Source organism: Emys orbicularis, chromosome 7 (assembly GCF_028017835.1).
Source record: "Emys orbicularis isolate rEmyOrb1 chromosome 7, rEmyOrb1.hap1, whole genome shotgun sequence".
Taxonomy (NCBI): Eukaryota; Metazoa; Chordata; order Testudines; family Emydidae; genus Emys; species Emys orbicularis.
In genome coordinates this window covers 120,666,991-120,811,169 of record NC_088689.1, presented here as the reverse complement: position 1 = coordinate 120,811,169, position 144,179 = coordinate 120,666,991, and the positions used below count along the sequence as shown (strand labels likewise).

The 144,179-nt window shown below is 42.7% G+C and overlaps 1 protein-coding gene across 1 annotated transcript; it reads right to left on the bottom strand.

Annotated features, from left to right (window-relative positions):
- Nucleotides 1-28,798: 28,798 nt before the first annotated feature.
- On the bottom strand, nucleotides 28,799-135,104 carry SHQ1 (SHQ1, H/ACA ribonucleoprotein assembly factor). Its single transcript, XM_065408150.1, has 11 exons — nucleotides 134,920-135,104; nucleotides 133,999-134,063; nucleotides 132,368-132,490; nucleotides 129,471-129,628; nucleotides 125,238-125,350; nucleotides 120,098-120,228; nucleotides 96,884-97,038; nucleotides 88,879-88,932; nucleotides 84,499-84,622; nucleotides 69,941-70,061; nucleotides 28,799-29,450 (listed from the first exon to the last, which is right to left on the bottom strand). The coding sequence occupies exons 1-11, from the start codon at nucleotides 135,060-135,062 to the stop codon at nucleotides 28,799-28,801; spliced, it is 1,839 nt and encodes a 612-aa protein (XP_065264222.1). The 5' UTR covers nucleotides 135,063-135,104.
- Nucleotides 135,105-144,179: the final 9,075 nt, after the last annotated feature.

The following is a 144,179-nucleotide window of genomic DNA, read 5'->3' as shown; positions in this document are numbered from 1 at the left end:
TGGTCCCCTATCAGCGTGTGCCTGTGCTAAGATATTTTAAAGATGGAATGGCCACGCATTTTATTAATCACCAGTTTGGTTCTGAGGCTGCTTCTCAACCCATTCCTGAAAGCCTCTTAATTTATTCCTCCCATGTATTTATGAACACCTTCCTTTCCTTTCACATGCGGGCATTTAAATATGGCTTCTCTCTTTCCCACCACCCCAGTCATGGGGATATAGTCTCTGCTCCCAGTCTGGGAAGGTCACTCCAAAGGGTCTCTCTACCTCCCAGCACCTTTGCCCAGGCACTACTGACAGCCCATTTAGTCTGCCTCACAGGCCCGTGGTGTATTTGCCACAGAAGGGCAGAAACCCTCTTCCAATGCCGCTGCACAAGAGACAAGTAAACGTGGTTTGTGTTAGTTTTTAAAGAATCGGAAGGACCATGTTCAATTTGGGCTAGCGAAAGGGCTACTGTGTCCCTGGGGGATTCACTGCCACCATCAGTGGAGGGGATGGGTCTGAGGAAGGCGTTTTGGGGGATGTGCTGAATCAACGCAGTCCCTGGTCATCCCGGCCATGCTGCTTCCCAGGGCAGCATCACCCCTAGAAGTCCCCTGGCAGAGGTAAGGTTGCAGCTGCCTTTACCATAGTAACCTCCTGCTATAAGATTTTTACTGCCAGGGTTTATGTCAGCCAAAGGCAATGGGTGAATTTATTCCAAGGAGACTTCTTCCTATGAGCGGTTTTGTAAGTGATGTCAGAGCCTTTAGGTGTGGGCCCAAGGCCACACACCACAAATGGCCCAGCCCAGATTCCCCATCTAACCAAGCCATGTACAGAGTTACGGTCATGCCCTCTCTTCCCCTTGGCTCGAGTCACTCCCCCGACTCTCAATTAACATTTAAGATTTCACTCCATAGCTGGCTGATTTATTTCACTTCCCATCCAGTAATTTATGGAAATAGATTCTTGGATCAAACAAAATGCACTTTACAGAAAGATGGTCCATTCTCTGACATTTCACTGAGTAAATGAGCATTTGTGCTCATGGGCATGTCGTCCCATGACCATGCCCATATCAAGGACTTAAAAAAAAAAAAAAAAAAGCTACATTCATTAGTTTAAATCTCATTACAATATATTATATTAAAATTGGCTTTGGATCAGGCCCCAAATGAATAGTATTCTCATCACATAATAGTATGGGTCATACACTCATCTACTCTAAGACCCCTCGACAGCACTCTGGCATATAAAGAGGTCTTAAAATTGGTGTTAGTGTAATTTACACTGACTTTAAGAGTGCTAGAAATAGAAATTAAACAATGACATTAAATTAGCAGGACAATTTTCTTTACAGTACTAAAGTTTATTTTTCACAAGAGGTGGCTTTAAAATGTGCTTCTTAAAACTTGTGCATGTTGACAAGACCTATCACCTTACATTAAATTGGTTTTGAAACTGATTTAGTTCAAGCAGTGCAAGACCATCTTTAACATTCATTTTGGTTTAAGAGTGGCTTATTTTGGTTCAGCCTAATCTGTTTGGGTTTCTTCACAAAATGAAACTAAATACTGAGCGCATCTCCACACAAACCTGTACTGACCCAACCAAGGCCCTGTCTACCCTCGCGAGCTTACAGCAGCACGGTCGTACCGATGAGGCTGCGTGGCTGCAAGGTCGCTCAAGTAGCTGCTCTATGCTGGCGGGAGAGAGCTCTCCCGTCAACATCATAAAAACACCTCCACGCGCGGCGATAGCTATGAAGCTCTCCCGCCGACGTAGCGCTGTGCACACTTCCATTTTGCTGGTGAAATGTAGGTCGCTCAGGGGTGTATTTTTTTTCACATACATTTTGCTGATGTTAATGGCAGTGCAGATGTGGCCTCAGTCGGTTTAAAGACACATCTTTAATAAAACTGTTGTGAATCCGTGTGTGTCGACACTAGGCACTTATAGAGGTATAGCCGTCTCTCTCAGGGGTGCTGTATCTGCTGACTTTGTGTTTTTATGGTTCTCTACCATTGTTAGCCCTGCAGCATCAGGACAGCAAAAAGTGAGTGACTTGGATTCTGTTCCTTCTCCTTGTGCATCATGGAGGCCAGGTCTACACTATAAACTTACATTGGTATCACGACGTCACTCAGGGGTATGAAAAATCCACACCTCTGAGTTTAGGGTGACCAGACGTCCCGATAAAATCGGGACAGTCCCGATATTTAGGTATTTGTCCCGCGTCCCGATCGATCTTCTTATTAAAACTAGGCTGGGAGTTTGATTCTCATATACATAGAGGCCCTTTTTTTTCCCCCCCTCTCCTCTGACTGCCGGCAGCACTCAGCTGTTCTCCGTTGGTTCCCCCCCCCTCCTGAAAACCAGAGGCTGAAGGTATGCATAGCTAAGGGAGGGTGCATAATCTCCTCTGACTGCCCGCAGCGCTCCGCTGTTCTCGGCTCCCCCCCCTCCCCCCCCCCCCCCCCCCCCCACTGCCGGCAGCACTGGGCCACAGTAGGGAATTGGGAGAGGGAGCTGTTTGTGTCGTTACACCGGCAGCACTCGTTTTTGGGGTTTTTTTGCTCCGCCGGTGACCCCCCCCCCCGTGTCCCGATATTTTCTTCCTGTCATCTGGTCACCCTATCTGAGTTGCACAGTTATACTGACCTAACCCTCGAAGTAGACAGTGCTATGTTGATGGTAGAGCTTCTCCTGTTGCCATAGCTACCCCCTCTCGTGGAGGTGGATTACCTACACCAATGGGAGAAGCTCTTCCCTTGGTGTAGTAGCATCTTTACTGAAGTGCTGTGCCACTGCAGAGTGTAGACCTGCCCCAAGAGAATTGTTTGCTAAGCTCTGATTACAGCTTTGCAAGCCTATGGAAGACAACGTAACACAAAGGTGTCACTAAGGGTACGTCTTCACTACCCGCCGTATCGGCGGGTAGCGATCGATTTATCGGGATCGATATATCGCGTCTCGTTAAGACGCAATATATCGATCCCTGAATGCGCTCCCCGTCGACTCCGGAACTCCACCGGAGCGAGCGGCGGTAGCAGAGTCGAAGTGGGAGCCGCGGCCGTCGAACCCGCGCCGTGTGGACCCCAGGTAAGTCGATCTAAGATACTTCGACTTCAGCTACGTTATTCACGTAGGAAGTTGCGTATCTTAGATCGATCCCCTCCCTAGTGTAGACCAGCCCTAAGGGCGTAACTGGGAGACAGTGGAGTTGCACAGGTGAAAGAGAGGGTTTTGCTTGACCTGCTGAACCTTTATTGCACTGATGATGTGCAAAGGGGAAAGAATCTAGCTTGGCTCTCAGAATTCAGGCTGAGTTTTCAGGCCTGGCTATTAAAAAACCAAAAAACAAAACATATTTTTTACTTGTAACACGAGTGCATTTGATCTGGAAATCATTGAGACACAACAAACTTGGCACGCCACAAAGCTATGGCACCCCACCCCTACAGTCACTTTCAAGAGCGGAGTCACATGTAATCATTTGGAAGAATTAGGATATTCACACCTTCATTTTCTTAAAATCTTAAAAAAAAAAAAAAATTTCTTTGTATAAAAATGCACATACAGACGACTAGTTACGAGTCAAGTGGGTCATTTGCACACACAACTAGTATAACTGAGCATGCAATTACTGTAATTGCAAGCACAAATTAGACAGCAAGCAATTCTGAAGCCTGGACCTTAGTGGTCATCTCTGCAGCAAAAGGTACTTGCTGCTACAAAGCAATTTGTTTTTCTAGTCACAGAGTATTGTGCTACTCCACTATACTCCTCTTGTTAGCAGAATCTAGAGAGTATTATATCCAATCTAACAGCAATTCAAAGTTAAGCTTCCCCTGTTAGCACTATGACAGATTGCAGGGAGTAACAATGAAGTGATTGAGGATCTGTACTAATCACATCAATTGATATAAATTATGATGTCCGCTGTACCATGCCGTCTGTAGGTTTACACCTCATTAAGTTTCCAAGTCCTAAATGAATCAACAGGGTTCAATGGTATCATTTGTAATGAACTGTCCTAGTTATAGGGCAAAAGTAACAGAAAAAGAGAAGCAGAACTTTCAGGGAACTCACTCAGGTTTTACAGAAACCGAAACTAATTTTCCAATTTAACATTACACATTAAGAACACCCATGTGCTAATCTCACCCCGAGAATCAGCACCAGGGGGTGGCTTTGAAACAGGGTTGGATGAAAATGGTGGCAGGGGTTTTGGAAAATGTTTGTACAAAATTATTCCCCAGCTTGTTTCACATGATTCTCAAGGCTTCAAAATATTGCTGTGTGTGAAATGCCAAGGGGTCAGCTCTCTTCTATTTTGCGGAGCAGCCTGGGGGATCAAGATTCCAGGGCTTTTGCCGTTTCACAAATTCAGTATTTTATGCAGAAATAGCACAGCAGCTGCAGCTGGCAATGTTGTCTTGTGGAGAGAAGACAGGGCAACACACAAACCAACGTACAATACATGTATAGTCGCACATAGACGCAGGTCAAGCAGGAAGGTGGCCAGCACCGACTCTGACCCGACCTCCAGAAATACCACAAGGGTCTATACCAGGGCCTGCAAGCCCAAAATTCCCTATACCACAGGCTAGCCAGGGTGTAGAGTCAAGCTAAAATGGGAACGCATCAGCAGCCACGATGGGGGCAGGCGAGCAAAGTGCTATCCAGTTTCCCACCTGAGTAGGAGGAGGTAGCGGGCCAGATGAGACAGGTTGCTTGGCTCTGGTGGGGCTGCTTTTCCTCAGCAAGACGAGGAACTCGGACTGCTCTACAGGAAATACAGGCCCATCGAGGGTCCAGTCACTGTGCAGTGAGACTGCAGTGTCCTACAGCTGATGATGCAGGTGGCAGTGGTGCCTGTAGGGGTAGCAGCTGCTGATCTTAGCACCATCTCTGTACTGTATTGCCAAGAGTGTGCTCCACTTCGGGCCCAACCCTGCCTCCACAATCCTCCTCCTCAGTTCTCGGGGACATGGCAGGTTCCCAAGAGCGGAGGCATGTGTCTTAAAATTGGAATTCTGGGCTGTCAGATTGTGGGAAACCTGTATGGAGTTGAAGGTGCAGCAATTATTGTTGCTGTGAGGTGGCAGCAGATAAGCCAGCCTGTTTACCAGCTGGCTTTCACAGGGGATTCAAAGGCATTACTGGTTCTTAAAACCAGCGCACGATGGGCAAAGTTCAGAGGAGAGTCTAGTGCAGTGGTGGGCAACCTGCAGCCCATCACGGTAATCCACTGGCAGGCCGCCAGACAGTTTGTTTACATTTGCACGGCCGCCCGCAGCTCCCAGTGGATGCGGTTCACCGTTCCCGGGCAATGGGAGCTGCGGGAAGTGGCGGCCAGCATGTCCCTGTGGCCCATTCCACTTCCCACAGCTCCCATTGGATGGGAACAGCAAATTGCAATCACTGGGAGCTGCGGGCAGCCGTGCAAATGTAAACAAACTGTCTGGTGGCCCGCCAGCGGATTACCCTGACGGGCCGCATGTGGCCCGCGGGCCGTAGGTTGCCCACCACTGGTCTAGTGCATGCTAGAAGCACTGTCAATGGAGTTCTGTACATCTTCCTCCTCATCCCATGCTGCTGGTATGCCGAGAACACTGCCTGTCATACTGACCTGTATCATCTCAGTATACTCCGCATCAGTCTGTATCCATATGTTGTCATTCGTCTTATACCTGGATTGTAAACCGTTCGGGGTAGGGATCACCTTTTTGTTCTTTGCACTCAGCACAATGCAGTTCTGTTCCATGCTAGGAGCTAGGAATACAAATAATTAATTATAATAATAATTTATATGTTATATCAACCTGCTTAGAAAACTCCCTTGGACTCACATCTGCTTACCATGCACCTATCTACTTGTATAATGTAATGGGCAGTTTATCTGTTTGAATTATATCACTTACTTTGAGTGCCCCATAATTTTTCACCATCACTCATATTTTCCTTGGGTCATCTTCATAGTTAATATTTATATTCCCATACCACTTTGGATTGGAGCAGTCCAGGTTTTATTTCTTATCCTGTCTATTAATGCCAGATGGTGTGATGGTTCTGTGATGTGGGCTAGATCTGATTTTGAGCCACTAAATTCAATTAACACAGAGTGCAAGGCAAATATGAACTCGGGTCTTTAGACGCAAACCCAGATGAAGTGATTTTTGCTCCAACTTTTAATAAAAATTTCAGTTTCAGAAAGTGGCCAAGAGTGGAAAAGTTCATCCCAAATGATGACTATTTTAGAAAGCTCAGTGTGCAAAAAGGAATTTACAACGGAATCTGTTTTGTAACCTTGACTTGAACTGGGACAAGCGACCGCTGGACTTCACAGGAATCCATGTGGCTTGAGGGAAAGGGCTGTTATGCTTTGCTTTGCTGGGAATGCACTCGCCTTGCAGTGTGAGAGAGCCACGTCTTCAAAGTCAGCCTTGGAAAAATGATTTTGCCCCCTTTTAAAGGCACCCTTTTTTGTCAATGCAGAAGCTCACACAATGTCAGGGGAAGAAAAAGAAAAGAAAAGGTAAGCTCAAAAGCACTAGGAACACAGACCCGAGCACCCTACAGATGCAAGAGTGAGTTTAAAGACCACTGAGCACTTGTATTTTTTAAGAAACCCCTATTAGAGAAAAAGCTGGGCTAAACAGCTTTGTACTAATTCACTGTGGAAATCGGCAGTCTGCTCAAGAGCTCTCAAAATGTCTCATTTTCTACCTGTGGGAGTTGATCTAGTGGTTGCACCTTAGCCTTCAGTATACAATATATAAGGACACTAGCTCAATCCGACAATTTTAAAAGTGGTATCTTTGGTCTTTTTTATTGTAACTTTACTTACAAAGCACACTGCGTTGCTTTGTTGCTGCGTTTCTATTTCAGGATGAAACTGTGCTTCAGAGATGTCACTGAAATAATTATAAGGGCACGAAGAAGCCATGGAAAATTTGGAAGAAAAACTCATGAGAACGTGTCAAGGTTGAGCTGAATGTGGAGGGTCTCCTGTACTGAATTCCAGTGCGTTTCCAACAAAGCAACACAAACAAGTGAAACGTAGACCATAAGAAGTGGATGCATTCTTATCTCAGCATCTGCTATGCTTTTGAAAGTGTGTTTGTCTCACGCTCACACAATTAGTGGCTTCAGAAATTTACATTGCGGTATAGGCACTGGTATAACAATGGTGGAGACGCATCCTCACTTTACATTAAAACCCTGAGGGTTTTAGGATACCTAATACACGGGTTGACTTTTTAAATGTTCCAACTGGGACCTAGTCAACAGGACCATTGTAAATAAGGAGTACCAGATTCAATTAAGCTTATTAAAACTAGGCTGGGAGTTTGATTCTCATATACATAGAGGCCCTGATTCGCTACTACACCCATGCTGCACTTGTATGCACACTAGCCCCTCCATTTTGTAAAGACCAGTCTTACGAAAGGTTAGTTATCCAAAACATTTTTTACAATGGGGGGGAGAAAGAATCACAGACCAAAAGCGCTGTTGATGAAGAACAAGTCAACATCCTTTCACATTCCGGTGCCGTCACTGTACTGGAAATCACTTTGCAGTGATCTGAAGGACAAGAGGCAAGCAACGCAGTGAGCCAGCAGGCTGCAATTTGTGCAACCTGCCTGCTGTAATTTAGCGATGGTCAATTTGACAAACTTTTCAATTGCATGAACTTCTCAATTCCCAGTTAGTTTGTAAGATGGGGGTTCTGCTGGACTGGAGAAGGGTGGCTGCAGGGGGACAGTTGCAGCTGTCTGATTCAAGACCATCCAGCCCCGTAAGAGTCCTGCTCTGACTCATGTTGCTGATAAAGATCTCCTCACACCAGCAGGGGGCTGAGTATAGTGTTCAGCTCTGCCACACCCTTGTTATCCCCTCCTCCGTCCCTCTTACACCACGGGCTGGGGAAGCCTGGGAATGGTTTAAGCTAGGGATAGTCAATCGGCAGAGCCTGGGCCAAATCCAGACCACGAGACGCTTTTGAACAGACCCTGAAATCTTTTGATTTACGTATTATCATCATTATTGTTATTATATTTTTTATTGTTTTCTCTACAGTCTGGACCTTGATTATACTTTGACCAAGAAATTTGGACCTTGACAAAAAATAACTGACCACCCGTGGCAAGGCCACTTGGCACTGGTTTAAAGTAGCCTTAGCAGACTGGAGAATCCGGTCATCAGGCTTTTGCGTCTCTTTTCCCAGCCAGAGTGGTGTCAAGGAGCCTCCGGACTGCTCTACACCTAAAATGTAGGCGGACCTAGCTACGTCGCTCAGGGGTGTGAATTTTTTAAACCCCTCCTTCCCCCCATGAGATGTAGTTAAGCCAACCTAAGCCCTGGTGTAGACACCACCAGTTTAACAGAAGAATTCTTCCATCTTCCCAGTTACTGCCTCTTGATGAGGGTGGATTTATTATAGCAACGCAGAAACACCTTCTGTCTCTTAAGCAAATGTCTACATTACAGCACTACAGAGGCATAGCTGCAGCATTGTTCAGGATTTAACCTGTTTCTCTTGCTTAATTTCAAAGCCATATCTCCAGCTAACTCATAGTCCATATACTTTTAAAACTGTTGCCTGTTCCCATATAAATCAATTTCAAATTAGGAAAGCTGACAATCCATTAAACAAGAGATTTGCGGCAGATTTCGAAACAGCAGAACTGCTGATCTCGCAATCATCTAGATAATCATTCCTCATGCTGTAGCACTTAAATAAAATACATAAATTGTTTACTTAAACAAATTCCAGTGAGATTACCCCCAAATTAAACTAGGTAGCCAAAAACATTGATATGGATGTTTGAAATAATTTGTTACATGCCCTTACTTCACTTTGAAAAATGGGGTAATGGTTTTATAGTAGTTTTGCTGTATTTTAAGGGATTGCAGCAGCAAGCACAGGTTTAGCAATCCAAGCAGAGTGCTCCAAATGCTATCAGACCCATTTATAAACACTAATTGCTGAAGAGTCTCTGTTAATAGCATTCTGTGGCAAGACAAGTGAGGAACCCAACACTGAAAAGCATGTTCTTATGTGGAAAGTCACTTCACACCTCAATTACAGCTTCTGCCAACCACTTCAGATCTGAAGTATAATGTTTTCTCTGCGGAGAGGATACCATTAGCACAATAAGCAGTTAGCACAGAGACTGTGAACTGAACAGCACCAAGGGAAATCACCTCACAGTGGGAACTCCTTAGACTTTTGTTTTTATGCCGCTTTGAAAAGCAAATTGATTAAAACATACACACACACAAAACATCGCCAGGTTGGTACCTTTTCGTACCCATCATCTTTTCAATTAACCAGAAAAGCCCAATTTAAGATTTTTCATTAAAACAATTGTCAACCATGTACTCAAGTGATACTCTGTGCGCTTATTCATAGTTATGATCAATTTGACACCTCTGAAAGTGACAATACGTTATTGGTATAATGGTATAATTATTAATAATGCAAACCCCCTAGGGAGACTAGCTTTATCACAGTTGCATATACTCATAGCCATTACTACCCCCAATGCTTTAATGACTAAGAGAGTTTCGGACTAAAGGTTTTCATCTCGAGGCCAAAAAACCAAAAACATCAAAACACTTGATCACGGCCTTGAATAGACCAAGACACTATTGACAATTGGGTTTGGTTTACCTGATTGCAGACTTTTCTAACTAAGTAAGGTGATGGAAATGACCATGAGATCCATAGGACACTGTAGGAATTTAATCTTTCATCCTGCACTGGCATCTGCTATTGTGAACCACTGAGACCAAGTGTGCCGAGTACCACAGGGCCCTTATACTGTAATTATGACCTCTGGGCTGTGGCCAAAATGATCTGAATAGAACAGGATACTGGACAGTGTTAATATGATCAAATAAGTGATCTAGTAGGCTAGAGCGCTTTTAACTGTCAAAGTCCTCTGCACACATCGATCCACACACCACTGCTGCAAGATGGAGAGAGAGGGAAAGCAGTTGTAAGACTATTTAACCCAAGAAGGAGTACACAGGGGCCTTGTCTACACTAACCTTTGCCCCCAAGAATTTCCCACCACATTACTACTACTTACGGTTGTGCACACCATGGGGAGGGATAGCTCAGTGGTTTGAGCATTGGCCTGCTAAACCCAGAGTTGTGAGTTCAATCCTTGAGGAGGCCATTTAGGGATCTGGGGCAAAAATCTGACAGGGGATTGGTCCTGCTTTGAGCAGGGGGTTGGACTAGATGACCTCCGGTCCCTTCTAACCCTGATATTCTATGATTCTAGGCCAGGGGTCGGCAACCTTTCAGAAGTGGTGTGCCGAGTCTTCATTTATACACTCTAATTTAAGGCTTCGCGTGCCGGTAATACATTTTAACGTTTTTTAGAAGGTCTCTCTATAAGTCTATAATATATAACCAAACTAGTGTTATATGTAAAACAAGGTTTTCAAAATGTTTCAGCAGCTTTATTTAAAATTAAATTAAAATGCAAATCTTATCAGTTTAGTGTGATCCTTGCCCTTGCTTTTCCTTGCTGAGTTTTCCAATGTCTGGCACGGATTTGGATGCTTTAAGCTGCACACAGGCTTCTGAGTGATCACTTGTTAATCGGCTCTGAGAGGGACAGAGGACAGATTTCATGTGTGAAAATACCTGTTCACACAGGTATGTGGATCCAAATGCTGAAAGCATTGCAAACGCAATTTTCTTCAAACAGTTAAATTTCACCGGCAGGGACGTCCAGCAGGTCAGAATAGAGGCCCCATGATCTCTCTCGGTAGCTTCAAGTGCGCTCCGCAGATCCACAAACTTTGATGTCCACAATTCTGAGCTTTTTAACTGGATGAGTTGCATTTCGAAATCTTCAACACCCATCCAAATCCAAGTCACTTCCGTTGACCTTTTCAGGTTTAATTAGAAAAGAAAGCATTGGGCCAAATCGCTGGAAATCTTGAAATCTGTCAGAAAATTCTGATTCCAGTTCTTGCATGTACTTTCCAATCTCATTGACATTGACAGTTCAACATGTCGATAGCTCTTTTATGAGTTGGAAGTAGTGGAAAGTAGAAGTTTGAATATCCCTGGAAAAAACTGCTAATTTCACAACAAATGCTTTCCAGGCTTCATAAAGATCCAGAACTGTTTGCCCTGCACCCTGGAGACAGAGGTTGAGTTCATTTAGGTAAGCGGTTATATCAGTTAGAAACATGAGCTTAACACAGCCATTTGTCATCATCCAGTTCGGGGTAGTTTTGTTCTTTTTCCGACAAAAAGGCCTTGATTGCATCAAAACAGTTTACAAAGCGCACCAAAACCTTGCCACGACTTAGCCACCGAATGTTGCTGTGAAGTGGGATGTCGTTATAAGCACTGTCCATCTCTTCTAGCAATGCTTGAAATTGTCTGCGAGTCAAAGCAGATTGAGCAACAAGGAAATTCACAATTCACACCACTGTATTCATCACATTATTAAGCTCTGAATTAGAAATTTTAGCACACAGGTTGTCTTGATGGATGATACAGTGAAATTTGACTGTCGGATGGCCAATTTGATCTTCAAGTAACTTCACAAATCCCTTCCGTTTTCCGACCATGGCAGGAGCACCATCTGTTGTCACACAAAATATTTTTCTGATGTCAACTCCTCGTTCTTCAAAATGGTTTACAAAACTTTCCAGTATATCTTCCCCCTTTGTTGTGCCAGGCAGGGGTTTTAGGCAACAAAGTTCCTCTTGGATTTCATTGGAAGCACAATATCTTGCAACAACTGCCAAACGTGGAATGTCGTTTATATCCACGTTCTCATCAACTGCAACACTAAACACTGCTGTGTCTTTCAGTGCAGTTGTCTGCTTTTCCTTAATGTTTTCTGCCATTTCACTTATGCGTCTCTCAACTGTTCTGGCAGAGACGGGCAGTTCTTATATTCTAGATATGATTGTATCTTTATTTGGCAAATCATTGAACAAAATCTCCGAACTGCTGAGAAAAACTTCTTTTATATATTCCCCATCTGTAAACAGCTTTCCGTTTTTTGCAATGCACTGTGCAATCTTGTAACTTCCTTCTGTAGCTTGATTTTTACTTACACTTAAGCTTTTAAAAACACTGCTTTGCTTCTCATAGGCTGCTACTGCCTTTTTGATTGATTCAGTCTTGTCTGCTTCGTCAAGAAAGGTTTTCTCGTGCTTCGTTTCAAAATGTCATCGAACACTTGATGCGCGACAAACAACGCTTTCGTAACAGAAAGCACAAATAGCACGGTCCTTCTTTTCAATAAATCCAAATGCATCTGTCCAAGCAGGCTGAAACGATCGGACATCTAGCTTCGCTTTCTTAGGAGCTGCCATTTTGTCAAATGTTCCCTTCAACTCTCAGTGGGAAAAAAACATGGCGCTAGAAGGCAGGCACAAGGTCAAACGCAGTGTGGTCTGATATAAGCAATTTTAAGATGGGGGTGCTGAGCTGCACCCCCTCTTGCCTTGGGTGCAACCCTCACTGTCCCAGGCTGGGGACAGTGGGCCACAGTGGGGAGGCTGCAGAGCACGGATCCAAGGCCAGGAGCAGAGCCCAGGGTGGCCTGCTGGGACTCCAGGCCGGAAAGGAGGCTGAGCAAGGCTGGAGATCCAGACCCCAGCTGGCAGGAGGTCAGCAGCTGGAATCCCAAAGCAGCAACTGAGCGGCTCAGCCCGCAGCCCCTCCGGGGTTTCGGCCGCTGACTCCTGCCAGCCGGGGTCTCAGCCCGCTGCCAGCCTGGGGTTCCTTCACCCAGGCCAGTGGGCTGAGCGGCTCAACCCGCCCCACTCTGGGGTTTCGGCTGCTGGCTCCTGCCAGTTGGGGTCTCAGCCCTTCACCCAGGCCAGCAGCGGGCGCTGAGTGGGACCGGCAGTGGGACCCCGGCTGGCAAGAGGCCAGCAGCGGGAACCCCAGAGTGGCGGCGGGCTGAGTGGCTCATCCCGCGCCGCGTGCCATCAAAAATCGGCTCACGTGCCACCTTTGGCACACATGCCGTAGGTTGCCGACCCCTGTTCTAGGCCTATTCCGGATACCGAAGAAGGGATGGTCCCTGCCCCAAAAAGCTTACAGGCAAATGGACAGATAGCCAGACAAAGTGACAGAGTTTGGAGGGATGTTTTTAAATGCAAGTCAGCCAGATTCAGCTGTCGGCAGCATGGAGGAAATGAGTCTAAGAGGGACTAACATGACACCACATTCCCACTGTTATCACTGATGGGAAATTTAAGCAGGAAAAAGGCTCAGGCCTGCTCTACACCTAAAACTGAGGTCGGCCTACCAACATTGGTCAGGGTTGTGAAAAATTTTACATCCTGCGTGACGGAGTTAGGTCAACTTAACCCCCAGTGTAGACGCAGGTAGGTCAATGGAAGGATTCTTCCGTCAACCTAGCTACTGCCTCTCGAGGGAGTGGCTTTACTACAGCAACTGAAAACCCGCTTCTGCAATAACTGTCTACACTCCAGCAGCACAGCCGCAGTGCTCCAGCTAGGTCATTTCAGCTCTTGTAGTGTAGACAAACTCTCAGTAGCTGTGCCTCAAGGTAAGTGACTTACCCAAGGCTAGATGGTGTGTCAGTCGGTGGCAGAGTCAGAACGAGAAGTCAATTGCATGCTCTGCCCATTAGACTGCACTACCTTTCTATGGTCAAATTTAAGCAAGAGATTAAATGGTGGCCTGAATAGGAATGTGCTCCTGGTTCGAGGCCTTTATTACTAAGCATCACTATATTTGCATTTTAAAATGTCTTAATTTAAATACAGATTCCCAGCCTCAAATATTTTGACATTATTGCTGCACTTACGCTGTTACATTCCAATTTTAAAATTAATCATTTAATTCCATGCAATGGTTTTCAGACGCAGCTGAATGGGAAGAGAATCTCACAGAACTGTCAATGCGGGTCTCTGTGGTGAAATAGATTCAATGCTACCATATTCCCCCCTTTGTTTCCAAACTTCCGTTGCAATTACCTGCTCTAATTTTAAATGGGAAGTCTCAATATACTGTAATTAAGCATACAGGGGAGACGGGAGTGCTGTCTATCAGCACCTGGCAATGGGATTCCCCTTTCAGAGGCACCTGTGCTAAATGGTAATTCCTCACTCCATTCCCCTTCCCCTCCCCTTCTGCTCTGACGGAACAGATGGAACAATCATCCTGTTCATTCCACAGTAAGGACCCCTGCTGCTACAGTGCGCGTTATGCAGTTGTAATACACATAATTAGCCAAGTCAATGGACAATGCAGCATATTAGCGTGGGCGGAGTTACATCAAGCAAAACGTGCATTCCAGTTTATCTACTGCTGTCAATGGACGTTTCTGCCAATCACCAAAAATCATGGACATGGGGCACAAACTAATTACACATCATGTAGGTAGGGTGCCTTATCAACCCCTTCCCCCCCGCCAGGAATATTTAGTGGTATAATTTACAGGGGGTTATTCTGATCTTGGCATGCGGGTGATTTATGCTTAGAAGCCTCATTAACATGTATGAGTTATTCACCCAAGTCTCCCACACATCCGTGAGTAATTAGATGGCATGATGTTTACCACTGTATACCTTTCCTCTGATGTCAGACTGAATTGCACAGCTATAGCTTGCAAAGTTATTGCTCCAAGAACAGGCACTCCTGGCTTTTTCTTGTAGTTTATGACTTGCTCCATAGCTGCCAACACATGGAACTGCAGCTCTCTGATGTAAGGCCAATTGTTGAATGTCCCTCCTCCCATATTCACATGCTGTTTTGGGGCAACATTTATATTGGGAGTAGAAAAGGTTCAGAAAAGGGCAACAAAAATTAAGGGTATGGAACAGCTGCCATATGAGAAGAGATTAATAAGCCTGGGACTTTTCAGCTTGGAAAAAAGACAACTAAAGGGGGATATGATAAAGGTCTATAAAATCATGACTGGTATGAAGAAAATGAATAAGAAGCATTATTTACTCCTTCTCATAACACAAGAACTACGGGTCACCACATGAAAATGATAGGCAGCAGGTTTAAAACAAACAAAAGGAAGTATTTCTTCACACAATGGACAGTCAACCTGTGGAACTCTTTGCCAGGGGATGTTGTGAAGGCCAAGACTATAACAGGGTTAAAAAAAAGAATTAGATACATTCTTGGAGGATAGGTCCATCAATGACCATTAGCCAGGATGGGCAGAGATGGTGTCCCTAGCCTCTGTTTGCCAGAAGCTAGGAATGGGTGACAGGGGATGGATCACTTGATGATTACCTGTTCTGTTCATTCCCTGTGGGGCACCTGGCATTGGCCACTGTTGGAAGACAGGATACTGGGCTAGACCTTTGGTCTGACCCAGTATGGCCATTCTTATGTTCTTAACGTTCTCTCTCAGCTTAGCCAAAATGAATGCTGATCTGATCCTCTGTCTTGTGCGTCCTGCCCTGCTCTCACCCCTCCTTCCTCTTGTCCTCATTCTTTGCAGCTACTGCTCTATGAAAGGCTAGGGGGGGTTCTGACAACCAGGGTGACATCATCTTTCTACCTTGTGACATCAAAGGTAAGTCAGCCTTCCCCCTTTGAACAGCTGGCTCATTGCTGAATAGTGCTGATGTGAAGTCATATGTAAGGGGGTGACAGAACAAAGTGGTTTGGATGGATGGAGAGCTGGGACCACAAAGCTACGTTAAGATAACTGAAGAAATTTGAGATGATCCATTTGTCCTCTCCTGAAATGTGATCTGGTTGCCAGAAGCAGCAGCCTGGGAGGGGTTTTTGCATTAGCACTCGTTATTCTGGTTTACTAAAGCAAAGCGAGTTATAGGTGAACAAAAAAAGGGGTCATAAGTGAGTTATGAGGACAGGAGGGCAGTGCACCCTTTTGGTCAGCATGGAGCTGCTCATTTAGAATAAATCTAGCTTTACTGAGTCCTGATCTGCATCGTCAACACCAGCGAGGGCAAGACAGCACCTAGGGTGATATTCAGCCCTCGTGCAGAAGGCCAACACAAGGCTTATGTATTGCCAAAGTCCTCACAATAGGGCTGAAGCGGTGCATAGGGGTAAATGTCACTCCTGGAGAGGAATCTGAGGTTCAGGTGGTTAGCTCTCTGCCCCCTCAACAACATATTCTACAGTTGCCCTGATAAAGAGACAGAGTGACAGGTGACAGGCTGCCAACTCATATCCTCTCTTTGGATCCTAAACAGTGAGATAGGGGCTCAGGGGAATGACTGATGACCTTGTAACACACCGCTCGCCGTAAAGACACAGTGTCCTTTGGAAGTTTATGTATGGCTTTGGAAATCTGGACTCTGCCAACAGTTTCCAAACAACTTCCACACAGGTTTCAGAGTAGCAGCCGTGTTAGTCTGTATCCGCAAAAAGAACAGGAGTACTTGTGGCACCTTAGAGACTAACAAATTTATTTGAGCATAAGCTTTCGTGGGCTACAGCCCACTTCATCGGATGCATGTAGTGGAAAATACAGTATTCAGATACAGAGGATGGCTCAGATCACACAATATGGAGTTATCCCTTTAAGAGCTTCAGAAGGGGGCAAGGCAAGAGTCCAAGTCAAATCCTGGATCCTTCAGAGAACAAAGACATTGTGCTGACAGCTTTCCTTCCTACAATGCCTAAGCAGAAGGGAAGGACTGAAGACAGGCCTTCTCAAGAGTAATAACAGCAGGAGAGAACTCTGAGTGGCGTTTGCCTACCTGCTGCCAGAGGAAATAACTTGGTAGGTCTCATCTACACTGCAGTTGTAGGCACTAGTGCAGAGATCATCTTGGTGAAGCCTGACGAATTCAGTTCCCAGTCCTATATTTATACTAGTGTAAAGGCAAAGGTAACACAAGTATGGAGAATCCTTGGTAATTTAGTATCACACAGGGTTCGTTTGCAGAGAGACGGCATTTCACAAATTAAAATGAAGATTTCATGGCAGTTTCCCATAACAAATATTCTGGGTTTGCACCGTTTCCTAACTTTCATTTTTATATAATTAATGAACCTCAGCTAAATACAGAATTCAAGCTAGGCATATTAGCTGCTTGGAAAAAAAGCCCTGGCTCATGAAATAATAGAATGTCAAGCACTTCTACCGGGCCTTTCAGCTGAAGATGTGAACGCACAGTAGAAACAACAAGTAAGCCTCACAATCCTCCCTCTGTGGTAGGCATTCTGATGTCCATTTCACAGAAGGGTAGAGAGAGACAGACAAAATGACAGACAACATTTCAGAAGCATTCTCCTCCCTCCCCTGCCTTTTTCAATTATTATTATTCTGGAGTTTTTTGGCTCCCGAATAAAGTCCCCTTGGTCTAATTTTCAGGAGTGTTGAACACCTGCAGTTCCAACTGAGGTCAGCTGGAGCTGCAGGCCCTCAGCACTTTCTGACAATCAGACCCTACGTGCCTCCAAAGTTGGATGCCCAAAAGCTGGGGCACAAAAACATTAGGGAAAAGTTCTGAAAATTTGAGTCTAGGACCTTTGTCCGTGTTTAGAGAAAGAGTCAGTAGCAGAGTCAGGAAAAGAACCCAGAAGCCTTGGCGGCCAGTTAGTATTATCTATGATTATATTACAGTAGGGTACAGAGGCCCCCATCTGAAACTGGGGCCTCATTGTGCTAGGGACAGTTCATCCACGTAGTAACAGGTGGACTCTGCTACCAAGACCTTAGACTAAATAGACAAGGCAGGCAAAGGTGGAAATATCCTCCTCTGCATTTTATAGATTGGGGAACTGAGGCACAGAGAGATTAAGGGTCCAAGCAGAGCTCAGACAGATATACTGGGGAGCAGCAGCTACAGGGAGCCAGTTGCAGCAACCTGATTCAGGGCTGTCCAGCCCCAGCGCATGTTAGGACAGCACAGGGAGAGCCCTTATTTATCCCCCTGGCAGACGGTCAAGCAGGGATCAGTGAAGGACTGGTGATAGCCCCCTCCATGCTCCCATGCCCCATCCGTTCCCTCCCCTTCAGAATGTGCCTTCGCTCCCCCTATGCCAGGAGTGGAGGGGGCAGCTGGCAAAGGAGGAAGCAGAGATGCCTCTACCTGATTTCTATAAGCTGAGGGTTCCTTGTAAGGGGGCCTCTCCGCTGTCTCCCCCTGGCTGTTTTAAGGCTGCATATGCAGTGCAAAAGAGCTGACCAGAGAACTGACCTAAGTGACTTGCCTAAGGTCACGCGGAAAGTCCGTAGCAGAGCCAGGATTGAACAGTGAACTCCTGAGTCCAAGTACAGTGCCCTGACCAGGAAAGCAGCCTCCCCTCTTCCATTATAACCACTTGATAACTCTCCCATTTCCCTTCTTAAAAATTTAAACCAGGAAACTTTGCTTTCAGGAAAATGACAGACCTATGGATAGGAGCTGTGCAAGCTTCCTCATGGAGCTCTGCCAGTGTATCTTAATCCTGACCTTAAATATACTGCTCCTGTTTGTGTCCTAGGCTTCTTTTGCACAGACCGCCAATAGTGCTGAAATGTGTTGTGGCTTTGCAGCATGACAAATGTTTAATAAGACATTTCCCAGACCTGAAGAAGAGCTTTGTGTTAAGCTCAAAGGCCTGTCTCTCTCACCAACAGAAGTTGGTCCAATAAAAGATATTACCTCACCCACCTTGTCCGTCTAATAAGAAAGAGACTAACATTACCAAGCTCTTCTTTTGTGATGCAAGCCAGGTTTCCGAACATATCACGCTAAAGCTGAAGGTTCTGTCCTTGCTGCCCAAACCTCCCAAAAGTAAAATAGCATTATTTTTTAGGAACCATAGTATTTCAATCTCTGTTTTATCACGGTAATACAAAATAATCACCCTCACATACCTACAAACACGTATATGCTGCAACCCACATGCTACTAGAAGGGAGAGAAACATATCAGTGAGAGACAGAAGAAAAATCAGAGTTATTCACATGGTAAGACAGCGGATATGGGTCCCATTTGCTAGCGTGTTGGCTGTGTTAGCACGCTGTAATATTACTGTGTGTCAGAATAGTATATCATATTTTAAGAAAAACAGATGCAGATTCATATTAGCAGCTTTTTCCTGGGGGGGAGTGGGGGAAGAGGGGACAGAGCATTCACTTCAAGTGTTCACGTGTCCAAACAAGCCTCAAGCAATTCCCCATTCATTTTGCTCTGCTTGCTTATCTTTTCACTGCTTTGGAGTGTATTCTTCCTTATCTTGGAAACAAATGGCCTCCACGGAGCGCTCCAAACAGCAAAGCCATTTATCTGTTTGACGTGTTTTCCTGTTTGGTGCCCCAGCCTTGAGACAACCAGCTCCAGCTCTGACAATCTTTAGCTGTGTCTATGGTGGAGAGCTATGCGCCCCACTCACTCCAGGGGGGTGAATCAATTTCTTTGCCACATTTATCATTTACAGCAGTAAATCAAGTCTAATCAATGCTTCCCTCACTTGGTATGGGATGAAGTCTATGTAGACTTTCAGGAAAGTGAAAGGAAAATAAATCAACCCAACAATTAAAAAATCAGTTATTTAATTTGAATAGTTTCAGACACCCTTTTTTGTTGGGAGCTGGGCAGGGGGCAACAAACAGGGTGAAATCTTGGTTCTATTGAAGTCAATGTAAAAACTCCCATTTACTTCAATGGGCCCAGGATTTCTCCCATTGTTGTTAATACTGAAGAGCAATTCTACTCTTAAAAGCGATTAGGTAAAAAGACACCCTGCTCTGTAAGGCAGGTGATCTCCCTGTTCATTCAGCATCACATCTACTGACTTTAGAAACAAAACCAAATTTTCCCACTCTTCTTAGCCCTGGAGAGCCATCACAGCCAAGACTTGGAGAGCTGGACTGTATTCCCTCTAGACAGCCCCAAGAATAATTCCCAGTTCCAGAGCAGTGGGGCTTGCACAGGTGTCACCAAGAGCATAATTTGGCCGGCAGATCCCCTCTGTCTAGCTTTAGCAGGAAGCAGCACGCCAAGCAGTAGCAAAGCAGGAGTGAGGGTTCAACACCTGTACCCCTAACCTCTGGAAACATGGGCCGGTAGTGGTGACTGCCTTTGGAAATGATGCAGGTTGTAACAATTGTGCCAAGAACTGGGGGCAGGAAGTGGGACCTAGCCAGGCTTTCCCCTGGAGAAACGTAAGAATGATGCCTCCAAGGGAACCAAACCCAAATGACCACAGGGTTTCCCTGACGGAGGAAGCAGCAGTAGGGAAGGGAAGGGGAAGGCTCAGCTGGGGCCCCTTATCCCTGGGATAACAAGGGATTCCCCTCTTGGATTCCAAGTCCCCATCCCGCTGGATGGCTGCAAATAACCCTCAGTAGCCACCGGCAGCTGGGGATTGGGGTCGGCTTCAGCCATGCCCCCTGAGGCTGCAATCAGGAGACAGAGGTTGTGTAGAAATTATCACGCTGGCCCTTTGCCTTCTGAAGAGTCTCTTGCACTGGTGTGATCTTCCCATGGTTGACTCTACTGGCTTGAGGGCAGTTTTGCACCAGCAGCACAACACAAGGTGGCTGGAACATGAACCGTAGTGTTTAAATACTCCAAATCATTAGTTATGTAGGTTAGCATAGACTGGCTCGCTCCACCATCACCAGGCGAATTGCACCTCTGACCTCTCCTAGTCTCTCTGAGTGCACCCCCTCTCTTGGGGTGAAATCAGGTGATTCTCCCACTCTCAGACCGGACCCTCCAATCTCCTGTGTAACAACCAGCAGGTCTGATTCAGGACAGTCTTTGCAATTCTGTTCTCTTCAGGACAATGACAGTAGCAATCAGTGAGCAGACAGCCTCAATAAAGCAAACTATTATTTATTTAGCACACAAACATTTCAGAGAAAGCATAGCTTAAAGACAATAAATCAGACAGTTCGCATCTCTAACTTACCAGGTGGTTAACCATCTTCCACATGGGATATCTGCAAGGACTAATTTCCTGTAGACTCTTTGGCAGACCCTCTCTCCGTGTCAGCCTGTTAGGGCTCCCTGACAACGCCCTGGACAGCCCTGGCAACTCATTCCTCTTTGCAGGAATCAACTCCTTTTTTAACTGTTTATTGCTCTTTGCTCTGGGGACTCCCAACTCTGGCAAAATGGGTTTGCAACTCATTGGAGATGGGAGCTTTTAAGCTAATAGCTTACCCCACTGTCTTTCTAGTAGATGCTTGGTCCTATCTGGGAAGCCACTGTGTCGCCTTCATGCACAGACCCCATGGAATTTGAGAATTCTAGGCATATAACAGACATTCCACTACCTCCAATATTATCAAGACAGTCACAAAGGAAATTGCAACAACTCAATATACAACTACTTCTCCCTCACCTGGTAACCCACAGTGCTCACAACATTGTTACATCTCAGCATTCCTAACATTACTACATAGCAGCGCCATGGCTGTCCCTCCAAGCTTGGCAAGGAGGCAGGAGTGGATGTTAGCAATGGACTGAAAGGAGAGCTTTCTGAGGAGGAATTTGGAGGTGGAGGAGCAGGATGGTAAGGTCCAAAGGATCAGAGAGGAGGTTCCTGGCATGGAGAATGGTGCTGGAAGGGCGGGGGGGAGAAGGCATGGAGGCGTGAGAGGCAATGTGGCAGAACCTTGGGTGAGAGTTGGGGTGCTGGGTTTTATGAGATGTAGACAGGGCAGAGCTATGCAGGGCCTTGAAGGTGAGAGTGATGACCTCTTAATATGAAAGTGTGACCCTAAGAGCATCCCAGTGCCAGAGGGCAAGAGGCTCCCTGGTATCAAACAGGTTTCAGAGTAGCAGCCGTGTTAGTCTGTATCCGCAAAAAGAACAGGAGTACTTGTGGCACCTTAGAGACTAACAAATTTATTTGAGCATAAGCTTTCGTGGGCTACAGCCCACTTCTTCGGATGCATAGAATGGAACATACATTGAGGAGATATATATACACATACAGATTGAGGAGATATATATACACATAGAGAGAGCATGAAAAGGTGGGAGTTGTCTTACCAACTCTGAGAGGCCAATTAAGTAAGAGAAAAAAACTTTTGAAGTGATAATCAAGATAGCCCAGTACAGTTTGATAAGAAGTGTGAGAATACTTACATGGGGAGATAGATTCAATGTTTGTAATGGCTCAGCCATTCCCAGTCTCTATTGAAGCCTAAGTTGATTGTATCTAGTTTGCATATCAATTCAAGCTCAGCAGTTTCTTGTTGGAATCTGTTTTTGAAGCTTTTCTGTTGCAAAATTGCCACCCGCAGGTCTGTCATTGAGTGACCAGAAAGGTTAAAGTGTTCTCCTACTGGTTTTTGAATGTTATGATTCCTGATGTCAGATTTGTGTCCATTAATTCTTTTGCATAGAGACTGTCCGGTTTGGCCAACGTACATGGCAGAGGGGCATTGCTGGCACATGATGGCATATATCACATTGGTAGATGTGCAGGTGAATGAGCCCCTGATGGTATGGCTGATGTGATTAGGTCCTATGATGATGTCACTTGAATAGATATGTGGATAGAGTTGGCATTGGGCTTTGTTGCAAGGATAGGTTCCAGGGTTAGTGTTTTTGTTCAGTGGTGTGTGGTTGCTGGTGAGTATGTGCTTCAGGTTGGGGGGTTGTCTGTAAGCGAGGACAGGTCTGTCTCCCAAGATCTGTGAGAGTGAGGGATCATCTTTCAGGATAGGTTGTAAATCTTTGATGATGCGCTGGAGAGGTTTTAGTTGGGGGCTGAAGGTGACAGCTAGTGGTGTTCTGTTATTTTCTTTGGTGGGCCTGTCTTGTAGGAGGTGACTTCTGGGTACTTGTCTGGCTCTGTCAATCTGTTTTTTCACTTCAGCAGGTGGGTATTGTAGTTTTAAGAATGCTTGATAGAGAGTCATTTTAATCTCTCCTCCTGTTTCATACCCCAATCATTTTAGTTGCACATCTCTGTACCTTTTCCAATTCCAATATATATATTTTTGGGATGGGGTGACCAGATCTGCACACAGTATTCAAAGTGTGCACATAGCATGGATTTATATAGAGGCAATATGATATTTTCTGTCTTATTGTCTATCCCTTTCTTAATGATTCCCAACATTGTTTGTTTTTTTGACTGCCGCTGCACATTGAGTGGATGTTTTCAGAGAACTATCCACAATGACTCCAAGATCTCTTTCTTGAGTGTTAACAGCTAATTCAGACTCCATCATTTTGTATGTATAGTTGAGATTGTTTTCTAATGTGCATTACTTTGCATTTATCAACATTGAATTTCATCTGCCATTTTGTTGCCCAGTCACCCAGTTTTGTGAGATCCCTTTGTAACTCTTCACAGTCTGCCTGGGACTTAACTATCTTGAATAGTTTTGTATCATCTGCAAATTTTGCCACCTCACTGTTTACCCACTTTTCCAGATCATTTATGAATATGTTGAACAGTAATGGTCCCAGTACTGACCCCTCAGGGATACCACTATTTATCTCTCTCCATTCTGAAAACTGATAAAGGGTAGGAATAAATTGTTTCTCATCTTTTAACCAGTTACTGATCCATGAGAGGACTGCCTTCTTATCTCATGATGGCTTACTTTTCAAAAGTCAATTTAAATTTAATACATTTTAAAATATACATATCTATATATTAGAAATCTAGACCTGTTATGTGTTTTGGTATAACTTGCATTATCCTTATGTTAAATTTGCATTATCCTAACAAAACATTTACTTTATTCATATCTCTTTTATATGTTGCAGGACAAAGTGAAAATGAAAAGACAAAAAACAATACAACAATTTTTCCACTCAAAGGCCTCAAAAACTAACCGAGGTGAAGAACACATCAAGAACCAAGAATATATCAACATGTCATCTGAAGGTTCAAGTGGTATATCTATATCCGACCAGCCTGAAGCACAAATACTGCTACCTACTGAAGAAACAGTATCTCCAAAACCTAAAGGCAGCTCCCGATGTTTGTCGGTCAAAGTGTTCCCATTTATTGAAGTTACAAAAGATGGCTACTGGTGCACCTCTTGCAAAAAAGCTTATGAAGAAGGAAAGCTTCCCAATGCTATAATTGGTAGAAGTGGAGGAGCTTGGTTTGTCAAACCAATCAGCAAAGCCAATGCTGACAAACTACGTGAAAAGGCTGCAAAACACCAGGCCTCTGGAGTGCATCAACATGCAGAAAGCCTTATAAGCCCACTTTCAAAGCCAATTTTAGAAATACTTAATGAGGCTGTTAAGAATGCTGGAGACACAACACAGTTCATGCGAACAAACATGGCTGTGGCATCATACTTTCTATTTAAGCAAGAGATACTACACACTACAAACTGGAGGCCAATGTTAAGTGCATTGTCACTTGTTCATCCTGAAGTGGAACCCTGGTTCTGAACAAGACCAGCAAATGCTCACTATCTTTCTGCAAGAAACTCAACTGACTGGCTAGAAGCATGTGGTGCAACAGTGGAAGACTCAACAGTTGAAAAAGTGAAGAACTCTCTTACCACATTCCCAAAATTTGCATACATGGCTGATGAATGCACCGATGCAAATGGGCATCAAGTATTAAGTCATTGTGTATGTTATCTTGATGTCAGTGGTAGGCCAGTAGATGCATTTCTAGATGTTCAAGTTATAGAAGACACATTGGCTGCACCTGTGACAACCCACATCTTAGAGGAGTTAAATGCTTGTCAATTGGACCCCGAACAGATGGCTGCTTGTGCATTTGATGGAGCTGCAAACTTCTCTGGAAGACATGGTGGAGTACAAGCTTTGCTCAGAAAAAAGTGTAACCCTAATCTCTCCTATACACACTGCAGAGGCCATCTACTCCAACTAGCGCTAGTACATGATGCAGACTCTTCAAAAGACATTTAAAAAGCTATACATTTAATGTCTTCCATTATATTCTTTTTTCAGCAAGAGTCCAAAAAGACTGAATATCTTGGAAAATATAGAAGATACATTGGGATTGAAGTTCAAATTAGTCCAATCTGGGAAAACCCGCTGGCTTTCTCATGACCGATCCTTGGCTGTTGTCTTAAAATTACTCCAGCCATTATTACTGGCTTTGGAAAGTATCTACCAAGATGGGAGAGATCTAAGTAGTGAGGCTGGTGGATTACTTTTGCTACTACGTTCAGAGAAGACTATTGCCATTCTCTCTCTCGTAAGTCTACTGTTGAAACCACTTGGGTCATTAAACAATATCGTCCAGGCATCTGCTACAACAGTAGTAGAGTTTTGTCCAGCAATAGAAGCTACATTTGGATCAGAGAGATATCCATTGAAAAAGTACTGGAAGAAGCAAAGTTATATTGAATCCTTAAGTGAAGATGACAAGAAGTGTTTGTTAAGACAACTGAAAAAGTACACAGACTTGATTCTTAAAAATCTAAAACAACGACTTCTAGATTCTACTCAACCGCTACATAGCTTTTACAGATCCCTGTCCTATAAAACACCGACAGTTGAGAGGAATGAGGCACTACCAGCAATGGGGCTGCCATGTGATCAGGACAGAATAGAGAATTTGAACACAGAGTAGAATATCATACGACGAATGAATGAAGATTTGACTTCAACTTCGTTTTTATCATCACTAGTGGCTCGACCCAATCTTTGTGTTCTGTTTCCTGGGATGAAAGAAGTAGGAATTCATCTCTTGCTACTCCCAGTCACAACAGCTACAGTTGAGCGTTCTTTTTCATCATTGAATAGAATTTTGTGTTCTGAAAGAAGTCGCCTTCTGCCTGATCATGTGAATGAACTAATGAGCATATCAACTGAAGAAATGGAAGTACCGGACACACGAGAAGCCACTGAAGATGAACACATTGCATTCAAGAAGTTCATTAACAGAGTTGTGCAAAATTATAACAAAAAAACAAGAAGTGCTTCATAGAAGGCTTGAGTAGCCAACTTTAATTTGTGTGATGATTTTAAAACATGAGTTAAATCTAATAAAATGGTCATGAAACATTTTTCAGTTTTTACTATGGTGCCATACAGCCCACCTTCACCCCTCATCGGCCCTGACACCCCCCCTGTAAATTCGAACACCCCCCCTAATTTCAATTCCTGGGGAAACCACTGCTTTGGGCTCTGTGTGGGATCCTGGCTTAAGGACTAGCCAGCCATGCTGGAAGAACAACTGTGGTGAGAAAGCTACTCCAAACAAAAGACTCTAGCTTGTTAAGTTAGGTTTCAGTCTTTGAAGCATATGTTTACTTTTGTTTGTAACCATTTCTATCCCAAATCCTTCTACTTGGTATCACTTACACATCTGTTCCTTGGTAATAAATTTAATAATCTTGTTTTACTACACAGCCACCTCAGTCCTGCTGCATTTCAAACTAACCTGTAAAATCCTCAGCCAAACTAACAGGCTGGTGCTGTGTTCTGTCTCTTTACGGGAGCAGCAAACTCGATAAGGTTTTGAGAGTGCTATAGGGAGAGGGTCTGAGCACTCGAAGGAGAACAGTTTTGGGGAAACCTGAACTGAACGGGCTGTTTCATCGCCCTGCAGGGAGTAACCAGGCAAGTGGAAGCCAGGGTGAGGTCACTGAGCGGCAAACAAGCTGATGGTATCAGGGCTCTGAGCCAAAGCTGCACTGCAGGGTAGCAACCAAGGTTAATGGGGAGGTGGTCTGGGTGAAACCCCAAAGTGTCCCAGAGAGTTCCTATGTTCTATATGTTCCTATCCATACGGAATTTGCTACAATGTCACTTTGAGGAGACACTGCAGGTATTTAACTCCAGAAAGGTTCCCTGGGGAGTAGTGGGAAAAGGTCAAGCTCTCATGTGCCTGGACAAAGGCAGATTGGTGTAATGTCCTTAGCCACCTTTGTACCCTTTGGAACAAAGAGATTCATTTCACGATAAAAGAGGTAGCCAGTTCCTAGAGGAGAACTGGCAAACCAGCTCTCCTTGGCAGCCTGCCACAAAATGGGGGAGAGAGAAAACAAAAAATGAAAGTGGCAGACGTGGACTCTGATGTGTACCCTTTAACTTTTGCAACCTGCATTTCCCAACCCATATTAGTTCAGCTTTCTGCACCCTGTTTCTAGTAAGTTTCAACATTCACCCTTTCTTTCTACCTGTTTTCTCTCTGTCATTCTCAAATGCATCTTGCTTATACCAGCTACATTTTGGATTTAATTGTTAGTAGGGAGAGAAAGAAATGCTTAATTGTAAGATGAGGAAGGTTCCACCCTTACAGGAAGAGGAGAAAACAAGTAGCGGTGAAGTGACTCACAAGCACCTAGGATTATAAATTCAGTATCGGTAGGGTGAGGGCTGCAGTTCCTACCAACAGAGGTGAAACTGGAGCATGTGTTGGCACAGAGCGAGCCTGCTGACTTTAGAGATGCGGGGACTATTGCAACAAGGGTGAAGAATTTAATGTTTTTAAATTGTGACTTCCTATATGCTTTTGTAATTGTAAGTGAAGGTCGAAAAGTAAGTGTGGGAAGACTAAATTTGAGATGTGCTGGAGTTTCACAGTTCCCATGAAAGCACATAAATCCTTGTGTTCCTCATCACCAATCTGTTACCCTGTTCCAATGACAGCACGGCACCATCCGCTATGCAATAACCATCCCTTTTCAAGAACTGTCACTTACCAATGACAAACTACCAGAAACTCTGCCAAATTTAAATTTGTTTTTTCATTCCCCAAAAATTGGATTTTAATATTAATAACACACACCCACACCTCTCTCTCTCTCTCTCTCTCTCTCTCTCACACACACACGAAAGCAAGAAACCATTCAAGCTACCTTTCATCCTGAAGCAACCTTTTATGGGTAAGTCATACCTGCCTGGAAATATGGCATTTCATTTGTAAAATATTAGACTCTTCACTATTACCATGAGCATATTAATTAATATTCTCACAACACCACCTTGAGATAGGCAAGTATTATTCATATTTTACTGATGGAGAAAATGAGGCATAGAGAGGTTAAGTGACTTTTTTCAAAGACACAGAGTAAATCAGTGGCAGAGCTGGGACTAGAAATTGTGAGTTCCTGGCTTTCATTCTTGTGCTCAGAGCAGTAGACCACATTGTCTCCCCACCTCAGTGGGGCCAGAAACAGCCCTGGAATAGTAATACAAAACAAGATTTTTTCATTTTTGAAAAGGAGACAACCTAGAAACATTTCAAAAAATGGACAGCACAGTAAAATAAACAAATGCTGAAAGTGGTAAAGAACAATTTATAACAGGACTGTAGAAACAGAAGTTATACATAGCATTGCTTGGACCTCACAATAAAGAAACTCCCTTTATTTTGTACTAACAAAAAGGTGAGGAACATTTATTTGGATCTACAAACAAAAACTACCAGCGCTGCTTGAATTTTTATGACATTCATCATTCTTTTTAAAGCAGAAAAATCAGTAATAAAATATTTGAAATCCAATAATGTAGTAAAATGTCATTAAAAAAATCATGAATATACTGGGGTATTTATCAAGAAGATGTCATCAGTTGAGGCAGTTAACTGATGGTACAACTATTTTCAGTTATATTTCATTCTCTCTCTTCATTCCATTACTAACCTTAATGAAAACTGTTCCTGAAAGTATTTACTGAAGTTACAGATTCCTGCATTTGGGGATCAAAATTTTACTTTCTGATGAATCACTGATGTACAAAATATATCTAATTATGAGGGTTTGAGAAAGCCTTGTTGATTCCCTTCAAAGCAGTCTTGTGTTTAAGAACTGTCAACAGGGTGAAAAAAAACCCCAGGAAAAATATCACCTCCTTTTTGCGCACATTAGATGTAAGAACAATATCACATTATAGCAATGAGCTGTATTACGTAAAGGGTCAGAGTTTTTCCTAACACGCTTGTTTAGTCTTCATCTTCATTTGTGCTGTCAACAAACAGCAGTAGGTTTTTCTTTGGGGAAACCTCCAAGAAATTTTCTTTTCTACGTGGATCCTCAGAAAGTCTTTGGGGTTCAACTGCATAATTTGCTCCTTTCTCTTGCAAAACTGTGTAGCTCGCAGTAGCCAATTCTTCAGGCTGTTCTGAAAGCCTAATTGCAGTCTGCATTTTCTTTCCTAATTCCTCTATCAGTTTTCCAGGAACAGATGTAGATTGTAAAGAAGCCTTCGATTTTTCATTACTAACATCTAACGTCAAAGTGTCTGTGTCTCGCCCTAATCCATTGCAGTCAATAAGTGGGGCTGTCCTCTCCTCTTGGAGTGTGCCTTGTAGAGAATTTATTTTCCCATCTTCACTGGTTGAGGACTCTTGTTCATCTGAATCAGAGCTTTCTGTCTCAGATGATGAAGTACTGCTTGATTCTTCAGAGTCACTTGTCTCCAATTCAGAGGAAGGCAGCTGTTGCTTGGAAACAGCGCTGACAGCTTTTAACTCACTTTCTTCCTCTTGTACCAGAAGTGCAGCTGATTCCAGCTCTTCTAGTTCAAACCCTAAATGGGCCTTAGTTAGTTTGGCTTTCTGTAAGGATTCAGCAAGTGCTGCCAACTTTTTTGACCTTTAAAAAAAAAAGAACAGAACACATTGTTAAACTCTAGAAACAATATATTTCCCATTTGATAATAAGTAGCAGGGAGCTAAACATTTTTGTTATTCATTTTGTTTGCAAACAACTTCCTTCTTCAGTTACAGAATGGTAACAGAAAAGATACAGGAAACAAAGATAAAAATGATCCCTTATTCACTTGAACTGATTCACTCCCACAAGGCTAGAAAAGCAGCTACGTAAATCGTCACCTCAGCAAATTTACAGTGAATTTTTCAGAAGAAAGCACACACTTCTTTATAAACTTTGGAGATGCACTGTAATGAGAAACACCAACTGCAACTATGATGACGAAGCAACAGGAAATCTCTGCAGAGATAGTATCTATTTTTAATGTTGTAAAACTGCAGCGTTTGGCTACCCAAGGGGCTGTCATTAGCTGGTTTGAAGCAGCCTGGTAAGGCATGACTCCAGAGGGGACTAAGTCAATTGGCTTTGTCGTACCCCAAATGTAAATAGGGTAAGACAATTTTCTCGCAGTATTACCAAAAATACAGTATATTTACAGAATATATTTTGTCAGGTTCTTCTCATTGGGCTACTTGCACTATTTTTAAACTCCTATTTTTCCCCTTTAATGCCCCTTAGTTATCTGATGCCTTCAGAATTATATTACATATTTACCAACCTCTTATTACCATTTCATTCTTATCCTAATGGACACAAATTACTGTCAGTTAACATACTTCCCTAGTAAATGAGCACCTCCAAAACAGCAATGTTAACAAACCTGGGAAAGGTGGTACTGGACTTGGTTTTGTTCAACTGAATGACATAATTTGTGAAGACAAAGTAATTGTATTAAATTTAATCCATTTAAATGCACAGAAAATGGGAAATTTGCAAAATACAAAAAAAAAAAAGAATGAAAGCAGGACACAGATTTTATGGCTAAGAGAAATCTCCTACATCTCTGTTACAAATGTGTATCTCCTCTGTGCAAGTCTCACCACTTTACTCTAAACATTATTCACCCTAGGTTCATTCAATCCTGAACAGAAATAATTTCATATACTGTATTCTCAATGCTTCCTTTCTACCATCATTCTTCTAATCCCGTCTTCTTTCCCCTTCCCTCTCTAATTTCTTAAAACCCACCTCTTTAAGACGACAAATCTTCCCGTCTCATCTTTAATGAGTCTTACACCTTCCCTCGGCTGAACTGCTGATACGTGCCAAATAAATATTTATGTTAGGAGTAAGAAAATATGTTGAGTTACAAAAACAAGGCTTACTGATATGAAAACCTAAAGTGGTAAGGTTTAGACCAGTTTTTTTTTTTAAATGGTAAGTTAAAAATACAATCTTTGGGAAAACATTTGCCTATCGGTCTATTTTGAGCCATACATTTAGCAAATAAATGTTCATTAAGCCAAAAATAATTCATTTTACTTTAAAAAAGCAACAACGCCAAAAATGTAGATTTAAGAACTGATCAGATGACAATGATCTCAAACTAAGTTTTCCAAAAATGATCTTTCCTGCTATGTAAAATTTAAAAGAAAAACACGCTGCAACCATGTAACTTATTATGGGCCCTATTTCATATATGTGTGTTCTCTCTCCTATCATAGCAGCACCTGTGAACTTGTTTTAGGACGTGTTGCAGAATAAAACAGTAGTAGATTTATTTTAAATTTATTTAGTATTGTACCTAAGAACAAACTAAACAAAAAAACTGCTAGACCCTTTAGGTAAGGCCTACAATAGGGGACAACAGACATGGTAGGTCAACTTTCAGGCTTAGCACGCTCATTTAGTACAGCTGTAGCCGTAAAAATTTCTTCAAGTATTTGAAATTCAGCACATGCTTTACCAGAAAACTGTGCCATAAATTTATAAACAGAGAGAACAAAAAGTAAGAGAATGTCTTGAAATGTGGGAAAAAAGAAAACCAGGTATAAATAGCAAACATACATCCTGTTTCTTACTGTAGAGTTTTGCCTCAGACTATCAATCAACTTTTCACCACTTCCTGCAACAGCAGGTCTACTATAAATCCTGCAGTAACTGACTGGGTTTCATTTCCTCTGCCAAAACCTGCTAACCTGCAAGGCATGACACACTGACACTGGAGCAAGCAGCTGATAATGTAATACATAACTCCTGCAAGGCAAAAGTTAAAGCGCTTGTTCTCTCAGTTGAATGACTTTAAAGATCTTTATATTCTGCTTCCCAGGGGGGATAATTACTCAGTATAACATAGACTGTGCAATTTTTTTCTCCTAAAGGAATTTTATTTAAAAGGTGGGGGAAGGGGAATTTAATGCAGCTTCTTACACATTCTTACAGAGACAGTGTAGCGTTTAAAAACAAATCTTGGATTGAAACGGATTATTTGTTAACTTTCTCCATTCAAACCAAAGAACTCAGAAATTCATGTTTATGGAGAGTAATCCAAACCACATAAAAGTTTAAAAACAATTAAAAAGCACTTACAGAAGCTCACAAATAAGCCACACACTTCTCTATGTAACGCCTGATGCACATTATCCAAAATTTTCATCAACTATTTAATATACTAATTTACTTCATTAAATAATCCCAGTGCTGTTCAGTCATAACATTTCCCCCAAATCATCTTCAGCAACTTGCATTTTCCTTAAAAGTACAAAGTTACACAGGATCATAGGAACTGCCAGAGTGGATCCGATCAAGGGTCCATCTATCCTGTTTCTGCCAGTGAACAGTACCAATTGCTCCACCAGAAGGTGCAAAACGCCCTGCAAGTAGACTGTAATGAGATAACCTGCCCACCTGGTTTATTTCCTGACCCCACTATTGAGAGATTGGTTTATGCCCTGAGGAATGAGGTTTTATATCCCTTCCGGATCTCCATTTTTAAAAAAAAAAATGCTACATATTCTTGGTAACCATATAAAAATGCAATCCTTTTTCAAATGTTACTAAACTCTTGGCCTCAATGATAGTCTGCGTGCACAAACTAAATGTACATTGTGCAAAAAGTTCCCTTTATAACTTTCAAACATACTGTCTTTTAGTTGCACAGTAACCATGACTGATGCTAAAAGGAGGAATGTTTTTCTCTCTGCTGACTGTTCTTCAACTCCAGGCATGACAGCCCCTCCTTCCTCTCTTACTGCATAAAATTCAAGACAGCTGTTGTCACATGCAATGCCCTATATAATCTTATCCCCATATTTCTCTTCTCTCATTTCTTCAAGCCCTTCTTCCCAATATTCTTTGTACTTCCTCTCGTCTTCCCATTCTTCACTTTCTGGTTTCTATCATCCAAATTCTTCCCTGCCAAGTGCACCTCCTCCACAGCCCCTTCAAATCACTCCTTAAACCCTCCTCGCCAAACAATCCCACCTCCCTCCTTTTTAATATTCTCCACACCCTCCCTTCTCTCAACTCCCAAGACTGCTGGCTCTTTATGGATGAAATATGTCGTATTTAAGTTTGTAGAGGGCCAGATAAATTTACAACACTCCATAAATTTTATTATTAATACATAATAATTATCTGTGCCCCAGAGTATCTAAAGCTCAGAGTTCAAGAAGAAAATATATGGTAATATGTTTTGGCTCCTTCATTTGCATTATGCTACTTAACAAAAATGTAATACTATGGCTATAAAGAAAGGGTTTATTTCTCTGAAGCAGCAAATACTTGTCCCCGCCACTCTTTACGCAGGTACAAGTACATACTAAACAGTGAGTCCACTTATGAAAGAGTTGGTGACTGACAGGGGCAGGTCAGGAAGGAATAAATACTCTCCTACAGGATAGGTACAAGACTGCAACAGAAAATATACTCACTCTCTGACAGCCTTGGTTTAATTCCTATGAACTAATCTACTTCAATAGTAATGTAATGAATTTAACTGATTTCCATTGCATAGCTGTTGCTAAAAGATCCGTACTAACCCTTCACATTGAAAGTTTTACCAAAGTTGCTGAGAGATGACATGTTCTCCACCTGCATCATGTGCTACAAGGGAAAGGAGATAAAAATGACACAATGGACCCCAATACTTTCTATTAAAAAAATAAAGCAGTTATGAGTACTCCGACTAGATTAGGAAATGCTCTCCAAAGACCAACAATTTCACCTGTCCCCTCCTGAACTATGCGGTTGACTTACTGTAACTCTTTATGTGCATGGTTCTGTGGAGCCGTTGGAATGCTTACGGCAGATAAACACAAGGGCTCAGTTCCTGAGCTGTGGTCAAGAAGTTCTTGGCGCAGCTCAGGACAAGGTCGATGCGGGTGCAGACTTTAAGCTACTGTCCCCTAATCCTGGGCCCATTTGCAGCAGCCTAGGGGCTGTTCTAAGTTCTGTTGACTGCCAGCAACCCCAAAGGGCTCTTATGGCAGGCAGGGATCATGAGGGTGCAGAGCCACCTTGGCTTCAGTAAGGGGATAGTAGCATCTGCACTATGGAGACTCTTTGATACTTAGTGATCCCTATACATAGGGGGATCCTAGAGCGGCAGTAATTTTAGCATTGTTAGGACAGCTTTGTGCTGGTGGAGTGCTGCAAAATTGCCCTAACATACCTGAGGAATAGCCCGAGGAATAGCCCAAGGAATAACATTTTTCTTGTTGTTGGACTGCATGCATTTCAGAACCCCACATCTACTAACGTGCATGATGTGTAATCACACAAAAGCAAGGAAAATCAGAGTTCATACTGGCATCCTATTCTTGTTCTGCTAAATGCAGCAACTCACGCGATTAAATGACACTGGAGATGTATCTAAGAGCCCTGTGGTACAAACTAAGTGGGATGACTATCAGCTTTACCACAGCGTGGCCTGCAAATGAAAAAATGGGTTTGTGCCTTCCCCCCCTTCTTTATATCATGTACAAAGAAGGGCTTTTCCCCTGCTTGTCTTGTCTTCCCCCTTTTTCTGGAAGAGGGCCTGAGATCTGGAATAGGAGTTTGTTTAGCACTCACTTAAGGACTAAAAGATTCTTTCCTCCCAACTGTGTCAGATATTTGAGTTCAATAGATTTTCTACAGTCTGAAAAATCCCTCTTCCTTTCAGTTACTCAGATTTCATTTTCTTGGTGCATGTAATGTCTTACTCCTAGGAGTGCTCCAGTCGTCCATAGTCTCTTCCAGGAAAACTGGAGTGTACAAAGCTGAACTTTCTAATTGTAAAAAACAAGCAGAAACCACTTCCCACTTTCAGGCCTTCTTTATATATCATAAAGCAGCATAAAAAAAGCACAATGGCTATTTTTCCTGTGTAGGTTCAGTTTAAATCTTCCCTGCAATTGATTGATCGTGCTGCAATGTTAGCATTATTTAAACTTGATTTTTTTGCACGCTATTGTCTTTGTTTTATGAATGGTAGATTAAAACAGAACAATGAACAGAAGCAGTACAGAAACACCTGATGACAATGCATCTGAATCAGGAATAGGCTGACTTCATCAGCTGCATGCTTGATATTTGAGATAGGTTGGAAAGGAGGTATCAAGAAAAACAAGAACTTCCTATATTTTTAAGAAGCAGATTCCATAAATGTTATTTAGGGAGTTTCTCAGATCTATATTTTTTGTACTGTTGTATAGACTGCAAAAACTCTATTGTCTATACTGTATTTAAGGACTCTAGGACATTTTTCACAAGCACACTTTCTTAGCTATCATCACATAAAAACACACAAACTTTCTGACAAAAAGTTTTTTTTTTTTTTTAATTTTCACCTTTTAAAGTCCTTTTGCTAAAGCAATTGTGTAATCACTTTCACTGACCTGAAGAATCCCAAGCTCAAAACATAAAGAACAATGTGAACAGATGATTTTCAACAGTGACAACTAGTTAGTTAGATTCTGGATTTGTGATAGAAAGGGTGCCTTTTGGGGGAAGAAGAGGAGAGAGAGAAAGAGAATGACTCCTGATAATATGGAAAGGAAATAATGTAACTCCTCAGCCAACAAAGACAAACCCAACCTGCATTTAAAGTTCGTAAAGCAAAAGTAGGTCTCATCTATCTAAGAATATTTCCTTTATTCTGGATATTCTTTAAAAGGAAAAATATCCTATAGAAAGATCCCAAATTCTGAGCATAGCTGAAGAACCAAGAAGCAAATAATCTACTAAGATATTACTGTATATACATTATCTGAATTGTAGAAGAATTAAGGCAAGTAAAAATCTGATGGTTAGTTATGCAGCTGCCATCAGGGAAAAAAGTTTCTCTCTTCTATTTAAGAGATAAACGGAACTAAGTAGTTGTTGGCACACACATGTCAATTAGGAACTGTCAATTCATTTTATTTTTAAGGAAACAATCCACTAGCAAGGAGAATTGAATCTCAGGAATCCAGCTAGAGAGAGAGCATGGCAGTACACCTCTATCCCGATAGAACGCGACCCGATATAACACGAATTCGGATATAACATGGTAAAGCAGCGGGGAGTCCCGGGCCCTTTAAAGCGCCACCCAAGCCCCGCTGCTTTACCGCATTATATCCGAATTCGTGTGGAGCCCCAGGCCCTTTAAATCCCCACCCAAGCCCCGCTGCTGGAGTTCCGGCGGGGATTTAAAGGGCCTGGGGCTCCCCGCAGCGACTGGAGCACCGGGCCCTTTAAATCACCACCGGGGAAGCCGGTCCGAGTCGGTACACCGTACCAGACCAAACCCGATATAAAGCGGTCTCACCTATAAGGCGGTGAGATTTTTTGGCTCCCGAGGGCCACGTTATATCAGGGTAGAGGTGTACTAGAAACCTGACTCAGTGGAAGACAGCTAAACCACACTGCAGAAATCACAGCACAGGACACTTTCCCAAGCGAGACTGTGGATTTAGTTTGATAAATTGTACAGGTTAAAACAATAGCCCAGAGAACAGAAGTGACCATAAGTCATGAACAGAATGGGGGATATAGTGCAGAGTTTAGGGATCTGGTAAACATGCCCTGCTGTTTCCAAGACCTTTAGAATAGTATTTAAGATTAAAGTAACAAATATTTTAATTCTTCAATAATGATTAATGAAATCTCGTGATTACTTGAAGATATGTTCATTCAGTATGCACATTTGTGGTAATAATATCTTATTATGGTAATAGTGATCCTACATAAACATGCATAATAGATATTTAAAGCATTACACATGGTAATTATTAGTTGTCAAGACGCCAATTGCATTGGGAAAATGTTTTTAACTGCAGGTTAAATTGATAATAGGCACGTTTTATTTAATGTACAGCGTTGATAAATAGACAGCAGAGACCTCACAGGTCTTGTCCATACACCTGACGTAACAACTGGAAGACAACGCTGCAGTATTATCATCATTACATTATAAAACAGCTTTGATGTGCTAGGTGCTTTCCAAATATGCATGAAGCAAGTGACTCTGCCGCACACAGCTTATCTACTAAAAAGACAAAAACAGGTGAGTGTGGGGGAAATCAATACAGCACACAAGTAAGTAAGTAAAGATGTAGGGAAAGGAAAAGAATGTTGAGAGGAGAAGAGAGAAAAGGATGGAGAGGGATATGGGGAGCAGAGTGAGTGAGGCCAACAACAGGAGGGCAATAATGGAGGGGGAAGGAGGAGCCTGAAGCAAAGCACCAATAAGCAGACAGAAACGAAATGTCTCAATGTTCCAATTAAGGTGCAGTCTGCTCATATGACTGGAGTAAAGGGGATTTAAAGATACCCATTGCCTCACTGCAGCTAATACTGCTCCCAGAGGCTGACTTTGCTCCAACAGCTTCTGTTCTGTCTCTTGCAGCTGATGTGGCTTGGGGAGTTAAAGGGCACTTGGAACCTAGTGCCCCATACAGTTGTCCTCCTTAGCCACATCCAGGGGAGTGAGCTGCCCAGGTCTCCTCCCCCAAAGTTGCTGGCAAAGCACCTGCCTGTTTTATGGAGATTATTTTTATCATATTTTTGGAGGGGGAATGATCTGGAGGGTTATAGTTGTTGAAGATAAGTTCTGTAGGGAGGCAGGGAGAAGACAACTCCTACAAAGTGAGCCTAGATATTAAATATAAAGAATACATGCATAATTTGGGGCATCCATCCTGCCTGGGAATCCCTTGTTCGTAGTTTTTCCTAGATATTAATTTGCAGCAAAATAAAAGTAAAATGATGCACAACCTGCCTTTCTGAGTAACATATCCACCAACCAGAAATAACACTACATAGGAAAAACTAAAAGAACACAGGAACTATTGGAGCAGGCCTTTCGGTCCTTGTGGTAGATTGCCCTGTGTAGCAACACTCTTGGTTTAGTGATTTAGCCCAAGTAGCAAAACTACCTGAAAGAGTTGAAAAATCAGTTAGCAATAAATATTCTATATCAGTGGTTCTCAAAGCCGGTCCGCCGCTTGTTCAGGGAAAGCCCCTGGCGGGCCAGGCCGGTTTGTTTACCTGCCGCATCCGCAGGTTTGGCCAATCACGGTTCCCACTGGCCGCGGTTCGCCGCTCCAGGCCAATGGGGGCTGCGGGAAGCGGCGGCCAGCACATCCCTCAGCCCATGCTGCTTCCCGCAGCCCCCATTGGCCTGGAGCGGCGAACCGCGGTCAGTGGGAGCCGTGATTGGCCAAACCTGTGGATGCGGCAGGTAAACAAACCGGCCTGGCCCGCCAGGGGCTTTCCCTGAACAAGGACGGACCGACTTTGAGAACCACTGTCCTATATAATGCATGGACATTTAACCATGTAACTTACATCATCACCATGGGAGTTACCCAGCTAAATTACCGTGTGGAATATTTACACCTGTGTGTATAATAAACACAATGGCCAGGTTGGTACATCAGGCTTTGAATGCATAGCTCAGTGACATTTTGCTACTAAATGAAACAGAATAAAACTTCTTCATGTGCAGATAAAAGCGACACCTTAATGGTTTAAAAAAACCCACACACACAAAAAGATTATTCTACTGCAGCGTACGTTTGGCATGGCATTTTACAGATATATAAAAAGACAGTTCACTACCCTGAGAAGTTTACATTGTAAATTAGCCATAACGGCACGGGATGGCACAATACATGCATAAAGCAACAGTGCTTTTTTTTATAGCTATTCATTTACTGAGGTAGTTTTAACAGGTTTACAAATCCGTGCCATCCAAATATCAGGGACAAAACAATAACCATTACAACAGTGAGTATTTGTTTAGAGAACCATTATACAGTAATACAATCTTCAGATCTCTCTATTTAACAGGGTGCTACCATATCACAGGTGAGCACAACAGTGCATTCTTACTACCTATGCTTGCTAAGTCACACTGAGTTGCTGTGTGGTGCGTGGATGCTGTCATGTTGGATCGCACAAATCACATGGCTAATGTGATTTTACATCTATGTTTCCTAATATTCTGGACAAATTCTGTAACATTAGTCTGATTCTGCTACTATTTCCCACTTTCTTCTGCTTTCACTGGAGAAAGAGCCTAACTACATTACAAAAACAACCAAGCCAGGGGATCTAGTTGCAACAATGTTACCCCCAATCCCGGGTGCAGCATGGTTTAACCTGTTGTGTGGACGGGACCTGACTAGGCTGTAACCAAGGTTTAATAATCAGACTGAAGCCTTGGCTATATTTCATTATGTGGTCCTGTTACAAATAATGCAACAGGTTGAATCTATACAACAGGTTTTAATTGTGTTGTGCCTGGAGTAGGAAACCCCTAACTGGGAAACCCCTAACTCAGTTGGTTTTGTAGGGCAGATGAGCCCTATTTTAAATTAAGCCCGAAATTTAAACCTGCATTTTAAATGTTTAAAGAAAAGGCAGGCAAGCCTCACAGATGTGGCAGACTGTCCCTGGGTAGAGGCTTCGTCATATAGTTTCCCAGGGTTCCACCATCTGGGAAAATGAGTGTGTCACATTGCTAAGCAGCCATCCCGCATGGCAAGCCTGCAATGCCTCGATGTGCATTCAAATACAACATGACATCACGCTGTGCCCATCAGTATAGCTGACTGATTTTCCAAGGGCAGTTATTTAACTTATCTCCACTCTACGGGGGATCTGGACTCATGAGATTCACCTTAGAGTGAAGTAGCTGCATTATCAAGCTAAAGGCGATGTGCGTCCTGGATTGCAGGGCATTTCCAATCACCCAAGTTTTACACCATTATTGTACAAGTTACTGAGGTTTAGTGAAAAACGGGGTGAAGACAAATTGCTGCTCTTGGTACGGCCTGTTACAGTTCAGACTTCCATGCACTACGGAAGTGAGCACACCATATCTGCTTCGATAGATAGATAAAAGAGTCGATGGCAGATTAGTGAGCTTGTCAGGCCTGGAATCAGTTCAGAATCATACCAAGCTGCATTGCTCACCACTGCCCCATTATTCCTTGAGTAGACACATCATACATCTTAAGCCTCTTCCAGTCTTAATATTATTCTCTCAGTGGTTCCAGTCATGTTTTTAGTGATACGTTTGTCCCTGTGGCATAAGGAAGGTGAGATGAGAGTGTGTAAATTTAGTGTTTGGGAAAGATGATGAAATAACAAATCAACCTATAAAGGACAATGAAGTTATTTGCTTAGCCACCACACAGGTAGAGCACAGACAGCAGTAGGATCATGTATGTTTCTACATGAATCATCAATGATGAATAGAAGTCAAACAGATCTCAGCGCATCTGCAAAGGGTCGGCCTCTTTGCACTATTATTTCCTGTTCCCAAGAACCTGGCTCTCAAAGGAGCCAGCCTGCCATTGTCTAGGTTTATACTCTTAGGGAGAATGAGACAATGTCGACATTAATTTCGCACAGGAACTTTGACGAAAATTAATTTGCATATGGCAAGACATCTCATAGCTGGGCTCCTCTGAAACAGAAGGCTCAGGCAAAGTTATAGTTGACCATGTTATCATGGGAGGAAAGGGCCAGAAGGGAATTTGATTCTTAAATGAAACAGATGGCAAAATAGCCATAGGTATTTGAAAGGAAAATAAATTAGTTGTCAATCTAAAATTTGGATGACACCTTTCATCAAGTACGACATAGGTGCTTCAGCAGCCAAAACTGTGATTGGAAGATATCATACTGTTCTTCTGGGAACATCCCTTGAAGCTGATAATGAAAAGCTGGCCCCCTGGGGCAATACTATAAGTTACTACAATGGCATATTTTGACATCTAGAAAGAAGTACTCAACACTCCAAGCCTACTTAAAAGACAAAGGGGATGATAGATTAAGAATAGTATACTGTCCTTAGAAATTAAACTGAAACAGTAAAAGTTCCCTCCAAATCTGGAAAAACAGTTCCAAGCTGCTGGGAAAGGAAAATCAACATTGATTTAATTATTGAGATACAGAACTGAAAGACACTGAAAGAGCTCAATTAGATTTCAATAAAATACAGACGTAAAATGATAGTAAAAAGAGCAGGCTTGATCAGGTACTATTAAAATGAAATATAAGTGTTGATGATGATGGCATGCAAAAGTAGACCCTTCATTAATACGGACGAAAAAGCATAAATAGGCCAACAATGGCGATTACTGCAGGGTAAATTTTCAGAAAAAAATCCTTACAAATGAACATTGAACTATAACAACAAGAAACATCAACCTTCAGACACCATCCATTTGCTGATCTTATTCTTTATAAAGCACTGGGTTACAAAAAATAAAAAACTTAAAAATATTGCTGGAGATAAACCTTTGACTCAATTATACCTTTTGGCATATGCCTTTTACATAAGAGGCCATCTTTCCATGCTGCTCTTTACAATTTCAAGTAATTAGTCCTTCAAGAAAGGCTATGTCTACACTAGAAACTTCAAAGTGCTGCCGCAGGAGCACACTGAAGTGTGAGTGTGGCCACGTGCGGTGATCCACCTCCTGGTGATCCACCTCCACGAGGGGAATAGCTCCGAGCGTGGCTTGCAGCGCTCGGAGCCTGTCCAAACTAGGCTTTAAAGCGCTCAAACTTGCTGCGCTCAGGGGGGTGATTTTTCACCCCCCTGAGCCAGCAAGTTAGAGCGCTATAAAATGTAAGTGTAGACAAGCCCTTATACTCAGCCACTGGCACTCTAATCAAATGGTTTAAAAAGAGTAAGCACAGCATTAAGGGTACGTCTTCACTACCCGCCGGATCGGAGGGTAGTAATTGATCTATCGGGGATCGATTTATCGTGTCTCGTTTAGACGCGATAAATCGATCCCCGAACGCGCTCCCCGTTGACTCCGGAACTCCACCACAGCGAGAAGCGGAAGCGGAGTCGACGGGGGAGCTGCGGCCGTCGATCCCATGCCGTGAGGAGCCAAGGTAAATCGATCTAAGATGCGTCAACTTCAGCTACGTTATTCTCATAGCTGAAGTTGAGTATCTTAGATCCAACCCCCTCCCCCCAGTGTAGACCAGCCCTTAGCCAACAAATATGCCCTATATTGCTTATTAGGACCTATAAATTCTGTATATTTAGCTTGTTTGCTCTGAAATACAAAAATCACATTAGGCAGCCTGTGAATCTGTACTGGAAATGTTTATAGATAATCTGAATCAACCACTTTGCATGGCTATAACGTTATTGATATTGTGAACATGATATGATCTTACATTTATATAGTTCTTTTCATCCCAAAGTATTCTACAAAACAAAATGATATACCAGCACAAACTATATCTAGGTTTCATTTTATCCATTGCTGGGAATATAGCCACCTCTAGCAAGAAACATGTCTAATATTTAACAGAGCACAACAGTACACAAACGGAGGCCAAAGAACCCCAAAACAGCCAACTGAAACTGGAGTTGAAACTTTTAAGTAGGCAGAATGTAATTACTGAGTTGGAATGTGCTAAAGACACAATTATATCACTAGCTTACAAAGAATAACAGTTGTTCTTTAATGAACACGGGGGGGCACGATCTGTTTTACATCCTCCCTGAAACATGGCATGTCCAACAGCACAACGCCCTCTAGCACACCAAAAAAATACTGACAAAGAGAAAATGGTAGCATTTACTGAATCACCAACACCGCTTCCAGCAGTTCTTACTAAATCTGTTCCCCAGAGATCTCCCATCCAAGTAGAGACCTACTATGAGTCTACTTAGCTTGTGAGATCTGACAGGATCACAGAATGGGGTGATATGGCTAAAGGCTGATATTATAAACACAAATAATATGTGTTTTACATATTTATTACACATTTTTCATAATAAGTCAGAAACAAATACATAATATTTTTATTGACCATAAAAAAAAACCAAAAACCAAAACAGCCTACCCAAACCAAAAAACCCAAACCAAAACATCCTACTAAATCTTATCAGTGAGTTCAAGAGAGAAGGTAGGTTTTTTAAAGATTATAAAATTGTAGCTGAAACGAAAACTGAACTAAAGTTTACACTATTTACTACATTATCTGCAGTAGAAGAAAAAGACAGAAGAGCATAAACATGACATGCATACTGCAATATTTGTTCATATGAACTAGGGTTATACCAATCACCACCTTTATGGGCAGGTAGTAATTCATTCCCAGTAATTGGAGTTTTGAGCTTCCTCTGGTAGTATCAGCTGTTAGAATAACATAGGCCTAGCCAATATAAATTTCCTGTGACTGCAGGGAGCAGAGACTGGTAAACTTTCATCCTTCCCATCATCTCCTATGAATGGGGCTTATGTTTTTTAATTGTTTCCTTGAGAATAGCCCTTAGAGCTACAGGAGAGTATGCTTCAACCCACTTCTTCTACTATAAAACTAGGAGATCCAAAAGAGAAACAATATAAACTGGAGCATCGTGTTCAAAAAGACACCTAGAGGATTAACTTCTCTCCCTGTACATGGAGGGCTGTGTTCCATAATTTTAAACAGTTTAGATTAAAGGAGATTCCTTTTCAAAGCAAGAACCAATCATCTGGCTTTAGAAAATGGGAACTGAACTTGCCCCTTTTAATATGAAAAACTGACTAAAGTGGAAGAATCCACTGACCCTGAGGGGCACAAGACCTGGCTTCTGTTTTGAAAGTTCCGTTTCCAAGGGAGCATAAACTGGCTCTGAAATTAAGAGGGCGACGACAAGGAAGGCAGAGAAAAGGAAGTGTACTTGTTACAGTCTAACTGGCAGTACTGTAAACAAACTGGTGGCTCAGCGCACCAAACTTTGCAAAACAAAATCTGAAATGCAGTACCATTGCTTCTATTCAGTAGCGTTGTTTCGTGTTAAAGAGTTTGCCTGGTTGTCTCAAATGCTTGTTGTCTCCCTCAATGGTAATTCTGAAATTCTACAGTGCTCCTTTCACACCAACTCTAAAGACTAAGCTTTAGCCAAAGCACGTTTATAAATATTAAGCAAGGATAAAGCTTTAAGATGTAACATCTTAGTTTCATTACTTGGATTTTCCCATAAGGGGAAATAAAATGTATCCATATATTAAAATGTATTAAGTATAAGTACGGCAGACAGCAACCCACAATCCCTTCTACATCTCTTGAGCCATCTTTATATAGGCTTTGGTCTCCACCTTGTATCTCTGGTGTTCTTTTTTATGACATAGCACTCCTAACACAGTATGGTATGTAATGTGGGTGCTGTACCAGGAGACCAAAGGCATCCAAAGGAAGCGTACATTTCAATCCCAGAAAAATGCTAGTGAAGTTATGACTAATAGTTCTGCCTGACTGCTACTACTACCTTTAATCCTGACAAAGGAAAAAAGCCTCCATCCTTCACAACCTGTTACCCTGGATTCTTCAGCAACATGCACATTTAAAATGGAGGTGTGCCAAACTTTACCAGTTTACCAATCCCTGGTAGAGGGGAGGAGTCCATCCATTCCCATCTCAGAACAGCCTAAACAGCATAGCTAGCTACTGTCTTTTTGATCTGTGTTTGTACAGCACCTAGCACAATGGGGTCCTGGTCCATGACTAGGGCGCCTAGGTGCTACAGTAATACAAATAATGAATAATCATCATACTCTTTTGCACCTAAAATGGTTGATGGTCTGTTCCCTTGCTGGCTGACCATAACAGGGGAATTTGCTGGCCATCTCGTGTTTACACCTACAGCTGCTGGCCCACACTCGATGCAGCTGACCTAGAGCAGTAATTGTTGAGAGAGGGAGTCCCCAGGGAATAGTGGCTAATAGGCGTTAGGCCACAAACTGCAAATCATCATCTCAGCACATTATTAATAGAGAACTTTCACCCTTTTCCTCCTCTCACTCCATCCTCGTTCGCACTTGTGGTTTATGGTGGAATCACTGCCAAAGGGAGAGACCAAGCCAGCTACTGACAAAGTTGAAAACAGAAAAGGAAGATGTTATCTGCCTGCAGAACAGCTTCCCCCTTTGATCACAGCTGCACACTCCACCTGCTTAAAAAGGCAACAACTACACAGGCTCATCATTCCTGTAGTCAAAACAGGAGAGTCAGCAGAGATGTGCTGACTGAAAAGACACGACCCAAAGCTTTGAGCCCTCTGAAGGCAAACAGGAACTGCCTCCTCGCAACTTTGGAAAATCAAAGCCCAAGCCTGAGGGGAGAGAAGTCGGCTTTCTTCTTCCCTCCATTTACCCATGGCAAGGTGCATTCAGACACTGCCTGGGAGGAATACGAGCTAGAGAAAAGTGACGGAATAAAGAAAAAAACAGAAATGAGAAAGGAAAAACATCAAAGGCAACTGCAGCCAGCAGCTGGGAAGAGAGATTAAATCCCTTATTAAAAAGCAATGTTTTACAGGGTTTGCTAAAACATGTATAAAGAGGAGTTTCCAACTATTTGTCACTTTTACAAGCCTGCAGCGCAAATAGGTTGTTACTTGAAGCCTCGACTCTAGTCAGTATTCTAGATTACATGGGAAGTATTATTTATAAAGAACCCTAGATGTACTTACTGTGACAGGTATGGGTTTTAAAGAGGATACAATCTACATGAAGTATGGTATTTCAAGATTACATTAAAAAAGGGAAAACATGAAAGGACAGGCATTGCAACAATGACAGATGAGACAAAAGCTTATGGAAGTGCACACAACTTGTTAGCTACTGTTTTTAAATCAGGGCCCCACGATCTAGTAGTTAAGTCATAGCAATTTGAGTCAAAAGACCAGGTTCTATTCCCAATATAGGCACTAGCTTTCAGTGGGACATTTGACAAGTCACTTATCCGTTCTCTGTCTAAGTTTTCTTCTCTGGAGAAAGTGATAACACTTTCAGAGGTTTTTAAGGCCAGAGGGGACCTAGGGACAAATGATTATCTAGTCTGACCTCCTGAATAACACAAGCCAAAGGACCTCACCCCAATAATTTCTACATCAAGCCCATAACTTCTGTTTGAGCTACAGCATATTTTTTAGAAAGATATTTGGTCTTGACTTATAGACTGCAAATGATAGAGAATTTACCATGTCCCTAGGTAGATTGCTCCAGTAGTTAATTACCCTCACTGTTAAAAACAGACGAATTCAGAGGAGATAAGGTGCGTATCGTCAGTTTCCAACCACTGGATCTTGTTGTGCCTTTTTCGACTATATTGAAGAGCCTTCTACTATCAGAAACTTCTTTGGCATGTAGGTACTTGCAGAACATGACCAAGTCACCTCTAACTTCTCTTCCATAAACCATTGAACCTTTTTAGTTCATGTGTTTTCCAGATCTCTAATCATTCTTGTAGTTTTTTCCTGAATCTTTTCCAATTTTTTAATATCCTTTTTGAATTGTAGACACCAGGACTAGAACAGTATTTTAATAATGGTTTCAATAATGCCATATAAACAGGTAATACCACCTTCCTATCCTTACCTGATGTTCCCCTGCTTACATACCCAACTAGTGCATTCACCCTCTACAGCATTGCAGTAAGAGCGCCTGTTCAGCAGGTTATCTACCAAGACCTCTAAGTCCTTTTTAGAGTCATGGTTTTCCAGGATATGGTCCCGAATCTTAACATGTGACCTCATAGAAGGAGATGATACAACCAGAAACCCACTTGGAGAGTTTTTGTATAGAAACAGAGGCCCCTTTAATTCTGTCTGTGAAAAAAGGGGCCTAAAGGGCTTAGCCCTGTCCAATTAAAAAGCCAACACCACCATGATTGATATGAAAGTCTAAGGTCACCCTCACTAAAAACCAGGGATTTGGCCAGAGACGTATCTTTTCTTTACAGAAAACTATGTAGGGGAGATCGGCCATTAAGGCTCCTAGCTCACCAATTCTCCCAGAAGTGATAGCTTCTAAAAATAAAATCTTTACAGAAAAGTGCAGAAAGCAACACTTAGCTAGTGGCTCAAAGGAAGGCTTCCTCAGAAAACAGAGAAGCAAATTCAAGTCCTATGAAGAAGTGGGTTCCCCGAATTTGGAAAAAAGGTTAACTAACCCTTCAGTGAAATTGGAAATGGTGGGGATAACAAACACTGAAAATCCCTCAACGGGGGAATGGAAAGCTGTGACAGCTGCTAAATGAACTTTAATAGAGCTCAGAGTGAGACCCAATATCATCAAACTGAATAGGTAATCCAAAATGCCTGAAAGAGAAGGATCGAATGGGGACAAGTGCCACTGGCTACACCAATGATGGAATCTCTTCCATTTCTGCAGAGAGGTTTTTCCAGTTGACACTTTTCTGATATTAAACAAAACCTCTTGAATCTCTCTCGTACAGGAGACCTCTATGATGGTTCCTGTGGATACCCAGGGTTGTGAGGCACCTCGCTACCACCTGCTTTTAACACAAGACAGCCTTTTCTGCACCTGATGTGGGTCAGCTCCCCAACTTCACTGGCCACAGGCAACCCAAGCACTCCCCTCAAGGCTTCACAGGTCCCGCTGTCACTCTACAGCAGAGGTCCCCAAACTGGAGGGCGCACCCCCCTGAGGGGGGGCACAGGGGAACATTCGGGGTGGCGCGGTCACCCAACCCCACCCGCCCCCAGCTCTGCTCCTGGCCCTGACCCCAGCCTCGGTGCAATTCTGCACTTGTCCACAGTCCCGACTGCAGCTCCGACCCTGTCCCCATCCCCATCCCCTGGCCGTGGTACCATTCCTGGCCCAGGGCCGAGTCTGGGGGCAGGGCTGGGAGCAGAGCCGCACCCAGCCACGGGCCCAGCTGTCAGCCCCCACTGTGGCCCAGCTGTGGCTCCGTTTGCAGCCCAGGGCCAAGGCTAGAGACAGGGCCTGGAGCAGAGCTGCCCCCAGCCATGGGCCTGGCTTCCGGCCCCCACAGCAGCCCGGATGTGGCTCCACTCCCACTCCTGACCCCAGCCTCAGCCCCGGGCCATAGCTCTGTTCCCAGCCCTGGCCCCGCTCTTGGCCACAGACCCACCCCCAGCTGCGGCCCCCTTACTCCTGTCCGTGTCCGACCTCTCGCCCTGGGAGCCACAGCCCCACTCCTGGCTGGGCTGGGGGGGAAGACAGGGGCTGGGGCGCAGACAGGGATAAGAGAGGCATGACCCTTAAAAGTTTGGGGACCATTGCTCTACAGATTAGTGATAGGCACCCTGGAACCCTCGAGCTCTCCGACAATCTCCCTAAATCATCTAACCTCTGACCCACTGGATACTCTAAGTATTCACCAATCTGCTGCTTTCAAAGAAGCAGTACACAGCAGCTTACCAGTTTCACCCCAGATCACCCCTCCACTTAACTCACGGGACTTAAATTTGTTTATGGTGAAATCAAGTATAGGTTTATTTAAGAAACCATAGATATTCAAGTAGTAGCAAGTAAAAGTACTGGAAACAAATGGTTACATATAAAATAAAATCATAACAAGCATTCTAGAGCCCAGACTTAATTAACAAGTTACTCTCATGTCTTGTATAGTATTGCTCACCCAAAATCCTTGCAGCGCTTTTCAATCAGGCTGTGACCTTCCTTTCATGAGACAAACACGTTGTCAGTTTCCCTCCTAGGTGAAGGATTCACTGTGTCTTTTTGCACTCAGCGATACCAGACCAATCCTTTGTCTTTATTCATAAATGGGACATTCCCCTGCTGTTAGTTTTCTCCTGTATATTTCCTCTCTTGTCGATTTCGCAATCACTCAAGTCACACCTCGCTCAGTATGCAAATAGGTATACAACACACAAATGAGCGACTCTCGAACCTGATGAGGAGCAACACTAATTTGTTCAGACTGAGTTTGCTGGAGGTGTAAACAGGTCTCAGCCATCCTTAGAAGCAGCACAGTTGCAACCTGTGAAGTGCAACAAAGGTGCAGGATGCCATGTGACCTGGAAGCAGCAAACATGTCCTGGCTATTGTCTGTGGGCTTATTTGAACCTGTGAAATCAGGTTAATTAGCATCATACATCTGTCTATTGGTAGGTAAACTCTGGACGTTGTGGCACCTAATGTGGCTCCTCTAAACGATATTTGCTGAAGAAGTGTCAAAGTAAACTTTTCTCTGTTGAGTTAAAATCCTAGCTTGTAAAACAGCATCATAGCTTTCCCTACTGCGGAATGAACTTTGTTGTGGGAGCACAAGAGCAGACAATTACTCCCAATTGATGCAGTTGAGTGGCTACCACTGCCAGAACCTTCATAAAAACTTGGGGTAGCAGAGAGTATAAAGGGAAACACTTGATATTGAAAGTGCTCCTGGCTAATCACAAAACACAGAAACCTCTTGTGAGATGGATGCATCACAAAGTGAAAATATCTCTCTTGTAGGTCAAGGGCTGCAAACCAGCCCCTCAGATCCAGAGACGATATTATAGCTGTGAGCATCACCATCCTGAACTTCTGTGTTTTGGTGAAAGCATTCAACAACCTGAGATCTAAGGTTGGTCTCCACCCAATCTTTTTCTTGGGAACCAGAAAGTACTTGGACTAGAACCCCTTCCCTCTGAATTGGGCAGGTACTGGTTCTATAACTCCTATGCGAAGAAAGGATAGGAATTCTTGTCTCAGCAGATGTTCATTCGATGAGCTCCTAGAAGAGGAAGGGAGAGGATACCAATGGAATAGCCCAGTGTTATGACCTCCAGAACTCAACTGTTTAAAGTAATCTGCTCCCATACAGTCAAAAATGGAAGAGACTATCTCCAAAGGGTGGGGGTAAAAGAGTGATGACAGATGCAGCAGGATAATGCAGCTTTAGATCCAGAAGGCGGGACAGTTCTTGCCCCTCAACCAAAGCATCAAAACTGACACTTATATGACAAAGGTGGCTGAGTAGCAGCAGTCATTGTGGTGGCAGATGCTGTTCTCTTCTGGAACCCAGATCTCTTCTTATGTGATTCCTAAGGTCTATGATAGGCTGGAAATTGGGCTGGGCAGGAACTCTGCACCATCTGTTATCTGTTGAATCTCCTTTTATTCGCAGACATGTAGATATCCATAAAAGCCATCTTCAAATCATTGAGAGAGTGAAAGGATTCATTGGGGAGACTCACCAAAGAGACTGAGCCTATCAAAAGCAATGTCCTCAACAATATTCTGGACCTCTTCTCAGGGTTCCTGATGATTGCAGCCAGGAGGCACGGTGTATGATAATCGCTGTAGATATAGAGTGAGCTGCAGTGACAGTCGCATCCAGGAAGGCCTTAACAAAGTCCTTGCTAATAACTGACCCTCTGAGATGATCTCCTGGAATTGCACTCCATGTTCTTGAAGCAGATAGTCAATAGAAGAGTTACACTTCCTGTAGTTGGTATGGTCATAGTTTGTGATCAGAGCTTGATAGCTGGAGATTTTAAACAACAATGGCACTGATGAGTAACTTTTGTGACCAAAGATCTTGGTGTTTTTGGTTTTTATCATGAAAGGTGGCCTTAGAATGGCATTGCCAACTATGCTCGTGCATAGCATTGATGACCAAGGAATTAGGTGCTGGGTGTGTGAACATAAAAAGTATTATCTTCCTGCTAAAGTTCCGAATTTATCTGCTCTTTTACAAGTTGAAGGTCTGGAGGCTGGGGTTTACCGGATTGTTTGGCAGGTTCAAGTAAAGCCTTATTTATAGGCAAGGCTACCTGACCTGAGGTGGCAATATGGAGAATGCCCAAAATTTATGCTGGGTCTCATGGTTCTCCTCCTCCAAAGTGATCCTCTTCATAAGTTCCTGGAACTGCTTACAACCGTCCACATATGAGAGAGGAAGAGACATCACCATCTCACGGTGTGAGAAGATGTTAGTTTGTGGTGTAGATTCTTCATCAGCCCTTTTCTCCTGTTGCTCAAAAGATCACTCCTGAGTTGGAGACAGATGTGGAGGAACAGGAGGAGTAGGTGATTGCTGCCTCTGGCACTCTCCAGGGGAGTAGTTGGGTGCTCTGGAGAACTGTAGTTGATAAGCAGCCCCCAGCTGCCAATATGGCCATTGGGTGGGGCCATAAGGAAAAGGAGGGGAGGCACCAAGATTGGTCATACCAGGAGGAATGCAGAGTGACAAGTCTGCTTGCATCTTGGACTTTGTCTCTCAGAAAAGATGTCAGGAGAGGTAGATCTTGAAGTCCCCCCCAAACAAAAATTACAAAAACTACTATAACTAGTAGAAACGAAAAGGGCTAATTAAAACGTAAGCAACAAATGTTAAGCTAGAAAGCTATTCCCTAAGGGAAAACAGCTACGAAGCGGGCACCACAAGATGCTCCATCTCAGGTCAAGGCGTCTGAGAAGGAACTGAGGGCGGTTCATCAGACATTGCGCCCTACATATATCCTCTGTACAGGGCATGAGGCTAGCTAGGGTGCACGTGCGGACAAAATGGGCACTGCTACAGTCTCTGATCACAGGCACGTGTGCACCTGAAGTGGAGCACTCACAGTCATAGAATCATAGAATATCAGGGTTGGAAGGGACCTCAGGAGGTCATCTAGTCCAACCCCCTGCTCAAAGCAGGACCAATTCCCAACTAAATCATCCCAGCCAGGGCTTTGTCAAGCCGGGCCTTAAAAACCTCCAAGGAAGGAGACTCCACCACCTCCCTAGGTAACGCATTCCAGTGCTTCACCACCCTCCTAGTGAAATAGTGTTTCCTAATATCCAACCTAGACCTCCCCCACTGCAACTTGAGACCATTGCTCCTTGTTCTGTCATCTGCCACCATTGAGAACAGCCGAGTTCCATCCTCTTTGGAACCCCCCTTCAGGTAGTTGAAGGCTGCTATCAAATCCCCCCTCATTCTTCTCTTCTGGAGACTCAACAATCCCAGTTCCCTCAGCCTCTCAAAATCATGTTCAAAAACAATTTTACCTGTAAATCCTACTTTCTGAATTTCGCTTCTCTTTTCTATAGTACTACAGAAGTGTCCTGGCAAACAGGATTGCACTGTTCATACCTCCCATTAAGTTATAGGATTGGTCTGCAGTACAAAGGTAGGTCGGTTTAACTACATCTCTCGGAGCTGGGCAAAGTTTCCTGTGTGATGTAACCAAGCCGATCTAAGCTCTGGTGCGGACACTGCTAGGTCGACGGAAGAACCTCTTCCATCGCTGTGCCGCTGTAGGGTAACTAAGAGCAGGTCTACTCTACAAATTTATAGCAGCCCAGCTGCACGGCTGTAGCGCTTCTGGGGAAGACACTCTACGTCGACGGGAGAGAGCTCTCCTGTTGGCTTAATAACTGCACCTCCGTGAGAGACAATAGCTATGTTGGTGGGAGAAGCTCTCCCGCTGACATAATGGTGTCTACGCTGGTGCATACGTGGGTATAACTATGTTGCTCAGATTAGAAAGATTATTCACACCCCTCAGCAACATAGTTCTACCACAGTAATTCTGTATTGTAGCCCAGGGCTAAATCTTGTGATTGAAACATTGCATTTTAGCCACTCTGGGAACTATTACAATGTCACAAACAGAGGATTAGAAATGTATGAGAGAGATAAATAATAAAAGTAGGTGAATTTAAAACAGAAAAACAAAAAATAAAGATCTGGTTTTTAATCAAATATCCTGAAAGTAATTAAAAATCACATCAAGGAAAGAGAATTACAGAAATGTGACATGATCAGGGTAGTTTCTAAATAAAACATTTTTCAAAGTTTTCCAGGAAGTGTCAGCAACTAGTAAAAGATTTATTAAATATGTAAAGCTTATAGATTGATGAATAGTTCCACAAAGATAACTTCTAAAATATTGTTAAATACTTGTTTAGAAATCTTTGAATATTCACATAAAATCACAGTACAATACTTCACAAACTTAGAAAGCATTACATTTTATGACACCCTGGCCCAGATCTTGCAAATGCTTATACTTGTGCTTCGCTATTTCAGGAAAGCGGTGTTTGCATAAGCTGCATTCAGGTTCCCTGTGCCATAAGAACAGTAAAGATAAATGGCTTAGGTTTTGTCTACACTGGCAACTGAACAACAAAACTTTTGTCATTCAGATGTGTTAAAAAACACACTCCCTGAAAGCCAAGTTTTGCCAATGAAAAGCGCCGGTGTGAACAGCGCTTTGTTGCCAGGAGTGCTCTCTCCTGCCAACGAACAGCGGCTACACTGCGCGCCTTTAAGCAGCATGGCTGTAGCGGCACAGCCATGTCGCTAAAAGGTGCGTAGTGTAGACAAAGCCTTAGTAAGTGGAAACGCAAAGCAAGATAGCAAGGAATGGGCATAGGGCAGTAGTAGGGTGACCAAATAGCAAGTGTGAAAAATCTGGACCCCCCCCCCCACACACACCTAAAAAAAGATAATTGCCTATATAAGACAAAGCCCCTAATATCGGGACCAACCTGATAATATTGAGATGTCTGGTCTCCCTAGGCAGCATTGGGGCTCAGAGAACATCCCAGAAGTAGGAAAAAGAGAGAATAACAAAGTTAGAGAGAGAAGGTGGGCGAGGTAATATCTTTTATTGGACCAACTTCTGTTGGTGAGAGAGACAAGATTTCGTGCCACATAGAGCTCTGCTTCAGGTATGGAAAAGTTACCCCCAGTGTCACAGCAAAATGCAAGGTGGAACACATTGTTTAGCATTAGTAGCTAGCATAAGTAGTAAGGGACCATTCAAGGTAGAGTGGCCTGTTAGCACCTGCAGTGAGTCATAGGACAAAAAGAGGGGGTTAATATGTTACAGACTGTTGTAATAAACCATAAATCCAAGGTGTCTTTTCAGCCCATGATATTTAGTGTCTCACAGAGTAATGACTTTAAGCTCCCAGGCTCCTCTTTTGAAAGTGTTGTGCAGGCTTCCTTTGAGGATGAGGACTAATAGGTCAGATCTAGAGTGATGGCTTTGTGAAAAGTGTTCACCCACAGATAATGTTTTTGTCTTTTATCATTTTCCTGTGAGAGTTCATTTGAAAGTGAATAGGACATGTGAAACTGTATTAATATTTGTTTAAAAATAAACAAAAAGGGGCTTAAAAAGAAGTATAACACTTCATAATCTGTTTTGTTAGTCCCAGTGCTAGTTTCCATTCAGGCAAATGTGATACAGAAACAAGTTGTCTGTCTGATTTTCAAATGTATATTTCAGGGAGCAATTTTTAGTGTACACTTTTTACCTGTTGATTACTGGTTTTATGTGGGAGCTTAATGGTGCTGACCACTGAAATAATTAGGAGTAAAATAAATACTCGAAACCAACTAAAACCAAACTAAAAACAAGCAGTTTAGGGAATATATAAACCTTCCTTCTACTAGACACAACGCAGTGGACTAAAGCTTTTACGCCTAAGGTTGGGCTCTTAACTTCCAAGTATGCTCTCAGTTTCTAACAAACACCACTGTCTGTAGTTGGAAGTAATTCACAAAGCCTAGTGTCAGGAAAGTAGAAAAGTTGAGTGATCACAATCAATCAATCTCATCACCTCAATGACATGCTGTGAATGTAATTAATCCTCTGTTTATTTAGGGAACTCCATACCCTTCACATAAAGCAGCAACTCCCTGCTGGCTTCAGACAAGGTAATTATGTTGTAACAATGAGTGGGTTTCGATCATAATGAGAGGATGAAAAAGGAAAATGCTGCTAAGAAGCGTGTCTTTTACATAAAGCCTACTTTTGACATAATTCAAATTGTGTTCCTGACACAGCCATCAACACACGGAATACTTTAGTTGCTAGCAACACATGTACTGTGCACATATGGGATTTACTCAGCTGCACACCTTTTCAGGTGTTCAACATGCCTCCAAACGGGTTAACTATATGAATTAGAATCCATCACAAATTCTAGCAATCAGAATAGTACAGGACAGGAGATAATTGCCTAATATCCACTGATTATTAATTTGATCATTTTTTCCAGTTACTTTTATCTATAATGCTCCCTAGGACAACACAGGCCTACACTGAAGAAAAACTTTATGGAAGGTGCAAGTCAAGAAAAATCCCTGAGTTTCAGATTTATTATACAGGCTTCTTTTTCAACCAAAAGAACACAAAACCAAACTGGCCCTGTGCTACATTGAAAGCTGCTTATTTGCATAACTGAACAGCCAAAATCCTCCTCTTCCTTTCAGGCCTCTTTTTATGAGTTTGAACATACTTTAGCTCAACAGAACAGGATTGGTTCAGCTCAGGGAGGTCATCCCACCCAGAACTCTGAAAACCCTACCAAGATTTAACCCCCAAAGCACTATGCTGCCGTCTAGCTGGGTGGAGCCTTCTCCTAGTAGCATAATGGTGATGGAATGAGACACGCTGAGACCCCATCTGCAGGGAGCACCGAAAGCCCTGTATGCCCATCACACTTCCTGTAGTGTTTTACCATGTGTAGGACCCCAGCAGCTAGTCAAAGTTTGGGGCCCTTGGTATGTTCCAGCTGTAAGCAGAAATTGACAGAGTTTGGCATTTTGTTTGACACAATCTTGTTTATTTATAGGCAATGTACAAAGTCCTGCTTCTCCAAATACAGGAGGAACCAAGAAGATAGGGATCAGTTATTTAGCTTATAGCCCCAAGCCTCTTTAGCCAACAGACCCAAAGTTTTCTCCTTAACTTTTTCCAGGGTCACAGTGTTCACCAGCTACTGCTTGGCTTTCTTGCCTTTTGCCCCTGCCCCCCTCTGTTCTTGTCTGTTCTCCATTTCTGTGCATTCTCCCTTGCCCCCTTCCCACACCCACCAACAATACTCAGCAAAATGCCTCCACCCACTCAGTCCACACTCCCGGGTGGGTTTACAACCCCTTTTTGTCGTAAGTGGGGTGCGTCAGATTAACTCATCCTGACAGTTTTGTTAATTGAATCTAAAAGAGGTACTGTGAGCTAAGCTGTCACCAGTACCTCTCAGCATCACAATACATTGGCACAGACTTAACAGTAAGGCCATGTCTACATGGGAGAGAGCTCTCACGTCAACATAATTAAACCACCCCCAAGGAGTGGCAGTAGCTATGTCAGTGGGAGAGCGTCTCCTGCCGACATAGCGCTGTCCACACTGGCACTTCTGTTGGTGTAACTTATGTCGCTTGGGTGTGTGTGTTTTTTTTCACATGCCTGAGCAACATAAGTTATACTGACAAAAGTGCTAATGTAGACATAGCCTAAGTCTGAAGGACAAAATGCTCCTCTCTGATCCATACAGGGCTCTTGACTTGACTCTCGTATTGTTTTCCTTATACACATGGAATAACATGAAGTTATTTACACTAGTCATGACTAGAAAGGACTGTGTGGAACTTCAAAGAGAACTTACACCTGGGTAAATGCATAACGCGATGGCACATGAAATTTAATATTGATAACTGCAAAGTAAAGCACACTGGAGGAAAAAATTTAAACTACTCTTACGCCTTATAGGGTTCTAAATTAACTCTATCAACCCAAGAAAGGGACCTGGGCGTCACCATACACAGCTACTGAAAACATATGCTCAATGCACAGCAGAAGTCAAGAAAAGCTAACCAGTTGTGAGGAGGTATAAGGAATGGAATGGAGAATACTGAAAACATTATAATGCCTTTATATAAATCAATAGTGTGGTCACACCTAGAATACTGTGCATAGTACTGGTTACCCCATCTCAAAAAGATATTGCAAAACTGGAGGAGGTTCAGAGAAGAGCAAGGAGAATGAACAAAGGTCTGGAAAAAGTCTCATATGAAGAAAAAGTGAAAAGATTAGGAGGACTGTTTGTCTTAGAAAGGAAATGAAGAAGAAGGGATATGATAAAAGAAAATAAATTAATGATATACAGAAGGGAGATCCTGGCTCATGAGACGAGAACAAGAGGAACATTCAAATTTAAATTAAAAGCTAGGAAATTCAAAACGGATAGAAGAAAATATTCTTTCCTCAGAAAATGTAACTGAGCCGTGGAATTCATTGCCACAGGAAATCACTGAGGCCAAGAACTTAACAAAATTCAAAAAGGAATTAGATATTTATATGGATATAAAAATATCCAAATTTATCATAATTAATGACAAACATTTTAGAAACGATATTAAACCTTGTGATTCAGGATTTAAGCCAACCTCTATCAGAGATAAGGATGAGAGCTATGTGGAAAGCAGACTATTCCACATACGTCTACTGCAGGGTTCTGACACCATTCTCTGAAGCATATGATTTTGGCACTGCCGGAGACATGACAGTGCTCTAGATGGAGCTGGGTTCTGATCCAGTAAGGCAAACCATGTGTTCCTATGGAATCCCTAGTGGTTAATATTACTAAAGTTTGGATGCTTATGTATTGTAGGCCATCCTGGGTATTCTCATCTCCAAGGCATCACGTTGGCATCCTGTGAGCCAAAATATATTGTACATGATATTGTTTTGTTGAATTAAATCATTTTGAGTGTTGCATTTTTTATACCTATGCATGTCAATACAATACTCTGCACACTAAGTTCCTATTAATATTAATGGGCAGCTCCATCCACAATATGAGGAGGAAATATGCCCCAGTTAATTCTGACTTTATACAGTCATAATAAGAAAAGACTTGAAAGGAAAGAAAAAACTTCTATTCCTCAGTCAAGCTTCTCCTTCGGTTTTTATACTGCACTCAGATTCCTTATAAAAGGTGGCTTTAGCTTTAAAACTTTTCAGACATTTATTATGCTTTAAATTATGGATACATTCTTTACAAAAGAAGTGTAATGAAAAAAGAATGACTTCTAAGCAACTGGTGATAAGGTAGAAGGCCACTAAGTATTTTTGTCTACATCTATCCTTACTGAAGAGATGTAGATGGATATCGGCAAATACTAGTCTTTGTGCAAGATAACACAAGAACATAAGAACGGACATACTGGGACAGACCAAAGTTCCATCTAGCCCAGTATCCTGTCTACCAACAGTGGCCAATGCCAGGTGCCCCAGAGGGAATGAACAGAACAGTAATCATCAAGTGATCCATCCCCTCTCGCCCATTCCCAGCTTCTGGCAAACAGAGGCTAGGGACACCATCCCTGCCCATCCTGGCTAATGGCCATTGATGGACCTATCCTTCATGAACGTATCTAGTTCTTTTTTGAACCCTGTTATAGTCTTGGCGTTAAGGAAGAGATGTTAAATGGATACCAGCAAGTACTAGTCTTTGTGCAAGATAAACAATGCCATGCAACCAGGAAGTGTTTGTGGGGTTAAGTTAACATAAATACCTATACAGGGCTTACATCAGTCTAAGTAGTTTACCAGGAACAATTTCAAATCAAGTGGGATTTAAGTTTATTATGTATCCACACAAAGATGACAGGCATACAAACAATGGTGAGTTCTAATCCGGGTATTTGTCTCAAGTCAAATAAACTTGCTGGTCTCAACCTGCTTCCTTCATGGAAGTATATTTACATTACAAAACAGCACAAAATTTAACAGCTCCAGATAAAGTTTGGGACTAAGTAAAGTTCAGTGAGTTGGTCCAATAAAAGATATTACCTCACCTACCTTGTCTCTCGAATATCTGGGATCAACATGGCTACAACACCACTACGTACATAAAGTTCAGTGAGACAGCTATAAAGTAGAAGATTACAAAAAATGTGGCAGGAATCCTGTGGAAAATATATTATGTGATCATGCAATTAAAGACTATTGCATAATGTGCACACACATTGAAGGCCAAATTAATGTTGCACAAGCAACCTTCATTGTGGTTTTTCCTAACTTTCTAATGTTTTACTTTGAAACCTTAATGTTCTTTTAACATTGTTTTTTTAAAAACCTCGAAACTTACATATGAAAAACTATCTCCATCATATTGACATACATAAGGTTCCTCAGCAGAGTTGGAACCTTCAAATTCACCAGTCAGACCTCTGCCATGTGAGCTAACAGGGTAACTAGTAGGCTGTCAATCTCTATTTTGGCCAGCATTAGCAGGAGATGAGACACACACTTTGCCAGTGAGGTTCAGATATTTGCTGACAGCAAAGGAATGTTAAGAATCTTAGGTTCCATTCCAACCTCTGGAATAGAGTGCGCTCTAGTGGAAACAGACCCTTCCGCCTATTCCACCTAGGCTTGATCTTTCTATCCCATCACTCCAATCTGTTCCTTGTCCCAGTCCTGTCGTTCCCTCATCCCTGTTTCCACATCCCAGTCCCAGTCTCCTTGCCTACCTCGTATTAGTCTCCATTCCTCAGGCTTCTCATCCCAGCCGGCCCTAGTCTCCCCTTCTGGATCACAGTCAGGACCGCCGAGAGCGGGTTCAGGCCCCGGTGAAAAAAAATTTTCGGGCCCCCTAGCAAGGGCGGACCGGCTAAACAGGGCCGACGAAGCCGGGGAAGCCGGGCCCCCTTCCGGACCGCCGGGCCCCGGTAATTTGTACCGGCTTCCCCCCCCTCTCGTCGGCTCTGGGTACAGTCTCCATCTTTCTCACAAGCCCTCTCCGCCCCATAGTCCCAGTCTCCTTGCCAACTCAGTCCCAGTTTCTCACCACCCCAACTCCTTATCTCCAGTCTCCTTGCCCAATCAGCTCCGGTTTCTCCCTTCTGGCTCCTCATCCAATCTCTCTCGCCTTTCTCCCTGACCTCCAGTCATCCCTCTGTCTGTTTCACTCCCCAATCCCAGCTCCCAGTGGCCCTCCTCAGGCTCTTTATCCAGCTCAGAATTGCCCCACATCAGGCCACCCAAGTACTCTGGGTATCATGCTTGTGAGCCCCACCCCACCAAGGCCTAGGAGCTGGGTATGTGAAAGAGTAGGGTATGGGGGAGACTGTGGACAGGGAGCAATCTTTTGGCAAGGGGAACACCGGGGCCTAGAGGAGCAGAAAGAGCTAGATGGGGGACCACAGAGTAGATCAGGGCTGCAGGAGCAGGTGAGAAAAAAACACTAGTGCTTCCCTGGCTTCAACAACTGACAAAACTCCTGTGGGTCACAGAGCAGGAGTCTCTTCTCTTGATGCACAGGATGTTCTCTCAGCATCAGTGCTTCCTGCTCCCTTCTTCTCCTACATCATCCGCACTTAGACTCCTTTGCTCCTAGCAGCCCCTTCACCCCCAGATAAACAATTGTTACCCCACAGCTCTTCTGCTCTCTCCATTCCCCTATGTCCTTCACAGCAGAGACCCAATGATTTTATTTTGGAGGGAAAGGGAGAAAAAATTGGTCTTTTAGTCAGCTTTGGATAGGCAGCCATCATTCCCTAATCTACATCATAGTTTGTAAAAGCACTGACAAAAAAAAAAAAAAAAAAAAAAAAAAGCAAGCACACCAGACAAATTAAATGTAATTTTATTATGGAAATGAAAGTAATAACAAGAATGACAGCAGGGTGTATGATAAGCTCACTTAGCAGGGGGATCAAATGAAGTGATGACATGCCATTATGACCTCAGGGGTTAAAGATGCAATTTTCCATCTGGCTGCATCTGGCTTTTCAACATAAATGTTGACACCACCTGCGGAGGTTTACTATGAGCTGCCGCCACTATTCTCTATGTAGTTTTTGAAGACTAAGGTAACATTTATTTCTCCCTCTGTTTTGTTGTGTAATATGCTCCCTCCCCAGTAAACAAATGGAAAGTTAAAAACCAAGTTAGTTACTTACAATACAGTGTATTCAATGTATCAGAGGGGTAGCCATGTTAGTCTGCATCCAGAAAAACAACGAGGAGTCTGGTGGCACCTTAAAGACTAACAGATTTATTTGGGCATAAGTGTTGCCCAAATAAATCTGCTAGTCTTTAAGGTGCCACCAGACTCCTCGTGGTTTTTGTATTCAATGTAGTAATTGCATTAAGTACTAATTTAACAAGCAACCTGAAGACATTCATTAGAAAACTCCTAGGCAGGTAAAACTTGCTTTAAAATTATGAATTGCATAATCTGCCAGGCTGCATCTGCTAATGCCTTACACTGTTTTCCTATAAAGTTTAAGACGACAATCTAATGAGAGAAAAGTAACATGCGTAACCGCCACATGCTTCTGAAATGGGAGTGCCTGAAAAGAGAAGTTATCTATCTCATGGTAACTGGAGTTCTTTGAGATGTGAGGTCCCTATCTGTATTTCACTGTGGGTACACATGCACTCCATGCATCTGAGTCTGGAAGATTTTTCTTAGCAGTGACCATTGGTCCATGCCTACCTTCCTCTCCACGTGCTGTGGACTGAGAGTGTACGGGGCAGCGGTGACTGACCACCTCTTTGATTCCTTCTCTACTGTGAATCATGAGTGAAGGATCCTAAGCAGAGGGAAGGAAGGCAGGTAGTGAAATATAGATAGGGACCAACACTTCAAGGAGGAGAGTTTACTTATCTTATTGTAATCGGAGTTCTTCAAGATATGTGGTCTCTAAGTATATTCCACGGTGTGTGACTGACCAGCAGTGCTCATTATAGGAGAAGGGTGCAAGGATCTCGGTCACACTGGCAACTGCAGGGCTGACAAGCCAAAAGATGCATCAGCTGTGGATGCTTGTACGAATGCATATCTTGTAAAGGTATTGATGAAGCCCTAGGTTGCCGCTTTCCAGAATTCAATGAGTGGAACATCTCAAAAAGAGAGACCACCAAGGATGCCTGGACCCTGGCAAAGTGAGCCCTCACATCTTGTGGAGGAGGGGTATCTGCCAACTTTCAACATCATAGAATACAGCCTGAGATCCATTTGGAAAATCGCTGCAAAGAAAATCACTTCTTCTTTCATCCATCCTGCCAGGGACATAAACAGTCTAGGCAATTTCCTAAACAGTCTTGTTCTCTGTAGTTACAGTGCCAAAGCTCAGCATACATCCTGAGAATGAAGTCTCTTGTCATTGCTGACATGTGGTTTCAGGAAAAGGGCAGATAAATGAATTGCTTGGTTCAAAGGAGTCTGAGATCATCTTGGTGGTAAATCTGGGGTGCAGTCTCAAAGAAACATTATCCTTATAGAAAACTGTATACAGTGATCACCCATATGGGCCCTCAGCTCCCTACCCTTCTAGCTGAGGTGATGGAAAGGAAACCTTTACTGATAGGTACGTCAGCGAGCAGATAGCTAAGGGCCCAAACAGAGACCCTGTTAACACAGAAAGAACTACATTGAGATCCCATGCCCGAGTGGGTTTTGTCACCTGTGGGAAAGTCCTGATTAGGCCTCTCAGAAACCATGCAGTCATTGAATGGGTGAAAATTAAGCTGTTGTCAATGGGCGGGTGACTGCTAATGGCTGCTAGGTGTACCCGAATAGAACTGATGGACAGACCTGATGCCTTTAAGGAGAGTAAATAGCCTTGGATGGTAGGGATGTCAGAGTCCTTTGGAGCCAACAGATGATGTTGGCATCAGATGGAGAATCTGTTCCACTTGGCAGTGTAGCACTTTCTAGTGGACTTCTTCCTACTATTATTGAGAATGTTCTGGACAACTTCTGAACATGTCCTTCTCTAGTGCTGATGCCCATACAAATATGTTGTGAGATGGAGGAAATCTGGATTGGGATGCCTGCCTTTGCCTTTGTCCTGGATCAGAAAGACAAGGAAGGACTAGATTGTGATCGGCGGACATGCTGACAACTGTATGGGACGGGGAGACTAAAAAAATTGGGGCACAATCAGGATCACCACCACTCCATCCTGCTGGATTCTTCCTCAGAACCCGACATTAAAGTGGAATGGGTGGGAATGCATACACTACGGGTCCTGACCACAGGATTAGGAGTGCCTCTCCCACAGAGTCCTGACCTCAAGCTGCCCTGGTGCAGTACATTATTCATTTTTTGCTCCCTGGGGATGCAAACAGGTTGCAAGACAGAATTCCCCATAGTTGGAAAACGCTCTGGACCACCAAGTCATGGAGTTCCGACATGTAATCTGTGACAAAGTGCCTGCTGAGGCTATCTGCTAGTGTACTGTGGTCTCCTGTGAAGTGCACTGCTAAGGGAGTAATCTGGTGGTGAATACATCAGTTCCACATGTTAACGCTTCTATACAAAGGTGGGGGGGGATTTTAAACCCCATTGTTTGCTAATGTAGAACACTGTTGTCACATAGTTCAAAATCACCTAAACATGATTTTGTATTAGTACACCGCTACCCCAATATAACACGACCCGATATAACACGAATTCGGATATAACGTGGTAAAGCAGTGCTCTGGGGGGGCGGGGCTGCACACCCCGATGAATCAAAGCAAGTTCAATGTAACACGGTTTCACCTATAACGCGGTAAGATTTTCTGGCTCCTGAGGACAGCGTTATATCGAGGTAGAGGTGCAGTAGAAAATGTTTGCATGCTACTCAAGCGGTTTTCTGCTCTAAGAGGTTTATGTGTATCCTGGACTTCTGGGAAGTCCATGTTTCTTGTATGGTCTGCTCATCCAAATGGGCACCCCATCCCAACAAAGAGATTTCATGATCAGGGCCCTCGCGGGTGGAGGGGGAGAAAATGGAACTCCAACACATATATGGTCTCTATCTGTCCAATCAGGTCATCGCTACACTGTACGCCTCTGGCAGAGGCGTGTAGGGTCTGTGTAGTTACGTGCCACAGTGAAAAGCTAAATTGCTTCCACACTGCAATGTGTAGCTACATGCATCAGTGAAAGGCTCTGGCAGGGGGGAGGCAGCAGGGATAAGCCCTGGTAGCAGAGAGCTGACAGGAGCCTTTCCCCACTGCCTCTCTGCTGCCAGAATCTTTCCTTGCATCAGGGAAAGGCTCTAGCAGCAGGGAGCTACCAGAGCCTTCCCCCCCTGCCAGAACCTTTCCCCACAGTGTGGAAAGATCCCAGCAGTGGGGAGGCAGAGGAACAAACAGCAATGTAGACAGGGGAGGCAATTCATGGGTGCATTCAGGCATGTCTTGACTTGCCTGATCAGTGCCTCACCATATGCACTGCTATTTATACTCGTGCTAGGGGAGTGTGCAGTGTAGGTACTCTACATGCCACCACAAGGAGTGCGCAGTGTAGATGTATCCCAAAGCCCAGTCTTACGCCCCGGAAGGAGTGTAATTAATTTGTCTATGCCACGTCTGCTTGGCAAACAGACTGTGCATAGCCAAGCTTGTAGGCAACAGAGAAGTCTCATGAAAGAGGACACAAGTGCAAGATGCCACGTGACCTACAAGGACCAGGCATAAGCAGACAACTGTCTGTGGACAAGATTCTTTTGAAATGGGTCATGAGGGAGATATGTTTTGGTGGTAACAAAGTCCAAGACTGCGCCAATAAACTCCAGTCTGTGTGGGAGCTAAAACAGACTTTTCTGTGTTCACACGGATTCCTAAAGATGCCAGGAAGTTGATTAGGGAAGAAGCTGTTATCGCTACTTCTTGTTATGACTTCCCCCATCAATGGCCAATCATTCACATACGGAAAAACTGAAGACCTCTTGCAAAGTGTGCTACTACCTCTGAGACTATCTTTGTAAATACCTCTGGTTCTGTGGAGAGGCTGAAAGGGAGCACTCTCTACTGGTAATGGTTCTTGCCCACTATGAATATGAGAATCTCCTGTGTGAGAGGTGTATGTCTATACGAAAGTAGGCATCCTTCAGATTAAGAGCTGTGAGTCAATCATTTCTGTTCATAGATGGAATTATTGATGCTAGCGTGACCATTCTGAACATCATTTTGTGGATAAAGAACATTGAGCTGTCTGAGAGACAAGATGGGTCTCCATCCTCCCTTCTCTTTGAGGACGAGAAAATATTGTGAATAGAATCTCTTCCTTGGTGTTGAGGGGATTCCAGCTCTATGACTCCCAAGAGGAGTCTACTTCTTGACTGGGCAACCTCTCCTGAAAGGTGATCTTGAAGAGGGAAGGCGGCTTTGGAAGGAGAAGGGAAATGAATTCTATGAGACAGCTGGAGTGAATGATGTCAAGTACCCAATTTGACCACTGTTATTGTCTACCACATGTGGGAGAAGTGGGTTAGGCGGCCACCAAATTGAGTATTTGGGTTCTCAGATGAAGGATGCGACATCTGGATGGATTCACAGCTCTCAAAGATACCATCAAAAGAACTTTTTAGCAGGATGCGGTGGTTGGAAGGAAGGAGGAAGCGGAGTGTTATGCTTGGTTCTCTGTGTTCTCTCTCTTTTTTGTGGTGATTTGTATCCTCTCTGATCATTGAAGAGTTGAGGTGGCAGCCTGGGTTTTTATGTTTGTGGCCTATGGAATTTCCTTTAGGGAACTGGGGTGTATATCCCCAGGGTATGAAGGGTAGCCCTTGAGTCCTTCAAAGTCGTCTGCTATGGCCTGACCATCCCTGGGGAATCCTGACAAGTGGAGGCAGGACTCTCTATGCATGATGATTATCGTAGCCACTGAACAGGAGGCTGTGTCAGCTGCATCAGCCGTAGTCTGGAGGGAGGATCTGGCAATCAGCTTCACCTTCCCCAATAATAGTTTGAACTGTTCACTATTCTCTTGTGGGAATTTGTTTGCAAATTCAGTTAATTTTGAGTAATTAACAGTCATATTTAGAAAGCAACACTTGGTAATTTGATGTTCTGAATTGTTGGATGGTTGAGGTGAAGATTTTTCTCCCAAAGAGATCTAGTCATTTAGCCTCCTTGTTAGAGAGAAAACGTTACTGATATTGTCTACTTTGCTCTGTAACAGCATGCAAACCTGAAGAGTTCAGAACAGGGCATGTAAATAAATATTCTGCTCCCTTGGCTGGTATGGAGTATTTCTTTTCTGCCCCTTAGGCATGGGGGCACATGCTGCTGGTGTGTGCCAGACAGCTCTGGGAGGCTCCAGAATAGCATCACTAATGAGGTGTGGTATTTTATTAGGCACAGCACTCTGTAGAATGTCCAGGAGCTCTGAGGTGTCTCTTGGACCTCCCCTGGGGGGAAATGGAATGCATCTGCCACCCTCCTTGGTAGATCTTGAAACTGCTTGTTGTCATCAGGTGGAGAAGGAGAGGCTGGAGCAACCTCCTTGTCATGAGAAAATGAAAACGTTCTTGGTGGGATCGCCGGTACCATTGGTTCTGGTTCTTTTTCCTTCTTTCCTCCTGCATAGCCTCTTGAGGAAGTTTGGGTTCCTCTCTGGGAGGGGAATGACACAATGATGCTTGAGGGGATTGTACAGATTCTTCATGGTTTCTATTGGGCCCCAAAGTCACCAATAAGGCAAGTGTGAGGGGTCAAATACTGGTTGGGGAAGTCCTCATGGCAGTCCCACATGAACTCAGCCTTGTAGAATTGCAAAGGCACCCAAGAAATTCTGGACCCTCTGGTTGGGCTTAGATCTTGTCCCTGAGGAGGTGAGCCCAGTTCAATAAAATCCAACTCCCCTGAAAAGAAGAATGTAGGCTCCACTGCTAGGGGAGGTGACTCAGAACCATGTATGATGAACTCCAGGAGGACAGCAGCTTCTGGCTTGGTGCCATCCCGGGACAGGTGCCATCCCCATTCCACAATGGAATACACAGGATCAACAAAGAACCACCTCTAATATAAGCAAAATAACCAGATGGTATTCACCAAATCAGACTGTTATCAACTACCTATATATCACCATTTTGTTCAACAGCTCATTTGCTTTCAACTATGACCACATCACTGTGTTTAAAATCATACACAAGCATTTCTCTTCCACCACCCAACCTGCAGCCTCCCGGAGCCACTGCCCATACCTCCCTCCTGCATCCCAAGCCCCTGCCCCAGCCCTGAGCCCCCTCCCAGAGCCAGCACCCCATATCCCCTACTGCATCCCAACACTCTGCCTCAGCCTGAAGCCCCCTCCTGCACCCAAACTCCCTCCCAGAGCACGCAAGCCCTCCTGAACCCCAACCCCCTGCCCCAGGCTCAGCCCAGAGCCCCCTCCCACACTGCGGACCCCTCGTCCCCATCCCAGAGCCAGCACTCCCTCCCTCACGAACCCCAACCCTCTGCCCCAGCCTGGTGGGGAGAGCAAGCAATGGAGAGAGGGGGGAATGGAGTGAGCAAGGTGGGGCTTTGGGGAAGGGGTGAGGCCTCAGTGAAGGGCGGGGTAGATCCTGGATTGCCCTTAAATTCAAAAAGTGATCTTGGGCGTAAAAAGGTTGGAGACCACTGGTGTACACTGTTCCCATGGGCACAGCAAATCTGGTATATCTATGACTTTTGGTGGAGAAGAGGCTGGCCACTAGAGTGGAATGCTTCAAAGGGGCTCAGGGACTGTGGTGCACCTATTGTTAATCTTCAAGGCAAAATAAGGGCTGGCATAGCCCAGAGATGTCTGTTTGGGTGGCAAACAGGCTGATGGTGTCAGGGATCTGACATTCAGTTAAGCACAAACAAGTCTCCCGCTTGCTGGAGGCATGGGGGGTAACAAAGTGACTCTCAGTCCTATATACCCTAAGAAACCTCACAGCTTCTTCTGGGCACATTCTCCCCTGCTGAAGCAACATCGGATAACTGCCCAGGTTTTCCCAGTAATCACAGATGCAAACATAAGCAGAGTGCCTGGTAGGCAGAGATGTGAAGCATATTTATCTCCAGCTCTGAATCAGAAAAGCTGCATTGTGGACATAATTCAAACTGTGTTCTGACTGGGTCAGATGAGTGTCAATAACTGGTTACAAATACACAACTGTACTGTGGACAAGGCCTTAAACTGGAAGCCTTGTGTAATCAGAACTCCAAGACACTCTTCTAATCTAGGATTTGAAAGTGCACTAATATATAAAATTGTCCTAAACCAGGGGCTCCCAAACTGTTTTCTACTGGTGCAGACCCAGGGAGAACTAATGGAGGTGTCTCCACTTTCACAAGTATCCAAGTTTTTCATTGCAAAAAGGAACCAGGAGACCTGTAAAAGCAGATGGAAACAAAAGGGGCTCAGCCTCTATTACGGGTTGCTTACAAATCTGAGGCAAAAAAACAGGACCTGCCTTCATAGACTTTGAACCATCAGTGGGGCTGAGGCTGCCAGCCACAAGAGCAGAGGAACACCCAGGGAAGAAGGGAACAAAGCATTTTAGTCGCGTGTTCAGAGGAGCAAAGAACAGGTATGACACAACAATAAAATGAAGACCAAAAGTAGAGTATCATCAACCGATTTCAAAAAGAATGAAATACTTCATTAAAGATAGCTATAAATACCTAAATATTCCCACCCTCCCTCCCCACCCCCATATACCCTTTTAAGGTAAGCAATTGCGGCAGCTGCCACAGGGATGCTATGTGACCATGCATGAGAGTACAGGGGGCTCATGTGATCATTCTATTAGGATGTGCCCCCCCCCCCCCCCCGTTGTTAGCAGACCAGCCATTGCCTATTTTTGATTCCCCTATATATTATTTGAAATCATATGTGAACCTAACAATTTCCTACAACATTTATTAGTGGAAAACATTAAGGCTCTGATTCAAGAAAAGATCTCTGTTCAGGCCAGCACTTAAGCACGTGCTTAATTTCAAGTTTATGGTTCACTGTTATCCTGAATAGAAAAGGACATAAGCACATGATTAAATGCTTTCCTGATTCGGGACCTAAAAATAGGAGATTGATTCTGCAGTTTCTCTGTCTCTTGCTCTCCTAATGACAGGCAACTATTGTGCCATATCATTATGACAGTAAGATAGCTTAATTGCCTCTTTCCAGAGGATGTCAGTTCTGCTTAACTGGTACCTAATGTATGTGTCTTGCAGTAAATGTATTAATCCATCAGTCCCTTATATCAACCCTACATTTTCCTCCACTGCATTTGAAGAAAGGCTAAGTTCCAATGACTGGCTTGCTAGATGTTATATTCACGGACGTGGACAGCAGCAATACTTCTCTCCTAGGACTCATTTCTTCGTGAAAGATGCATGAAAAGACCTCTGTCTTCATTTACTGTACTTTCTCCACTAAAGCTTCAGTCTGCTTATGAATTCTCCAGTGGCTCTCTTTAGGCTACTGGCCTAAACTGGCCTAATCAAAGAAGTGAAAACTGACTGAATTAGCAGTATTTTGCTATACTGGGATTAAACAGTCTTTTATACTGTAACAGATTTTTTCCCACTCTTCATAGTGGGAGCAAAATTAATCATTTAAAAAATACACTGAAGAGCAAATGAATAAACAATCAAGTAATACACAGCATTTAGTAACAGGCAGTGGTGAATTGCAGGACTATTATTCATTGAGACATTCTGGTGATGTCAAACTACATGTTTTAATACAAAACACACACCCTCAGAACTCAGAGATATGCCATTATTTAATATTAGCCTATTTAAGTTGGATCCATATTTTATATAAAATAAAAAATTCTCTTTCGTATTTCCCTTCCTGCCCCAATACTTGCTCTGAAATTTTTTTGGGCATGTTATCCAATATAATCTGCTTTTTGCGACTGGTGGATTTAAAGGATTCACAATTTCTTGTGAATCTCTCTATGTTAAATTACAGACTAAGATTTAGAGGCTGCTTACAGACCATCAAGCCATATCAGGATGATACTATATTATACTGTATATCAATTACCATGCCTTCAGCAGCAAGATATTCCCAGAGCAGTTTTAACACATCCACATGCAGTACATTTTACAACCATGACTGTACCAGGGCATTCTGGAGCTACTCAGACTCCTGTACCCTACACTGCGGCTTGGAGTAAGTAGCAAAACACTGCGTTGACAGGTGGAGAACCAGCTGAACCGTCCATAGCAGCTTCCTCTCTACCCCAGGAAGAAACCGGTGTAGACTGCACTTATTCAGCTGGAGCTGTGCTACAATCCTCATTCTAGGTGCTGAAACCAATTAGTACAACCAGTAAATGTAAAATGCCTAAGTCAGCTGTTCAGTGCAGATGAAATATTGTGTGTGTGTCGTTAGCTCAAGACATCCAATTCAGGATTTGTGAGTTGCCACAAACTTTTTTCAAATATTACGTGAATGTTTTTTAATCATTTTAATTCCTTGAAAAAGCTTCTTGATTTCTGTGCAGTTACATGAACACTCCTATAAAGTTTCACCTCCCTTATGTTTTAGCAGTCTGCAAACAAATGGAATTTATATTTTTATTTAAAAACAAACCTTCCATTCTTCTACTACCACCGACATTATTAAAAAAATAAAATGCCTTCTTTTGTCTTGCATGAATAGCATGTTAGGTAAGTTTAATAAGTGAAAGATTGAACAGATTTCCATTTATGATTTTAAGGAAGGATTTTTTTTTTCCATTTTGAGAAGTTTACAAACTATCAACACTTGTTCCTGGATACAATATGCTAAAAACTCTCTCAGAATAGCAACTGATTTAAAACTTACTTGGTTTTTTGAATCCAAATACAATAGTCCGTAATGTAGAGATCATTAAGGATGTAGGCAGGGTCATTTTCTCGAAAAATCTTGTGAATGTCCAACAGACATTTCAAAACAGCACTTTTACCTGGAAAAAACATTTATGCTTTTTGAAAAATAAATAAATGAAAACTAAAACATTACAATTTTACACTTGACACCTTAATAAACATTTCATTGCAACACTTTATATATATGGCAGGTTTGGCACAATCTTACTACCTTATGTTGAGTTAGTGCCTCGATCATTTGATTGGAATTCTCCCATTCCCTCTCATTTAAAAAACAAAATAAAGGGAGGAGAGATTTAGGTCCCAATTGCACAAGTTATCTTCCATTGGACTCCTTTGCATACACTGAGCCTTACTTAAGTCAATGAAAGCGTGCCCATTTAGAGTTCGTTGCAGGATCGGAGTCTTAGAATTCATTAGACTGTTTCCTGCTGCTGTTAGTGACAGACTGGTTGGCAGCTCAAATGTCTGGGATAAAAAAGAAATCATCAAACATTCCTAATAACTAAAAAAAAATCCCATTTTTAAAAACATTGGATAAATCTCTGAAAGATGACTATTTGGCAGCAGAAATACATTTTCTTATTTCACAACCAGAAGAGACCTGTTCTGCTTCATTTTTCTTTCATATGTCACCATTTCTGCAAAGCAGATGTTTAGCTACAAACATTTCCTAATTACTTAGCACTTCCTTGCACCCTTTTTTCAAAAGCCTCAAAACCACTAAGGCTTAAGTGCTAGTGAGAACACTTTTAAAATAGATTTTTGTTAGACAGTGAAAACAAGTATGGCTAATAAAAAATATCAAGTGTGCAGAGGGAGTCTACCAGCCCCCTCTGCTGGGGTGAGCTCCTCCTACATTATTTAATCTTGACTTGGCAAGGTTACACTTTAAATAAATAAAAAATTAAGATCTGAGTTGATCTCTTGTAGAACTCCCCCTGCTGTCCAACCAAAGATTTTATCAGAGAAGTACCTCTGCACAGAAGAGCGCCAGTCTGAGTGTGTCTACCCGGAGGGGAGGGGAACGAGGAAGGAGAAGTTATACAGTGGCGGGTGTGGAGAAGCTGGAGAAATGCTGCACTGGAAGGGAACTAGTCAAACAGAAAACTAGAGAGAGAATCAGATAAAAATTAAGACGCACAAGCATGGGGCTGAACTATAACTTCTAAACTTTATCGTTCTTAATATCTGTGAAGACAAACTATTCCGACTTGCAAAGAAGCAGACCCGTTTTCTTTAAAAAATGACAATGTAAGTGAAAACCTTGTTTAGCTGTCAAACTGCCAGCCAGAACAGTTCGCAGTTAGCAACAACAACAAAAGAGTATAAAACAGGTTTTAAAAGTTTTCATGACACATAAAAGAGGGGGGGCAAACTGGGTTTGAGATTCTCTCTCTAATGCCCCCGTATCATTTGATTCTACTTCACTGATATTCATTTGGTTGCTTTTCTGACTGGTTCCCTGCTGCAGCAAACAGCACATCAACGTAATGATTCCATAGCATTTGTCTAGTGTCCTGGTACACCAGATAGAAAGGGGAATTTTCATTTCATACCCAATTTATACATTGCTGCAATGATTTCACAAAGTCAGGAGCCATCCAGTACACTAAGACAGGAGGAAGGGGAAGTATGCTTTGTTACAGTTCTATTCGGTTTAGTTACAACACAAATGGATGTTGTCACGGATTTCATTTTCCTCACACTGTCCTTCAAGTCGCATATTGTTTACATTGGCAAAAAGAAAAAGAAGGAATACATTGTGTGACTGCACATGAGTAAGAGGTCAGCTGCTCTCAGGGCTGGGAGTGGCCTCGGCAAGACATTGAGGCATCTGCAATCTACTGTATTTTCTCCTTGTCTGGGATGTATAGATGCCCAAAGATTGTAGTGTTGCCTGGGGGCGTAAGAATATGAAGAATCACTATATAACGTGCCCTCCCCCAAAGAGAAGGTCCTTGATCGTATTCTGTACCTCACAGGGGAAGTCAGAGGCAGCCAAGAAGCTTGGGGCATGATTACTGCCCTATCCATGGACTGTGCAGCTGTATCAGCAGCACTGAGAGAGGCCCGAAGAGACATCTTGGCAATTGTCTGCCCTTCTCTTATGGAGGCATGAAATTGTTCCCTCTGATCCCGAGGCAGGTGTTCAATGAAAGATGAAAATTTTGAATAGTTTGTAAAATCATTTCAGGTCCTTCCAGGATTCAAAGATCATCACTGAATAGCAGCTTGGATGGTACCGGGGACTCTGGATAGGAAGCTTGAAGAGCCCTTATGTTGAGCGGTACTGGAGAGGGGACTGAAGGGCAAGTGGTGTGCCCTTCTCATCTGGTTACAGAAGATGGCACTGACAATGATTTTGGCGTGGCTCTAGAGACCTTGTGGCTTTGATGCTAGTGCTGTTCTAAGTTGTTTACCTGATGGCTTTTCAGTATGCAGCATGGTTTTCTTAGCCAGTGCTCTGGTCTCATTATGAGATGATTGGAGCCTCAGTGGAACCAGGATGCAAGGTCTCCTGAGATCCAGACCGAGGGGGTAACTTTCCCCTTCTCTTAGCCTGTTCTGAAGAATGTGGCCTTTTCTTCTCTGAGGGTCTGGATGGTTCTGCAGGGCCCTCGGGGTCTCTGCTTACCATTGCAACTGACATGGTCACCAGGGGTCTGTGAGCAACCGGGTCCAAGGTACAGGGGGTGAATTGTACCTCATGGGTCTCAGAGAGCACTCACTCAACCAACAGGCGTTTAAGTCTGTCCTCCCTCAATTTCTTAGAGCTGCTTTTAAACCCTGAACAGATCTAAGGCCTTGTCTACATTGGCAAGTTTCGGCACAGTAAAGCAGCTTTTTGCGCTCAAACTGCAGACGTGTACACACTGCAAAGCCACTCTGTTTGCAGAAACTCCTCAGTTGCAGCACTGCAAAAGAACCGCCTCGATGAGAGTCGTAAGGCTATTTCCGCAGACGCTCCAGTGCTCTATTCCCAGGGTAGGCACTTGATTGCGTTCTGTGCTGTAATTGGCCTCCGGAGCGGTCCCATAATGCCTCAAGTGACCACTCTGCTCATTGTTTTGAACTCGGCTGCCCTGGAGACATGCGTCCCTCCCCCTTCAAAGCATGGTTTCTGACAGCTATTGCGTGCTGTCCTGATCTGCTCCAGGACACAAAGCAAACCATTAATGTGGAATGCTCCTGCTGTTGAACATAGAGGCAGGGGTGTGTGTGTGTGTGTGTGCGCGCGCATTGCAAGCCCTTCCCAAAGCACCCTGCAGCCAGTTGCACAGTGGGATAGCTATCACACTGCACCGCTGTCGTTGCCATTGCAAGAGCTGCTAATGTGGATGTGCTCCAGCATCACAAGAAGCACAGTATGGACATGCAACAGCAGTTTAATTCCAGCGTTTTAATAAAAGTGATCCAACTTGTGGCGCAGAAACTTGCCAGTGTAGACATACCCTTACATTTGAAAGGGATGCGAGTCCTCCCTGGCAGCCAAGGCGGCTTAACTATCTGACACAGATAAAGGCCCAAAACAAAAAAAAACAAAACACAAGGGCTCAGATTGGGCAAATGACGAAGGGAAGAGAGAAATCCCATCCCAAAAAAGTACAAACTTAACCCCCCCTCCATAAAATAAAGAAAATAAAAGTTTAAGGGGAAGAGGTAGCAAGCTGTGTAGCTAGCTAACTGACACCACAATGCTCTGTTTCCAGCCGCAGATGGTTGAAAAGGAACTAGAGTGTGGCAGCAAGTCCCACCCTCCCTATATATTCTTGTACCAGAACATGAGAATTTGCATGGCGCAAAGGCAGACCCCACAGACACTGCTGGCAAAAATCGCAGATCAAGTGTGCACAGGCAGACGCACATCATGATGTGGAGAACCCATAGGAACACTACTCAAAGAAGAAACTCAATTAAAATATATAACCTTAAATTAACCTATTAATATTTCTCCCCTCTGGTGGGTGTTTGTCTTTTCTCCTCCCTTGAATATTTTGCTTTTAGTTACAGTCCAGACTTCAACAGAGTTTCCTCCAGTGTGAAAGAAAAAATTTGCTTTGTATGTTCATTTCTTGCCCGTCACCTCCAATCTAATTTATTTCTAACAGCTTTCTTGTCCCACAATCCCACTTTTCTTTTGCATTTTTGGGGAGAGAAAAGGGGACTTGTTGGAGCCTGTTCTCCTATCCATACCTAAAGTCCATTCATTACAGCAACCCGCCAGGTAAATCTAACTCCCTCCAGAGCCTGTTAATTAAGGTCTTTCAGTCAATTCTTTCCTCAGAGAATGAGTGCCCTGAGTAGGTTCCTGAACTCTGATCTGTGCTCTCTATCACAGACTGCAAAGTAGTGTCTGCAAGTCCACGGCTGTGCAGAGCAGTGCCTCATGCTCTGACAAGGGCATATAGGGAGGTGCAAGCCCACCGCCACTCAATTCCTTATTGACCTTGAAGCCTAACTCTGCAGTAGAGCAAAAGGAGGGTGGGAGGTGGAGCATCCACAGGTAAAAAAATCTCAAAGAACTCAAGTTACTATGAGGTAAGTAATCTCTCCTTTTTCAAGTATATGTCCCATGGGTGCTCCACCATAGGAGACTCCCAAGCAGTAACCCATCGAGAAGTGCTGAGGTGGTAAGTCCAGAATAGTTCAAAACCCTGCATCACCAAAGGTGGTGGTATCGCTAGAAGCAGGTAAGATGGCGTAATGTTTGTCAAAGGTATAGATGGAAGACCAAATAGCAGTCCTGCCAATTTCTCCTATGGGAATGTCCTTCAGTAGCCCTGTCGATGTGGGCTGAGTTTTAGAATACACTGTTGCTCTGTGAGGTGGGATGCATGTTGGCATTTTCATAGCAGGTAATGATGCAACCCGAAACCTACTTAGTTTGTATGGAAATCGGCTGGCCCTTCATCTTATCTGCAACTGATACAAATAGTCTAGGAGAGGCCTGAATGATTTAGTCCTATCCACATAGAAAGCAAGGGCCCTCCTAACACAGTGAACAAAGGTTTGATTCTTCTCTAGAGGCATGAGGTTTTGAGTAGAAAACTGATAGTGAATCTCCTGGTTAATGTTATGTTCCGAGGAGACCTTTGGGAAGAAGCAAGGATGGAGATGTCTTTGTAGAAGGTGATACATCGTGGGCTCACAATGAGCACTCCCAGCTCCCCTGTCCACCTCACTGAGGTGATGGCAATCTTTCCCTGGGGACTGACATTCAGGATATCCATCAAGGAATGCTTAGACTTTCGCACTTCCTCCAGCAGGATCTGAAGCGAGTCTGCTTGCCTTTTCCTGCGGTCCTGGAAGGTCTTAAAATCATCAGCGTGGGAGGGCAGTGGTGACATTACCACCTTATCCAGAGATGGAGGTGAAATCTCCTCCACCTGAGATTCTTGTTCCTCCTGTATATCATCCAAACCAGAGAAGTGTGTGGTACCAACATGTGACGTAGCACAGGACAGTCTAGAGATGCCGGTAGGTGACATGGTACCAGTGGGTGATGGGGTTTTCACTTAGGTCCCCGATAGAGTTGGTTGCTGTAGGGCCCCATAAGTTCCAATAACTCCACTGGGGAGGGGGATAAGGGAAGGGAGCTCAGAGATAGTCAATCTTTGGGCCTACAATGTACATTCCCTAGGATGTTCTTCATGAAAGGGATCATGGGAGTAGGGAATTCACAAGTTAAGGCAAATACAGCAGAACTCTCTGTCCTGAGCTGCAGGCAATTGAGAAGGAACTGAGTGGTGGTCGGCTCACGCCTCCCTATGTGCCCTCATTCAGAGCACGAGGCACTGTTCTTTGCAGGCGTGAGATGGTGGACATTACGTTGCAGTCTCCAATCAAGAGTGCACAGAGGCATGCACATCTATAGGGACTATACTCAAAGAATAAATAAGAGGCACATAAAAATAGTATCCAAACCTTAATGTAGCTATTCTAGAAAGTGTAACTCATTTGCTGGCCTACCACCATGATATTCCCAATGCTAAATTCTGTCCAAGGACATTTGTTTTTGGCCTTTAGTAACATCAGTGCTTTACTCACGTCTAAGATTTCATGGCCTATGAAGACCATGCCACTGTTTTGGCTCTAAATTCCTCTTCAAGTCATTTACTGCAGTTAATTTTATTCTGTAGTTTGGAAACACAGGACTGAATATCAGTTTGATTACCAAGTACCAAGCATGGGCAATTTCAATCTTTTTGTACAGTGCAAAGACCCAAATCAAGGTTGAAGAAGGAAACAATCTATTCAGAAAGTAATGATAAGTGTTTAAGAATGTGCACAAAATCAATGTAAACGTTTGTGAACTAAAGATTTTCTTTGTTTCATCACAGGTATTTGCTGCACCAAAATTTTTCCAAGTCATACAATGATCACAGAAACAAGCCTAAGTATGGTAAATGGAATTAACTTTAAGGTGTCTTAAATAAATGAAAACATTAACCTGTAACGATTTAGTTTATTTGTAAAGTTACGGTATTACATTATATTGAACAGTTAATAAACTGCTTTTATTGAACAGATGTTTTCTGATTGCTTAAAAGTTAGTGGGACAGATTTTAAAATAAATATATAAAAAGATCCCACATCTGTAAGACAATTGAAAACAATGATCTTATAAATATTTATGAGATTTCATTATATTAAACACAAAAAGTGCCATAAGAGCCAGCGCATTTGCTCTCAGATTGTTGGACTCTGCAGGAGTTCACTGCCATGACTGCCTGCAGCAGAAATCCCACAATTTTAAACTCATGGAGTTTCAGAAGGACTTTTTCCTATCCTATGAGGTTGTGTGTAGGAGGATATAATTCGGGCCTAAATCTACATCAGTCATTTGATATAACAGAAATAAAGTCACTGTAATCTAACTTTTTCACAGGCTCAGTGGCTCATGCATTGAAAATAAAACATTTATGAAGTAACAGGAGACTATACAATTCATTCAGCTATTTTTTATCTCCTCAATCTGATTTTTTTCCCCACTACAGCATCAAATCAAGTAAATGAAGCTCTTTTCCCAAAGACAATTCTATGTATTTTTTCCACATACTTGCACGCAGCAAAATGAGTTTGCATCTAAAGAAATAAACTGAACTTTTATTGTCTCCCTCTTAAAGACATTAAAGGATAGCATGAAACTGAATATATGAGGACTATAAAAGATGTCACTAACCCCTTGTGTTTGCATCAATATAGTCCTCAGATTCTAAGAGACAAAATCTCAAGAATATTTAAGCAGAGAGAAGTATACTAAAAAACTCAGTGTATATGTATGACAAACAGATACATGTTAACATGAATTAATGCAAATGAACATTAATCTATTTTGGATTAATTTAAAATTTCATTTCGAAGTGTCAAAAGCAATATTTAATGTTACTGGCTCAAGAATTTCTGTGCAATTCTGACTCTTCAAAGATCCTTGTTGGCAAATATGATCCTTGATTTGTTGGCAAACATGGTAATTTTACAGTAATGTGTTTTACAATTTGATGGCAGGTTCAATCAATCACATTTCTCTGTGTCCTACAGGAGAGTCCAATGAAAGTAAACCAGACATGAAGTGCTGCCACCTACAGCCACCACTCTGTTACAAAACAAGCAGAAAGCTCTTGGTGCCAACATCCATCAGAAGAAATTAAGAAATTGAGAACTACAAATCAATCTCTTTTTATATATAATTAGTCATCAATTATTTATTGTTCACATGTATGCTGAAAAAAGCATAGGATATTCTTTAACCTCACACAAAGGAGCAAATGGTTTATATCTTTACAAGCAGCTAATAAATGTAAAATACACAAACTAGCATTACCTAGTGACAGAAATACTGTACATCTCCAATATTTCGAAAAAAATGTACATGGATGCCTACAGGTTTACTGAAGAGGAAAAACAATGTTTATATAAATATACCAAAGCTACATATGATTAATCTGTGCTTTAATCATCTGTCAGTTTTGATATATGTTTATTTCTGAAGCAATTTTATAGCTTGTATGTACCAATAACTCACAAATCAGAAATTTCTCAAATCCAATACCAATAGTATTTGTAAATGTATTCAGATAACAGATATGACAGGATACTGCAATCAAAGCATTCAATTTTAAATAGCTTTTATGTAAAAGCATTTTAAAACATTCAAAGCACTGATCACCCAAAGCATGTGAGACATCTTCCTAGAGGTCTTAATACAAATGAGCTTCTAATTTAAACGAATGTCTCATGCGTCCTTTAGTTTACCAACCAGATTAAAAAAAAATTCAATATTGTGAACGTTGAGTAAACTCTACATTTTTAAAACAAATTCACTCACAATTTTCCTTCATGAGCTACCTGTCCAACTGTTTTCCTGGCAGTCGTTCTCTTTTTATGTACATTTTTCTATTAGGTCAACTGAATAATATTTTGGAAAAGCAATAGTTTCTGAAAAACTGGTTAATAACTCATTTAATGACTGATCTCTAGGCTTGTTAATTGTTTGTGGCAAAACTGACAAATTACTTTTTAATGAGTAGAAATAACTGGTTTCCTAAGAGTTGTTCCTTAACATTCACAGGGTTATGCTCTGTTAAAGTGCCTTTGGAAAGTGTCCATCTAGTACACAGAGTCTCAGACTTTGGGCTATGCATTTTGTGTACGTTATCAACAAACTGAACACATCAGACACTATCAGAGCTGCAATGAAATTCCTTGCCAAAATATCTTATTCAACTTTAAATTCCAAATATATTATTGTACTACGCTCCAGCTTCATCTATCATATAGGAAAAGGCCTCAATTGAGCATGAAGTCAATCAGACTATTCACCTGTCGAAAGTTAAGCACGTGCTTAAGTGTTTTGCTGGATTTGGGTCAAAAGGAATGGTTTAATGGCTAAGTTTTATTACTAGCATTAGCTTTCTATTGATGAAAGCAAGTCACGTTTACCTGTGTGTAATGTATACATTTGGATACGTTGAAAAGCATGATGTTGGTGGTTCAGTGCGTTCAATACTCCGAAAATAAATATGATACACTATAAACATACAACCCACCATATAATATTGTATTTACTTGTATTATGCTTTCAGTAGTATGTACAATATGCTAGGCATTATACAAAAACAAAGAAAGGCCCCAAAGATCTTCTTAGATTTTCCATGGAATTTGAAGAAGTAAACATTTTGTTGAGTGTATTTGTGGTATGCTGTTTAGACAGTACAAGCACAAAACTAAGTTAATATGGTTTGAACATCCGTCTCCTTTTTCAAATTCATATACAGGTTCCTATTTATTTCATTCTGTTTTCTGGTAAGGTATATATCTATTAAATACACTTAACATATAACACAAGTTATATTCTTGTGGTTTTTTAATTTAAGAATTTAAGGCCTTATATACCACACACACTCAACTACAATAGTAAGAAATAACTTCAGCACATAAATACTGGCATTTTCAAGACTATTAATATTAATCATCTTTGTTTATATCACCACCACTATATTAACTATTTTGCCCCTCCGCCCAATAGATTAAGACTATTTTCCCCTTCTGACTAAATTAACCTATTAGAATCTATTTAACGTCTCAGGTAATATTTAGAGAATATCATGGCTTATCTTCAGTGCAGTTTCCTTCTTTTTACCAATAAAAACACATGATGAAATGGGCAAGCATTCACTTTTTGTGCCTTACATGCACAATCTGAGCTCTTGAAATTCCACCCACAACTCTGACAATCAACCTACCAATACAGCCAATCACATTTCTTCCTGCAATGGTTTCCTAGGTAACCAATACAGCACAAGAAATGCACGGTATGCAGCTGAATGAAACTAAACCTGTCGTATTTCCACTTTTTCCAATGCTTTCCCACTGTTAAGTATTAAATTGATTAAAGTTTAGATGGCTCATGGGATACTTGATAGCTAGGGCCCTATCAAATTCATGGTCCATTTTGGTCAATTTCATGGTCATAGGATTTTAAAAAGCATAAATTTAATTATTTCAGCTATTAAAATCTGAAATTTCACACTGTTGTAATTGTAGGGGTCCTGACACAAGAAGAACTTTTGGGGGTGGGAGGGTTTGCAGGGTTATTGTGGGGGGTGGGGTCGCAAGGTTATTGTGTGTGTGTGGGGGGGGGAGTTGCGGTACTGCTACCCTTACTTCTGTGCTGCTGCTGGTGGCGGCACTGCCTTCAGAGCCAGGCAGCTGGAGAGAAGCGGCTACGGGCTGGGAGCCCGGCTCTGAAGGCAGAGCCACCGCCAGCAGCAGCTCAGAAGTAAGGATTGCATAGTACAGTATTGCCACCCTTATTTCTAGGCCGCTGCATGCAGAACTGGGTCCTCAGTCAGCGGCCACCACTCTCCGGCCACCCAGCTCTGAAGGCAGCAGCCCAGAAGTAAGGGTGGCAATATCATACCATGCCATCCTTACTTCTGTGCTGCTGCTGACGGCGGCTCTGCTTTCAGAGCTGGTTTAGTATGGTATTGCCACCCTTACTGCTGTGCTGCTGCTGCCGGGGCGCTGCCTTCAGAGCTGGGCGCCCAGCCAATAGCTGCCGCTCTCCAGCTGCCCAGCTCTGAAGGCAGCGCAGAAATAAGGATGGCAGTACTGCAACGCTCCTGCAACTCCCTTTTGGGTCAGGACCCCCAGTTTGAGAAATGCTGGTCTCTTCCCCCCCCCGGTGAAATCTGTATAGTAGAGGGTAAAAACACACAAAATTTCATGGGGAGAGACCAGATTTCACAGTCTGTGATGTGTTTTTCATGGCCATGAATTTGGTAGGGCCCTAATGAAAGCATATGCAGCATTTCTGCTCCAAATTATCCACTTAGGGCCTTAGTAACTTCAACAGGAACTGAAGGTGCTCTGCTCCTTTTAAGATCAGGATGTTTAGAACCCACCCAGGTTTGGTAATGACAAGGCTGCTACTGCTCAGGGACTTATGTGAAAGTGAGTCTGGTTTGTTTTTAATGAACACATCTATTTATTTATTTTTATTGACACAGCACCATAGGTGTTCAGCCTGCATTTTAAACAAGGAATTAATAATCAAAGGGTAAAATTCTCTGCTGGTGTTCTGGCTGAATTTAAGCCAGCTGCAGCAATTCACACAAACAGAGAGTTTGGCCTTGAGTCTGTCATGCAAGGAAAGTGAAGATATCATCAGAATATGTCCTATAGTTTGTTAGAAATTTTCTCTTCTGCTCTGATTGGCTGTTTGCTCCAACCACCTCCCAGCGCTTCCTCCCTCATACTCTCTTCATCTTGGCTGCACTCCACACCTGTCCCGCCTACCTTACTCTGTGCATCCTTTCTTCTTCCCCTCATCACTTCTCTTCAAATGTTCCTCTCTCTTTTTCCTTGTCTTTCCATTTAGCTAAACCCCTCCTAACAAAACCCTACCAAAAACAAATAATAATCATGGCAGTAACATGATGTTCACAGATCATCATATAATTCACTCTTTGCTATACGTTATTATTCCTTTCCCCTACCCTTTGTCTGTCTTGTGTATTTCAATTGTCAGATCTTTGGGGCAAGGAATGCTTACTGCTGTGTTTGTACGGTGCCTAGCACACTAGAGCCCCATTACTGAATGATCTCTAGGCATTACTATTATAAACATTAAATAGTAACAATCCTCTCATTTCTATTTCAAGTATACCATCACAGTACAACACAGTTGTACTTCCCAAATCATGTGTTTTTCTTCTTTCTGGTGATGATGGGTCAAGCAACAAAAGTTGAAAAAATGTACTGGTTTCCTGCAGTATTCACACGAGTCCACCAAAGCAATCCTAGACTTAAGACCTTAGAACATGGGTGCCGTCTGTGTTACCAAAATCTTTTTAATATTTATTTCTTGGGTCACTGAATGTTCATTCTGTAAAATCTCTCTTGTGCCACAAAATTAAAATACAAATGTACATAGTATCTCTGTTGTAGGTCCCTCCCCAAGTAAATCAGAGGCCATGTGTACACAGCAAAAGCTGTAGAGGGTGCTAGATTACCTGAACTAGCTTGGCATAGGTAACAACAGTAGAGCAGACAGCCCAGCATGGGTTCAGGGCAAGTAGTACAAAGCCAGCACAAACCCTGGCTAGGTACTCGGCTCACTAGCCTGTGGTGAAGCCCATATTGCGCTGTCTTCACCATTACCAATACTCACACCAGCTGGATTCAAGCTAGCTCACCTAGGTTAGCTGACACGCAGCTTCGCTGTGTAGACATCCCCTGACAGACTGCCTGAATTCTACACTACGTCTTATATCATAAGCATTTAATTTTTTCCGCACTCAAGAGATGCTACACAGATCCAATGGAGTTAATTGGAAAGGAGGCTTGATACTTTCCCTGCTTAACTTCACTGCCTGACCTTTATGTTGTCAGTGGTAAATTGGACAAGTAGCACTTTTTTTTTTTTTTTTTTTTTTTAAAACACTAGCCCAGAATTAATTTAGCAAGTTCCAGGTATCAGTATAATTTTCGATTCCTGCAACTCTCACACACCATGAAAAATAATCTGTTAATACAATTTTTTCTTCAAAGAATTAACAGTTATCAATATAGAAGAAACTGCTTTTTTGAATGTAGTAATTCACAATACACAGCATAGTTGTAAGTAATTTTAACAACCCAGGATATCAACACAAGTGCGTACAACTGTACAATTGAAACTGACATGATAGCAGTTTTGAAAATTTGCACATATGTGAAAGATGGTACACAGGATATATAATAAATACTCTGTTGCTATGAGATTTACTTTCAGACATTAAAAAGATGACAGCTCTACCACTAAAGTGTGAAACAAAGCAAAGGTTCAAATATGTAGTGCACTCAGCTTTTAATTCAATTTAAAATAAACGAAACCTGTCCATATGGAATCCCACTACTATATGTTTTGTTTACACAGCACTATTTGGTTATTTAACACTGCCTGATTTTGCGTAGGTAAAGGCAGAGGCAGCGCACTAAAAGACAAGCTTATAGAGGTCTTCCTCTCCCCCTAAGATATAATTATGACTTTGAAAGTGATAAAAACATTTTATGATGCATACTGCATTATTTTGATGCTTTCCACATCACGAAGCTGTTATTTCAGCCCTTTCTGGGTCACTGATAAAACAATATGTTAGTTCAGTTAGAATTTATTCCATCTTAGTGCTGTATCAATACAGTTATACCATAGGAGTGCTCCATTAACCTGTTCATGCTTAATATCTTTAGCCATGGCCTTATAAAAAAAAAAAATCTATATTTCTGACCTTATCATTCCATCATTGCACCTAATACACAGCTGTCCCAACCATTTTTTCTAAACCCATAAGGGAAGTGGCCCCTCTCAGACTAAAAGAACCACACAGATAAAAGCCCCCAAAACTGTTTCTTAAAAATTAGTGCACCTATATGCCAGTATTAATCTGGCACAAGTGACAGCGTATTTTTGGAACGAAGGGACCTCAGAGGTCTAATATGATTATTTGAAGTAGGAAAAAAAAATGTCATAGCTAATGGGACCAAATCAGTTTAAAATCAGCAGAAGCTCTACCTCTGGGAAACTAGCTTGCTAAGAAAATGAATTTAACAGTAAAGTAAATTTACTTTCAGAACAATTCTTAGCACCATTCACAAGTGTTAATTTAATGGAATAGCTCTTCCAAATCATGGATCAAGGTAGGGAAGCTGCTTTGATGATCCAGATTGTGTAGCACGCACGTATGTATTCCAGTGGGGGACTCCATATCAGGATCACCTGGATTTCATTGAACAGAATGGCAGCCACAACCAAATGCAGGGGGCGCTTTCAAAACTGCCCTTGGAGCCTGATTCACAGCTCATTTAAGCGAATGGGAGTCCTTTCATTTATTTCAGCAGGTTTTGGATCAGGCAATTAAATAACACAGGAAGAGCTAACAAACTACAGATGTGCATCTAAACTTTTGACCATGATCCACCATTAGAAATACAATGTAATTATAATTAAAAGTATACTTTAGATACTTTAAAACAGGGCACAATACAAAAGTATAACACCTAACTGTGCATGACAGTAGCTTCATAACTATACTTTTGCCCAGTAAAGGAAAACCTTTTTCCTCACTGTAATACGCGTACATGCGTGCACACACACAGGACTTGTCCACACAGTGTGTTAATGTGCACCAGCACGGGTGTAAGTTCTAGTGCACACCAGCATGTGATGCACAAACTGTCCATTTTGACCCTGCTGACATACACTATTGTTCCCCAGTGCACGTTGACACGGTCTCATAATATTATGTCAACATGCATTAAGGAACTTTTAGTGCGTGTCAGCAAGGGCCAAACGGACAGTTAGTCTATGACACGTTGGTGTGCACTAGAATTTACACCCTGGCTGGTGTGTACTAATGTTCTGTGTAGAAAGGCCCCCTCGTCCCCCATACCAATAAATATATAGTACAGCCAAACTTCACTGTATATGGCTAATTAACACATATAGTAAAAAATTAAGTATCTCACCTAGTTGCAATATCATGACTGTATCACTGAAGGCTCGTGTCACTAATCTGAAATGTCTGTAGAGTGGATAACATAAAACTCTTCTTCCAAAGGATACCAGGACCTCAGGAATACTAGTGAAACTCTGAGAGCATCAATGAAATTGTATGATTAATTTACTTGAATAAGAAAAAGCACATCGTAATTTTTTTTTAAGACATTATTGCAACACGCACAAAAAGGTCTATAGTTTTAACAGCTATGGAAACAATAGGTTAATTTTAAACAGAAACAAGACCCAGCACTTTCAACGTGCATGGTACAATTATAAAAATCTGATAAATTTTAGTGGTTTTTAATTGAAAAATATTGAATTCAGGGCACATTACAATAAAACATTTAACTGAAGTCTTTGCCATTCTTTACATTACAGCAATAAGTCTGTCCCTTAACATTATGTATATTAAAGAGAGCTATAAAAAGCCTTTTAAGAATAAATAAAAATTAAAAACATATGATAACAGAATCCATGTGTACACACACAAGAACTCTAAAAATGATATATGCCTTTGCCTTTTAGCAAAGTTATGGATATTGAAGAGAGAGATAAATATATCTCCCCTGGGAAGGCAGCTCATTGTCCTCCTTTATGAGTGAAGAAGACCTCTAGTTTACTTAGGCCAGAGGCATTAGTGAGTTATTAAAGATTCTCTCAAGAGTGATTTCCTTTCCATCTTTCACTCTTCAAAGATAAAACTTTCCATTTATGAATTTAAAAAAAAACCCTTTTCATCCTGAATTTGCAATTGATTAAAATCAATAAAAACCACCATTGCTGACCACTCAGCACTTTTTCATCTGATATGAACAACTTGGTGCCAGACAACTGAATTTCCTGGGTGTAAAGTCTACTGCTGCCTGCAGCTGAGGCACCAATTGCTACATTGTACGGTAAGTGCACACCCATAAGAAAACCTCTTCATTACAATAAGTTAGGATTGTGAAAAAGTCAAGACTGCCACTGCATTTATAACTTCATCAGTTGCGCCTAACTACAGTGTTAGACAGTAACACACATGCATTGAAATGTTAAAAACTACAGAACCGAAGGCCCAATCCCTGCAAACTCTTACTAGTGAATAGTGTTTTCTATCATGAGTAGTGCATCATTGGAAGTGTTTGCAAGATTAGGCCCTATTTTTTTTTTTTTTTAATTGCCAACCCTACAAACAGAGTCTTGGCTCAGACAATTCAGCTGGGTTCTTTCTATCTTCTTTATCTTCACCAGAAATAAAGGTTCCGCTGGCAGATAAGCCCCTCAGTCACACCTGGGCAACCCTACTGCTTTATACAGGTGTATCAGAAACGCAGTGAACAATTCCACTGAAAGATGCACAAAATGGAATAGAATTCAGTTCACTCAATCTTGGCTGTACTGGCTCTGTAAGGTTCACAGGAGTTAAAAAAAAAAAAAAAAAAAAGGAAGCATGGTTGAAAATATGAACCAAGGACAAATCAATGTAAGCATCCACTGCCCACGTCTGCAGACACCCTGAAACAATAGCTCTGAGAGATGTAAACTCAATCAGGGGCCTGTGGATTCTGCAATTCTGCAACTATGGAATTTGGGATATTTTTCAAGATGCCATGAAATTCACTATTTCTGTCATGGAATTTGCTGTTTTGCTGCAGCCAAGAGCCTAACATTTTGTCTTCTGTCTGCAACCAGGCTGCAGTTGCTGCTTGCTTCCCATCCTTCCCCACAAGGGGAAGTTAACTGGATTACAGTGCATACTCCCTGCGCTGTTGTTTGACGCCAGGTGGCAGAAGATTGGGGAGCCAGAATTACAGTCCAATTACAGTCCAAAGAGGAAGCCAAAAGTGCAGACTGGTGTAGGCTATGAAGCCTGGAAAACAGTGCAGCAGTCAAGACCTATTGAGCTCCGGAGATGAGAGGCTGAAGCAGGCTACAAGTACCTGCCTTCCCTGATTCAAATTATTAATTATTATTATATTACATGTATATTGCCATAGTGCCTAAAGGGCATAGCCAGATTGTTTTCCTGGCAGTCGTTCTCTTTTTATGTACATTGTGCTAGGCACTGTACAAACACCTAATAAATGACAGTCCCTGCCCACACATGGCAAAGGTGGTCCTGAGCTGGGCTATCAAGGAAACACTGCAAGAGCTGAGTTTCAGTGCACCGAATGGGCTTCCAAAAGAGTACAGGGGAAAAAAACCCATCCTCAAAAGCAATCACTGTAAAACATATTTAAACACATTTAACCTGAAGTAGTTCTTTTGTTTTTTAAAATCAGACCCATAGCTGTGTGTATTTGTGTGGAGATGGGAAGAGGGAAATGAAGAATATAGCACAGAGATGAAATAAATTAATGTTGCTATGGAATTTAGAGGTTGTTGCCGCAGAATTTAGAAGTTGCTGGAGCAGAATTTAACCATTGCTGCAGTTTGGTCCCATTGTGTCATGTAGTACACGGGACTGATTATAAAAATACAGTATGAATTACTCACACTTCAAAATGTGAAGAATTTACTAATTTAACTATCAAAAATAGTACGGAAGCAAATTAAATTCACAGGGCATTGTCAGAACTAATAGGCCCAGATGTGTTTTGACAAAGCCTCTCCATTCTGCTTTTCTCATTTTTGTGTTTAGGCAGATTATTACAATTTAGAAGATTCCCGCTCACAAGCGTGGAATGGACACAGCATCAGGTTTATGCCCTTACAATTGTGGAGAAACTCTTTACTATGGGTTTTTTTTATTATTATATCACTCAGAAGAACAGTTTCAGTTCCCAATGTGCTACAATCTTTGTTTGCTGACATAAACCAGTTTTTAGGAATCAGAGAGGAAGGGTGAAGTAAAATATGAACATTTTAAGTAGATAACTTGGCCTGTCAATTCTGACAGTATTCTTTTATAGTGCATCACTTTACATAATACACTAGCTTCTATCATGTCTCCGTTTAAAGAGTATACATTTATTTGGTTTAATATTTAAATGTTTCTGTTATATATAAAAACTTTATAAAGACATACATGTGCATCTTCATAAAGTAAAGTTATTTGAGTATCATTACAACATTTGACATTCATATCTTATGTTTTCTGTCAGTTGGTGCTCAGGATGAGAGGATTTTCTAGCAAATCAAATGCCTCTCATCCATATGTTTTTATCTTGATTGTTCATCAGTCATTCATTAAAAAAGGGACTTCTAGTCATTAAAGTGAATTTGCATAATACTGCAATTTGTGTACTCTTTATTATATTTGTTCTTGCTTCCATTTTCCCATGCCATGATTACCTTCTTTGACAGAAATAAAGTTTAATGTCTTAAAACCATTTTAAATCAAAGAATTTAATCAGAGAAACATGAAGATAGAATTACAGAACTGTTTTAAAGTAATACATGATCAGTATCCCTTCAAACAGGTAATTTGCTTGTGTGTAAGAGCTCAGTGTGAAAAAGATAATTAGAATAATCCTTTCTAAAACTAATTGCCCAGTAAAATAAAGCCACTTGCCAGTTTCTGTAGTTAATTTTTAAGGTATTTTTCAAACATTTTGATTGACAGCTGCTGTCTTACCATCCAATGTTGCTCTCAGCCAGTGAAATAGGAAGATTATCTCTGGCTTTTGTACAAACAGCTGGAGTTTTATACTATTATTTTCTAGTGCTATGAATGTGGTTGCACTTAATATGCCTACTTGACAAATATTTTACTATATTACAATATCAAGCTGGTAAAGGAACTACTATTTTTTCATAACAGGAGGAAAAATCCTAGTTTAGTCAGACCATAGATTTGCTCCAATATCCTCACTGACATACCACAAACCACATCCAACCAGATAAGTAAGCTTTATTAATTTAAAGAAAAATGTTTATGTGGTAAGAATGATATATTTAATGCTTCTTCAGAGTGTCAGTCCAGTTCATGCGAGCAAGAGAAAGCACCTGATCTGTTCTGGCTTATTTATCAGATTGAGACATCTTGCCAAAGTATTTGTTTCACTTTCTCTATACCGCTTCACTTTCTCTTTCTGTTCCACCGAATGGATATTACAGTTTGCTCCACGTTGGTGACAATGATATCAAAACTTTACCAGATATCTATGTAGCCCAAAAATATCTCACTTACAATAAGCTTAGCCTGCAAATGTATACTGCACTTACTAAAAGATCCATTTTAAATAATTCTGTAGTCAGTTTTGGAAGTTACAACATGTAATTAATTAAAATAACTACATACAGCAAAAGGAAATTTAAAACATTCAATAGATCTATAGTTATGAATAAGCAGAACATAACATACAGTACAGTAATAATGGTATTTTAACCACTAACACTACAGTTCTTGAAATTCACGTTACCTCGAGCCAGCACAAAGTTGCACTCAGTTTCCTGATATTCCATGATGACTCGACCTGATTTTTTATTTTTTTTTTTGGTGGGGGAGGGAAGAGAAATAGAATAAAACAAATATTATTTAATTCAACATTCAAAATTGCTGGCAAACTATTTTCAAATAATATTCTGCCAGTAGTAATTTAAATGTTTAAAATTGCAAAGGTTAAGAATATTTATGAATATGAAATAGTAACGTGTGTATTTAAATGACTGGGAATATCTAGCTTATGCATAAAGCCTTTAAAACACAACAGCAATCAGAGAAAAACGGCATTTTAGTAGAATTCTCTCTCTTAATAAACACACTTTCCTCCAAGCAACAGCACCTTGAATGTCTGCCCAATGAATCAACACAGCTCAAATTGAAATGCCTCTTTTTCCTGAAAACTGTTCAAGGTTTTTGGCTTCCAAAGAGGGACCTAAGTCCAGCAGTACATGTACAGTGTTGTTCTTTTTAAAGTGTGGCAGATTCATGTATCAGGGGGTAGCCGTGTTAGTCTGTATCTACAAAAACAACAAGGAGTCTGGGGGCACCTTAAAGACTAAGGCCTGGTCTACACTATGAGTTTAGGTCGACTTTAGCAACGTTAAATCGAATTAAGCCTGGACACGTTCACACGACGAAGCCCTTTCTTTCGACTTAAAGGGCCCTTTAAACCGGTTTCTTTACTCCACCTCCGACGAGGGGATTAGCGATAAAATCGGCCTTAGCAGGTCGGAATTGGGGTAGTGTGGACGGAATTCGACGTTATTGGCCTCCGGGAGCTATCCCACAGTGCTTCATTGTGACCGCTCTGGACAGCGCTCTCAACTCAGATGCACTGACCAGGTAGACAGGAAAAGGCCCGCGAACGTTTGAATTTCATTTCCTGTTTGCTCAGCGTGGAGAGCACAGGTGACCACGCAGAGCTCATCAGCACAGGTAACCGTGATGGAGTCCCAGGATCGCAAAAGAGCTCCAGCATGGACAGAACGGGAGGTACGGGATCTGCTCGCCATATGGGGAGATGAATCAGTGCTAGCTGAACTCCAAAGCAGTAAACGAAATGGCAAAATATTAGAAAAGGTCTCCAAGGCCATGAAGGACAGAGGCCATAACAGGGACGCACAGCAGTGCCGCGTGAAAATTAAGGAGCTACGGCAAGCCTACCACAAAGCCAGAGAACCAAACGGAAGGTCTGGGGCAGAGCCGCAAACATGCCGCTTCTAAGCGGAGCTGCATGCCATTCTAGGGGGTGCAGCCACCACTACCCCAACCGTGTGCTATGACTCCCTCACTGGAGAAACACACAGGGAAGCGGGTTCGAGGTACGAGGAAGATGAGGATGGAGATAATGTAGATAGCTCACAGCAGCAAGGAAGCGGAGAAACCGGTTTCCCCAACAGCCAGGATATGTTTATCACCCTGGACCTGGAACCAGTAACCCCCGAACTCACCCAAGGCGTGCTCCCAGACCCTGAGGGCACACAGGGGACCTTTGGTGAGTGTACCTTTGTAAATATTACACATGGTTTAAAAGCAAGCGTGTTTAATGATTAATGATTAATTTGCCCTGGCAATCGCGGCCAGTACAGCTACTGGAAAAGTCTGTTAACGTGTATGGGGATGGAGCGGAAATCCTCCAGGGACATCTCCAGAAAGCTCTCCTTCATGTACTCCCAAAGCCTTTGCAAAAGGTTTCTGGGGAGGGCTGCCTTATCCCGTCCGCCATGGTAGGACACTTTACCACGCCAGGCCAGTAGCACGTAGTCTGGAATCATTGCATAACAAAGCATTGTAGCGTATGGTCCCGGTGTTTGCTGGCATGCAGACAACATCCATTCCTTATCGCTCTTTGTTATCCTCCGGAGAGTGATATCATTCACGGTCACCTGGTTGAAATGGGGCGATTTTATTAAGGGGACATTCAGAGGTGCCCGTTCCTGCTCTGCTGAACAGAAATGTTCCCCGCTGTTAGCCACGCGGTGGGGGGAGGGGTGAAGTGATCATCCCAGAGAATTGGGGGGGGGGGGGGGAGTGGGGTTAGTTGGGTTTGTGCTGCATGTTAACCCGGAAACCGCAGCCCCTCCTTTTACATTGCAAACCCATTTTAAATGGCCAACCCAATTCATGCTTGATATGGGAAATGAGGGCGCTGCTGTTTGAAACCATTCCCACATGTTAAGAAGGTTAAAAAAGCCAAAAGACTGTGGCTTACCATGGCTGCCTGCAAGCCAAAAATCGGTTGCCTGGCACTGCGTGAGTGATCTCTCACACCAAACCGGCAGGCCCTCAATATAAGAGGAAAAATTCGACCTTGTAACGAAAGCACATGTGCTGTGTAATGTGAACAGCAAAATTTAACGTGAAAGAGTGTACCCATTGTTCTCTAAAATGTGTCTTTTTTAACCACCTCTCCCTTCTCCTCCACCAGCTGCAAATGTTTCTCCTTCACAGAGGCTAGTGAAGATTAGAAAGAGAAAACGGAGGATGCGGGACGATATGTTCACGGAGCTCCAGATGTCCTCCCACGCTGACAGAGCACAGCAGAATGCGTGGAGGCAGTCAATGTCAGACTACAGAAAAGCACAATATGAATGAGAGGAGAGGTGGCGGGCTGAATCGCGGGATGAACAGAGCTAGTTGCGGGCTGAAGATGATAGGTGGCGTCAGCTTGCAGACAGAAGGCAAGAGTCGATGCTCCTGCTGCTGGAGCATCAAACTGATATGCTCCAGCGTATGGTTGAGCTGCAGGAAAGGCAGCAGGAGCAGAGACCGCCGCTACAGCCCCTGTGTAACCAACAGCCCTCCTCCCCAAGTTCCATAGCCTCCTCACCCAGACGCCCAAGAACACGGTGGGGGGGCCTCCGGCCACCCAGTCACTCCACCCCAGATGGTTGCCCTAGCATCAGAAGGCTGGCCTTCAATAAGAGTTAAAGTTTTAAACTGCAGTGTGTCCTTTTCCTTCCCTCCTCCCCCACCCATCCCGGGCTACCTTGGCAATTATCCCCCTAGTTGTGTGATGAATTAATAAAGAATGCATGAATGTGAAGTAACAATGACTTTATTGCCTCTGCAAGCGGTGCTCGAAGGGGGGAGGGGAGGGTGGTTTACAGGGAAGTAGAGTGAACAGGGTGGGGGGGCCGGAGGGTTCATCAAGGAGAAACAAACAGAAGTTTCACACCGTAGCCTGGCCAGTCACAAAACTCGTTTTCAAAGCTTCTCTGATGCGCACCGCGCCCTGCTGTGCTCCTCTAACTGCCCTGGTGTCTGGCTGCGCGTAATCAGCGGCCAGGCGATTTGCCTCAACCTCCCACCCCGCCATAAATGTCTCCCCCTTACTCTCGCAGATATTGTGGAGCGCACAGCAAGCAGCAAAAACAATGGGGATATTCTTTTCGCTGAGGTCTGAGCGAGTCAGTAAGCTGCGCCAGCGCGCTTTTAAACGTCCAAATGCACATTCCACCACCATTCGGCACTTGCTCAGCCTGTAGTTGAACAGGTCCTGACTCCTGTCCAGGCTGCCTGTGTACGGCTTCATGAGCCATGGCATTAAGGGGTAGGCTGGGTCCCCAAGGATCACGATAGGCATTTCAACATCCCCAACGGTTACTTTCTGGTCCGGGAAGAAAGTCCCTTCCTCCAGCTTTCGAAACAGACCAGAGTGCCTGAAGACGCGAGCATCATGTACCTTTCCCGGCCATCCCACGTTGATGTTGGTGAAACGTCCCTTGTGATCCACCAGGGCTTGCAGCAGCATTGAAAAGTACCCCTTGCGGTTTATGTACTCGGTGGCTTGGTGCTCCGGTGCCAAGATAGGGATATGGGTTCCGTCTATGGCCCCACCACAGTTTGGGAATCCCATTGCAGCAAAGCCATCCACTATGGTCTGCACGTTTCCCAGAGTCACTACCCTTGATATCACCAGGTCTTTCATTGCCCTGGCAACTTGGATCACAGCAGCCCCCACAGTAGATTTGCCCACTCCAAATTGATTCCCGACTGACCGGTAGCTGTCTGGCGTTGCAAGCTTCCACAGGGCTATCGCCACTCGCTTCTCAACTGTGAGGGCTGCTCTCATCCTGGTATTCTGGCGCTTCAGGGCAGGCGAAAGCAAGTCACAAAGTTCCATGAAAGTGCCCTTACGCATGCGAAAGTTTCGCAGCCCCTGGGAATCGTCCCACACCTGCAGCACGATGCGGTCCCACCAGTCTATGCTTGTTTCCCGGGCCCAGAATCGGCGTTCCACGGCATGAACCTGCCCCAGTAACACCATGATTTCCACATTGCTGGGGCCTGTGCCTTGTGAGAGGTCTATGTCCATGTCAATTTCCTCATCACTCTCGTGGCCGCGCTGCAATCGCCTCCTCGGCTGGTCCTGGTTTTGCTTTGGCATGTCCTGGCTCTGCATATACTCCAGGACAATGCGCGTGGTGTTCATAGTGCTCATAATTGCCGCGGTGATCTGGCTCCATGATCCCAGTGCTAGCTATGGCGCCTGGTCTGAAAAAAGGCGCGAAACTAGTATCTGACGGACCGGGGAAAGAGGGAGGGGTGAGTGACGACATGGCGTACAGGAACAGGGAATTAAAATCAAGAAAGGTGGCTGTGCATCAGGGAGAAACACAAACAACTGTCACACAGAATGGCCCCCCCCAAAGATTGAACTCAAAACCCTGGGTTTAGCAGGCCGTTGATTTCACGGAGGGAGGGGGAAGCTAATGAATACAGAACAAATCTATTTTTTACATCTTAAGCTGGCAGCCGACGGTGCAGCATGACTGATAGCCACTGCAGTACGATGACGATGGATACCAGTCGTAATATACCATCTTCTACCAAAAGGCAAGGGGCTGCTGCTGTGTAGCAATGCAGCCCCACGTCTGCCAGCCCCACGTCTGCCAGCACCCAGATCGCCCTCGGCCTCTTCTGGGTGCTTAGCAGAAAATACTGGGCGATTGGCAGAAAATAGCATACTACGACTGATAGCCATCATCATCAAGACAGTTCGATAGGACTGAGCATGTCTGCCCAGGTGCCCATGATTGACAGCCACTGCAGTACGATGACGACGGATACCAGTCGTAATATAACATCTTCTACCAAAAGGCAAGAGGCTGGTGCAATGCAGCCCTACGGCTGCCAGCCCCACAGCTACCAGTCATGCTGCACCGTCTACCGCCAAAAGGCAGTTAGCTGCTGCTGCTGTGTAGCAATGCAGTACCACGTCTGCCGGCACCCAGATGACATATGGTGACGGTGAGCTGAGCTGAGCGGGCTCCATGCTTGCCGTGGTATATTGTCTGCACAGGTAACCCAGGTAAAAAGGCGCGAATCTATTGTCTGCCGGTGCTCTGACGGAGGGGGAGGGGCCTGACAACATGTACCCAGAACCCCCCGCGACACTGTTTTGCATCATTCAGGCATTGGGATCTCAACCCAGAATTCCAATGGGCGGCGGAGACTGCGGGAACTGTGGGATAGCTACCCATAGTGCAATGCTCTGGAAGTCGACGCTAGCCTCGGTACTGTGGACGCGGTCCGCCGACTAGAGCACTTACAGCATTTTATGTGGGGACACACACAATCGGCTGTATACAACCGATTTCTATAAAACCGGCTTCTATAAATTCGACCTAATTTCGTAGCGTAGACATACCCTAAGATTTATTTGGGCATAAGCTTTCGTGGGTAAAAACCTCACTTCTTCAGATGCATAGAGTGAAAGTTACAGATGCAGGCATTATATACTGACACATGGAGAGAAGGGAGTTACTTTGCAAGTGGAGAACCAGTGTGTTGACAGGGCCAATTCAATCAGGGTGGATGTAGTCCACTCCCAATAATAGATGAGGAGGTTGCTACAGGGATACACCAACCCAGGAACCAATCCCTGTAGCAAACCTCGTTGCCTACTCTGTCCCCATACCTACTCTGGCGACACCATCAGAGGACCCAACCACATCAGCCACACCATCAAGGGCTCATTCACCTGCACATCTACTAATGTTATATATGCCATCATGTGCCAGCAATGCCCCTCTGCCATGTACATTGGCCAAACCGGACAGTCCCTCCGCAAAAGAATAAATGGACACAAATCGGACATCAGGAATGGTACCATACAAAAGCCAGTAAGTGAACACTTCAATCTCCCTGGTCATTCTATTACAGATTTAAAAGTCACTATCATTGAACAAAAAAACTTCAGAAACAGACTTCAAAGAGAAACAGCAGAACTAAAATTCATTTGCAAATTTAACACCATTAATCTGGGCTTGAACAGGGACTGGGAGTGGCTGGCTCATTACAGAAGCAGCTTTTCCTCTCCTGGAATTGACATCTCCTCATCTATCATTGGGAGTTGACTACATCCACCCTGATTGAATTGGCCCTGTCAACACTGGTTCTCCACTTGCAAAGTAACTCCCTTCTCTCCATGTGTCAGTATATAATGCCTGCATCTGTAACTTTCACTCTATGCATCTGAAGAAGTGAGGTTTTTACCCATGAAAGCTTATGCCCAAATAAATCTGTTAGTCTTTAAGGCAGATTCATGGGATTTGTAAGGTAGTATGCTCTAGTGGAATGAGAACGGCTAGGAGCCAGGAATTCCTGAATTATAATCCTAGCTCTGATGCAGATTTGATTTGTGACCTTGGACAAATCATTTAACTTCTGCATGTCTCTGTTTCCCCATTTAAAAAATTAGCACAACAATATTTATTCCCTTACCTAACAGGGCTATTGTAAGGATAAATTAGTGTGTGTTTGTACAGCACACTGAAAATATGAAGTGCTATATTAGTATAATAAGTATTATTATTATACCATTGAACTGTACAGACCTGCAAAGTTCTGCACACAATTCTAATGTCTATCCTTAAGGATTCACTCCAATCAGGAGAGCAGGATTGTTTATCTGTTCCACTCTGGTAGCAAAAAAAATGGGAAGGAACAGCTCTCAGAGAATATCAACAGTGGTCTGCAGGGCACTTTCCTGGCCGAAGTACAGCTCTATGCTGTCCCCTCTCTCAATCTGTGCCATTGGAGGGGGGGGGGGGGCGCCGCTAAGGCTGTTTTGGGGAACAGAGGAGAACATAGCTGAAGAACATAGTGCTCTGGCTGTTCTGTTTCCTATGGCCCACCAGAGGCTATGGGAAACAGAATGTAAGTAAGGGGAGACTTATGATTACTCTTACGCAGGGGAAGGGCAAGCCTAGAATACCAGAGGGGCAAAGGTAGTTCAAAGCGACCTTTCTCCCTCCCCACAACCAGTGGTGAGCTAGGGGAAAGGGAGTACTCAGAATTGGGGCCAAAGTTTTCTGTGGCTACTCTGAAGGCTTCAAAAGTTTTCCTTTAGTTTACTGACTGTTTCCCATAACTACTACCTGTGCTCTAAGTGGCATTTAAAAACAAAAAACAGTTGTTTTAAAGCTTCAAAGCTATGGAATTCCCTGAACAGAAGCAATTCAACATAGCAGCTTCTGTGGAACTCCAGAACCCTGTCCTTCATCCTACACGCCCACCCATGACATTTTACATAACCAAACAAACACTGTTGTTACAAACAATTCTAGCTATTATAAAACTACCCAGAAAAAAAACAAAACACAGTATTAAACAGCTGTTCTTTGATGTAGTCCCTATCTGGATAATCAAGTCATAGCATAGCAGTGACCTATGAAATAACCTGAAGTGATTCATTTGTTTTTATATCTCCTGCACCACACCCTCTTTCCTTTTCGCTCCCACAGCTGTGGGACGCTTCAGACCTGTAGCACCAGCGTAAAAGTCATTTGGAATGATACCAATTCTAAGCTGCTGCCCAACAGGCTAATCTAGAAATGTAACATTTCAATCCTCACTTTTTAAATTCTGGAACAAAGTCCACTTTAAAAGCCCTGCCTTGTGGGGGACAATGCAATGTCTTGTAGACAGGCAGCTGAGCCACTTCTGAAGTTTCATTAAGGAAAAAAAATACTTACATTTTTGTCTCCTTCAGTAATACAAATTTCATAGCAGTATGCCAGAAGGATATCAATTAAACTGAAATACACTTGATGACGGGTTCTTTTATCTAGCAGGTAAGATTTATTTGTGAATTTTCTCAGCTGCTCTCTCTCTTCTTCTGACAAGGAGACTAAAAAAAGTAAAAGGACAACAGATTACAAATTAAAAACCAAAAGGTTCCTTTTACAAAGAAGTATACTTCTTCCACAAACCCATGAAAGCAAACTGGTTACCAATCACATATTTAAAACATTACATATCTCTGAGAGAAAAAGCCTAAATCATTCTTACTTTGATTATTATCAATCTTTTATTGAACACTTATTAACTCGACTTAGGGCTTAACTACACGGGGAATAGGGTGACCAGATGTCCTGATTTTATAGGGACAGGCCCGATTTTTGGGTCTTTTTCTTATATAGCCTCCTATTACCCCCCACCCCCTGTCCCAATTTTTCACATTTGCTGACTGGTCACCCTAACGGGGAAGTTAGTGTGCAGTAAGCCAGAGTGTGAATTTAAAGCACAATGGTAGCTACTCCGCACTAACTCCCTCTGTGGACACTCTTACTGTGCACTAAGAGTGCCCTCAGGTGGTTTAACTTAATACACTTCCAAAAGGCATTAAGCTAATGAGCACAAAGGCTCTGTCAGTGCACACTAAAGTGCCCACACAGGGAGCTGTGTGGCATAACTTGTGCATACCAGCTACTGTGGGCTTTCTCCCCATGTAGTCAAGCGCATAGGCTCTTAGAATTGCCAACACCCCAATCATGCAAGTTACTCTGTTTAGGCAGACCCTTGTACCCATGTTAGAACTCTTCTGAAAATACCAGGCTCAGTGAGGTTGCAGGGGTATCCTGTACAGCGCTCTATGCAAAATCAGAGCCAAAGACAGTGACTGAAAATTTCTGAAGTTCTTACCAAGGAACCTAGATATTAGCATTCCCAGAGCAGTGGCAGGATAAAGAAATGATAAGAGAAAGGAAGAAAACAAGAGTAATTCTGTCACTCTGAACCCAGTCAAGTTTGATTTTAGACCTGGATAAGGTTTAGGAGCTGTGCTGGTTGTACTGGCTGACAATCTCCTCCCAGTGTTGAATGAAGATCAAGAGTGAAATCCGGTCCGCACTGAAGCCTATTTCGCCATTCATTCAGCCTGTCACCCCCAGTGTTCATACTAATTTTTTTCTGTCCGTTGCTTTTGATACTGGTGCTCTCAACGGGTCTGCAGACCTTCACGGGAACAGATGGGACTGGCTCTAGAACAGCTATTCTCCTTTCTTTTTTACATTACCCAGAGGGGAGGACTGGGCAATTACCCTTCTGAGCGGAGGATTTTCTGACGCAGGGTTCGATTTTCTCTCTTCCTGTTCACTATGGGGGCTGTGAGGAGGGTTTAATGGGGAGGCATGGTATACCTGCCTTCAGCATGCTGTCAACACCCTGCTCGCTTTTCAAATCACTGGAGATATCTGACACAACTGAAAAATTCACCCAGAACCAGAGCCCACGGAGATTGGAATTAGATAAGGGCTAGGTGGTAGAGACTAAACTGAGGTAAGACTGAGTTATTGGAGTTAATTAACGGTAAGCATGCAGGAAAACCGAAGTTATTACATACTGCAAAAAGTACCCCAAAACTGAACACAATTATATTAGCGCCTTCGAACGAGGGCGCAAGCCTGCCATCTGCGACTCAGGTTCACAATTTGAGTGCCTTTTTTGTTCTCCAGCTGCTTTCAGATGTCAGGTAGCAGCAGCTGCCAAGCTCTCTTTCCATCACTTGTACTTGTCAAGAAGATCACGGCCTTTTCTTTCAGATACAGACATCACCAAAGCCAACTGTCTCTTTACAGTTTAAGGTTGGATTACACCAATGTGCTTCACATGAGGCTGTATCTTAAACCCATTCAGAATTTGTAACTGGTAGAGAATGAGGCTGCCTGCTTACTATATTATCAGTAGGGAAAACATTACACTCATACTCCGTGATCTGCATGATCTGCCATTTTAGTTGTTGATTTTGAGTTAAAAGAACTACGGTAAATTGTTTCAGTCTCAGCTATTTGAGGGGTCATGTTATTCCTTATGTATTAATGTTGCAGTTGCAACTTTCTGAGACGCTCAAGCTTACAGCCATTAGGTTTAAACAAAAAACGTTCTGGTGGCAAGGTGCTGTCTGGAATTTTGGAACCGACTTCCTCCTTGGCTCTGACACCATTCAGATCTGATTATCTTCAATATATGCTACTTTCCCATACTTTTCCACAATGCAGGAAAAGAAGCTAATCTGTGTTGCAGGAAGCAGGAGAAGCCTATTTCAATGGGTTGGAAGGTCCTTTTATGATCATTTTAACTGAGTTTTGATTGTATGTAAAATTATTATTCTGCAACTAGTGCACTGTTACAGGCACTTTTATAAATAGGAATAAATACAACATATACACTGTTCAGTTTTAGTCCAAGAACAGATATGAATAACCCCATTTGCTGCCCTACTAGGATTCTTAAAGTGTCAAGTAAAAATCATGTGTTCTGATTAGATGCTGGGAGCAGAAGACTAAGAACATGTCTGGGTCCTGCAGATAGATGAAACCCAATATAATTTAGTACTTGATACATGATATTAGCCATTCATCATATCAGTAAAAGATTTTTGCTGTTAGATTTTCCAGGAAAAAATTTCTATCTGTGCCACTACAGTCAATTTTGGATGCAATCTCTAGTGTACACACAGAAAATTAGTCCCACATATAAAATAACACAAGTGAAAATTGTCTGCTAATTTCTGCTCTCACGAGACTTGTTTTTTAAAGGAACCCAAAGATAGTGTGTTATAATATTTCTGATCACTGCTTAAATGCAATGCAAAAGGACTCTGAAATTATCCTTAAACTACTGAAGAGATAAATGACTGACCACAAATGATCCTTGTGCAAACCTCAGGCTACATCAACCAGGAATCTCTTGTAAGTCAAATTAAGAAGCCAAGGAACCTGATCTAAAAATTTTCATTAAGACTATCTAGAAACTTTATGTCAGTGTTTGAGTGGTGGTGCTGGTGGTGGTGTGGCAGTGTTGTTTAGCATTTCAGTTACCTAATCTAGAAAACATTAAGTACATTTCCTTAGAATTATTAGAGTATTTCTCATAGTTACATTGCGTAAACAAATTTCTCTTTTATGCATAAACCCCTTCTCTTTAACACAACCATGTCACATTCCTCCAACAAATCCAGTAAATCCAGGAAATGTGTATTTACACTGGAATATTGCTCACAGTTTTTATACAATCCACATCCTCATGGTTACAATCTTCTCCATGAGACATGCAGTCTCCTTTATCCCAGGAGCTTGGCACAAGAGTTTATCCAAACATACCATAAAATGTTACAAACGTAATGGACACCAAAGGCTCCAGCACATACACACACACTCTCTTAAAGCATCAGACTGCAAATGGAAAAAAAATTGTACATGCTTCTTTTTGAAAATCTTTGCTGTCTTTATCTGCTTCATAAGCATTACATGCTTTGATTTTAGTTCTTAGCAAACTTCTTTGTGAACTAAATATTTCTTAGGAATGAAGCCAACTTATTTCTAAATTCCCAGAAAGTCAAGCTTGTCATATCTTGAGAAAGTTGATCTCCTTCTGTTGCCATGGTTTAGTGAGAAATTACAATTTAGCAAGAATGATGGTAATTCAACCTTTATTCTCCATCAGTACAGAATGATTTAGCATCTATTCCTTATATCTAGATTCCAAAACTTACAAAGAGATCTGCTTATAAACTCTTATTGACTTTTTCAGTGAATTATCTGGTTCATTTACACTAACTTATCTATAAGCCCACATGTGCAATGTTTTAATACATTTGAAATAAATTGATTTCTGAAAGAACATAACATGAAAACATTTACATTTTGCTACGCTAGGGTGGGCTCTAATGTGATATCAGAAGCTGTTGCATCAGGGTGTCCACACTTACAGTAACATCAAATTGGAAAAAACAAGTTACTTTCAAATTTCAACTAGCTTCCAATAGAGAACCCTCAGTAAAATCTATTGCACAATCATGTATAAATGGAAAATCCACCCTATAGAGGCCAACATAAAAGAGCACAAACTATGTCAAAATGGAAGACGGAAAAGATGAAAGCGTAAGAGGGAATCTAAGGATATGTCTACATGGCTTGCAGCAGCAAGTCTCAGAGCCTTGGTCAACAGGCTCGAGCTGCTACGCTTACAACAGCTGTGAAGATGTTGGAGTACAAGCTCCAGCCCAAGCTGCAAACCCACCCCCTCCTTAGGATTCACAGCCTGAGCTGCAACATCTACACAGCTATTGTTAGCATGGTAACCCAAGTCCGAGTCTATGGTCCTGGATTCTGACACTTGCTGCTGCAGTCTGCCACAAACTGTGTAGATGTATCCTAAGGGCAAATAACAAATCTTATCTTTTCAAGTCTTTGGTTAAGTACATCTGTGACAATCAGGGTCGAGACACACAGGGGGAGACCAGAGGGTCTGAACCCCAAAGAATAAGCAACGGAATCAACTGATTATATACAATATTATTGTACTACAAAAGTGTATTGACTAAGGTCTTTTATGAAAGCTGGTGACATGTTGGTGATGAATATTATTGCGTGACGAATGTACGGGTTGTGCATAAAAAGTTATGTATGTGTGTTGGAAATATGCTCTTAAAATGTGTTTTGGAGACAGTGCATAAGTCAAGCCTGCCCTAGACAAAGCAATGTGGATTTACCTGTCTGACTGGCTTGATTACAGGCAAAGGACAATGAAAGTACATTTACATATAAGGTAAACAAAGGAATCAAGCTAATAAGTGTCAGCGGAAACAGCACTGTGGGCATATTGGGAGACAGAGTCCACACTCCCCAGGAAGTCTTCCTGGCTCTGTAGGCAGAGACAATGGACTTTGGGAAACATAAGGGGAGAAAAAAGGCATTCTAGTTATCTGTCACTTAGGGAACAAAGGGGACAGCACCCTCTGATTCTGTGAACATTGGATCCTCTGGCCTGGAGGGTTAGAGATGCTAGTAATTTGATGAAAGAAAGAAAATCACTTAGGCAAAAATTGTAACTTGCTAAAATTAAGTTTTAGTCTCTAAAAAATGTTTTGTTTGCAACATGTGTGTCTTTTTCTCTCGTTTAGTATCACTTAAACCTGTGTTCTTTATTAATAAACTTATTCTTAGTTTTACTATAAACCATTTCAGTGCTGTTACATTGAAGTAAACAGTAAGTCTTCAGCTAGCCTGTCTCTCCTGAGGAAGCAAACTTAATTTCTGAGCGTGCCCAGTGAGAGGGATTGGACAGTTGCAGAGCGAAATCTCTGGGGAACTCAGGAACGGGTTCACCGAGTGCTACCTGCAAGTCAAGGTTAAGACTGGCAAAGTCTCAAGGTGTTTGTTGATGAGGTGGACAGACTAGTGTGGTAGGAAGCTGATACAGTCTAATCTTCATCAAAGCTCATTCTTGCTAAGGCGGAAGGGTAAGACAGTGGTTTATGGTTCTGGGCTGTCCTGAGGAGCGCATCAGTAGCATAGTCAATTGTAGGATTTACATGCTGCTTGCTGGTTGACTGAAGTTCACACTTCAAGCACTGGTAAATTAGATTTTTAAGTGATTCAGAGTGAGAAGGCTGGGAACAGTAAGATAAGGCTACAGTTTGTTGCTTTCTGTTTATTTTGGATAAATGAAATAGAACAAAGGAAAGCATAAGGTAAACAGAACAGCAGCAAGGGCAGGATGAAAAAAGAAACTTATGCCAAATACACCAGAAAGCAATTAGAAGAGTTGTTCTCTGCAGGTAAAAGGTCGGAGTATGACAGCCTCCATGGAGTGCACCCGGCTCCCCAAAGCATATCTGCAGTTCCAGAGCCTACAGTGATGGGAGGAGACAGACCCTCCAGCTTATAATGGAGCCCAGGATGTATATAGCTGGAGAGAGAAAAACTGCAACTGGAAACCTTTCAGATCAAACTACAGCAAGAAGAGAAAGAGAAGCAATGCCAACACGAACTCAATATATGGGAACTAAAAACAGAAAATCCTCAAGCAGTAATCGATCTTCCCCAAAAAACACCCAGTTGGGGGACACTGAGCCCTGTCTACAAATAGATACATTTTATTAAATAATATTTCACTACTGTAAAGAGACTGTGTGAATTACATAAAATTCCAGAAGACATGGCCGTCTCCCTGCTAGCGGCAAAGCTCTTCGGTAAAGCATTAAGTGTATTTAATTAAATGGAAACGAGTGAATTGTAAAAGGCTGTATTGCAAATATTTCAATGTACCCCCAAAATGTATACATTAAGGTTTAGAATGATGAGTCATAGAGAATATGTATATAAGGTATGTGATTCAATGAGAAAACAGGCAAAGGGGAAAGGGACTGAGAATTATGACCATTTATTTGACCTCTTTGCACAAGACGATTTCCTGAGCATATGCTCTAAGGAGATCAGAGAAGCCATTTGGGATCAATCCCTGAGTTCTGAACAGGAAGCAGCAGATCTGGCTGATTCCTATGTACAATCAGAGCATCACAATATCAGAGTCTGAAAGTCTACAGAAGATTGCTACCAGGCAATAAGAGAGTTATTAAGGAGAATGATATGTCAGAGAAGCTAAATAATTCCTCAGAAGCATCTGGCACTGCCCACTGTCATACAGAGGTAACTGGATTAGATGGACCACAGGTCAGCTCTGGTCTGCCCCAGTAATTCCTATACTCCTAAAGTTGCACTACCTATCTCAGTGGGAAAAAGTAACAAATGGCAAATGTAAACTGACTTTTAAAAAAGTTTACCACTAACAAAAATTAATTGGAGTCTGTATCTGAAATCTGCATTTTAGGAGGCATAAGTAAGAGTGTGTGTGCAATGAGTACTACATCTCTTACTGTTTATGTGAAAAGCAACAAACTATGTAAAAAGGTGATCAAGCTCCCCAAGCCATAACAGTGAGAGGGCATGAAGGATATGAAGAGGTATATGTTTTGAAGGGGACAAGAGTGTATCTTATGAAGTATATTCAACTGGAACTAATATATACAGGGAAAATTTAAGTTCACTAGAGGTTGGCAAAAAAGATTTGCAACAATTCCCCAAGGGTACAGTGGTGAGACATTCATTAATTTAGCGGATACAAAGTGCCAGGTGTTCTTAATAAAATCTCTCCCCGGAGAAAATATTTTTCTTCTAGTTGACAAATAAAGATCTTTCCATTTATCAAGGACTTTGAATTATAAATTACCCAGGCCTGAGACTGCTCATTAACATACAAAAACACCTAGCTAGTTATCCATATTCTCTTTCTACTTTTTAAAAAATTCTGCATAATTTAAGTTTAGCAGAACAATAAATGCATAACTACATTTTCTGCCACTTTAAATGTGTGCTATGCATGCTTCTATATTACCAGTGTGTTTTGTCTAACAATATTTTCATAGTATTGAAGGTTAATCTCTTGCAAAATAGCATCAGCTATCACCTGCTGTGTTCCAAATACACAAATTCTTAAACTTGATTTAAAATATTTTATATATTAGTCAGTGCCCAAATTATGTCTCTTATTGCTACAATTTAAAACATGAGCATTTTTCACAAGCTCAAAATGTAAGAGACAGAACAAAAATAATGGTTATCATGGCAAACTCAAAACAAGACAAATATTACAAGAGATTATCAGGCACCTATTATAGAGCAACTTGATCATTTCCTTAAAAAAAGTTGTTTAAATTAAACTTAAAAAAAAAAAAAAAAAAAAAAACCCTTTCCTCAATGGTAACATGTATTGGAACCAGCAATGACATAGGTCTGCACAGATAGGGTTTGGGTTTTTTTTTTTTTTCCATTTGTTTGGTTTTTTTGGGGGGCGTGGGGGGGTGGAGTGGCTGCACATTGTCAGGAACATATATGAATGTTTCAAATTGCTTCTTAATATTAGAGTCAGTATAGTTTAACATCCTTTAAAGGGAGGGAATAATTATCAAACAGTCAGAGTGTTTCACTGTAAATTCTATTTCCAGTGTTGCCAATGACTTTATGACACTGAGCAAACTGCTTAACCTTCTTCGTGTCAGTCTACCCAGCTGTAAAATGGCTACAATACCTACCTCACAGAGCAGTAGTGACACTTATGAATTAATGCTCATAAATCTTTTATAGGTTCTTGGATAAAAGATGCTATATAAATGCAGGGTGTTGTTAATAATCCTAACTAGTGGCCTGATTCTGTGGGTGCTGAACACTTCCCCAAGAGTTGTTCTTCACCTTGGAGGACTGGTCACTGTATTTTATAAACAAATTTAAAAACATTTCCATTCTACCTTTGTAAAACTTGGACATGAAATTTTCACTTATCTCCCATTGAGATGTTACAGCGTTCATTATATTTGTAGTGTCAGTAACACCAGTGATCCATGGGGTAAAGTTAGCAAGGTTTTATGCACTAGTGAACACATCTATGGTTTTCAAAATTCTATGATATTATACAGCAACATGCATTATTATTATTATTATTATTATTATTATTGTGATTTCAATTGTGCTCAGATACTCAACTCAGGATCCTGGACCCACAAGTGCTAGATGCTGTACAACAGACAATAAGAAAGAGTCTCTACCCTCTGGATATTCAACAACATATCGTATTGGAAACCTAAAAAATACAAAGTGCATTGAGTTAAACATCTTTGCTCATCTCCAGCCTCTCTAAATGCTGCGGGCAAGCTCATCTTCCTTGCCCATCGCTCCAAACACACCACCCTCTTTACAGTCCCTTTAATGCCTCCACATCCATTTCAAACTCCTTGGTCTCAATTTCAAGTTTCTGCTAATGCCTCTACCTCTCATTCCTGAATATTCATCACTCTCCTGTTTCCTACCAAGTCCATCTCCCCTCCCCCTCCCACAAGCATTTCCATGCCTTCTCCCATGCCTTCTCCCATGCGGCCATTACACCTGGAAAGCCCTCCCTGAATCTCAACTTCTCTCTTCCTCCAAGCCCTCCCCAAAACTATTTTTTCCATAGTCCATGAAAAACAAACCTGTAATTCCCTATAAGATATATCAAAAAAGATATAATCCTTTCTTCTCCTTTATGTTTGTGTCACCTTTTTAGACTGTAATATTTCAGGGGCAGGAACTTGCTTTTCATATATATTAGTAAAGAGCCTAGCAAATTTTGGGGCGGTACATAAATAATAATTTTTCACCATATGAAAAAGTATTTGCTGAAGGGCAGATCAGTGCCACTAATGTCACCTATGCAGTGAATGCAAGGAAGACTTCAGAAGACAGTAAGACAGCCACAACATTGTCAACCTATGAAACTCCAACTAACTGTATTTATTTGGAGACCTTGTGGCACCTTAGAGACTAACAAATTTATTCGGGCATAAGCTTTCGTGGGCTATAACCCACTTCATCCGATGCATGGAGTGGAAAATACAGTAAGCAGGTATAAATATACAGCACATGAAAAGATGGGAGTTGCCTTACCAAGTGGAGGGGGGGGGGGTCAATGCTAACGACGCTAATTCAATTAGGGTGGATGTGGCCCATTCCCAACAGTTGACAAGAAGGGGTGGATATCAACAGAAGGAAAATTATTTTGTAGTGACCCAGCCACTCCCAATCTTTATTCAGGCCTAGTTTGATGGTGTCAAGTTTGCAAATTAATTCCAGTTCTGCAGTTTCTTGTTGGAGTCTGTTTTTGAAGTATTTTTTGTTGAAGAATGGCAACTTTAAAGTCTGTTATTGAGTGTCCAGGGAGATTGAAGTGCTCTCCTACTGGTTTCTGAATGTTACAATTCTTGATGTCTGATTTGTGGCCATTTATTCTTTTGCGTAGAGACTGTCCAGTTTGGCCAATGTACATGGCAGAGGGGCATTGCTGGCACATGATGGCATATATCACATTGATAAATGTGCAGGTGAACGAGCTGTATTTATTTGGAAATTTACAGGCTTATGGAACGGTTCAGTCTTTAAAAAGAAAAATTGTTGCTGTTCAGACAGACTGGTCACTGGTAAGCATAATGGATTACTGTAAATAAAACAAGTGATCCCTGGAGCATGTAAATGCTATATTAAATACATGTGTCAGCCTGAGTCTTTGAAGACTTTTGTATTGCCTAAAAAGGAGGTTTACTGTTCAGCATTTTGAAATAGAGTAAAAATGAACTTTTAACTAAGCTGAATGTGACTGTTACAAAATGTAAAGCATTTCATCTGGAATCTGCAGAAGCAAGACTCTAATGTGAACCTTAGCAGCAAGAAAGAGAGCCTTTCAAAAGCTTTTCCCTCATGGGAACGGCTATGTAATTAGTTAGGCTTTTTTTTTTTTTTGGAGGATTATTTGACTTGCCTTAGACATTGTAAGCATGAACAAAAATCTTAGGCTGAGGTGCCTATCCCTGGAATGATACTTTTGCCACCAACGCAACGAAGATGAAGTCTAATCTCTAATGTTTCCACTGGCATCCCAGGCATTGTGCAGCAAAAGCAGTTTTTCAGTGATCTGTATAGCCTGATGACTGCCATTCAGGTGGAGAAGAAAAATCAGGAAGAAAACAATGAACTGGAGATGCAATGATTGCAACAAACAAAAATATAAGGGACAAAAAAGAAAAAAAATACTTAAGACAATGAAACAGCAAATTAGAGGAAGACAAAAAATACAGTGTGCATAAAAGCTGGAGGAAGAGACAGAAAAGGTTAATTAAAAGTAGATTCAAGGTAAGAATAGAAAACAGCTAAAGGCATTAAATGCTAATGAGACTAGCTGATCCCCCCCCAAAAAATCTTGTAATGAGACATTAAGAGAACTGAAGAGATAAAAAACAAAACAAGGGAAAATAAGCAAGGAAGAAACTTTTTAGAAAAAAAAGCTTTTTTACAAACGCAATATATTTTTCAATTATGTCCGTTTTCACCCATTCTCCGAGCAATGTCCTGCCGTTGGCCAACCAGCTGCCAAGTTCCTTCCAGTACTGCTGAATCCTTGAGAGCACAGGTTATTCACAAACATAGGTGGGAGGGAGGCTGAGCAAGGGGAGTAGTGATGAGACACAGGGCAAGTCTACACTATAAAATTAAGTCAACCTAAGTTACATCGACGTACAGCTGCCGCAGTCATTAAATCGCTTTTGCATGTCCACATTATGCTCCTTGTTTCAGCAGTGTGCGTCTCCAACTAGCATCAATGCAGAGAGCAGTGCACCATGGGTCGCTACTGTGCAACTCACTACTATTTAGCACAGGGTGTTTTGAGAAAGGTTTGCAATGCCTCACGGGAGCAAACGAGTCACACAGGGGTAACTGGGAATATGGAATCATGTCCCATGATGCAGTTTTCTCCATCCCATAATTTTATCTGCATCCGCGAATGTTGCACGCCTCTTTTCAAACGCTCTGCAAACTTGCGTGTTCGCCATCTCTGCAAGCAGCATGGATCCTACATAGCTCTGCACTATTGTGATGAGCGTTGTGAACACAACGTGCCTGATCCTGCAGCATTTCCAGAGCCCCAAGAAGAGCCCCAAGGAATAGGACGATTCTTTGCAGGCTGGCTTGCTGTGCACCATGAAAAGAAACAATTCAAGGTTGTTGTTGGCAGTCAAAGAGCAGCTGCAAACAATGAAGCGCCAGTTCTGGGCCCAAGAAACAAGCACTGACTGGTGGGACTGCATCGTTATGCAGGTATGGGATGACAAGCAGTGGCTACAGACAGTGGCGTAGCCAGGTTTTAAGAGCAGGGGGAGCAAACATAAAAAAGGCGCCCCCCCCCTTGGCTTCTCCTCTGGCCACCCCCCCCTTGGCTCCTCCTCTGGCTGCTCCACGCCCACCCAGCTCCTCTCACACGCCCCCCCATCTCATCCCTCCTGCCATTGTCCCTGGCCAGCCCTTCCCCCGCCCCTCTGCTGCCGGTGCCCGCCGGGACCGGGCTCGCAGGTCGGCAGGCTGAGCAGCAAGCGGCCACCCGCCTGCCTGAGCCCGGCTGCGCTCCTCGCCCCTGCTCCGGCAGCCGGGCTGTTGCCGCACTGAGCCCAGCCAAACGGAGCCTCTCTCTCAAGGCTGCTGCAGAGGCGCACAGCCTCCTCCCCCCTCGCCGCTTCTCTCGCCGGCCCCCCTATTGCCGGGCGGCACACACCCAGCCCAGCCCCGCTGCCGCACATGCTCCCCCCGGCCCCCCGCCGCCACACATGCTCCGCCCGGCTCGGCCCAAGCGATCCGGACCCGAACGGGTCCAGCAGCGTAGCCCGTCCCCGCTTCTCCCCCCAGCTGCCAGCCCCCCTATTGCCGGGCAGCACGCGCCCAGCCCTGCTGCCACACATGCTCCCCCGGCCCGGCCCGAGCGCTCCGGACCCGAACGGGCCCAGCAGTGTAGCCCGTCCCAGCTTCTCCCCCCGGCCACCGGCCCCCCTATTGCCGGGCGGCACGCGCCCAGCCCAGCCCCCCGCCGACGCGCATGCTCCCCCCGGCTCGGCCCCAGCGCTCCGGACCCGAACGGGCCCAGCAGCGCAGCCCGGCCCCGCTTCTTTGCCGGCCCCCCTATTGCCGGGCGGCACGCGCCCAGCCCAGTCCCGCTGCCGCACATGCTCCCCCCGGCCCGGCCCAAGCGCTCCGGACCTGAACGGGCCCAGCAGCGCAGCCTGTCCCAGCTTCTCCCCCCGGCCGCCGGCCCCCCTATTGCCGGGCAGCACGCGCCCAGCCCAGCCCCGCTGCCGCACATGCTCCCCCCGGCCCCCCGCCGCCGCGCATGCTCCCCCCAGCCCGAGCGCTCCAGACCCGAACGGGCCCAGCAGCGCAGCCCATCCCTGCTCTACCTGGCCGCCTGGCGTGCTCCCCCGGACGCGCCCGCCGCCCCGCCCCCCCCCCCCCGGCTCCTCCGGCCGTGCTGCCCTTCAGAGAGAAGCAGGCCCCACCCGCTGGCGCCATATAAGGTAACCCCTAAGGTGCCGCTTTTGAAAAATGTCCTGAGGGGAAGCGGCTGCTTCCCCTGCACCCCACTAGCTATGCTACTAGCTACAGAACTTTTGGATGCACAAGGCCACATTCCTGGAACTGTGTCCGGAGCTCACCCCAGCCCTCTGGTGCAGCAACACCAAAATGAGAGCTGAACTGGCTGTGGAGGGCGAGTGGAGATCGCTGTGGGGAAGCTGGCAACACCAGATTGCTACCGATCTGCTGGGAATCAATTTGGAGTTGGGAAATCCACTGGGGGAGAGGGGTTGCTGTGATGGAAGTGTGCAGGGCCATTAATCAGCGCCTGCTACGAAGGAGTTTGACGCAGGGCAATATGCAGGACATAGCGGATGGTTTTGCAGCAATGGGGTTCAGGAACTGTGGTGGGACGATAGATGGCACACATATCCCTATTCTGGCACCGGACCTCCTTGCCACAGAGTACATCAACAGAAAGGGCTACTTTTCTATGGTACTGCAAGTGCTGGTGGATCACTGGGCACGTTTTACTGACATCAGCATGGGATGGTCAGGGAAGATGCATGACGCACGCATCTTTAAGAATACAGGCCTGTTCAGAAAGCTGTAAACAGGGACTTTCTTTCCAGACCAGATAATTACCATTGGCGATATTTAAATGCCTATAGTGATGCTGGCGGACTCAGCATACCCTTATTCCCATGGCTCATGAAGCCACACATCGGCCACCTCAACAGCAGCTAGGAGCACTTCAACCACAGAGGGTACAGAATGACAGTTGAATGTGACTTTGGCTGCTTGAAAGGCCTCTGGTGCTGTCTACTCACAAGATTAGACCTCAGTGAAAAAAAATATCCCCATGGTTATAGCCAGAGCCGTCCCTAGAGGGTGTGGGGTCCAGGACATAGGCGCCAAGTTTCTATCTGCCTGGGGGTGCTCCCCCCCGGCTCCGCCCAGGCCCTGCCCCCACCCCCCCTTCCCATCCCCCTCTTCCTGGCCCTGCCCCCCCTTCCCCATCCAGTTCTTCCCTCTCCCCCGAGCACACTGCGCCCTTGCTCCAGATGCAGTGAAACAGCTGTTCAGCGGTAGGCTCTGGGAGGGAGGTGGAGGCACTGATTGGTGGGGCCCGCCAGCAGGCAGGAGGCGCTGGGGGGAGGGAGAGGTTGCTACGGGGGCTCCTCCTCACTCCCTCCCACCCCCCACACCTCACTTCCCCGCCCGCCTCCTCAGGAAGCGCAGGGCCCCGGGCAATTGTCCCAATTTGCCCTACCTTAGGGACAGCTCTGGTTATAGCTGCCTGCTGTGCACTTTATAATATCTCTGAAGCAAAGGGGGAGAAGTTTCTGCCAAGGTGGAGGGTGAAGGTGAAACAGCTGTCTGCTGATTTTTAACAGCCAGATACCAGGGCTATAAGAAGAGCTCGACCTAACTACGTTGACCTAAGCGCTCCACCTCTCACAGAGGTGGAGTTATTACGTCAGCGTAGCGGGCAAGTTACATCGGCGGGAGCAATATTTCAGTGTAGACGCTTACACTGTTAGGTCAATGTAAGCTGCCTTGTGTCAACCTAACTCTGTAGCATAGACCAGGCCATACAGCGGTGCTACTTCAGCGAATTTGTCCTAGTGATAGTGTCAGAAATGTGACAGAAGAAGGCAGGCTGCAGAGAGTATAAAGAAGTGGAGAACGGGGGTTTTCAAAATTGCTCTCTGAAGCTCTGCTAAGGAGTTCTTGCTTCTACAGCCTTGTACCAAGAAAGCGTTTTTGCTTAGGTATGGGCCTGATTCAGCAAGGTATTCAAGCACATGCTTAATTTTAAGCATGGGAATAATCCCATTGATTTCAATTGGACTATTCTCATGCCTAAAGTTAGGCACATGTTTAACTATCTGGCAGAACTGAGATCTACTTGTCTTGTTAAGAAATAAGAAAGAGTGAGTCTAGGCTACCCTCAGTTCTGTGAAGAAACAAAGAACTTCCAGTGGGAGCCTGGAGGAGATGAGATCTTTCCTATTTTGATACATCTAGAATATCCTGTTAGGTTCGCAAAGGGAGAAAACCACACAAGTAATGTATCAGTGGATGAATCATTAAGAAAATTTTCTAACTAGAGTCATTATTCTCCTGTACTTCTTATTTTATTCTGACACCACTACTTTGCCAGTAATGTACAGCTGTATAATCATTACTGGGGTTATACACTTGTCATGGTGACTTTTTTAAACTTTAAAATAAAGAAAAGCATGCATTTGTCATGGCAGAAGTGTCATACCGTAGTATTTTATTGCACACTATATTACAAAGAATGAAATCATGGACCTGTTTCACTTTATATTTTTAAGTTTTAAGACATTTTAAAAATATTTTTGGAGATATCAGATGTGATGCCCAGCTAACTAACCTTTCCAGCTTTTATTGTTCTCTTCCAGACATGCCTTTATCTATCGAGTTACTTAAGTTACCATCAACATGTTATTTGAGCCCCTGACCTATAGTTTTATTCCTCATCCACAATTTTTTTGCATTTGATATTAATCTAGATCAGGGGCAGGCAACCTGCGGCATGCGAGCTGATTTTCAGTGGCACTCACACTGCCCAGGTCCTGGCTACCGGTCCAGGGGGCTCTGCATTTTAATTCAATTTTAAATGAAGCTTCTTAAACATTTTAAAAACCTTATTTACTTTACATACAACAATAGTTTAGTTATATATTATAGACTTATAGAAAGAGACCTTCTAAAAACGTTAAAATGTATTACTGGCACGCGAAACCTTAAATTAGAGTGAATAAATGAAGACTCGGCACACCACTTCTGAAAGGTTGCCGACCCCTGATCTAGATTCTCTTTCACTTAGTATCTTAGAAAAATATAAACAAGTGAGCATTCATACAAGTCTCACCTCTAAGAAATATGACATTGTTATTATTTGCTATAGATGACCAACAGCAAAAGCGTCACAAGTAATAGATAAAAGCACCAAGCCATCTCTTACTTTTAGTCAACACCAGGCCCTCTCAGAGGTCCAGAGAGGCCCAGGCCACTTCCAGCTTTTTGAGGGCCCTAGCCATAATAAAAATAAAAGAAGATGACACATGAAAACAAAATAAGGCACCAAAAAAAAAATAAAAAAATTCAGATTGTGTCTCATTCTAACAAATGCTTTTCTAGCCTTTTTCTGTGCAAATGCACTAATTATTGAGGGAAAATCTAGCTTTCGTGCAATGTCACAGTTGATATTAAGCATGGCGAGCCCATTCAAACGCTCTTGTCCCATAGCTGAACAGTGATAGTTCTTTACCTGCTTCAACATGTTGAAGGTGCGTTCACCTGAAGCCACTGATGCAGGCAAACTGACAAAAATACGCAATGTGATTGTGATATTAGAAAACACCTCAGAGAGTCTAAGTTCGAGTATTTCTTGAATCAATTCCTTTGGCTTGCAATCCAATTTAAAGTTCGTGGAATATATTCGTTTGAAGAAGATGACCTCGTCACTGAGATCTTTTGAGACTTCTTTATAGTACTGTTGCTGATCCTTTTTATCTCAGATCTGCTTGATGCTTTATGCGGGGGAAGCTTAAGTCGTAAGACTAAGATCTCCAGTCCCACTGGATCACCCTGGATATGAACACTGGACTGAATCTATGAACTTATTCTGAAAGAACTCTTTGCACCCGCAAAGCTCACCATCTCTATGAAATTGATCTCAGAACTGTACTCATGTTTGTGGGTATACTGATCTTTTAACCAATATTCATTCTCTCTTTTCGTTTTTAATAAATTTTAGTTTAGTTAATAAGAATTGGTAAGATCTGAAATATTCATTAACTTGACAGGTGATGTGTCCAATCCTTTGGGATTGGTAGAACTTTCTTATACAATGAATAAGATTTTCAGTAATCCTCATCATATTTGACTTGAGAGTCTGTGTGGAAGCCCAAGGCTGGGTTGCTATAAGGGAACTGAGTTTCTGGCTTCTGTGTAACCATTAAGGTATTGTAGAAGCTGTATTGTGCTGGCTTGGTAAATCTAAGTATTGGAATATCCACCAGCTTTGGGGATTGTCTGCCCCATTCTTTGCAGTTTGCCCTAATTGAGTAACTTCAGCGTGGCTCCCCGGTCACACTGGGTTGGCCAGATAAGGAGCAAGAACTTTTAACACAGATGCAAGCCCTTGTTTTAGAGGACTTATAGAGAAAATGCTAAATTAAAAAAAAATATTTTGCAGAGAATGGAGATGCGGGTCCATTTTTAAACAACTTTAGGCTGAAAAAAGGTGATTATTTTGAGCTTCTATTACCTCTATAGGTATTTAGTATGTATAGGTGTAAGTATAAGTACCATCAGGCTAGGTCAAATTTCCATTCAGTCACTCATTCAAAGTAAAAAAGATAGTAAAGTTGATGAAGGTGGGCTAATTACATAAAAAATAAATTTTCACTTTTCAGTTTAAACTTTCACTGAATTCTGCAAATAAGTGCTCTCTAACACCAAAATAGAATGCTTTTGACTATACAGCCACTCCATAATGGACTGAGTCATACACCCATTATAAATCACTTACATTTTGCAACATTAATTGGTTTACAAATATAATACAAGTAATAATGCTTTTTAAAATTTTCTTACAAGTGGCACAAATAGAAATGGATTCCTTTTTCAATAAATTTCTGTCAGGAATAATGAGTACTTCCACAGTTAGAAAGAAATGTCCCTTAAAGCCGAAAGTCATAAAATGGAACTTAATGCAGTATTAAAATAAATATATATACACACATATATATATAAAATCTGATTATATAAGATAACATGGTAAGAGTAAATGTGTATCGTCTTTTCTTCTACAAAACTACACAGCATACAAACTATACACACATGAAAGCTTAACACATGTACTCCACAAGCATTGCTTTTCAAGCCATGGAAAGAAAGGCTGATAAAGGACAGAAGTAGTTACCTACTCTACAGTAACTGGTTCTTTGAGATGTTGTCAACATGGAACCCACTGTAGGTGTGCCTGCATCTGATGAGCATGAGATCAGATTTATTTATTTATTTATTTTTAAACAAACACAACAGTGTCCCTTAAGGCTGCAAATGCACCCTGTGCCTCCTCATGCTTCTATGCAAGAGCAGTGACCACAAACCCTCCTTCAGTTCCCTTGCAATTCAAAGCCCTTGGTAGCTGAGGATTCTGAAAAGCAGGGATAGAGGACAGGTTAGGGGATCCACACTGACATCATCATCTTGAAGAACCAAAGATACCATAAGGCAAGTACTGTAACTGTCCTTCCTTCTTCAAGGGTGGATCCCACTACATGAGTGTGGATCCCACTACAGGTGACTGGCAAGAATTACCCCTCAGGATGGGAGGAATGAGGAGTTTCAGCTGCATCAGTCAAACCTTGATTGTAATACTGCTCTCCTAAACTTAGTCTTGACCCAGCCGCTAAGTCCACAGTGTTTGACAAAAGTTAGGGGGTTACTCCATGTCATCGCCTTGTACATCTCTTATATTGTCTGAAGAATGCAAATGTCACTTTGTAATGAGTCTTGATGTTCAGTGGGAGAGATTCACCAGCCAACTGTTAACACAAGGAGATACACTGTTGTAGCCAATTTTGATATTCTCGGAGATGAGCTGGCTTAACCTTTACAACACCCATCTATAGCCACAAACAGAGAGGGTGAATCTCAATGGTTTTGTCCTATCAATATAACAAAGCAAAGTCCTGGAAACATCTAGTGTGCAATTTATTTGCTCCCAATGCCAAATGTGGTCTTTTGATGGATTGATTCAGATGAAGTTTCAGACCACTCTGAGGATGAATTTTGGCTGAGACCTTAACACTACCTTGTCCCTATATAATAAAAAAGAAACATTCAAGAAATATTCTTCAAATAGTTTGAAAAGGAATAAGTCTGAAGCTTAGCCGGGGTAGCAGGATGGATACTCACTGGGTTCTCTCTCACTGAAGGCAGTAGGAGGGCAGTAAGAAGGAACCAAGGGAGGGTAGTGGCGACTCCACACCTTATGCCCTTGCATGGGAGGGCACAGGGCAGTCCCTATGGGCACTGCTGTAAATTCAGTATGGCACACAACAAACACTTTCAGTGGTATACAAACTGACATGCCCAACAAACTACAGGTTTATCATACAATGGGCATCATCTAAATCAATCTCAAAGGATATTATAATACATGCAATATTAGTTTGTGCCACTAGAGTGCCTGTATTTTTAAACTCTCTGACACTGTGCAGTTGGGCATTGGCCCTAGCCTCCTTTTTAATATGGGCATGATCCAAAGCTCTTTGAAATCATTAAAAGCCTTCCCATTGATTTCAACAAGCTTTGGTTCAGGCACACATGGCACCTTTGCCTACTGCAATCAAATGTCAGCCCAGTCCTATTGGATAACGCAGCCACTCACAACCAGTAAGAGAAATCCTTCCCTTTCCACAATATAGTGTCAATTCCTACATGTGCACTTTCGATATCACTTCCACTTTGGCAATAGCCTGACGCATCAGTTCTTTTCCAGACTATATCACTAATACAGATCTGGAGACAGTTAACTTGCATTTTCCTTTTAAGTACCCAGTAAACTATTTTTGTGACATCCCTGCTACCCCTAACTCTGTATAAATAGGAATTCCTTGAATCTTCGTTATAACTCAAAATGGCTGAACTGTCTTGGATTTTATTGCTTTAATACTGTCTCCAAACATAGAGAACTCATCAGATTGCTCACTGATTGCTCCTCCATAGCATGTACATACTTTCTGTACCCTTGAGGCTTCCTGCCCCCTTATGCATTTGCATTAATGACAAATCTCCAAGTGGAACCTGCACTCCCTCTCATGGTGATTTCTTCTATCACATCTAAATCAGGATTCAATAGCCTCCATTGGTTTCAGACTCTCACTCAGTTCCCTGTCATCTCTTGCTGAAGTTTCCATTGACACAATAGCAGCTTCTTTCTCAACTCTCTCTCTCAGTCAACAATTTCTTTTGGCTGCTGTCATTACATAATCCAAACACCATTCAGTCCTTTAATGAGTCATTTAAATTTACACGAGATTCACAAAATGCCATGAGTTTCTTAAATTCAGCCAACAGACTGAGGGGTTCTGATCATGTTTGTGACATCAAAACTAAACTTCTCCCCTATAATGAGCCGCCTGGGAAAGAGATGGTCCCTTAGGACTGTCCCAATCGCTGCATAACTTTTCCTAGTTGGGTCACTAAGGCTTGTCGGGCTTTTGAGTAATTTCTGAGTAATTTCCTATAAAGCCCAAGGTTTTTTTTTTTAGGAACATCATTTGCAAAAAAAAAAAAAACCACCCTATTTATTCTATCTATATAATCTGCCCACTGTTCTTCATTTTCGTTGTATTCTGTAACATGGCCAAATGTGGTCACAACTTTATTAAACGAGAAGTGAACAGTGAGAGCAAACAAAAGAAATAAACCTCGCTACTTTTTTGTTTCCAAGTCTCTCGCACTTTTGTCCAATGTCTTTAATCTACTGTGTCTCCAATGTATGTGACGTGTGTGTTAACAATGCCTCACTGCAATGGCTGGATGGAGATCAATGAGAGAATGCACCAGAGCTGTTGCAACACACTCTGTTTACCCAGATTCCCTTCTATTTCCTGTGTAAAAGCTCAGAGTACAAGGAACTAGAGGCTAGAACAGGGGTGGACAAACTTTTTGGCCCAAGGTAAGGAAGGCTGTGCCTCCCCAAACAGCCTGCCCCCTATCCGCCCCCTCTCACTTCCCTGCCCCCTCAGAGCCCCCAACCCTTCCAATCCCCTGCTCCTTGTCCCCTGACCACCCCTCCCGGAATCCCCGCACTTAACCGCCCCCCGGGACCCCACCCCCTATCCAACCCCCCTGCTCCCTGTCCCCTGACTGCCCCCTCCTGGGACCCCCTGCCCCTAAGCGCCCCCCTGGAGCCCCACCCCCCATCTATCCTCCCCGCCCCTTTCAGAATGTGGCCCTGCGAACATGGGCGGGGGACTCAGGAGGAGCAGGGGCAGCCACACAGCCGGAGAGAAGCAGCGGTTTCCCCTTCAAAGCGCCGCTTCTCTCCGGCCGGCGGCGCTGCCGCCCTGTGCCCCTTCTGAGTCCTCCGCCCGCATTCCCCGTGCTCCCGCCTGCTCCCCTGCCCCCGCAGTGCAGCCCCTCCCCCTGTGGCGGGTGTGCCAGTGCTGAGCTGCCCAAGTGCCTGGCCCTGGGTCCCCCTGTTGTTGGGGGGCCCCTGAAAGAGTACCCTGTGTTAACTGGTAAATCTGCCCCTGAGCCGCGCCATCCGTCCGGAGCCAGCCACGCCATCGTGCTGCCGGCACGGCGAGCTGAGGCTGCGGGGGAGGGGGGACAGCAGGGGAGGGGCCGGGGCCGGCCAGGAGCTCAGGGGCCAGGACGGCCCCGCGGGCCAAAGTTTGCCCACCTCTGGCCTAGAAACACAAAGTAATATTTATATATATGGATCCCATGTTTGATTAATTAACAATTATCATTTAGCATGGCAAATCCTGTGTTCTTAAGTCAGGGGTGGGCAAACTTCTTGGGCCGAGGGCCACATCTGGGTGGGGAAATTGTGTGCAGGGCCATGGCAGGGGGTTGGGGTGCGTAAGAGAGTGCGGGGTGTAGGAGGAGGTGCGGTGTGCAGGAAGGGGCTCAGGGCAAGGGATTGGGGCAGAGAAGGGGTGCAGGGTGCAGGAGGGGGCTCAAGGCAGGGGTGCAGGAGGAGTGCGAGATGCTGGCAGGGGGCTCAGGGCAGGGAGTTGGGGGGCGGGGTGCAGGAGGGGTTCGGGCTCCGGCCCAGCGCCACTTACCTAAAGCGGCTCCGGGGTGGCAGTGTCGCGCACCGGGGCCAGGGCAGGCTCCCTGCCTGCCTGCCCGCCTGCCCTGTCCCTGTCCCCACGCCGCTCCCAGAAGCGCTGCGGCCCCTGGGGGAGGGGGGGCGAAGGGCTCCGCGTGTGCTGCCTTTGCCACGCCTCCAGGTACCTCCCCCGAAGCTCCCATTGGCCGCGGTTCCCCATTCCCGGTCAATGGGAGCTGCGGGGGGCAGTGCCTGGAGGCAACACACGGAGCCCTCTGCCCCCGCGCCCGGAGGCCACAGGGACTTGGTGCCGGCGGCGCCACGGGCCGGATCCAAAGCCCTGAAGGTCCGGATCCGGCCCGCGGGACGTAGTTTGCCCAACCCTGTCCTAAGTCATCGAGGAGATGATATGACGATCAGAGGACATATATAAAGGTAACAGTCAACTCTAAAACCACTATATATAAAAGTAGTAATCTCACACAGATACCCATTAATAGTACTGTCACAGGTTCATCCTCTAAAGATGAAACACATCTTGTAGGCCATAAAACAAGGAATAGAAAGAAGCCCATAGGATACATAAAAAAATATATGTGGAATAACCACCTGTGGAACAATATAATATACAAGTTTCTAAAGATGATTCGTATATTGTATAGAAATATTGGCTGATATTAAGGCAGTTTTATGCAAATGATTCTGAACAATGAGACTTACAGTACAGTGTCCATCATATTCACAAGTGGATACATAAATCAATTACTACTGTATTTTCAAAAAAGGAAAAATCGGGTATCAGGAGAACAATGACTTACGAAAATCTGAAAAGAGGAGATATACTAGTAACACACGGAGCACTCGCACCTTCTAGTTAATATAATGTCCAAACAAAGACAGTTTTAATTTGAAATTACATTTCATGACTGTCAACTCTTGAGAGGTTTCCATGAGGTCCATAAAATCTATAGCAAAGACTTAAAAGGGAGCTGCATCTTCACAGATCACTGATGTGTCTAATATAATCCTTGAGAACAGATGACAGAGCTAAAACTATAGTTTCGTCTGAAGATACGAGGTTGCATAATAACGAATTGCACAAAACTCTAGTAGTTTATATATAAATGCTGCAGGAGAGATGACCAATATATATCTCCTATCCAAACAGACACTCAACTCTTAAAAAAAAAAAAAAAAAAAAAAAAACACATTATAATCATCCTTGAAATAATGACAAAGGGTGGTATTAGTATTACATGATTGGAAATTGCTAGCTAGAACCATGACTCTTCATCTTGAAGACAGCTTTCTGGCAAGTAATGGGGAACGGAAGCAATAAAAATTAAATGAAATGTATACACTCTTACCGAACGTTGTTTGACTAACATGTTCCTGAGGACTCCTTCCCTGGGAAGCCATCTTTTTTGCATAAGCATCAACCCACCAGGGCTTGTACTTCAAAACATGCTGAATGACTACATCTTCAAAAAAGTCAGCACTGGAGAAAAGAGTCCCTTGTTATTTATTTCAATGTATAGTACACATACAAAAAAACACCAATCGCAAATTCTCTAGTGGCGTACACTAAAAATTAGGGCTCTCAAGCGATTAAAAAAGTTAATTACAATTAATCGCGCAATTAAAAAATTAATCGATTAATCACACTATTAATCAATAATAGAATACCATTTATTTAAATATTTTGGATGTTTTCAACATTCTCAAATATATTGATTTCAATTATAACAGAATACAAAGTGTACAGTGCTCACTTTATATTTATTTTTTATTACAAATATTTGCACTGTAAAAAACAAAATAGTATTTTTCAATTCACCACATACAAGTACTGTAGTGCAATCTATTTATCATGAAAGTTGAACTTACGAATGTAGAATTATGTACAAAAAAAACTGCGTTCAAAAAACAAAACAATATAAAACTTTAGAGCCTACAAGTTCACTCAGTCTTATTTCTTGTTCAGCCAATCGCTCAGACAAACAAATTTGTTTACATTTTCAGGAGATAATGCTGCCCGCTTCCTGTTCACAATGTCACCTGAAAGTGAGAACAGGCGTTCGCATGGCACTGTTGTAGCCGGTGTGACAAGATATTTACATGCCAGCTGCACTAAAGATTCACATGTTCCTTCATGCTTCAACCACCATTCCAGAGGACATGCATCCATGCTGATGACAGGTTCTGCTCAATAACAATCCAAAGCAGTGCGGACCAACGCATGTTCATTTTCATCATCTGAGTCAGATGCCACCAGCAGAAAGTTGATTTTCTTTTTCAGTGGTTTGGGTTCTGTAGTTTTTGCATCGGAGTGTTGCTCTTTTAAGACTTCTGAAAGCATGCTCCTCCACACCTCATCCCTCTCAGATTTTGGAAGGCACTTCAGATTCTTAAATCTTTGGCTGAGTGCTGTAGCTATCTTTAGAAATTTCATATTGGTACCTTCTTTGCATTTTGTCAAATCTGCAGTAAAGTGTTTTTAAAATGAACAACATGTGCTGGGTCATCATCTGAGACTGCTATAACATGAAATATATGGCAGAGTGCGGGTAAAATAGAGCCAGAGACATACAATTCTCCCCCATGGAGTTCAGTCACAAATTTAATTAACTCGTTATTTTTTAATGAGCGCCATCAGCATGGAAGCATGTCCTCTGGAATGGTGGCCAAAGCACAAAGGGACATACGAATGTTTAGCATAGCTGGCATGTAAATATGTTGCAATTAGGGATGTAAAATGTTAACCGGTTAAGCAGTAAGCATTAGCCTTACTGGTTAACCTGCCTTAACCATTAACCTCCAGGCCGGCCAGCCCCAGCGGCCCTGCTTTGGCCAGCCCGCCGATCCCAATGGCCCCGCACCAGCCAGCGCGGCCCCAGCCGCACCACCCAGAGCAGTGCCACCCGGCCAGTGCAGCCCCAGCTGCCGGCCCTTTCATCGGTTAACCATTTAAACAAAATATTTTTAAATAATTTAAATGGCTAACTTTTAAAACGGTATTTACATCCCTACTTGCAATGCGGGCTACTAAAGTCCCATGCAAATGCCTGTTCTCACGTTCTGGTGACATTGTAAATAAGAAGTGGGCAAGCATTATCTCCCGTAAATGTAAACAAACTTGTTTGTCTTAGCGATTGGTTGAACGAGAAGTAGGACTGAGTGGACTTGTAGGCTCTAAAGTTTTGCCTTGTTTTGTTTTTGAGTGCAGTTATGTAACCAAAAAAAAAAAAATCTACATTTGTAAGTTGCACTTTCACAATAAAGAGAATGCAGTACAGTACTTGTATGAGGTGAATTGAAAAATACTATTTCTTTTGTTTATCATTTTTACAGTGCAAATATTGTTAATCAAAAATAATAATATCAAGTGAGCACTGTACACTTTGCATTCTGTGTTGTAACTGAAATCAATATATTTGAAAATATAGAAAAACATCCAAAAATATTTAATAAATTTCAGTTGGGATTCTATTGTTTAACAGTGTGATTAAAACTACGATTAATTTTTTAATCGTGATTAATTTTTTTGAGTTAATTGCATGAGTTAACTGCGATTAATTGATAGCCCTACTAGAAGTACAATCACGTTAAAAACAAACCTAACCAAAATCAGTTCCTTGCCTCGACACCAAAAAATAATTAACCAAAGATTAGATGAAAACCTAAACAATACACTCCTTTTTCCCTCCCCCAAAGCTTAGGGTAATAGATGCGCAATGCAGGAAGTCCTGAATGTTGACAAATTTTGGACCAGTTAGGAAGAAATAGTTTCCAAAGCTGACAGCCCTTACTGCCACGCTGCCAGAAAACTCCATTTCACGGCAAGGGGGCTCCAGCTCAAAGCATCTATGCTGACTGCAGAAATGGCAGTGTTACACATTGAAAGGTGGCCTCTCAAGCAGGCCTAGCTCAACTCATTTAGGGCTCTATACGTCAAAATAGAGAACACATTTAGAAATCGCTGCACATTTAGAAATCACTGCACCATCCCCATTTTTCCCAGCAGCTGGAGATGCAAAGGCTGGGGCCTGGATTTCCCTGCAGGGTGTTGCCTCTGGACCTCCTTAGAGTCACACCCCATCCCCCACCACACTAGCCATCGCCTTGTGTACCTACCTAATAGGTTTAGCCTACAGCCCAGTACATGCCTAGCAAAGTTTTCAAGCCTGCACTTATGAGTCACTTGTTCCTATGTTTTGTCCATTTTCTCTCTCCATCATTATCTAATGAACAAAGGATGTACTGTTGGAGGATTTTCAAAATTCCAAGTTTTCTGCTATCATCCTATCTTGCCTTTCAGGCCAAACAGCAATGAAACAAACAAGAAAATTTAGGACTACAATTCATGGTAAAAATACAGAAAATATTTCTTAATATTCACAATGAGTACTACCCAAATTTTTTAAATACAAAGTACAGTCTGTTTATTCTTATAGTAATAAATAGCAGGTTCTTTTAATGTATTTAATGTATAGCCCAGCCTATTTTTTCCTTCACAGACAGTATTTCCTGTTTGCCTCCACTGCCTTACGTATGGCCTCTACATGTACCACCTTCCCTTCCACAGTCATTGTTTCCCTTCATCGGAGCCTCTGAGTGGTGTAAGGAAAGATAGAATTCTATTACAAAAATCCAAGCTTTGAGAGCTGCCCACAGAATAAAAAGGAAAAGGGAGATTTAAGTCTTTGACAGAACATGATAAAAGTATTATTTCCCCAATTGCTAAGTCATCTCCTTGTCTAGTCTGCAGCTGTGGTACACACCTCTGTTATTTCCACAGCAGCTACCCTCCTTTATAATCCATGAGGACAATTACAACTCCAAGAGAGAAATATGAAAGCTGTTTTTTCCTGGAAAATGCAACTAACAAGGAAGGACACTGCACTAAGATGGAAGAGGGAACTTCAGGGAATCATAGACGGTGGGTCTGACCTGCTGGTAAGGGGAGAGGTTCAAATCACTTTCTTTTTTTTTTTTAAGTATCAAAAGACAAATTGCACATGAAAGACAGACTTATGTGTTAAACAATCATGAAGTAAGTTTAAGTCTGTCACATGGCCAAAACATGTGATTCCACTGGGTGGGGTTTATTACATACTGTTGAAGATAGTTTACTTGATTTTCAGAAATGCATTAATCATTTGAAAGTCACAGTGTCTAAAAATCTGGTAGACACATGTCCTATGCAGACCAAAATACATCTGTGGAACCATTTTGGGACACACAAATGATGAAAAGTGCCACTGGAGTCAGTTTAATAACGGTATTTTTTTAAATATCAAAATACACACATGAAAATACAAACGCTATTAATAGGCTTGATCCTGCAGCCTATGAACCCCAAATGTCTACTGATTTCAAAGAATTTAGCCTCACTGTACAGGCTACAAGACTGTCTCTCTCAGGCTGAAATTTACCATTCCTGTAATTGACATCAGATTAATATCAAACTATTTCAGCTGCAGTAAAAACTATTTTCAAAAGATTTGATTGAGGAAAGAGACACTTTCTACTCCCCCTGGAGTATGTCTTTGAGAAGAGCTCTGTGGTTGGGAAGTACGCTCTTTGTCCTGAAACATGCAGACTGGATTAAGGGGGATTGACAACTTCTGCCTCAAAGTTTATAAAAACCCAAAATAATTTCTTCCTACTGCAGACTGTCATTTTGCCACCAGCAGAAGAGAGGTGTCTGAGGTCTAAACGTGGAAAAGAACCCCCCTGAAAGGAAGTCATTTATTTGCCATTTTTCAGGCTGTATATCTATCCATGAGTTTTTGTCCTTTCCTTGATTTGAAAGGTTCAATTTTGAAAGAATCTCCCTGAAAGGCAGACAAGATCTATTTCTACCTGCCTTACACAGGAACAAATAATCTGGGAAAGGAGCATAAAGAATTTTGCTTGAGAGTGCGCACCCAGTCTCTGCCCAAATTCTGTGCTCATTCCTCAGAACAAAGGGCTCACTAACAAGGGGATGGGATCTGAGCAACAAATAAAAGGTGACTTAAGCAAAAGTCCAATGATTACAGAACTCAGAGAAACACTGTAGAATCCATCTAAAAAGAGAATGTTTACCTGCTCATGGTTAAGATGGGTTGACTGCCATTGTTACTCAGGAGAAAACAAAACTATGATGTCTACAACCTAAAATGCTGGCAAGGACTGGTTACCCTGATGCTTGAGAGGTCAACTATGAAATGATATTCTGCAGTTCGCAGCAGCAGCAGCTCTGCTTGAGTACAGAATGGCCTCTGAGTTTAATTGAGCAGCAAAGTAAGCCTGAAGTGGATGAGCAATATCTTGTGTCGCTATCACACTTATGAATACCCTCTAAAGTCTAGTGTTACGAGACATGAAGAGTCAGGCAAATAAAAAGTAAACCCATTTTTTTCAAAAAAGAGATTTTATAATCCATCATCTATTAAATGACAAAATACATTTATTTTAGCTGATGTAAATTCACTTCATCAGGAGGAATAAAGCAGTACTTACAGATAATGATCAGGATCAAACTTAGCAGCCTCAGTCTCCAGTCGTTTCTGTCTGCGTCCATCTGCAGGAGTTAAGTCTGGATCCTTAACATCAATAACATCACTGAGTTCATCCTGGAAAGGCAAAAGGAACAAAAAGAATAAATAAGAGTTTAGAAGCGATGCTGAACGGCCTTATACTAAGGTGAGCTATTAGGATGATAGGTGCCACTACCAAGTCTCCCTTACTGAAAAGCTATGCATTATGGGAAAGGCTGCGATTTAGTCACAGAGATCATGGAAGTCACAGAATCAGTGACTGCCAAAGACCTCCGTGACTTCAACCAGCGCCAGCTGGGATCTGCAGAGTCCCCTGCTGCCTGTGGAGGCAAGGAGCTGTGGGGTTCCCCTGTCGCCGCTGTGGCGGGGTGACCGGGGAGCTCTAAACCCACATGGATGGTGGGGACCCCTGGAGCTCCCAGCCCACCGGCAGATGCCCAGGCTCCCCATTTTGTCATGGATATTTTTAGTAAAAGTCAGGGACAAGTCATGGGCTTCCATTAATTTTTTATTATTGCCCGTGACCTGTCTGTGACTTTTCCAAAAATATCCATGACAAAATCTTAGCCTTAATTATGGGTCATAATGCTATGCCTTTCACTGCATAATTTGTTTTTATGCACAATTAGTATAATTACATTTATTTTGTTTTTAAGACACTGGCCTAAAGTGGAAACAGTAAACAATGAAATAAAAAAAGCTTTGACCTGGATCCAGTATTTCCCCCATATTTTACAATTCTACCGCTTTTTGATTCATAATGTACCTGCTATTGATTGCATGTTGATTGTAATAATTAAAACTGGGTGCTATTCTTGTTAAATCTACTTCAATCAGCTCTGCTCACCTGCACCACACTTTTTAGATACAGACTGAGCTGCTTAAATAAAAAATGGCCAAATGCCTTAGGTGTTTCCAACACTATAAATTCTGTTTGGGCTTTTCTCTTGGTTACAAAGAAAAAGATGCACTATTTTTCATTAGTGCCTCAAATCTGCAATACTTAATGAAAACGATTGCAATAAAGACACAGACAAAAAACAGGCATTATTGTTCTTGCAATTCTAGGGCCCAGCCCTACAACATGTTTCGTATCCCCAAATCCCCACTGACTTCTACACTCTGCACCTGAGATCGCAGGACTGTTTAGGCACAAATTGACACGGTTAATATTGAAGTGGGCAATCCTTAGTAATTTGGAATTTCACTGTAATAATCAAACTAATGGGGCATTAATATGGGTGTAATATGTACTTCTGCAGGAATTCCATGGCAACAGATCAATTAATATACGTGCTATTAGAACATGAAAGCTTTCCCCCAAAGTTACTTCACTTTTCCACTTTAAGACATAATAATTCATGCAGTAACCAATTTATATGGTCTTGGTATTACAGTTAGAGCTGATAGAAACGGCTAGTACTTCTACCTATTGATATTATGTACATAAACAAAACTTTAGTTAGTAAATTGTCTATAATCTACCATAATAAATGCTGTACATATTTGTGATATCTTTATGTAATCCTTATTCCCTGCAGGGTGGAATAAGATGGAGATGAACTACAAACAGTCAAACAAAGAAACCGTTTAGTGTATATTAGCAATGCAGATTTAAGCCTACAATTTGAGACTTCGATCCAGCAAATTGTTCCACACACGTAGATTCCTGTGCCTGAGCAGTACCCCACTGACTTTACGGAGTCTACCCAAGCAGAACAACTTGGAGGATTGAGGTCAAAGTTAGTAACAGTATCTTCTAGGCAAATAATACATACACCAATCTTATTTCAATTGTTTTGAATAACTGTGTGAATAATTGAAGTGTCCTTTTCAGTTCATTTTACTCTGAGATAACTCTAAAACCATAAGCAGTTTTACTATCTAGTTAATAACTTTATTATTGTAACTATCTGACATAAACATGTATAGTTAGACAAGAATGCAGTAATTAGTCCAGACTGATGCACTTCTTTTGCAAGTTAGCTGGAACTTTCTCCCTAGACTACACACATACAACCAACTATAGAGTATATCCTTCAAAATCCACTTTTAATTTTTGGATATAAATTCAAGATTTTTTTTTACAATTATATTAAACAAGATGTATGCATTTAGCACTAACTCTGAAAACAAAAACACAGTTTATCAACCAACAACCCACGTATCTGTCTTGTGACTGACTTCACTAATATACTGCCATGGATCCATAGGATATGTGCTACACCTTAGCTTTTAAACAGTTTATTGAAGGTACCCCTTTAGCATTCCAGATCCCCAAGAGGTCCCACTCTTCCTCAAGGGTAGGCCACACAGCCCCATCGCTTCCGAGACTGAGCGTCTGGGTTCCAGCACTCCTGTTTCTCTTCATGAACTCTGCCCAGAATATCCAACTGAGATGGTCTCTTAACAGGAGTCTTTTACCATATTCAAGGATCAGTGCACCTCAGCAAGTATCTGCAGTGACGCCAGGCAGCTATGTGACAAAACACCTACGCCTCCTGCTCTTTACACTCAGCACATAGCAGTACAAAGCACAGAGGGAAACTGAGGTGCACACTGAATTCATAAAAGTACTACAAAAAATTCCCATATCTGTCACATATCTATGTATTTTAAGTCGTTATATGGCATTCTAATCTTTAGCATGTTTATCCTCATACCACTTTCATGTAGAGAAGTAGCATTTTCCTTATTTTACAGCTGGGCAATTCAGACAAGAGAACAGAACTGACTATACAATAATCTAATTTTGCATTAGATAGAATCTTTGCATTTCCAAGTTGATAGTTCAAAGTATTGTTTGTCCTCATTTTTAGACCCATCTTTTCAATTACATAGAATCATAAAATCGTAGGACTTGAAGGGTCTTCAAGAGGTCATCTAGTAAGTCCACTCCCCCTGTGCTAAGGCAGAACCAGGTAAACTAGACCATCCATGGCAGGGGTTTGTCTAACCTGTTTTTAAAAACCTCCAATGACGAAGATTCCAACTTATTCCAGAACTTAACTACCTTTATAATTAGAAAGTTTTTCCTAATATCTAACCCAAATCTCCCTTGTTTCAGATCAAGACAATTACTTCCAGCTCTGCTTCAGTGGACATAGAGAACAACTGATCGCCATCCTCTTTATATCAGACTTTAACATATTTGAAGACTGTTATCAGGACCCCCCTTAGTCTTCTTTTCTCAAGACTACACAGGGCAAGGTTTTTTAACCTTTCCTCACAAGTCAGGTTTTCTAAACCTTTTGTCACTTTTGTTGCTCTCCTCTGCACTCCCTCCAATTTGTCCACACCTTTCTTAAACTGAGACCCAAAACTGGACACAAGACTTTAGCTGAGGCATCACCAATGCCGAGAAGAGTGGAACAGTGACTTCCCATGTCTTACATACAACACTCTGATGCGTATTAAAAGGAATATTAGACATTTTTGCAACTGCACCATGTTGTTGGCTCACATTCAATTTGTAATCCACTATAACTCCCAGATCCTTTTCAATAGTACCACTGCCCAGCCAATTATTCCCCATTTTGTAGTTGTGCATTGGATCTGTTCTTCTTAAGTGCAGTACTTTGCTCATCTTTACTGAATTTCATCATGTTGCTTTCAGATCAACTCTACAATTGATCCAGGTCATTTTGAATTCTCACCTTGTCCTCCAAAGGGCTTGCAACCTCTCCCAGCTTGGTGTCATCCGCAAATTTTATAAGCATACACTCTAATCCATTAACCAAGCCATTAGTGAAAACACTGAATAGTATCAGAACCAGGACTGACACTTGTGAGGACCCACTAGATACATCCTGCCAATTTTACTGCAAACCATCGAGAACTACACTTTGGGTATGGTCTTTCAACCAGTTATGCACCCACCTTACAATAATCGCATCTAGACCACATTTCACTAGTTTGCTTATGAGAATGTCATGTGGGACTGTGTCAAAAGCCTTACAAAAAAATCAAGATATATCATACCTACTGCTTCCCACTATCCACTAGGCCAATAAACCTGTCAAATGAGGAAATGAGGTTGGTTTGACATGATTTGTTCTGAACAAATATATGTTGCTAAATTGAACACATTTGAAACATTATTGCACTGACTTTAAGTCCAATTGAAATCAGCATGCTAGGTCATACCAAACACTATAAACTTAATAGCGGTCACTTTTAAAGAAAAATTACACACCTGCAATCGTTGGAACACTCCTGATTTCAAATTTCCAAACCCATAGCAGCATTGTAAATGTAAAGTGCTTTCTGCAGTTTCATGATAAGGGGTCTGTTCAATTTCCCAGTCAAATTCTTCCTCTTCCTCCTCCTCCTCGGCTAGCTCAGCAGAGGTACCTACAAATGTTTTGTATCACAAAAAAGAAAAGGATCTCAAAGTTACACTTTGACTAAAGTATCAGCTAATGAAAAAATTACTAGTTAATCTATGAATCGGGCTTTTTTTGTTTTACTAATTTTTTTAACTATTAGGAAAACTTCTCTAGTATCAGATGACCCTATAGTTTCCAGAGAAAGGAAGGAAAATGGAAGATCGACAAAGGATTTTTGCACCATCAACACATTTCAGCAATAACAAAGTCTGCATTCATTTATCTACTGCAGTTTAGATTATTTTTCTTTAAAATGGCACTATATAAACTATAGTTACAAAGTTCAATGTTATTTTTAAAACTAAGCCATGAAAACTATCTGGGGGATAATTTAGTAGTTGTACATATAAATGTCATCTAGGTACCAAATGCACAAGTATATATTCACTGTGTGCATATGTGTGGCCCACATACCAGTATACAAATTAGATCCATGTCCTTCTTAGCTAGTGAAAGCCTGTGAGTAAATTCTGGAGTTGTTTTTGAATGTCAACACCTCTATTCAGGTGTGCAAAACATCAGGTGCTGCTGACAAATCTGTTACTTCTGGGGGAATTCTGCGCCATTGGGCATGTGCAGAATTCAAGTTCACCACAGAATTTTTTTTTGTCCACAGAAAATACATTCTGCTAAAGAGGCGCTAGTTACGTCTTTCACCCACCAGGGGCTGTTATGGCGCCAGAACATAGGTCAGCTGCTCCTGGGTGGGAGCAGCCAGCTGCAGATAGGGAGGAGAAGATGCTGCATTCCTCACAGCGCCCTGCTCATGGGGCCAAGTGAGGAGGTACAGGGCACGGGGGGACAGAAAGCATAGGGTACATGGGACTGCTGGGGGGGCTCAGAAGAGCTAGTTGGGGGGACAGAGGCACATGTGCCTGACTGAATGAGAGAGGCTAGAGATCAGCCAGGGTCTGCATGGGGGAGGGTCCCCAACAATTCCTTATCCCCCCCACCGGAAAAAAAACAACTGCTCAATACTTCTCCTGCCCACACCCAACAACCTTCTAGGTTCACTCCCAGGGTCATTCCAAGCAATTACTTCTCTCTCCCTCAGCTCCTCCACTACCCGAATCCCCCAAGCCTTTGCACTGCTTCTGAGGAGTGCAGGAAATACATTTCTGTATTGTAGTTTAAATGAATTATTACTCAAAGTTCTGTATTAATATGCCTAGTAAGAAATCTATTTGTCAAAAAACATTTCCTGAATCTTTTTTGTTGTCTGTATTGTTACAAACATACTTGCTGACAGGTATTATGAAATAAATTACCAAAATAATTCAAAGTGGCATGATAATATTGTTATTTTGAAATATAAAATATGCATTATTTTGCAGAATTCTAAAATATTGTGCGCAGAATTTTTAATTTTTTGGTGCAAAATTCCCCCAGGAGTAATCTGTGCTCAAATGGCTCCACTATTTTCTTTAAGAGCTCCCAATGAATGGTTATGGGTCACTGTTCATCTGCACCCACAACTCTCTTTGGCAGGGTTCCACAGGGTTTTACACGACCCACCTTGTTTGACATGTCTCTAGATCCATCAGGAGGATCAGAGAGGATGTATGTGTATTTGTATGACACCTACATCTAAAACTTTATTTTATCTTAGTCAGCATGACTGAGAACCCTTCCCTGTGCCTAACAGAGAGTAAAGCTTGGATGAGAGCTAACCTGAAGAGACTCGATCCACAGAAGACTAAGATAATGAGCAGAGACTGGAGGAGGCAACTGGAAGGAATCTCAGGTTATATCAGCTTTTTGATTGAAGGTCGTGTGCCCACCATTTGTAACACAGGTTCAGAATTTGAGGGTTCATGATGGTTCATTATTGCCTCTCGATAGCCAAGTGGCATTTGTTCTAAGAGCCGTTTTTACACATACTTGGCAAAAAGACAATGACTTTATTTTGGATGCAAGCCTCATCAGTTATGCTTGCTTCTATCACCCTGATGATTGGTACTGCATTGTGCTCTACCCTGCATTACACCTTAAGACCATTCAGAATGCTCAGATAATCAGTGAGCCACATTCTGTACTATTAAGCAATATTTCATACAGAGAGACCCTTACGTTAATGCTCCATGCACGATCAGGGCCCCACATTCCTACATGCGATAATGGAGGCTCAGAGAGAAACCAGATATATACCAAGAGTGAAACTGTGGCCCCACTGAAGTGAATAGCAAACCTCACATTGACTTCAATAAGGCCAGGATTTCACCCCCAAGATCACAACTTTGTATATTTAAACAAAAAACAAAAAAAACAACCACACACACATACACAGAAAGAGATATTGCTAATTATTTGGTAAGAAGACAGACAATCACACAATTAACCACATTTATTAAAACTTTCTTCTATATGTAACAGCATCCTTAGGTCTTTTGCAGGGGTTGAACCTGGGACCGCTAGATCTAATGAGCTAAAAGACCAGATACCTTAGCACAAAGGCAGCAGAAGAATCTCAAACCTCTGCATATACAAACACTACAGGAGAACAAAGGATTAGTAAGTGTTGTTATTTTGAGAGAGTGCAAATATAACTCTTACAAAACACTTTCTCAAACCATGTAAATGTATAATGCACTTCACACAAGGGAAGTTTTCTTGCTTACAAATTCACCTTACAAACAAACAAAAAATCAACTATACAAAATAAACTTTTAAAATATGTTATATTTTCCAGTGTCAGTAATCATACCTATCTCTTCCACTAATGGTTTAACTGATCTAGATTTCTTCTGTGCTAACAGAGCCGTCAGCATGTCCAACCCATCAAAATACTGACCAGAAGTCTCCTTAGGCAGTCGAACTGTAAAAATGCCTTGAAAGAGAAGTTAAAATTTCGTTCAGATGTATAACAATTTAAAAGAAACTGTGTAAAAAAATGTACAACCATTTCTCCTTATTGAAGCTAAATGTTCGGGAAGCTATTTGGGTGTATTTCACCCAGGATGCATGCAACTAAATTTTTCCTATGTGTTCATCTCTATGCATTTTTTAGAGTTAACCTGACTGTATGAATTCCACAGAAACCAGATAATTAAATTCTTTTTCAAAAGGTACACAAATGCTGCATCATTATCATTTATGGTGATGTCTTGACACAGCTCATATAACAAAGATAGAATAAGTACATTTTTATTTTTAAACCTTTTTTCCCCTCAATAATCAACCATAAGATTAAAGAAAGACACATTTAATATTCTGATGCATATTTTATTTCAGGTGTATAAACATGCCTTTGGAGGCAGCAGACTGTATCTTAATAAGCCCAGGTCCTGGTTACAAAACATTCTTGTGGGGCTTTATTTTGTTAATTGAATAAATTGTTGAACCAGATAGTTTACAATTTTAAGCCCCAATGCTGCAGTCACTTTCACACACACAGATATTGTACTTACATCTGCATAAAGTCCCACAGCAATCAACAGGCAATGCACAGAGCTCAGCACAGATCTCATTACAAGATCCAGGCATTAAATTTTATAAATCTTGAGCAATTTGTACATATATTATTTACCATGAGGCCTGAAAATGTGTGTCTACTTCCATGTTTTGACATCACCATATGAAAGATAATGCAGATGTCATAGCAAATATGAATATTGTATGGTATTTCTACTATTGCTGCTTCAACACAAATTATAATTTCTTTCTGGAGCTCAACAAAAACTTTACTAGTCCTGTCTCTACAGCAATACATTACTTTTGGTGGGATGTAGGATGGCTGATGTGTGTATTTCCATTGATTTCTTTCATAAGACTAGCCAGATGTCTGTCTTGAGATTTGCTCTCTTACTAGTTACTGAAATTTATTCATTCTTATATTTCTTGCAGGCTGAATAGATTACTGATCTTGGTTCAGTGACTTATATCGTTCATGTCACATTGGAAGAAATCATATACATAGACCTTCCTTTAACAGGAACATTATGATCTGTATCCATGAAGAATTCAGCCTTCGATATAGAAAGTTCTATTATGAGAGCCATTCTCACTCATGGTTGGTCACTCAATGTCCTTTCAGTAGATGAACACCAGGGGCTAGCTCTTCATGCCAGATAAGAACAGAACATGGAAATGTCATTACCTTCCTTCTTTTTAGCTAGCATAACCCATTTGTGTTTATATGGTAAATGTATACAAAACAAAACACTCTGAACTACAGGTTTTAAAACACAACCAGAACCAGGAGGAATCCCAGTTAAACATGCTTTGCTGCAAGTAAATTAAAAGTTCTGTGTAATTACAATGCAGCAGAAGGTACATTAGTAGACATACTGTGTTGTGTTTTTAATAATAAAAAAAATCAACATTAACAACTAATACCTTTGTCCACATTATAAGATGCTTTTTCTCTTCCATCTTCCACAATTCTTCCAGGAAGAGTTAACCTATGGACAAAGATGACATGTCTTATCAAACACCTGATTTATCATCTAGACTAATGGCTCGACCAGTAAAAATATATGGCACATTCCCTAAGCAGTACAGAGGATTTAACTACATGACTCTCCTTGATGTTAATGGAAGTCATGCAGCTAAATCCCTGTGCGCTACTTTGAAAGTTTACCCCCGGTGTAGTAATGAAAGAGATCAGCATTTGAGAGAGAATTTGATGTTCCTGTCTTCCCAGCCAGGATAGGATCAGCATCACTATAGAGAAGACATCCTCGGCACTGTGTGTAACAGGTAAAGGATTTTGCCATTTCAAGGAATGAAGAGAGTTGACCCAGAATGACAAGATAGAAAAATCCTTCTGTTATTTTAGACTAATTGATATATTTATTGTCCACCCACCTACTCAACCCCCCTTATTGTATATGAACAGGTGCAAGAGAGGAGAGCTGGTGCTTTGATGCTTGAAGTTCCCATAACAAGAGAAAGAAAAGAGCTGTTAAAATTACAAGATACTATAGGCGAAGGGTTGTCAAACTTTTTCAGTGCGGATGACCTCTTAATATTGAAATTGTTTCATGGATCTTCTATACCATTCATCATTGCATTACTTATCTAACATGAAAAAGTAATATCAGGAATGCATTTAACATATTTTAGCTTCTTTTAATGTGATTTAGCAGCTGGAAACAAGAAGAGAACCAGCACCATGTGACCAGCCAGTTCTCTGCAGACCACAGTATAGGAACTGCAGCAGTAGAATGTTCTGTAAGACACAGATATAAAGTTGATTCTCTTTTCAGTATTTTTATTTTATGAAGCTCAAGGTTTTAAAATCCCTACATTACTTGCCTGAGAAAGTAAGGCTTAGCATAAAATTTAAAATCCTTTCCTTCAAAATATACATCAAACTCAGAAACTTTGGCATAAGGTACATTGATTGTTATAGTAAGAAAATCTGGGTCCTGGCTCAGTTCAAATGCTGGAGTTATCATGATGAATGCAGCTGAACAGGCAACCACACTCCCTGTAAAATCCTATTGAAAAAAAGGAAAAAAGAAAAAAAGATTACCTTCACAAAAGATAACTACAAAAATAAATACACTTTCTACAACAGCAATTAAGCTTGGAGGAGAATGTGATATCTTCTATACACCCGTGAATAGAAGATCTGTGAACAAAAGAACTGTTTACATTTTCATCTTTGTTTACATTTTCATCGTCAAGAATTGTAAAACAATCTCTTTGGTTCCTAATTATAGCTCTTTAATCAAACCAACTAAATGAAGATAAACTCCTGAAGTATTTTAAAGTGCCAAGCATATTCAGTATGTAAAGCATAGAGCTGATCGTGCTAAGTTTTGGTTAATTAACTACTTCTAATAATCATGTATCAGAGGGGTAGCTGTGTTAGTCTGAATCTGTAAAAAGCAACAGAGGGTCCTGTGGCACCTTTAAGACTAACAGAAGTATTGGGAGCATAAGCTTTCGTGGGTAAGAACCTCACTTCTTCAGATGCATCCCTCTGTTGCTTTCTAATAATCATGTCAATGGAGAAACAAGAGTTTTTAATTTTAGCAAGAAAAAACATTCCAGCTATTTTTTGTTGTTGTGGGTTTGTTTGGTTTTTTTACACTTATGCAATGCAAAAGAAATTCTGAGCCCTACTAACATCATAATTAAAACCCGATAAACCTGGTAGAAGTATAATCCATTACATGAGAAGATGGTGGTACATGACCAATTTACTGATGCTTATGACTAGTCATCGTAATCAGAATTGGATAGAATTCAATATACAATAATTGAAAATTGATTCCCGTAGGGAGGCTATTGATCATGGTGTGTACTATTTAATCTATTATTATTCAATTCCCTTCTCCCATGCACACACTTTTTTCCCCAGAAGAATCTTTATAAAATATTTAGGAATATGGTAGGAAAAATGGAAGAGGTAGAAGATGGAATTGATATGGTTCATGGGACTGACTTGCTATTGCACATATGAGCGAGTGTTAGCTTGCCCTGTTTGATTTCAGAGTTCCTAAAACCTGAGCTCTGCTATAGCCAAGGCCGTCCTTACCCATAAGCAAACTATGCAGCTGCGTAGGGCACCCATAATTTCCTAGTGCCCTACGCAGCTGTGTGCTGCTCCAGCAGCCAGCCCGATCCCCCGGCCAGCTGAGCAGGCCAGGAAAGCTGCCCCCACTCCCACTCCACCCCTTCCCCATAGCTCCTGCCCCTGCTCCACTCCCCCTCTTCCCAACCCTGCTCCGCCCCAGCCCCGCCCCCACTCCACCCCTTCCCCTGAGCTACGTCCTGGGGGGACTGCAGCAGGGGTCGGGCACACCCTGCATTTACCAGGCAGCAAGAAGTGGAGCGACCCGGCTCCAACCCGCTCCACTCTGCCTGCTCGTCCTGGGGGATGGTTTACCCCTGCCCCCCACAGACCTTGGGCGCAGCCCCCACCCACGTGGAGGCCTGGGGCTGCCCTCCTCTTCCCCCCCGCCCCCGTGCGAGGCGCTGCATAGGGCACCACAATGTCTAGGGATGGCCCTGGCTATAGCAGTTGAAAAAAAAGATCAGTCTAGCAACCTGATGTGTTTTGGCTCCATTGCATTAGCACATCACAGTAATGGAATCCTAACAATGATTAAAATCATAAAGGCAGGAAAAGTCTCAGTAAGTGTAACCTCTATATGGAATAATTTAGATAGTCATGAATTTAATAAACGGCTTTTACATAAGTATCTTACAACAAATAATGAAAAGTTTGACATGGACCAACTAAACACATATCAACCAAGTACTCCTGACTTTCAAACACTGCATTCATTCCTGTTTTTAAAAAACAGATTATAATTTCCCAGACACTAAAAGTTAGATCTGTAAAATTTCATTAACTGAATTAAAATAAAATTTGGAAGAGAATTGTCCATATGATGAAAAGTATACTAAAGCAGAAAAAGAACTTATTAAAAACTTATTTTTAAAAAATCACTTAAAAGTATGCTTTGAACATGACAAAGAATCACAGTATCAAATTACTCACAATTTCACAACCTAAAATTCTGCTGAGCAATGAAGATATTAACACCTCATTGCACATGTAGAGGACAGTAGACCCTGAAATGTTGAAATCCAATATTACAGAAAACAGGCTGAAAAACATGAGCCAGATTTATGATATATTAAAGCACAACCCTCAAGAACTGGGGTGGGCAAACTTTTTGGCCCAAGGGCCATATTTGGGTGGGGAAACTGCATGCAGGGCCATGAATGTAGGGCTGGGGCAGGGGGTTGGGGTGCAGGAGGGAGTGCAGTGTGCAGGAAGAGACTCAGGGCGCAGGAGGGGTGCGGGGTGTACGAGGGGGCTCAGGGCAGAGGGTTGGGATGCAGGAGGGGGTGCGGAGTGTGGGAGGGGGCTCAGGGCAGGGGGTTCGGGTGCAGAGAGAGGAGCAGAGTCCAGGGGGCTCAGGGCAGGGGGTTGGGGTGCAGGGAGGGGTGTGGAGAGCAGTAGGAGGCTCAGGGCAGGGGGTTGGGGGCTCAAGGAAGGGGGGTGAGGGGGCAGGAGGGGGCAGGAGGGTTCAGGGTGCAGCAGGGGCCTCAGGGCAGGGGGTTGGGGTGCAGGAGGGGTGCAGCAGGGGGCTCAAGGCAGGGGGTTGGGGTGCGGGGTGCAGGCTCCAGCCCAGCGCCGCTTACCTTGAGCAGCTCCAGGGTGGCACTGGCACACTGGTAATGTTTAACTGGTCAATATCAACTTAAATAAAAAAATCACATCCGGAGGCAAAAAAGGAACTGCAACCATACAGGGAAGAATTCCCCCAATACTTGACTACCATATGCAGACTTATGCTGCTTCCCTAACAGTCCCAGGCATACAGAGCATTCTTGAGGTGTCAGAAGAGACTCCATAGTACTGAGCAGGAATTGAGGCTGCAGCAGAACCCATTGCTAGCCTGCATAAAGCTGCTGTAAATTAGTGTCCCACAGCTGGCCCAGAATCAATGTGACCAAAAAGCAACTTAAAATTACCTTTGCCTCTCTTTCCCTAGTCTGTGCTTTCTGTGAATTACAGCTATGGATCTTATTACTACAGATGCATCACTATTCCTGTTATAAACCCAGTTTTTCAGGGGATATTTTAATTCATCAACAAAAATTAATTCCATCCTACCGGGCAAAAAATTGGTTTGGCTCTTATAGGGCTCCACAAATATTCTTTTGATCAGCGAGAGATAATTTTCTTTAGGAGGAAAAAAACCCTAAGAATTGGTTTGTTTTTTAAAAGGAAATTTATAAACTATCCTGGATGCCTTTTTGGTGGATTTAAAAATAAATCCTTTAAAAACAAAAGAATTATAATTTGAAAAAGAGCTATTCTGCATGGAAAATAATATTTTCACAATAGCCTTTATTAAACAGACCCACGTTCTTATCACAATAACGTCTTCTTTAAGGCCATAATGCGCTGCATTAGCACAACGCTACCTAATAGATCACACAGCTAAATAGGACCATCAGGTGGGAATGGAAGCAGAGGCCTTGTCTACACTGCCACTTTACAGCACTGCAACTTTCTCGCTCGGGGGGTGAAAAAACACCCCCCTTAGCATTGCAAGTTTCAGTGCCGTAAAGTGGCAGTGTAGACAGTGCACCAGCGCTGGGAGCTGCTCCTTTTGTGGAGATGGGTTTTTTTATAGTGCTGGGAGGTGCCGCGACTAGACAACCACATTGCTAGTGAAGACGTGCCCATAGATACTACTGCTTTTGACAACAATTCACTTCAAATCAACACCCTGATTCTGAATCACTGCTGTGTGATACATTTGCAGATAAGAAAATACCATGGAGCTGAATACTTGCTAGATATTTCACTTTTTCTCTTTGCAACACCCATCACTTTAAACACCGTATAGTAAGTACGATTCTGAAGAGTGCATTAGTTAAGTGAGAGATAAAGATCCATTAGGTCATCTAGTGCAGTGGTTCTCAAACTTTTATACTGGTGACACCTTTCACATAGCAAGACTCTAAGTGCAACCCCCCTTATAAATTAAAAACACTTTTTTATACATTTAACACCATTATAAATGCTGGATGCAAAGCGGGGTTTGGGGTGAAAGCTGACAGCTCATGACCCCCCCCGTAATAACTTCATGACCCCCTGAGGGGTCCCAACCCCCAGTTTGAGAACCCCTGATCTAGTTCATTCCCCCCAATGTAGGCTTGTCCTCTACAGTGTATTTATTATCCTGTGCTTTACCCAATCAAGTTTCAATTGTCCCAAAGTGATTCAACTTCCTTTTTGTCACACCACGGCCTTTCCACTGCAATATGGTGAAATACCTCTGACCATTATGTGGGGTTTAGACACAAGAAAGGCTTTTTTTTTTTTTATTATTTCATGCCCTTAACATTATGACATTGAATTAACAGTCAGGAAACGGAATATCCAAGAACCAATTTAACTGGGATTTAGGGTAAATGTGCTTTCGAAATAAAACTTTGGGCTTGTCTACACTGAGAAACTGGACGGCTTCAACTATACCCCACAGTTGAAGCAGTACAACACCCCCACCCCCCTTCCTGTGGGTGCAATTATACCACTATAGCTATTCCCCTACAGAATGGGAGACTAGCTATACCAGTACATGCAACTCTATTAGTTTAACTGCATCCATGCATGGATGGGGGAGAGAGCTACAGGGGACTAAAGCAACTTTACAACACTGTGACTGCACCTAAGGGTTGTGCCTGTACAACCATGCTAGGAAAGACGCACAAAAAACCCCCACACCGCTAACCAAACCAGTGGGACCCACACGACCGGGGGTGGGTAGCGCGATCTCCCCTTCGCTCCTCCATACCAACCCTTCAAGGACACCTAGTCCAGGTTTCCAGGGTCCCTCTCGGCTCGCGGGGGTGCAGAAGGGGCCGGCTCTGGCTGCCGGGGGGTGGGGGGCAGACGATGGAGGGCCGGGGCTGGGCCCCACGGGGCGGGGGGGTGCCGAGCGGGTCTAACCTGCCCGCTGGGGGGGGGGCAGTCGGTCCGTCTGTCCGCGGGGGGGGGGGTCTGTCTGTCTGTCTGTCAGTCGCTCTGTCTCCCCGCGAGGGGAGTGAGGACCGGTAAGTACCGCGCGCCCAGGCAGCGGCGGAAGCGCCCTTGGGACCCCCGCGCCGCCACTTACTGCGGCGCCGCCTCCTCACCGGCACGCGGACCAGGCTGCGCGCCGCCCGCATGCGTGACCCGGACACACATGGCGCTGGGCGGGGGCGGGGACACAGGCCCCAGAGCGCGGGAAGGGGCGGGGCATGTGGAGACTCCACCCGCGGAGGGGCTGGGCAGCCCCGCCTCCGAGGGTGCCCCGCCCCTGCTTACTGTGCTGCTGCTCGGCGCCGCCCGCGCTGAAAACACAGCAGTGGTGGCGCTAGCCCGCCCACGTGGGCCTTGGTAGGGCCGCCTAGCTCATCTGTCCTCACGCTTCATGGTGTCCCTGCTGAGGGGAAAGCCGCCACTCCCCGCCCCCTTCACATGGAGCCCGGACACCTGGGTTCTCTTTCTGTCCCAGCCCCAGGGTGTGAGGGGGCCGCAGTGACCCCGCTGGCTTGGTGGCTCTGGCTAAGGACGTCCCACAACTGGGGATTTCTCTGGGTTCAGGGTGGGTTCCTGAAGCCACTGCAAAGGCTCCCATTGTCCTTGTGGCCTAGCCCAGCATCAGGATGGGGCCAGAGCTTGGCCTGTTTCAGCCCCAGGGGTGATTCCTTAAGGGAAGAAGTGGAAGCCATAAATACAAATCCTGGGACCCACCTTGCCCTGACACCAACCCTCCTTCCTTCCTTCCCAGGGGTGCTGTGGAGCTGTCTGTAATGTTCTTTGGGCAGCAGGCAGGCATGAACAGTATCATCATTAGTCCATTAAAAATAAACTACATTAAAAAATGTGGTTACAAAGTGAAGCACTCAAAAGTCAGGAAAGGGGAAAGTTAAAGTTGCCTATGTAACCTTAACTCTGCCCTCTTTTGTGTATTATGTTCTTCCATTTTTTCTAGCCATAGATACACCTTGTGACATCCTGAAGTAATTGATACCACCATACACATTGTAGATATAACCACATACTATTTTACAATTATACTGCAGGGTCAGGCCCTTGGAAGTAGATGCCGCATAAGAGCTAGAAATATGAGGTGGGCTTGTAAGGAAATAAAAGCAAACATACAGCAAGAAAAAGCAACTATGGGAAAGAGAGAATGAAAGAATACAGAGTGAGGGTTAAGCAAATAGAATGGAAGATTAAGATTTAAATTAATTTAAAAGATTATAGGAATTTTTTGAAAACTGAAAAATTTATTAAGGGGGGAAAAACCTTCAGAAAGAATGGATAAACAGAGTATCATTCACATAAGGAACTTCCACTCACATAAGTTGTCCCACTGAAGTCAACAGGTGAAGGTGAATAAGATTATATATGTGAATGGCTCTTTGCAAGGACAGGTACCAACTAATCAATCCATAGATCAGAAATACAAAGTTTAAAGAGAAAATAGACAAAGAACCTCAAAGAAAACACTAAAAGCAGAAAAGCTGAGGCTAAAAGGCAAAGATATTCAACAACATTTTTTTTTTTTAATAACATAGAGTGTAAAAGCCCTAGCTATTGTGAAGGAGGGACACTGTCTTGGTTTTCAGTTCAAAATAATTATCCACATTTTTAAATGTTGGTGTATGAAGACCCCCACTGAAACACATCACGAATCTCTTTCCTAAATGGGAAAAAAGAGGCTTATTTAACTTCTGTTGTAGTGGCTTTAAAAAGAAAGAAACACATTCTTCCAGGCTACAGAGAAATGCCCTTTTTCTTTAAAATATTATAAATACTCCACCTGCTGGAAAGCCAGAGCATATGAGCAAATAACATCACAGCATTGCAAAACACCTGTGCATCTGGAAAGGAGCTGGACCAGTAGTTAAATTCAGATTCACATCGTCATCTTCAGGCTTCTGGTTTGCAGAATCTCAGTCTACAAGAATGATGTAAGTGCTGTTTGGGTGGTTTTCCTGAGATCAGAATAGAAGAATTATAGAGGAAAATCACAATTGTTCATTCCTAGTAACTTCAGAAACTAGGGATTTTGACTTCTCCTGTCTTAAAGCCCTTGGGGCTCCCCACTAATTAAACATTCCTTAATCTGAGTTTGTTTCCAAGGCATTGATTTCGTTTCTCTGGACTTTATAGTCCGTAGTAGTTTCAGTTATAAAAGCATTTTGACCATTAATAGATATTTTAGTAGCTTAATTTCTTCTTGCGGCCTTTTACAGTCTTTATCCGTTTTATTTCCCCAGAGAAGATATGGAACCCTGAATCATACTGTTCTTCTATGTCATGTTTTTTTATTTTTTAAAAAGAAAACTAATATCACGTATTAAATATGTTTTTAGCACTAGACACAGGAAGGTATGGATCATGTCTTTTATTGGCTTTGGGATCATGTTTTCAAACTTCAAATGATTTTTTTAAAAGTGGAATTTAAACAAAATCAAGGACGTATGTGTAATGTACTTCCTAGTGTGTCTAGGTAGATAGAATGACAGACTTGTTCAAGAGTGTGTGTGCGCGCGCATTTGCGCACGTGGGTTGAATGCATGAAAGAGAGAGAGAGATCATGTTCTGTTTTAGCTGTTACCTGCTCAAGGATATAAGCCTTAATACTACTACACATAACACAAAGACCCTGGTCATGACCTAATCTGTGAACTCCAAGTGCCAGTTCTGTGCCAGGGAGATTTCCTGCTGGCATGGGGCTAATGGAAAAGTGGAGAGGCATGTCAGGGTGTGGCAAGGAGTTATAGGGGGCAGTTGGCATTGCACTCTGGCTGTGGCCAGCTCCACAGGAAGCTGTGGCAGCACAGTGTAAGTTAGAGCTGCCCCTGGAGCTGCTCTAGCTAACAACTCCAGAAATTCAGAGGACACAAAGATAGCATACATCAGCCTTTGCATCCCCGTGACCTCCTCTCCATTTTTACTGCAATCCAGAATCAGGGTCAAATTCACTTTTTAGCCCAAGTGATAGGGTCCTATTTTTTGAAGCAGGAGGCCCTGAGTTATTTTCCTGCTTAAAACTGTAACCCACTCACCAGATACATTACATGTCCCCTTCTATGCCCCAGGGCCACCCAGAGGATTCAGGGGACCTGGGGCAAAGCAATTTTGGGGGCCCCTTCTATAAAAAAAAGTTGCAATACTATAGAATACTATATTCTCGTGGGGGCCTCTGCAGGGCCCGGGGACTGGGGCAAATTGCCCCACTTCCCCCCCGCCCTCCTCTGGGCGGCCCTGCTATGCCCAATCCAAAAAGAATGTGAGTCTGTTACAGAGCCTGGCTCTTTAGCTCAAGCTTCAACAACTCATGCAGTTAGCTGTTTCAGTGCCCAGCATCCACCAAGATGGTAGCTGTAATACAACCTGGAAGTCTGTGTACCAGAAAACAAAATTGACTAGGACGGTGTCATTCTTACCATTATTTTCAGAGTAGAATCAAGATTTAGATACAATTAATTAGTTAATTCTAGTTCAGCAATAAAAAGCCCCAGTTAGCCCTTTACAAGCATTTGGATACTCTGTTTTTCAGTGTGCAGGATCACCACATTATTTCTCCAAGCTCTCCCTCTATGCTGTGATACCTTGAACAAGTACACCTATTATCCAAGAGTAAAATACACCTCTACCCCGATATAACGCGACCCGATATAACACGAATTCGGATATAACGCGGTAAAGCAGCGCTCCAGGGGGGCGGGGCTGCGCACTCCGGTGGATCAAAGCAAGTTCAATATAACGCGGTTTCACCTATAACGCGGTAAGATTTTCTGGCTCCCGAGGACAGCGTTATATCCGGGTAGAGGTGTAGTTATAGAAGTTTAGCAAAATGCGTGCCCAGTTTCCACGTTACATAATTCGGCATCATTTACAGGATCACATAATGAGAAGCCAGCTGGATCTTATGCTAATGTTAGAATATAACTTTCTCACTAATACAAAACATTTCATTTTATTATGCTTAAACTGGAGGAAAATGTAAACTAAAACATTACAGAGAGCAATTTTTGGC

Excerpts from the sequence above, each read along its gene's own strand:
- SHQ1 (XM_065408150.1), bottom strand. The coding sequence starts at position 135,062 with ATGATAACTCCAGCATTTGAACTGAGCCAGGACCCAGATTTTCTTACT. Across the intron at positions 84,623-88,878 it reads CAACTTTGTGCTGGCTCGAG|AGTTTCACTAGTATTCCTGA; the intron begins GTAACGTGAATT and ends TGATGCTCTCAG. Across the intron at positions 70,062-84,498 it reads AGTCATGATATTGCAACTAG|GTAAAAGTGCTGTTTTGAAA; the intron begins GTGAGATACTTA and ends TGTTTTTTCCAG.